A 120,475-nucleotide genomic window follows, 5' to 3' on the forward strand; every position below is an offset into this window, starting at 1 on the left:
TCTGAGAAAGAAAAGCAGCATTTTTTTTTTTTTGTGCCGAACAGCCATAGCCAAAGCCCGATAAAACAACCCAGGGCGGCGCTCACGCATTTAGGCCGGCGTGTACGCCCTTCTCGGGCTGTTTCCCCAACGGCAGTTGCTCGACCCACGGCAGACACTTCTCCCCGCCAACGGCCGGCGCTCCTCCCTCTCTCCGCGGGGGAGCAAAGCCTTCCACCGGCCTGCCCCCGTTCCCAGAGGGCAGATTCCGTGTATGTGAATCAGACCTAGTCATAGCACCCCTTCTTCTTCTTCTCCTCCTCCTCCTTCTTCTTCTTCTTCTTCTCCTCCTCCTTCTTCTTCTTCTTCTTCTCCTCCTCCTTCTTCTTCTTCTTCTCCTCCTCCTTCTTCTTCTTCTTCCTCCTCCTTCTTCTTCTTCTTCCTCCTCCTCGCCTCCGGGCCGCCACCTTCCCTTCGGCGCCGCCAGTCAGGCGGTGCGGGGCGGGGGCGGGAGCCGGCCGGTGCCGGGCCACCGCCCCCCGCTGTGTGAGGAAATGGCTCTCACGTGAGGGAGGCGGCAGCGCCAGGCTCACCCTGCCAGCTGCCCCGGGAGGAGGCGCCAGGCGTTCCGGGGCTGCCTGCGCCATGCCGACCAGCTTCACCGTGGTGCCGGTGGAGGCGCAGGGCGAGGAGCGGGGGCCGGCGGAGCCGGATGGGCAGCGGCTGGAGGACGAAGAAGACGACGAGAGGGATCGGGTCTCTGGTGAGAGAGGGGGGAGCGGGGAGGCGCCGGCGAGCAGCGCCTGAGGGCAGCGCCGGCGCTTTGTGTGCGGGGGAGCGGGTCCGCCGCGCGGGTCGGCTGGGCTGGGCTGGGCTGGGCTCGGCTCGCCGCCGGAGGGCCCCTGTAGCTCTGTGGAGAGGCCGCATCGCCTCCCCGCAGCGGGCGGCGCCGGGGCTACCTGCCCAGGTGGAGAAGTGCGCCTCGGGAGAGGGCGAAGGTCCGGCGCCTGGGGTGACCGAGGGCTTGTTTCCCTTTGTTTCCCTGACCCGTGGCCGCTGGCCGAAAGGAGGAAGTGCAGCCGGGCGGCTCCGGGCGGGAAGAGCAGCAGCCGGGGAGGGGGCCCGGCGAGGCGAGATGCCCGCCCGTCGCGGCCGGTCTGCTTCCCGCCTGTGAGGGGCAGCGGCAGTGACCGGTGCCGCTGGCGCTTCAACAGGCGGGCGTGAAAGCTCTGTTTAAAAGCCGAGTGCTGCTGGAGCTCGCTAGAGGGGGAGCTAGGAGGGAGGATTCAGGCTGTGGAGAAGAGCACGGTCTTAACCTGGCTTGCTCCTGGTGTTTGTCTAGCCATGTGCTTCTGCACCAGCGAGCGTGTCTTGGGTTAAGTGGGTGTTCGCTACCTGACGGCGTGGAGTTGGGAGCCTCGCCTCCTGCTAGGCCTCGCCCCCGAACCCGCCTGGGGGAGCAGAATCCGGCCTGAGGTGGAGCTGGAGTGAGGGGCTGGTCGGGGCGGCCTCGTCTGGGGCGGCGGTGGGGGAACGAGAGCTTTCTCACTGGGATGATAAGGCACTGCCAGGAAAGCAATAACTCTTTCTGCTTTGGCTCATAAGCCCTTAACGCTTCCTCTTTCTGAAGAGTGTTGCAGCGGCAATACCAAGTATGGTGCTTGAATCGCTAGTTGGATCTTGAACTTTATTTTGGACACCGTGTTCATATAACACGTGGATTGTGTCACAATCAGTGCTTGTTCTTAATACTTCTTTTTTTTAGATGATTACAGGTAAAAAGATGGGTTTTTGTAAAAGGCAGTTCTTAGTGGTTGCTTCTTTTTGTGGTGTAGATCACAGATAAATAAGGCTCATACCATGTGATGTGGATGTGACTGTAAAGTGATGAAAACGGATATTTGACAACACTAATATATTTAGATTGTTTTAATTTCTTTTTCTATAAAGATTCTTTAGGAAGATGTCAAATTCTTTGACTAAGCTGTCAAAGTTGGGTAGCTTTCTCCCCTCAAACTATTACTTACCTGTAAAAGATACATACATGTAGTTGCATTTCCTTTGGTATATTCTGTACATATTTGGTGTTCTAATAACTGCCACTTTTTTTCCCCCCAAGCTAAATGAAATAGAAAAACCAACATAGTATTAACTGTGGCAACAGTTTGTTTCCTGTACTGGACGGATGACAGTAGTATAGCATTAATCTGTTTGGGCAGCCTTCCTTATAGTAGGAGCTAGTCAGAGAGGCATAGAGTGTGGCATTTGGTCAGATGGCATCTCAAAATGATGAACGTGCTTACAGGCATAGTTAGAGAGGAGTTGTTAGACCATGTGTATATATGAAGCATCTGGAAGGCTTGGAACATTTGGAAATCTTGGGAGGGCAAGGGGAAGAGTAGAACTGGTGCTCTTGTAGTGCCTTATTTCTAACCTTTAGGGTTGTGATTAAAAAAAAAATATAATTCTCATGCAATTAAGTAGAATTTGTGTGGACTACATTTGCAAAATGTTTAAATAATCTACTGTTGTGGATCTGTGTCACTTGAGTGGATGAATTTATGTTTGACTTTTCTATTAATATGCCTGTAAAACAAGGAGCAGAGAGGAAAACACTGAAAGAGAAGGCATTGACTTGTAAACAAGGTATAGTCAGAGAGCTCTGAATTCATTAAGATATTAAATGCTGTGCTTGGATACAGAGGGTTGGGAAGCGAACAACGTACTTAATGTTGCCTCGGGTATTATATGGATGCTTGTGGTATGTAAACCTGTAATGCATAAAATTAAGTTAATGCTGTGTAATCAAATAATTCTCCTTGACTCATTCTTCTGAAAACTTTTTAAAGAATTCTAAAAACTTAGTACAGCTAAAAGCTGTTGCAGTTAAGCCCATCTAAGAGCCTGCTGCTCAGAGAAGGAGTGCTTGCCTTTCTCCCCACTCCAGCCTTGAGAAAAAGGCTAGGGAGTAAACCATTTCCTTCCCTGCCCTCCTCCACATCCCTGCGTTCCCTTCCTTTTCCTGCACTTGACCTTGATGCTCATCAGACACTTCACTGGGCTGGTTCAACATGCTAAACTGGCAGAAAACTGAAACTGCTGCAGAGGGAAAAACATGCTTCCCCTGTCTTGGAGTTGAGGTGAGTGCTGCAAAAAGTCAGAATGGCTAGAGTCATGTCAAGGTGGGACGGGTAAAGCTGAAAGTGGAGATGGAAGTAAAAAGAGAAAGAGAGTGGGAACTTCCTCTTTGGCTCACCCTTAGCCAGCTCAGCATTTAATTTTCTTCCAGTTGTTCAGGAATCTGGAATTTTATCAGTTTTGATTGAATTGTCTGGCTTTTTAAAACCAAGTGGTTGTTCTGGAATTTCCTCGACTGCACTAGTATCTTGTTTAAAAAAGTCAAAAAAACCCAAGCAAATAAATGAAACAAAAACCCTCCACCAAACGCAACCAGTCAAAAAAACCCAAGCAAATAAATGAAACAAAAGCCCTCCACCAAACGCAACCAGACAAAAAAACCCAAGCAAATAAACGAAACAAAAACCCTCCACCAAACGCAACTAGTCAAAAAAACCCAAGCAAATAAATGAAACAAAAACCCTCCACCAAACGCAACCAGTCAAAAAAACCCAAGCAAATAAATGAAACAAAAACCCTCCACCAAACGCAACCAGTCAAAAAACCCAACAAAAACCCTCCACCAAATGCACAACGCTGTTTTTTGGAGGGAAACCGGCTATATACTGTTGAGCCATTAAATCACTAGTAAAGTAGTTTTGGTATCTTATTAGCAAGGTGCCTATTGATTATTCTGTGTATTTATCCCCTTTCACAAATACTTATCTGATACTCTTTATGTGATAATGTGGTAAGATGGGATGTTCTTATTCTATGCTTGTCACTCCTTCATAATCATCTGAAATTCTGTAGCCTTGTATTTTCTGGTTATGTGACACCCTCACATGTGTGAAGGAGGGGAAGACTTGGGTGAGTGGCTATTTGGCTGGATTATAGCACTAGCCAAAGTAGTACATGGGAAGAGTAGGGAGGCAGAGTGGAAATTAATGCTTGGATTGAACAATATAAATGAGGGTCAGAGCCTGTTGGCTCAAATGTTCACAAAATAGCAGAAAGCATATGTGCCTCTGTCTTTTAATGTGTTTATAATATGCTATAGGGGAAGGATAGTCAGGAGACTAACTGGTTGAAGAAGAGAAACAAACAGGAGTCTGTTGTAGACAGTAATGGATGAAGTTTAATGAGAAATTCTGGCTTTGATTTGTGTTGGGGTTTTGTTTTCTTCACACATATTGGTGGTGACTGTCTGTTAGACAGACCTGTCAAAAGTTTGTAAAGTTGATCAACTCTACTTCGTTATCAGCTCTGCATGTCAGGTGTTTCAAAGTAAAACTAGTATTTTTAGTATATCATAGTATTATTTACCTAGCCATGGCAGTGTCTTATTTAGAAGCCCATATGAAAACTAACTCCTACAAATTCTTCTTAAACTGAAGACCCTCAAATACAAGGAATATCTATGACAAACCTGGTCATCTACCAAGAAGTCATCACATAACTAACGAAGCGTGGATGCTTTGAATTTTTGTAAAATGCTAATTCCTGGAAAATCTCCCCGAAATGTCTAGTGTATTTTCAGTCAGCTTCTGCTCACAGAACTACTCTGTAGTTCAGAGCTTGCTGTACAAAAAATTATTGTATTTTCCCCTTCATCCCATTGCAATTTGTCCATTTTTCTGTATGTCTTCACTTTTTTTTAATCTCCACCAGTTTTTCCTCTCTGTCCTGTTAATATGCTTAGCCAGTAGTCTGCACAGCATTTCTAGTACTGGCTAAATACTCAGGTCTAGGGATATGCATGGGAGTGTGGGTTGGCAAATATGATACTGTTTTCCACATGCTTGTCCAGGCTGCAGCAACTTGTCGGGCAGAAAAAGATGAGCCTTCTATGAAACTGAATAAGTTTTTTATTTTTTGGTGAGTTTAGATTTTTAGATTAACTTCTAAATTTGTTCGTATTCTAAATACAGTCAGTTAATATCTCTTCCATTCTCTTATGCTGTCAGGAATTAATGTATGCTTTTGGCACCTCAGAAACTGTGGCACTTAAGATCTGCTGCTCAAAGGCAAATTACCTCGTTTGTTTTCTGATCCAGTCATCAGATTAAAGGCATCAAATCATGCTAATACTTGTCAGGTCCCTCCCCAGATCACTTCAAGATTTTTTATAAACCTTGTCCCATCTTAATCCTATCACCTTTTTTTTCCAAACTGAAGACTCTTAGTCATTCTTTATATGGAAGCTGTTCCACACTTATTGTTCTATTTTCCGTCTTCCTCTGAACTTTTTCCATTTCTGTTCATTTTGAAATGGGGGAAGTTCCAGAATTGCATGTGATAATCAAGTTGTGAACAGTGTGTTGGGTTTTTTTTTTCTCTAAATACATTTGTGAACATGGTCTTTTTTCCCCCTTTTCATTCCCAATGTTCAGCTTGTAGTTTGAAAAGTGATTATTGAACTGGTGTGTTTGTGAAACAAGAATAACCAAAGTATCTCATTCATGAGAAATAACAATCTGTTGGAGCCCAGCTGGTTTAGGATTGTTTTCTTCATGTATGTATATATCCAGTCTTAAATTTCTACATCAAATTTTGCCTGTTTGGTTTAGTATTCATTTAGTCTTAGAGAGCTGCACAGTTGGCCTGTGCCTTGACTATCCTAAATAACTTGAAATAGTTTAAAACTGTCGCATCTCTGGTCACCTCATGTGTTTTTTTGTTGCTGTTTTTTTATTAATGTCTGGAACAGCATGTGTCCCAGCAGAACTTCAGTGACCATCTCATTCTCTGAGAGTAGACTATATTTGCCTTCTATTTCTCACTCAGTTATTTGCCTATGGCTTATCTAATATATTCTCTTTTATTCTGTGGCTGCTCTATTTCCTTAAGTATGTTCAGAGAAGGACTTCTGATGAAGTCTTTTGGAGATCTTGGCAGACTATGTAAACTAGGTTTCCATTACCCATGTGCTTATTGATTCTTTCAAAGAACTCTCTTTAGGCATCTGAGACAAAATCTCCCTTCATAGAAGCCAAGTTAGTTGTCCTCCCCTGCCACCCTGTCATATTGTATAATACAATGTTGGAATGGAAAATATTATTCCTGTTGCAGATAAATGCATATCTGACATTTGATCACAGGCATGGGAGTTACACGCAGGGATTTTCTTGGCTCTAAGGGGCATTGGCTGTCCAGGTCAACTGCTGATGTATGCCCAGCTCTGCCAAAGTGGTTGAATTAATCCTTTCGTGGTTTAATATAGCTACATGTATCTGTGAATATAGGTGTTTTTGTGAGCTATTGATAGGATCATAGAATGTTTTGGGTTGGAAGGGACCTTTAGAGGTCATCTAGTCCAACCCCACTGTCCCTGTAGTGATCAACTAGATCAGGTTGCTCAGAGCCCTGTCTAGCCTGACCTTGAATGTTTCCAGGGATGGGGCATCTACCACCTCTCTGGGCAACAAGTTACAGTATTTCACTACCCTCAGTGTAAAAAATTTCTTCCTTATATCCAGTCTAAATCTACCCCTCCTTAGTTTAAAACCATTACCCCATGTCCTGTCACAACAGGTCTTACTAAAGATGTTGTCCCCGTCCTTCCTATAGTCCTCCTTTAAGTACTGGAAGGCTGAAATAAGGTCTCCCCGCAGCCTTTTCTTCTCCAGGCTGAACAACCCCAACTCTCTCAGCCTGTCCTCATAGGAGACGTGCTCCAGCCCTCAGATTATTTTTGTGGCCTTCCTCTGGACCCACTCCAACAGGTCCATGTCTTTCCTGTGCTGGGGACACCAGAGCTGGATGCAATACTCCAGGTGGGGTCTCACCTGAGCAGAGTAGAGGGGCAGAATCACCTCCCTCAACCTGCTGGCTACGCTTCTTTTGATGCAGCCCAGGACACAGTTGGCCTTCTGGGCTGCAAGTGCACATTGTTGGCTCATGTCCAGCTTTTCATCCACCAGTACCCCCAAGTCCTTCTCCGCAGGGCCACTCTCAATCCCTTAATCTCCCAGCCTGTATTGATATCAGGGGTTGCCCTGACCTATGTGCAGGACCTTGCACTTGGCCTCATGAGGTTCTTATAGGCCCACCTCTCCAGCTTGTCCAGGTCTGTCTGGATGACATCCCGTCCTTCTGGTGTGTCAACTGCACCATTCAGCTTGGTGGCATCTGCAAACTTGCTGAGGGTGCACTCGATCCTTCTGTCTTTGTCACTGATGAAGATATTAAACAGTACTGGTCTACAGGTGACCCTTGAGGGACACATTGAGCACCACCCTCTGGATGTGACCACCCAAGCAATTCCTTATCCACCTAACAGTCCACCCATCAAATCCACATCTCCCCAGTTTAAAGAGAAGGATGCTATGACAGCCCCAAGTGAAATGGGGCCAAATACAGGAGGCAGAGTTAAGGATAATAAACCAAACTTCATTGTGGAGTAAGTGGACACTTAGCATTTTGTAACTGTTTAAACACTTCTTTTAGACTGTTGCAGTTTTGACCTTTTTTGTGAAGAGGATCTTAATGCTTGAAATGGACAGCAGGCTGTTATTTTTACTCCATTGTGTTAATTTCATGAGAATGAAATGCTAACATTCTGGTACTATACTTATTGCCTAAAAGCTAAATGTAAATAATTCTAGTCATAAAACAACTTTACTTTCTCCTGGAATAGTGTACTTTAATGTCAAATATAGTGATATCAACCCTCATAACTTCAACTTCTCTGATCCCGTAATGAAAATATATTACTGAGACTTTTGATCTCTTATTGCTGATCTTTCTTTTGATGATAATACTTTTGCAGCTGTCAGAATACGGTGCGTAAAGGTCTTCTGCTGTAACTCTCTTACTGTTTTTTTCATAAGAGAACTTTGCTTGTAATTTTTTTAATCTTATTTTAAGATGATTGTTGTTGTGTTAAAAGCTCACAGGTAAGCGTTGTAAAGGCTGCCTTTGGTAAGGGATATAGTTTGTTACTGCATAGCAGATCTTATTAGCTGATGCTGGGAAAAAAATTATTTCTGTTCTTTCCGGTACTACTGCTTGTGAACTGTTTTAGGGAGCCAAATCAGCAGGAAACTAGCTATGACAGAAAAATAGTTGTTTTAAAGAAGTTGTTTTAAGAGGCTTTATTTCCTTGAATGCGCTCATTGCAGAACAACAGTGTTTTCTACCCCTACCCCATCACAGAAAACCACCTCTTGTGGCAGCACTGGCCTGATTAGTTTTTCCTGCATCTTTGAACCATGTTGCTGCTTTACATAAAAACAGATAGCAAAGCACATGGAAAGAAACAATTGGTGCTATTTTTATTTGCTCTCTAGACTAAAAAACAATAGAAGTTATCACAGGGGACTTATCTGAGTAGAAATATTAGAGTTTGAGGGTTCCTCCCTTAAGAAAATATGTAAAGGAATTTTCCCAATTTAAATGGCTTCTCCTACCAATTTTATTTTTTTTCCACACAATCCTTTTGTGGCTTATGTGGCACTTTTTGCATAATCAGATAGTATTTCTTTTCCTACTTGGTTTGATATACTGGTTGAACAAGAAGTGTTTCTGGTATGCAGTATAATTTGTGTAACTGCAATTAATTGTATGCCATGGCTTTGTGAACTGTCCACACAATAGCTAGCAGAATTTTAATTTTGCTAATAGTGTAGCTTATCCTGTCAGGTTTCTATTTACCTTCCCCTGCCCCAAGCTGATAAGAGTACTTCAGGTTTGGAACGTTTTCCTTGGCTCTTTGCACCTTTGATGCAGTGGTGACAGGAACGTGGAGAAGGTGTCATAGCTCTCGGCAGTGGTAGTGAACACTTTTACTTCCTTGCTGAAAGAAAAATATGTGGTGAAGTACGTTGGGCTTACATGGCAAGGTTTTGGTAGTGAGGGGCCTGCAGTGATGGCTTCTGTGAGAAGATGCCAGAAGCTGCCCTCCTGTCAGACAGAGCCAGCTGTTCTAGCCAGTTCTAGCCAGCTCTGAGACAGACCGGCTACTGGCCAAAGCTGAGCCCATAGGTGCTGTTGGTAAGAAAGGATTAAAAAAAAAAAAAAAGCTGTGCAACAGCAGCTGGGAGAGAGAAGTAAGAATATGTAAGAGAAATGTCAGTGAAGATGGAAGGTGAGGAGGCACTCCAGGTGCCAGAGCAGAGATTCCATTGCATGTGGTGAAGACCATGGGTGTGAGCTGTGCCCCTTAGCCCGTGGAGCAGATGTTCACCCTGCAGCTCCTGGAGGGCCCCCCACACACTGGAGCAGGTGGATTTGCTCTGAAGGAAGCTGTGACCCATGGAGAGCCCGTGCTGGAGCAGGCTCCTGGCAGGACCTGTGACCCCATGAGGAAGCCCATGCTGGAGCAGTTCTTGAAGAACTGTAGCCCTTAAGAAGGACCCTGTATTGGAGAGGGTCATGAAGGACTGTCTCCCAAGGGTGGGACTCTGTGCTGGAGCAAGGGAAGAATGTGAGGAGGAAGGAGTGGTGGAGACAACACATTGTGAACTGACGGCAACCCCCATTCCTCGACCCTCGGCGCTGCTTGGGGGGAGGAAGTAGAGAAGTTGGGAATGAGGTTGAACCTGGGAAGAAGGGAGGGGTGGGGGGGAAGGTGTTTTTAGATTAGTCCTTATTTCTCTCTACCCTACTCTTTTTAGTTGGTAATAAATTAATTTCCCCAAGCTGAGTCTGTTTTGCCTGTGACAGTAATTGCTGAGTGATCTCCCTGTCCTTTTCTCGGCCACAAGCTTTTTAATCATATTTTCTCCCCCGTCCTATTGAGGAGGAGTGATAGTGTGGCTTGGTGGGCACCTGGTAGATAGCCAAGGTCAACCCACCACATGAAGTCTATGAAAATGGCAGTGTGTCTGATTTCATATGCAAATCTTCAAGTAGTTGCAAAATTGAATGACATTTTGATGCGCTAGGTTGTGCAACACCAAGTTCTTACTATGTTACCCTGACCCTGCTTTTATAAGAGGTATAGCTGTTTCTTTAGCAGCTTCTCAACCATCCAAATTGACATCCTTGAGTTTTAGGGCATCAAAAGTGTTACCTACTTACTTTTAAAGGTCTGATGGTAGTCCAGAAATTGATGCATGAGCAGTTAGCAGTATACAAACTCAAAGATGGTCCCTGAATAACTTTGTGCTTGAATCACTGCTATAGGAAAGCATGGCTTAATGATGTCTGTGTCGACTGGACAGTATTTGTTATCTGCTCTCTGATTTTTATAGCTAGCATTCTTAATTAGGTACCTTAATTAGCTGTATTGTTTAGCTAATTCATAGCAACCAAAAATAAGCAGCATTCAACCTGTTTAGGAAATAATTCTGTGAGCCTTTGGGAGATGAGATGTTGAGTGGTAACTGCTTTGCAAAAATTGATTTAACTTTTTTTTTTTAAACTTATGTATCTTCTGAAAAAACTCCCTCCCTCCCTCTCTTTCTCTCTCTCTGGAAGAAGAAATGAAAAATTTATTCTGTTTCTTGCCTTCTGACAAGGGCACACAAATTTGAAACTTTTTAAAATTAAAAGCATCTCTTTACAAGCTTACTTTTTGAAGAGAATAAAACCTTTTAGCAGATTAATTCCAATCTTGAATGGGAAGCTTGTGTATTTTCCTTTTAGCTTCAGAAAGGAAAGTTTAGAACATCTTTGAAAGTATGTTAGAACTTCGCTTTGTTAACTGTGGAACTGTCCTGATGGAAATTTACCAGGACATAAACAACCTAACAGCTTGCTGCCATTGATTAGTCTTATCTCTGTCCCTCTACTGGCCTTTCTTCCTTTGTGGAACATCTGCTGAGGACTTGCACAACAGCTCTGTTTTGCTAGTAAGGAACGAGAAGCAGTCTCGGGGGCGGGGTGCGTGGGAAGAAACAAACCCAAACGAAGTGGGGAGGTGCAGGAGGGAGGCTTTTTGCAGCATCTGTGAGCTAAAGCAGCTTTTTTAGGGGCTTAGTAAGCACCAGAGCTGGTTCTAGGAAGGAGGAACTTTGGGCAATGGGCTTGGAAGGAGCCTTCAACCCTTTTGACCTTCCCACAGCTGACCATTCTTGTGTAATAGGTGTTAGGATCACACAGACAAGTAGATTTTGGATGTGATTCAAAGATCTGACCACAGGAACTACTATCTTCTAAGCAATAACATCCATTTAATAGAATTGAAACAGTTTGTATGAAGTTATTTAAGGCTGGTATAGAAAGTGTGAAATAGATTAATGCATAACCTAGAAAACAGTGATATTTGAAAGACAACAAATTAGCAGCCAGTCTTAGAGGACAAAATACTTGTTTTTAAAAAGAATGCTTGCAAAGTTACTAGAATTACATTTTAAAGTGTTCTTTTTTTATCTGCTATATCTTAATTACAAGTAATGCAAGCTCTTGCTACAGAAAATCAACATGTAGCAACTATACTTATGGTTAGCTTGCTTAAGATCTGCTAATATGTACCTGATGAATAAAACTGGCTTTTTTAAATAGTAGACTGATCTTTGGAATAGGTTAATACTACTTGTTGCTAATGTATACTGGTCTGCCTAGTGGAGGTATTTTAAAGTAAATTTATTTGATGGAAAGAAAACTTTAAATGTATTTATTATTAGGTGAAGATGTGGGATGTTTTAGTAACTTGATCCTGCCCATTTTACTAAGCATGATGTTTGTTGCTGACGGAAATCCTCCAGCTTAATTGTCTTTAGAGTTCTGTGACTGTCATGTACTTTGGCTGTGTCATGTACATGCTTCATGCTGCATGAAGCCTTAATGACTTGTTTCAGGATTAATCCAATACTAGTAAGAAACAGGATTGAGGTCTTACACAAAGCTGGGAGGAAGCAACTGTCAGTTTCCTGTTTCAGTTCTTGATATGTGAAGAATCAGCAGAGGGGAATGACTTGATTTTCCTTAATCATGCGCGAACAAGATTATGAAGAAAGCGGACCAAATCCAAGTGAGTCTCTTTAAAAGACAATACTGTGGTTCTAATGACTCTTTTACTGAAATAGCAGGTTCTGTACTTCCAGATATATTATAAAGAATCTATAAAGAGCTTCTGCAGTGTGTTTTCATTAGCAGTGGGCTGTGCTTAGTAGCCTAAGTAAAGGAAAACTAAAATTTAGTGATGTTGATAAGTGGTCGATGTAGTATTAGAATCCTCCATATTATGTAAAGGGGTTCACAAGGAGCTTAAGTATACTTTGTTCCGCTTTTCAAGATAACTTACATAAATTGTGCTAGTCATTGATAAAAATAATGCAAGAAATTGGTGATACAGTAAATATATTTAGACATTTCTTTACTAACCCCCCCCCAATAACCTGCAACTTTGAAGTAGATTGCACTAAATTCTTAAATTTATTTGATGCAAAAATTCAGGGGCAAGATGTTCTCAAATGAGGTTATCAATGCCTTTTCATCATTTAAATTGAAGCAAGGTAGTAGCTTTTGAAAACTTGAGTTTATGTTAGAGCTCTAAAGAATACTTCTATGTATTTTTGGATTAAGAGTGATCAAAAAAAATTTTTAAGATTGGCAGGCAACTAAGGAGAACTCAGACAATAAAAAATTTGGACATGTAGGAAGTAAATATGCATGATAGAGAAGATAGAATTAGGTGTTTTGTCACAGGCAGCTTTCTTGGATGTGGCACTTCTGTACATCAGTTCTTTTCAGGGTAAGAAATACATAAAGTTTAAAACTCACTAGTTTATTTACATTAGCAGTAAATGCTTGTTTACCCTTGTGCAAACAGGATCTTCTGTTCATATTCTGTTTGTAGTGGTTTGTTCTTTATATGACCAAATACAAACTTAATGAAAACGTTACCATAATTTTTCTTAAAAACTGTTGGTTTTCACCTGTATCTGGCTAACCGGAACCTACTTCAGGGTACATAGACTGTGATTAACAGTTGTAATTTGGAAACTGAAAGGTTAAGACTTCTCTGTGCAGTATTATTCTTCAACTGGGTACTGCTTTAGGCAGCAGCATATAAAGTTAGAAGTTTCTAGAGGGAAGCAAAACTGTAGTTTTACGCATGTACTTGTTTAGAGAACAGCTATAACTTATCATAGCCAAGCTACCTTATTGGAGGCCATGTGGTTCAAAAGCTCTAGATAGTTCTCACTTCTTTAAACACTATCTGTATTCTTTTGCCATATAAAAAGAATCAGCTTTTATTTTTCACATATAAGTTAAATTCTTACATCATGACAGGAGGGGCAGATGCTTGTTTTTTTGACAAAATGTGTTTGAATGCAAAGGCAAATAGGAACACTTCTTGAACGTGATCATTAATGACAGAGTACGGGACAGCAAGGAAGCAGTGAATCTGGAAAGGATTTAGGGGTCAGACTGGAATAGAATGGCATGAGCTTGGTTTAATGCTGTGGTAAAGAGGGCTAGCCTGATCCTTGGAGTAGAGAGGTGATGATTATACTTCTCTAAATAGCCTGATTGAGACTGGTGTTAGAAGGCTGTATTTGATTGTTAATTTTTAAATTTTTTCTTTTTGCATAACTTACAGACTGGAGAGAATGTTGCTGCAGAAATGATTAAAGGTTAGGAACGTGTTTCATGAACTTAAATGTTTGTTTTTCAAAAGGAAGCTTGAGATGATTTTGTAAGTGTAGTTACTGTCACAGATAGAAAATACTAAGTGTGAGTGCTTAAATTTGGAAGCTGTACTAGGATGTTACAACTAGAAGTTTGAAAAGAACCAAATTTAAATAGCAATAAAGAACAATTTTTAGAGATTTTTTTCAGTAATTAAAAACCCTTAATCTTTATAAAAATAAACTGATAGGCTTTTTCCTTATTTCAGTTCTGAAAACACTGAGATACAATGGTCAAATCTTAATATGGTTTTCTTTCTTGTTTTATTTTCAAAGTTATAAAGCCTAATGCAGAAATTAAATTTGGCAACCTGTGGAAGGACAGGAAATCAGATTAGGTGGTCTAATATTTTTGTCCTTAATCTCTTGAACAGGCGTCCTAGTGGAAATTTAGGATCACTTAAATGATCTCTTTTTTTCATACTCTATCTCTTTTGATGGGGGAGCAGGAATCAACTGCTATAGTTCTATGACTTAGTAATACTGATGTCAGTGCTAAGGAAGTGGTTTTGCTTACGCTGATTGCTCATTCCTACACTGATTGCATGTCTAGTGACAGCACAAGCATTTGTGTAGTGAACACACAAGCTCATCTGGATTAAAAGTAGCAGCAAGAATAAAAACAGACGCAAAACAATTCTCCTAACTCAGTGTTAAGCACACACTACTATTGCATTTATAATAAATAGTTCTGTTTGTGTGAGGAACAGTGAGATACAGTGACACAAATGGGTGAGTAGTAAGTGTGAGAGGGGAATGAGAGGACTACCTCTTTGTTGGCAAAAGTGGCTTCTGCCTGCTTAAGCTACACTGTTGGGTTCTGTTTTACATTGTATAAAATGGACCAGTTTGGATCAGCTTAGAAAATTTTAACTGGTAACATACCTTAAAGTATTCAAACACCTGTCAGTGAGGATCACTGCTCTGAAACTTCAGAGGAATATGAATTTGAACAAAGTGCTATCTTTTGTCTCTGTGACCAACACTTTGAATAGTGATATGCAGACATATTTCTGATGTAAGTTTTGTTTGGTGTGTGGAAATGTTTATGAGAAATCATCTGATGACATTGGCAGTTCTAAACTTGAGGCTAGTGCAACTCTGGAGCGGTTTGTCATAACTTCTGTGTGTTACGCTGCATTGGCAACTGGGGGCTGGGGTGCACATCGTGATGATCTGCACGAACACTCTGAATATTACGTCCCAAACTTGAGACATGTCTCCTACCTTCCCTGCTTGCAGCTCTATATCTCATGTAGAAAAGAAAATGTAATTAGCAGCTAATTTCCATGTAAATATAGCTACACCCATCACAGTGCTTGAGTATCTGTAGAAATCAAAAGTAGGTATTTTTGCATGTTCCATCAATGCAGAAAATAGCAGACAGGCTTCTAGGAAAGTTATATTAGTTATAGCTTTAGTTTGTTTACTGGTCCATCAGTAAGCACAGAGTTGTGCTATGTTATGTGAACATTCCACAGCAGATCAAAAAAAATAATGATATCTTTAAAAGTATATATTTGAGGGTGTGGGAACAGATTTATTTCTAATCTTAGGCTTTGAACACCTTATGTTTGGTGGAACGGAGTGTCACATCAACAGGTGGGTTTGTGTGTGTCATAAAATAGAGTAAACTCTATACCATAATCAAGCTCATAAAAGATTTTTTTAAAAAAAATTGTTTTATTTTGAATTTCTTAGGGATCTTCTAATACCAGTGGTGGTCCAAGATGAAATAGTGGCTCAGGTGGACTACTAATCTAGTCCAGATTTAAGATTTTTCTGTAAACCCTTACAACTTGAATTACTTTCAGAAATCAAGGAACAGTAAATACAGATTTTCAGTGTTTTAACTGGGTTCCAAAAGATGTGCAGCTTAGAGGAATGTGTAAAGCTACATTGGAAGTTATAATTTTTATTGTATGTTTAACTCTCCTCCACACCTGAGAAGAGTTTGAGTTGACACAATTTCAAAGAAGCCTGAGGGAACAGTGATTTGCTTGTAAAGCATTGGAACAGGCTGGCCGAAAACATGGTTGAATGACATGGTTGAGTCACTGTCCCTGGAGGTATTTAAAATATATGTAGATGTGGTGCTTAGGGACATAGTTTAGTGGTGGACTTGGTAGTGTTGGGTTAACGGTTGGACTCAGTCGTAAGGGTTGGTTCTACGACTTGATTATCTTTAAGCTTCCTCGTTGAATTCAAGGCAATAGGATAAAAACATAAAGCTGTAAATGTCTTGAGACTGACTCGTGGAATGAAGTACCTATTTCTACATTCCGTGTTACCTCAGTGGAAGCAACTGAAATACTAAAAACTATTTGCTCCATTCCACTTCGTGTTCCAGAGGTGATATTTCAGCAATTATGAGAAGTGTAGATCCTGTCTCTTTTTTTAGTTCTGGGGTTTTGTTTTTTTTAAATGAATGCCTTCTTTTGAAGAAGGAATAAACTAAGAATTGGGGTAGTAACTTATTTGATTAACCTCACCATAGTTGTTGATGGTGTGTTGAGGTCCCAAACCTAGTTCTTTCTACTGGATGGTGTAATACATGTCAATTTGTTACATGTTTGTAAGGCTCACTGTATTTCTAAGCACATTAAATACTCCCAAAGGTGTTGCTTTTTACTTCACAGGAAATATGCTTTTGGTGACAACAATGCTGAAAACTCAAAGGAGCTTGTTCAAAGATGTTTGTAATTGTTGGACTAGTCAACAAACTGGATATGAGAGTACTTGTCAGTACACTTTTGTGGTCACTCTTTCAGTATTGTCCCTCTTTCAAATGGAGCTAAAATAGATAATGCTGATCATATCAAATACTATAAATATGCTGTACCAAACATTCACAAAATAAGAAGAGAGAAAGAAACAGGAGACTTCTACAGAGTCTGGTAGTGACAGGCTGTTTTGAAGACTAGCAGTAGAAAGCTTTAAAATAGGTAGAATATTGGTTGGAAACACCAAAAAAGGATATGAAGAATAGGAAACAAAAGTTCTGTGTTCTTCCAGTTGAAGTTAGGTGCATTTGACAAGATTTGTTTGTTAGAGACATGCTTTCTCTGAGCTTTTTGCTTTTGGAGTAAAGCCAAGTAACTGATGTTTAGAAATAAAGGCATATAGGGGAAGACTTCATTATTCTCCTACTTAAAATTTAAAATACTTACAGTGCTGAGATGCTGATTTTTACCTCCAGAACTGATAAGACAAAGCTATATTCTTTAACCTCAGAATTGTGAATATTGATTCACATTATTTGTTTGGTTACCCTTTTGATGCTTAGATACCCACTGAAGTAGTAACTCCAGTGACATTACACTCTGTGAATGGAAAACAATACTTGAAATTTCCCAGCTTGCTTTTTGAAGAGTAATCCTTCCTGGAGGGGTTGAAAGTACCCAGAATGGAGTGCTAATATTTAGCTAACAAGTACTGCTACCAGCTGTCGATAGGCAAGAAAGTCAATAGAGCGTGGTCTTAGCAAGACAAATATCAAGCAGCCTTATTTTTTATTTTAACTTGGGAATGTGCCATGTAATGAATGCTTTGTAAAAACTTCCGCTGAAGTAATGTGGCCATTTCAAGGAATGGAGCTAAAAGAACAATGTTCCAGAAATCTTGGGAAGAAAATGCAATGTCTGAATTAAGAAGTTCTAGTGCTTGTATGCTTTAGCAAGATGATGAGAGGAGTCGGCATGTGTTTGCTTGGGGACAGTTTCTTTTTATTGTCTGTGGAAAAGCTAACTGAACCTTTCTCAAAGTACGATGGAGCTGATTAAAGGATAAATGCCAATTTCTCAGACAATCTTATGCCAAACCAGCATGTCCATGCACTGTGAAACATCTCAAGGTGCTGGTCCATGAGGGAGATTATTTTGTGTTTACAGTGCTCCTTCTGCTGGCCTTGCATTGAGCGTTGTTGGAAGAGCGGGGACCTAGCCAGCATTGAAGCAATGGGGGACTAATTGTAAACTGTAGAGAAACAGAACAATGAAAGCTGGAGGATATGGATAGAAGAACAGTAACTGTGGATGAATTAATCAACAGTTCTTCTCTGGATCATGGAATTAATTCCAGAGCCCTAATGGAGTCTCTTATGATAGTACGCCACTTCTATGTCATGATACCAGTAAGTATAGTGATGCTGTGGGGAGTGATAGGAAATCCATCAGGGATGTAGTCCCTCATTTGCTTTAGGGCGGAGTGGAGGACACAGGGAAAAGAGTGCAACTTGTTCTCCAGCTGTTCCTTCATTCTCTAGAGAAGAGACTGTAGGTGCTATTGCTGTAACTATACAGGCAAAAGCACAGACAGGTAAAGTGGCACAGGCAAAGACTTCAGACTACTTGGAAGTGCCAATGTTGTGATAGTTTCAGCACGTAATAGCTTCTGTATTGCGTGGGCTGGACAGCAGTGAAAGTGATGCTATATTTTTTGACAGGTGTGCCAGAGGAGGTCAGGGGAGCTTATAGCTTAGTTAGGTGGATGTTTCAATAAGGAATAGAATAAATATAGCATCATGGATGAGTCCCCACCACCTTTAAAAAATAATTACTTTTATGTTGTCTTTTAATAAATTCCTGCCCCAAGTACTGGAATTTTTTTAGGCAGTCAGTAAAATAATGAGAAGGTGGGGAGGCGGTGGTGGTGGTGGTGTGTGGTGCTGCCCAGAAGGTTTATTATCAAGTGGTTTTAAGTAAACTAGAAAGATGGGTCAGGGTGGAAGGGAGAAATCAGTGTGTGTGTGTGTGGGTATAAAAAAAAGAATAATAAGTAATAGTAAAGAGGCAGAACACTATACAAAGATTAAGGAAGTAAAGTTTACATCCACTAAATGTGGATGGGACAAAGACACAGGGTTTGGCAGCCACCTCCAGTGTTATCTAGAACCAGTTCTTAAACCAGCATGTTCTGACCATTCCTTTTACGGTATAACTTGTCTTTTTCTTTTTTTTTTTCCTTTTGTTTCTAACTGTTGCACTTTTCCAACAGGGGATGGGACTGCCAGGGAAAGTAGTCCATTTATTAACAATGCAGAGATGGACAGAGCAAACATGTATGAAGGAAAGAATATGGCTCTCTTTGAGGTAAGTTAAAGACCCCAAAAATATATTTCACCTTTGATTGAAGCTCTAGTATAAAGATGAAAACAAACGAATCCCTGTTTTTCTTTATCTCTTGAAATTTGGAGGGGTGAGGGTGGAAAATTATAAAAAATTTTCAGTAGTTCGGTTTCTGCTAACCATTCTATTTCAGTGGATTTGAGTTATGTAACTAAAAAAAGCGCTGAGTTTTCTTTCTTCCATGTTTTAGTTTATCTGTATAGGCAAGAACAGTAAATTTTGATATGCATTGATGTGAAGATATGAAATAAGCCTTTTTGCGTTTAAAATTTTTGGGCTGGGAGCTAGAAATTATTGTTAGAGAAAGCTGCTGAAAGTTAAATTTATTGGTTTTAACAAAGCAATATCCAGTTTTAAAAGGATTAGCAAATATATTGTGTTGGACAGGGGAAATACAGACTTCTGTTAAAGCAGCAAAACTATTAAACAGTGATAGGCCATGACTTATATTGTCCATTTACAGTGTAGAGCATACTATTGTTATTTCTACTTTGTAATATAAGCATCTACTTTATAATGCAAGCTTAATATCTGTTTCATTCTCTGAATTATTGCAATCATTTACTAGAAAGAGAAATATATTGATATGGTATACTTAAGTGCCACTTTTGCAATGACACAGTGTTTTTAGTAAAGTTTAACTCAAGTTCTTATGCTCTAGCAGCATCAACTGCTCTTGCTTTGATGCTTGCTGGTAACAATAAACAGGTTCCTTCCGACATTGTTTGCTTAGCCATCTTGCTGTTGTATTCTACCCACTATTTTCTTGTCATTGTCTTATGCCCCTTTCTTCTTCCTTTCAAGTATCTTTGCACAGAGGACATGACCTTTCAGTTCCCTCTTTCTGCTTGACCCAAATAATATATTTTTACTATTTTTCACTAAGTCTTAGAGAAGATTGTGCTAAGGGTTGAAGTAATGTTGGTCATTAATTGTGTCTCTGTTGCGTATGGAATTTCTTACTATCTTTTGACAGGAACGGTGGTAGTGGAGTTTTGTCACTGAATTTCTCTCCAAGCTGTGTTCCACAAAGCAGTGTCCAAAACTTCTTGTTCAAATTAGCCATTGTATTCCTCAGTGTTGATAACTTGGCCATAGCTGCTTTTTGTCCCTGATCTCCTTTGATTGTATGCTTGCATCAGTTATTTTGAATACTTGCTGACATGAAATCCTCAGCTGATGCTATAATGATGACTATCTTTTACATATCTCAGATTATAGACCATGCTGTTTTAGCATCACATTGAAAGTCTTCTAGTGGCTTCATCACCATTGCTGTTGTAGTGGTGAATCTTTTTTGATAGTATATATGTTCGTAGTATATTTCCTACAATCTTACTCTTCTCATGTTTTCAGCTGACTTGTGTGGCTATTAAAACAATGATTATCGTGACCTAATGCCTCAGGCAGAGATGCCTTAGTTCTTGTCTTCCTATTTGCAATTCTGCTCTCTTGTCTTCCAATATTTAATCTTGTGTACTTGATTGAATTCTCTGGTTCTGCTTTTCTTGGAATCCTTTTATTGTATATGCTTCTCCTGGATTTTACTTGTTTCAGTATGTTTTTGTTTTGTAGCAGGTATTTGGCTAGATAAAGATGGGCTTACTTCTGTGTCAAGTAATATTACATATGATATGCATATGTGCCTGTATTGTAAACAAATGAATACTTCAGAAGTAGTATGCGTGGTTTAAGATAAAACATGTAAGCCTACAACAGTAGGCTGAGAGTCATCCTTAAGTATCTTGGTCCTTGAGAGAATCATCTGAGGTCACTCTCTAGGCACAAGCAAGATGCTGGAAAAACAGCCTAATGACTCAACCCTGCCAGTACAATCCCCTAAAAGCTGTATTGTTGTAGGAACAGATTTTTATAATTAACAGCCCTTCTCTACATTTCCCTTAATATGCAGCTGTGCAAGCTGCATATTATGAGGCAGTGTAAAAAAGTGAAAGAAATATTGCAAGATAGCAATAGATAGTGTTAAGCTTCTAGAAAGATTTAGAACTCTTGTTGGTTGAAAGCTGACTGGTATCTTGGCATGGTAATTTTTGGATTTGGGTGAATCAGGGCTGACCTTTTGAGTATGTGTTTGAAGTAGTATCATAACATCATGACTTTTAAAATAACATATAATAAATCCATTACTCTTAAAATCCCAACAGGAAGAAATGGATAGTAATCCCATGGTGTCATCTCTTCTTAATAAACTAGCAAACTACACTAATCTGACTCAAGGTGTGGTGGAACATGAAGCAGATGAAGACAGCAAGCGAAAGGAAGTCAAGGTATTTAAACTTCTAATAAGTTGTTTTTTGTGGCTAGCTTTGTCTCAATATTTTTCAACCTAAAAAGAAAATGTGGAGATGCGTAAAAACAGGAGTGAGATTTGTAATACTGTATTTAAAATTGAAGCATTTGCTGTAGGCCTTCTGTTAATTCAGTGTTCTTGTTAGCATGTTTTAGCAAGACCTTGCTGTAAAAGCCCTAGATAAAATGTCTACAAAGCTAGGACCTGAAGTGTGTGGTGCACCCAGTTTCCTCTTCCTTTCTTTTCTTCTTCCTGCTGTGCTTGTATGAGTATCAGTACCTTTTGCCAATCTCTAGTGAGGCTACAGGATGGTTGTGGGGGTTGGGGGCGACACTGGCTTATTAATACACTTGAGTTACCTGGGTTTTTACCTAAAGGTGAAATTTAAGGGAAACTTGAGATGACACAGGTCACTCTTTTAAATCCATAAGCATATTTTCTCCTGTTAACATGGTAGCAGTTTCTGAGTCGCTCTCTTGTTTCTGTGTGTTGGAATAAGTATTTTTAAAACTTAACAGATATATTCCAGGGAAACATTTTGTTGCATACCTCAAAAATATTATATTTATCAGGAGGCGGGGGGAAGGAAAGGCAAAGGCTTTGCTTGACACATCCCTAAACACACTTGCTAGAAGACAGCAAATGAATTCTTCAAGGGTCGTCTACTGGTTACCCAAGTGCCTATTTGGGCCTCTGTAGAAATGGAACATACACAACAGTTGGAGTCTGCAGTGAGGTGTTGGACTGATCGCTTTATGAGCAGGGAGCTGTTTCAGAAGGAGCAAGCTTGGATCAAAAACATGTGATCTCACAGAGTACAAAAACTCCCAGGCAAGGAGGGATGGTGACCTGGAAGTGGTTGAGCATGGTGACCGAAACTAATAAATTTAGGGCAGATACTGGGAAAAAGGAGAGTACTGGGAGTCATTTACCTTTATGTAGAAGGGCTGCTGCTACTGAGTTTGTGTGCTGAGCTATGGAGAAAGGTGGAGAAGCACATAAGAATTAGTAAGAGGAAATGAGCACATAGCAGAAGAGACAGATATGAAAAGGTGCTTGAAAATAAGGTTAGAACTGGAGCTCATTTGACTGGAAGAGATATCTAAGTTATGGTACCTGAATATTTGCAATAGGACTGTCTGCATTAGGACTTGACGTGTATAGGAAATTGGTACCAGGACAATGGGCAAGGGTGAGGAATGAAGTCCAGCTGTTTGTTTTAGCTTTTTGCTTAGCCTGCATTTGTTTGTGTGGGCTTTTTAGTTTGTCTTATTGTGCTTGTTCTGTATTTGCTTGTTCTCATCTGAAGATACAGCTTGAGATATGAGAAGACCAATGCTGATCAGGTCACGCTTTCCTTGGGTTGATCCCTGTCCTCCGTCCAGCTGCTGTGCAGAGGTTTTTGTTAATGCAGCACAGTGTTAGTCCCCCTGGAACTGACTAGCCAAATGAATGCGTCCTCACTTGCACTTATTCTCGTTTGAGCACCATCTGGTGGCCTGAAAACATGATTTCTGTGTGTGCATCTTTTTTCAGTTCAGTGTCTGAAATTAAGTGATGGTTAAGTAGTAGCCTGGCAGAGTAGAGTTTTTAATGGCATAATTGAGACAGTAGCATTGATGTTGCACATGGATATTGCCCAAGATGCCAAAAATAAAGATAGTAGTCTAAATGGCATTCCATGGTTCCCTATAAGTACTTGGAAACTTAGTGTTTTCTTAATAGTTTTTTTTAACTTATAAAGCACCAATACTGCTTATTTATTTAAATTAATTGCCTTTTTTTCACAGCCTGAGTTGTGATTTAAGAAGAGCTTCTGTATCTGGAAACCTACTGTGTATAACTAGTGCTTATAAGTTGAGTATTTCAAGGCCTGATTTCTTAATGAGTGTAGAAGGTTGGAACTTTAATGATGAAGCCTTCATGCTTTTGTGTGTGTCTTGACCCATGGTGATCACCAGCAAATAGAATCACAGAACCACAGGTTGGAAGGGACCTCAGGGATCATCTAGTCCAACCTTTCTGGGAAGAACACAGTCTAGACAAGAAGGCCCAGCACCCTGTCCAGACAACTCTTGGAGGTGTCCAATGTGGCCGAGTGAACCACTTCCCTGGGGAGATTATTCCAATGGTTGACTGTCCTCAATGTGAAAAATTTTCCTCTGGTGTCCAATCGGAATCTCCCCTAGAGCAACTTCTGTCCATTCCCCCTTGTCCTCTCCATGTGACTCCTTGTAGAAAGGGAGTCTCCATCTTCTTTGTAGCTACCCCTTAGGTACTGGTACATGGTGATGGGATCCCCTCTAAGCCTCCTTTTCTCAAGGCTGAACAAACGCAGCTCTCCCAGCCTATCCTTGTATGGCAGGCTTCCCAGTCCTTTGATCATCTTGGTGGTCCTTCTCTGGACCCCTTCCAGCCTGTCTACATCCTTTTTGAAGAGCGGGGACCAGAACTGTATGCAGTATTCCAGGTGTGGCCTGACAAGCGCTGAGTAGAGCGGGATGATGACTTCTTTATCTCTGCTGGCGATGCCCTTTTTGATGCAAAGAAAAAGTACAAACAAATACACTATGGTGTGGCAGGTTTTACAACTTTTGTAAAAACAAATTTTAGTCAGCTCTGCATTTCTTCTGGCCTTGTCATAATATCTTTTCTGTCTTTTTTTAAAGTTGAAAACACTTATTGTTGAATACCATTTTGTGGACCAGCTGCACGGCAATGGTGATCAACTTTTTGCAGAATATATTTGGTATTTTAATTATGGTGTTAACTTATCTTCAACAGTAGTCTAACTGGTGTTTCAGAAGACAGCTTTAAGTTTGTAAAGCTTTGTAATCAACAGATAAAGGGGCATCCTACCCCTGTGAAGGGTTCATCCTAATTCCTGCGGAACAGGAGGATCATAAAAGGCTATCACAAATAATTTTCTGTCCTTTCAGGAATCTTTCTGCATAAATAGCCTATGAATATTTGTGAAGCTGGACACTCTGAAGCTACCATTCAGTTTCACTTGGCATTTGTGATAAGTGTTTGCAGAAGAAAGTGCTTATGGACTCTAAATTGTTTAGTGCAAAGGAATTAACATTCTGACTTTGTTTCCAGGTTCCACGTATGGGCACTTTTATTGGGGTGTACCTGCCCTGCTTGCAAAACATCTTGGGAGTCATCCTTTTCCTACGTTTAACATGGATTGTGGGAACAGCTGGAGTTCTTGAATCTTTCATCATCGTGTTCATGTGTTGTGCTTGTGTAAGTTAACTTTTTTCTTTACTACTGACCAAATCTCTGTTACAAGAGTTCTACTGCCTTCTAGTATATGAGTAACAGAGAAAGATTTCTCCATAATGGTTAAGTATCAGTGCAATTGAGAGATATGGGAATTATACATATGTATGTGTAAATATATATACATATATGCGTACACTGAGTGTCACATGACATTCTAGCCTGTATGGAATTTCTTTTGAGTTGATCACAGTAAGGTTTTTTTTGAAGTATTATATGGATTTTATTAAATCAACTTTTAGCAAATACTTCATTACTTACATGGAGACCTGAACTGTTCTGCTTTTCACAACTTCAGAACAAACAAATATAAACTACAAATCAGTCCACAGCATTATATCCATAAATTAATATTTTGGAATGTGAGACCACTAGTAGATGATATTGTCATAACAATGACACTCGATCAGTTTGTGACTACTATTTAATTGGAATAATAAATATTTTACTTTAAGTATATTTAGTGGTCTGTATTCTTCCAGTGCTTTCTGTAAAGACTGTCTCAGACATCTAAATTAACCAAATCTTCTACTGAAAAATTTTAGTACTTGATTTACATGGATATTCCTAACAAAAAATATGATAATTTTTGGTTCCTGTAACATCTTATTTAAAAAACAAATCCTAGTTTCGTTTGATAACTTTATCTTGCCCCATCTTTCGAAAAACTTTAATTATTTTAAATTTCCTCTATTTCATCCTTCCACAGACTATGCTAACTGCAATTTCAATGAGTGCAATAGCAACAAATGGCGTGGTTCCAGGTAATGAAGAATTTTATCTTAAATGGTGAATGGTCAAATAACTGAAGTTTAAAGCTGGGATAAGAAATTACTGTAGTCTGAGATATCAGAAGCAGTGCTTTTTGTGTCAAGTGCATACTTTTCTTTTAACTGATTTTTAAATGTCTTCTTAAGGTGAGATGCAATCTTTTAACTGGACCTTCTGAGAATTATGAACTGTAGCACACTTTTTGTCATCAATCATTTGATTCTGTTTGAATGAAGACAAGATGTTATAATTTGAACTAATAGAGACTTGTCTTCATGCAAAGCAGATTTCTTTACAAATTTACAAATAAGGCTGCTTTTTCTTTTTCTTTGCCAATCTGCTGGCAGAAATCTTTTTCTGTAAAAGCACTCTAGGTTACGCTCATCTCCTTAAATTTTCAGGATAAATAGATGAACCTGTTCCTCTTCAGTTATGAAGCTGACTTTTAAAATACAGTATCAGTTAGCCTTTGAAGCTCTTAACCTTTTCAGTCTCTCAACACATTAATTGATAATACTGGTGTTCAGACATTGTTATGAACACTGAACGTTTTACCTGAATTTTTAACTTTATCCTCACTTGCAGAGCTTCTCCAGCTTAGTAAGGGGTTCCAGTAGTGATGCATAAGTTGTTGGACAAAAGTAAATACTACATCTTGTGCAGGGTGTAGAATAATTGCATTTCATGGACACAGTACCATATATGAAATATAAATATAGTAGAAAATTTTTAAAAATAATTATATTTTATAGTGAAATGTAGTTATTCTAATCAGTGACCAGATAACTAAAATGTTCTGCTCTTTTCCCCCTCATATTTTTAAAGTTCATTGTAAAGGTTTTGCTTAACATCTGAGTGTCACAGAAATCTTTGAAGTTGGCAGTTCTTACACCACACAGTTCTTAATTTTTACTTCTTTTTCTTGGTGCCAGTTTCTTAGAGAAGTGCTGCTTCTGCTGGAGTGTATGGAGGAGGCAGAAAGCACAGATAGGAACCTAGGATTGAAAGAGACCTGAACAGCAGGGTCTTGTCTCTTGGCATTATATACAACAGCACTGTATTTAGTAAAAGGATCGGCGATGCAGCATACATTTTTTTTGTTAGTTTCTCATTTTTTCATATTGAAAAACAGTTTTAGACTCAGCCCTTTTGATAAGAAATATATTTCTTATTTGCAGACTAATTTTATACAAGGCTGGTGTATGTTTATTTAAAATAAAGCACTTCCATTCTGTCTCCTCTTTCTTGCTCAGTTGCCATGAGTGGGACAGACATGAATGTAAGAGAAGATGGAGAGGGAACCAGAGAGGAGCATGCCTTGAGGGGGTTGGGGGGAAGTCTAGATAAAGAGAGCAAGAGCTTGAATCTTAGAGCCTATGGAAAGGGAAGTGATACAGTTGAAATGAGGGGGCAGAGGGTGTGTGTCTAGCTAATGACGTAAAGAAACATGATGCATGTATATGGGAAATTTGGGTGAGAGGAATTGAAAAATTCAGGGGCAAAGTGAATAGTAAATGAGTAGACAAAAAAGCAATCCCTACCTAACACTTCTAAATGCTACTGAAAAAAATGCCTGTAGTGAAAGTGGTAAAGGTTTCATTACAAAAAAGAAAAAGAATGCATATTAGTGAGGCAAATTCGATTTTGTCCCTATGTCATAAAGAAATTATTCTGGAAGATTATTGTTTGACTGTGAACAGCTTGAAGTTATAAATAGATGGGAAAAATTCTTTACTTTCTACCTGTATATCATTATCTTATTTTACTTTTAGATTGTTTACCTTGTTGATATTTTCCTCATTTTTCCTTGGTGTTTATTTTCTGTTCCCCAGGAAATGCACATGGGAATATTAATTTTGAAATGTATATTCTAACTGCATAGTTGGTATAGTCACTGAATACAGTTTTAGTACGAACATATCAATGGAGACACATGGAGCAGTTGTCTTGATTATGTTGATTGAACAATTCAAATTTTTGTTCTCTACTGTTGTCCTTAATATGAGTCGTCATCTCTTTTTGGTTTTTTTTCTTGTTAAATTCACAGCTGGAGGCTCTTACTATATGATTTCAAGATCTTTAGGGCCAGAGTTTGGTGGAGCAGTGGGACTTTGTTTCTACTTGGGTACAACCTTTGCAGGAGCAATGTACATTCTTGGTACCATTGAAATTTTATTGGTAAGTACTAGTTTCTTTTAAGAGTAAATGTATTTGGGCAGTTTTGTGAGATGACTGAGGAATGCACTTGGCCTAAAATACGTTCTAGTTCATTAGCTTTTAATGTTTTGATATGATATTTCTAGTATGTCAATATTTATTCTTACTCGTGACTATTTGAAAAAGTTAAAAAAATTCTGATCAGCAATGCAAAAATAAATTGAAGGAAAATACATTCTACTTAAAGTAGGAACCAAACAGAATTTCGTAACTGACATTTAATAATTTGCACCAGATCCACCTTTTCATAACATGTCCCGAATACCAAATATCCCATAAATTATGCCTGTGCTACTGTACGCCTATAGAGTTGCAAGGAAAACTATTACTTTTAGTAAGACATACCTAAAATTCCAAAACTAGATGTATAGGACCAAACTGGAGATGAAAAAGAAATAGTAAATATTTCAGTAGATTTTGCAGAAAAGAACATTAGATCAACAGGCAGACTTTGGAGACATTTTAAGATCTAATTCAGTGATTTTTGTACCAACTTAAACCTACAACTTTTGTACCAAAAATGACAAAAAATGCCCCAAGAAATAGCGCAGTCCTTAATGAAATGTCACGTTACGTTGCGGATTAAATCATAGTTGACAATGCCTATTTCCAGGGCCTCTGAAATGTCATTTGGATTTAGTGATGCTAAGTCAGTTATTCTACTTTTTTTAAAAAATTGTTTATTTACAAATGTGAAGGAATTAATTTCTTCTTTAAATGTTTGTCTGCATATGTTCATGGTACACCACAGCAAACTTAGCAAAATATGTGGATCAAACTTTTTGTGCTTCTGTGTTGTTTGGAAAAGGAGAGGACAACATACAAAAATGCACAGAGACATATAGCACTTCCTTTAGGTCATCTTAGACTTGGAATTGAAAAGCTAAAGATTTCATCTTGAGAGTCAGTTTACCTTTTTTGCTTTGGAGTCTCCTTTTTCTTCAACTCTGAGTGAAATTTTACTCTTTTCTCTTCTCTTTTGTTCTCTTCTCTTTTTGTTCTCTTCTCTTTTTGTTCTCTTCTCTTTTTGTTCTCTTCTCTTTTTGTTCTCTTCTCTTTTTGTTCTCTTCTCTTTTTGTTCTCTTCTCTTTTTGTTCTCTTCTCTTTTTGTTCTCTTCTCTTTTTGTTCTCTTCTCTTTTTGTTCTCTTCTCTTTTTGTTCTCTTCTCTTTTTGTTCTCTTCTCTTTTTGTTCTCTTCTCTTTTTGTTCTCTTCTCTTTTTGTTCTCTTCTCTTTTTGTTCTCTTCTCTTTTTGTTCTCTTCTCTTTTTGTTCTCTTCTCTTTTTGTTCTCTTCTCTTTTTGTTCTCTTCTCTTTTTGTTCTCTTCTCTTTTTGTTCTCTTCTCTCTTGTTCTCTTCTCTCTTGTTCTCTTCTCTCTTGTTCTCTTCTCTCTTGTTCTCTTCTCTCTTGTTCTCTTCTCTCTTGTTCTCTTCTCTCTTGTTCTCTTCTCTCTTGTTCTCTTCTCTCTTGTTCTCTTCTCTCTTGTTCTCTTCTCTCTTGTTCTCTTCTCTCTTGTTCTCTTCTCTCTTGTTCTCTTCTCTCTTGTTCTCTTCTCTCTTGTTCTCTTCTCTCTTGTTCTCTTCTCTCTTGTTCTCTTCTCTCTTGTTCTCTTCTCTCTTGTTCTCTTCTCTCTTGTTCTCTTCTCTCTTGTTCTCTTCTCTCTTGTTCTCTTCTCTCTTGTTCTCTTCTCTCTTGTTCTCTTCTCTCTTGTTCTCTTCTCTCTTGTTCTCTTCTCTCTTGTTCTCTTCTCTCTTGTTCTCTTCTCTCTTGTTCTCTTCTCTCTTGTTCTCTTCTCTCTTGTTCTCTTCTCTCTTGTTCTCTTCTCTCTTGTTCTCTTCTCTCTTGTTCTCTTCTCTCTTGTTCTCTTCTCTCTTGTTCTCTTCTCTCTTGTTCTCTTCTCTCTTGTTCTCTTCTCTCTTGTTCTCTTTCTCCAATCTAACACAAGAAGGTTTTGGTTCCTTTCCTTGTCATTCACACAAGTTTTAACAAGCATGTGGATTTCATTATATTACTCATCCTTTGTCTTTTCAGTGTCTTGAGGTTTTTGCATTTTGGGTGTTTTTTTTGTTGTTGTCTTGCTGTAAGTAAATTCTCAATATATATCTTGTTTACTTTTTCCCAGACTGTATGCCTTTGAGCCCTGAATCCTTTAGTGAGCTCTTCAGGGGAGCTTCTACTTACTTTGTATCTACCGGCATTAATTTTCCATTTTACTCTTGTAGTTTTGAGATCATGACTAAGATTTTTAACTCTGGCAACTACTTTATAGTAAGCAGTCAACACACCTAGGTGGCTCTACATTTCTGCTTACTCTGGGTAAGTATGGCATAAGTCCTCTTAAGCCATGCTTTCTTAAGGTCTAGGAGGACTCATCTTTCTTCCAAATGAAACTCATTGGACTTGGCATCAGACAAGCGTTCCCAGGATAACTCACAGAAACTTTTCAGCTTCTCAGTGCTTGGCACTGCCATGTGCACTGGTGAAAGCTGCTGCACAATGAAAGGTTAAGGAGGACATGAAGGGTACGTCTCCCATGAGGCAGGAATTAAGAATCTACCCCCTTCCTCCTTTTCAGACTACTGGCTTGGAAATTTCATATTGTTCTAAAGATTCTGTGGAAGACTGCCTGTATGGCAATAGCCCAGCTACTGTGGCTTTGCCTCATCCGAGGGGTCAGAGAGTTATTGGTCATCGTATCACAACTGTGCAGATATGCACAGGAGGTACTTCAGAATTCCTCCTTGTTACTTACTGTGACCCATGTCATAAATTCAGAAAAGCCTGAATTTGAAATTAGAGACAGTCCTCACGCACTCCTGTTAGCTTGTGAGATCTGATCTATATTAACAATGCTAGCACCATGTCACGTTGTGGTTTGGATTTGGTGCTCTGTTCTCCCTACTTGAGTTACACTGGTTTTACGTACTGCTAATAAACATGTATGGGTTTCAGGTATTGAATTAAAAGTAAAAAGCCTCCCAGAACATCATATCTGGCAGAAGACCAGAGCAAACAGCTGTCATAGTGTCATAGCCACAAACCCACAATACTTGTGCCTTTTTTGTTTGTTTGGATTTTTTTATTTGTTTGTTTTTCCCCTCTTCACTGGGACATGGTTTATTTAGAGGGGTAGAAATTGGTCATCTGCCTGTGGCTTTCCCCAGCAAAGGCTGTGAAGAGCAGGGCAACAAAGTGCACAGGAAAACCTTCTGGAGTACCTCCATGCAGAGCCTGATACTTCTGCAACATCACAATGTTGGATTTCTTTTTTTTTTTTAAAATATGTAAATACTCTATCTGTAATCAGTTTTTTGTTTTGCCTTTTTTGTTTTCTTTCATGGTGATGTGAAAATTTGCATCTCTTCTAGCACTCTAGTAAATAATTTACTAGATTTAAATTTAAATTAAAATTTAGTTTAAGCTAATTAAACGAATTTTAAAGAAAATACTAGTAAAGACTTGCTTATGTCTATTTTTGGATTTTGGTTCTGAACATACCAGGATGGCTTCCTGCTCAAAGTTTCTTCCTGCTTTTAGAAGATAGATTATTTAAGGATAGCCAGTATAGCAGTTGTTTTAAAGGAGCAGAGCTGCCTCAAGCCCCAGTACTCCCCTAAGGTGTTAGAAGAAGGAATAAAGATATCTTTATCATGTACACAAATGTCTCAGAACTATAGGTCAGAGTTGGTCTTCTAATTTACATTTATCGGCGTAAGTCGTATAAGCTGTGCTTCCACCTTCTTTTCAGGTAGAATCCAGAACAAAATTATATGAAATAGAGATCCTTAAGAGAATCCTGTTTGATTCTCTTTAAATTGTCTGTTTAAATTATGTGTTCTAGCACAGGACTAAGCTTCGCCACACTAATCTTAAATTGTGCTGTTGCAGTTTCAGATTAAAAATAAAGGTAACCACACACAGAGTCACAGCATAAAACATTTTTTCAAGGTATAATGTTTAAAGTATCTTTGAATTTTATGAAATATAGTGCAGGGACTATAGTACTGAAAACATTTTTAGTTTTTTTTAACTGTGCTTTTGTTTGATTCTTCATATTTTGTTTCAGTCAATGGAATTATCAATCAGCAAATGCTTCAAACTAATCTAGGGTATATCAGGTTTGAGCTCAGTGTGTGACCTAGTTTTTCATTTGGGTTTTTTCTTTTAAGTTTTGTAAATTGTCAAGGGTCCTTAATGTTTTTTCCTGTCTGGCAGAGACATGAATTTGAGGAGTGGAAACTCTTAAAGGGAAGAGAAGAAACTGGATCAAACGCAGTACCTCATTCTCAAAACTCATTTTTCTTCATCCCTTCCTTTTACCTCTACACTTCCTAAATTCCTGTGTCATCTGGTTGAACTGGTTTGTGAAGGAATAAAACTGACGTTGTAATAGAAGTTCAAGTAAATGATTTATTAATAAAATGTTTGTTAGTAGATGTATGATAGTTCACTGTATCTTTTGCAGACCTACATTTCTCCGAGTGCTGCTATATTTAAAGCAGAAAGTGCTGCTGATGAAGCAGAGGCTATGCTGAACAACATGAGAGTTTATGGAACATGTATTATCATTCTAATGGCCATAGTAGTTTTTGTGGGAGTAAAGTATGTCAACAAGCTTGCACTGGTCTTCCTTGCCTGTGTGATTCTTTCCATCATTGCCATATATGCTGGAGTGATTAAGACTGCTTTTGACCCACCTGACTTTCCGTAAGTGCAATATCTTTAAGTAGTGTGGGTTATTAAAAAAAAAAAAGTGTGGGGAGGGAATAGCTACCATAACCATAGCATGTTTTAAGGTAAACGTTAAGCACATTGGCTTCAGTAGAAGGTTTTATGTGTGTTAGGCAATTATGTGCTCATTCGTTGTTCTGAATTACCTATCCAAATCTTTCTCTCATTGATCGTAAGACATGATACTCTGGAAAAAATGTTCTTTGGTACTTACAGTTACTGGCCATTATTCCATCCACACCTAAAGAACAGGAAGGTGGTTTATGCTGACAGTAAATATAGGTGCTTTATCTAAAGAATTAAACTAAAATCCTATAGAATAAAGTTAAAACTTCAAGAAAACATTGTAGTTATGAAGCATAGTTACAAAAGAAAGACGCTTTCAAACTTTTTGTCATGAGGCAACTTGTGAAACTTCCATTTCTCTCTACTTAAAATGGAGACATTGCAGTGTTAAATTCATTTGTGTTTATGAAGGCTTTCTATCTTCTTGTTAATAAGATAAAATGTTATTGTTGTCACACATGGCATATATGCTTCTTAACCCTTCTAGATTGTACCTCTTAGCTCACTGAGAATTATTTCTTTGTCCAGTTATGAGAACATGAGTTGCACTTCTGTGCATCTTTTTCTGATTTGAGAGCTAACAAAATGATACAGATTACCATGTTAGTAGAACAGCTTGGTAACTTTTGTTGTGAAGTACCATCTGTTATGCAGGACTGAGGTCATCCTTTGCTTTATGATTGTTGGAGACTCCATAGTACTTTGAAGTGTTCGGTTGCATTACAAATTGAGCATTAAAGCAGTATTTGTGGACTGTACTGTGAAACCATATTAAGTCTTCTATTGAAAAAATAAAAATGTGTTCAAAATTGACGTTTTTCTGAAGAAGACTTGAATTTCTAAGAAACTGTAACCTTCAGTAGGGAGATATCTAAATCTTTTAGTCACCTATATAGGTAAAGGAGGGTTTACCTGGATATGTAGCATTGGTAAGACTTATTACCAAGTTCCTGGAAACCTTATCTGTGGTTTCTACTGTGATACATTATTGTTTGAGGGGAAAAAATAATAAAGGTTACCATCCAGTAAATATAATAGTTCACATTTTTGGCCAGTCTGCCTCAAATTGAGAAACTCGGGGGTGGTGTTATATTATGGTAAAGCTGATCTTGTGGTGAGCTGGTCACTAAAAAGACCATCTTCCACTTAGCTGGTTAGTTAGGCTGGTCTCATTAAGCTCCATTAGGTTTGCCTATTGTGTAGATGGTAAAATAGTTTACCTCATGATTGCCTAGTTGAATCAAATTGGAAGAAGTTTCCATGGGTTAAATCAACTTGCCCGCTGCTATAGGGTCATCAAATCAGTAGCAATTAAGAAGAAAAATGAGGAAGGCAAATGGCAAGATGATCTTCTTAGCAGGAGCTCTGTTAAATCTGCTCAACTTCCATGTGATGCCATACCCTGAAGCGGTACCTGTGTCCTGTACTCTTCTCAAGGCATCTACTCTTAATTTCTATCAGAAACAGGATATTGCGCTAGGTCAATATTCTGCTCATCTTAGTATATTTTGTTCTAAGTGGTATACCAAGTGGTATGTTTTTACTATTTGTTATCAGCTTCTTAACTGACCTCCTTCAGAAGTATTAGATGTGTACTATGTGTTCTTTGACTTGTCTTCCTAACACAAAGGTTTTATTTGATGTTCCTTCTTTCATCTTTGTAGATATATTGTATAACTTCATTATTAAGCAAGCCTGGAATAGATATCTCCTAAACATCTTTTGTGTAGCTTAGCAAAGAAATATTCCTAGATCCTTAATATTTTTTACTGTTAGGAATTTGCTTCTTGCAAACTGTCCTGTCTTTCTAATTTTATTTCATTTCTGAGTAATTGCGTCCTGCTACATGATTCTTTAATTTGTACTCCCATCAGTGGTTTAAAATTCTGCTGTTTAACCCTCCTGGCTTATTTTCTATCTTTTGGATTTTGAGTGCCATCTAAAATATTTATTTGCTAGAAAAGGGCATGACATACTTGCTTAATCTTACTGTTGCATTTTCTTGATCAGGCTTATCATTATATTAAGTATTACTTGATTTCACTTCTTTCTTGTAGGACTGAATGAGTCATTATCTCTGTTATTTAGTGGCCAAGCTGCTTGAGTTGATCATATTTTCCAAAGAATAAACCAGAAGGCAAAATAACTTTTAATACCTTAAAGTAGAAATGTTTGATCTGTGTTTTAAAGATTATTGATTATAGTTTCATGTGCAGAGATTCTATACTATTTTAGTAGATGTAGTATAGGCCATAAGATAGGTACTATAAATAATAGGTTTCCGAAGAAGTCTAACGAACAAAAAAATGGTTTAATGCATGATGCTTTATTGAAGGATCACTCTGTGTGGTTGTTTTTTTTTTTTAATAGTATTTGTCTCCTTGGAAACCGTACACTGTCAAAACGCAGCTTTGATGTCTGTGCCAAATTTACTGAAAGCAATAATGAAACAAAGACTACAACGTTGTGGAGCCTATTCTGCGATAGTTCTTTGCTTAATGCTACATGTGATGACTACTTTAGTCTCAATAATGTAACGGAAATTCAAGGGATACCAGGAATAATGAGTGGAGTTCTAAGCGGTAAGTTGGAAAGCACAGTGATTTACAAATTCTTGGACGTTAATTTGACGGGTAGCTGTTCAGTAACGTAGTGGTCTAGCCTGTCACTACTTATTCAGCTCTAATCTGTTTGCATCAAAGGTTGCTACCTGGAGCATGCTTCCTCCTGTAAAGTTCCAGTCTGGTTTTAGAAACTTAGTATCAAATGCTTTAATTTGGGGATCATTGGAGTTTTATAGGCACTCCTTCAAAAGCCATTGTTCTATTAAAAAAAGAAAAAAGTAGGAAAGACTATGACAGCTAATTTTTTTTAAAGTGTTTAGCTCTTTTGTATGGCAAATACACTTATTTCAATAAGCTGTTTGTTAATACATTCTCAAACTCTCCTGAGAGAGACCTTGTTTCCAATTTACAGGTGGTGCATTGAGGAGTGAAGTCCTGTGGCTTGTTCAGTGTGGTACAGCAAGTTAGTGGTGGGTCTGGAGAAAAGCAGTCTTTCTAGCTTCTGGTCTAGCATTTGGACAGATGTTCTACAAAGTATAGATTTTCATCTGTTTACATTCCTGTGCAGTTGTGGTAGCTTGGGATTCCAGTTGCACTTGGGTCATTTAATAGATTGTGTTGTATACCAAGAATGTTTCTGCGGATGAAATGAATATTCTGATGCCTCTCCCCTGCTTTCCTTTAAAATAAGGTTTGATTTATATAAATATGCCACTTTCCTTAGGTACACTAAACAATTGCTACTGCAATAGTAATTCAGTTTAAAATATCAAATACGAAGTGTACAAATACATAAAAAGATACTAAGTGAAGCATAGGCTTCTCTGATTCTAAATTTGTGTGTTTAAAAAAATCACCTACTTTCCTCAAATGAAATTCTTTTTGATTGAAATGTTTGTTACAAGGAATGTGACTTAGGGTTTGTTCTATGTATTTAATATTTTGCCACAAGCGTATCTACAAATTTTCCTGAATGTTTGTTTCGTGCCTGAGCTGAGAAGACAACTGTGTTCTAATTTTTTTTGCTACAATGTAAGCTTTAAACTGCTGTTCTGCTTTTGGAGGTTTCAGGCTGAGTACTAATTTTTCTTCTTTTGGAAAAGTGTGCTTTGGTTCTGTTCACTGGTTGACATTTCTTTGAACTAGCACTAATGTATAAAAGTGCATTTCGCTATTCTACTGTCACGTAATGCTAAGATCTCCAACAACTGTTGAGAGTTTGCTGAAAGATCCATGTGAGGGATACATCTCGGGTGTTCATTGCTTGATGCTTACCTGTAGTGAATTTCAGCAAGTGCATTCTGTTCAGTTACTGAGTCAGATACGGTTTTCCTGTAGTTCTTTGCAGTTGGTTTTGCTTCTACAATTTTGAATGAATATTACCAGTAAGCTTTCTCATCTTGCTATTAGCTTCTTTTTCCAGGCTGTTTGAGTGTACTGGAAAGCACTGGTTACATCCTGCTGTTGATCCTTGTGGAAGCTTACTGGTGACTTTCCTGCATTATAAAACTGCATTTGCATTTCCTTTTACCTGTTTTCTATCTCTGAACCATTTTTTTAATCCATGTGAGTTTTCCTCTTATCCCATGGCTACTATAGATTCCTTGGGTGAGGAATCTTTCAAAAACATGGGGAGTCTGGGTGGGCTAAATTAAGTGGATTGCCTTAATTTATGTTTTCCTCAAGGAACTTGGATACTTCTGACAACTTTCTTTTGCAAAAGCTATGCTGAGACTTCCCCAGTCCCTCAAAATTCAAGAAACAACTGTCAATGGATGCTGATTCTGTCAGAACTCAAAGATAATACCCATGTATTTACTTCTCTTATCCATTGCTGTTGTTGCTATCAGTTGTTCATGTGCAGATGCTACTTTTGAGCCTTTAATCTTCTCATCTCTCTGAAACTCTCTTAAAAAGTTGGCCGTATGTTTGTCATGTTTCAGTCCTTGGGTAGCAATATGATTTCAGGTAAACTTGTAGTTAGCACCTCAGGTCTTTCAGTATTCTTGGAGGTTTCGGGCCGAGTACTAATTTTTCTACTTTTGGAAAAAATGTGCTCTGGTTCTGTTCATTGATCAACGTTTCTTTGAGCTAGCACTACTGTAAAAAAGTACATTTCACTATCCTAGTGTCACATAATGCTAAGACTGAATTAAGTGGATCACCTGTCATGCTTGCTGTGTGTAAGCACATGTTCTGATACCTAATGTAAGCTTGAACTTGACTGGCAAAGGTTTCTCAGAGAGGATTTTCCTCCACTGATGGCATGTGTTCTGCTTTGTGTGAAGACTTCGCAGCTGCAGACTCTGTGCATTTAAGTTTCGTCAGCTGTGGCTGGGAATACTTTGATAGCACATGCTTCCTGAGACACCCAGGCATGACAAGTCCTCATGCCATTTACTGGGCACTTGTATACAGTAAGTATGCACCTCTTAAGACAATATTCATGGAAGATGTATGACAATAATAAGTCATTCTACAAATAGCTGACCAAACATGCCTGTGAATGTGGTCTTAACAGTTATGAGATAATTCTGGAAACAGCTTTCATCAACATCGTTCTGCTTCATCGTAGCATGTTGTTGGGTTAGATATATTGTACCAGATCTTGTTTATGTATCCCTAAATGTTGCTAGAGGAGCCTCAGCAACCCATGAATGGTCCTGGAAAGGAAACACCTCCCACAGATGTCTGGACTCTTCTGAAAAGTGACTGTTTTTCCTCACTCTAAGTCCACTTGGATTATCACTTTTGGGAAAAAGAGAATAGGATATTAGTGTAATAGTTCTGTGTAACATCTTATGAAAGGGGAAAGTGATTTATATTTTACAAAATCTCTAAGCTTAGTTTACCCACTCATGCTGGCGCACACACTTCCACAATTAGAGCTGTATGCATTGGAGTGCTCAGGCCATTGTCACGTCTGTGTCATACTGAATAAAAGACAGAGGCTATTGAGTCCTCATTAAGTATTTAGTGCTTTTGGCAATGGCAAGCTGACTTTTGGACTTTCTTTTTATGCTCTCTAGGGAGTGGATGATAATTTGGAGATCTTGTCTTGTTTTATGTCACTCTTCAAATCTTTGCTAATTACAATTCTCTTATTTCCTTAACTCTTCTCTTTATGGCTTTGGTCTTCTCTAGATCAGTTTGTTATTCCTCTTCATTTGAATGAACCAATGCACATATAATTCTGTAGCAATTAATACTTTCCTTTTAATCCTCATTCTGCTGTCTCTTACATTTATTATGCGTGCTTCTATATATGCTTACCAATTGTAAGGTTTCTGTTACAAATCTGGGTGAGTACCATATCTTTGGTCACTTACAGAGATTTGGAGTCAATCTCCTATTGTGCTCAAGGTAACCTTTTGCTGTTGTGAAGACTTAGAATACTGTACTTAATTCCCTTAAGTTGTACTGGATGGCTGAAAATTGGCTATCAGATCCATTATCTTGACAATCCATGGGAACTGTTTATTTCTGTGGTGTAAAATCCTTCGGCTCTTTACAGGGAGGGAAAGTATCTGCTTTGTGTTTTCTGATATGATAGGACAACTTACCTCATTTTAAAATAAGAATTAATGTTGCATGTTGTCACCATCTTGTCAAGGGTTACAACCAGTGTTTTCCACAAAAGTAAGCTCTCAAAAGCTACTGGTTCTTTGACCTGTCAGTCTTCATCGAAGAAGCATCCTTACTTTGTTGGGGAATTTGAGCCATTCTGCTGGTTTTTATTTGCTTTGTGGTTGGTTTTGGTGTTTTTGCTTATTTTTCTTCTGGAGTCTGGTTACTCTGCTTTTGTCACTGTGTGGAGTACTCTCACCATGAACAGCTGAGCCCTGAACTGTTGTCCAGGGTTATTGTGTACAGCAGGTCTGAAAGAACTCAAGTTACTGCTGAATAGCATTTCTTTTTTTGATCTGCTTCTCAAAATATAAGAACTATTAAGATATGCTAAGATTGCCTGAACCTGGAGATAAGTTTCCTTATTTTTTTTTTAAATGCATCTTGATAATACATCCACATGTCTCCGCAATATAAGTGGACATTCTACTATTACATTAGAATTTAATTCTAGAACTAAATCTTTCTTTAATGGAAGAGAAAAATCTTGTAAGACACATCCTATACACTACTGTATTTCTACTGGCATACAGTGCGAATGTCCACCAGTTACAATTGGTATTGATCATATTGCTGCTGCATTCTTGGCTTTAAGAGAATTGTTGGGAAACCTCATGATTTTTGTGTTCAAAAAAAACTCAAAGCAAAACCATCATCTGGTTCATACAATTATTGCATTCTTACTACTTAATATCCTGAAACAGAGAGATGACATTGGCTCTTGGGGGTTTTTTTGTTTCTTTTTTTTTCCTCATAGATAACCTGTGGAGTACCTATTCAGAAAAAGGATCAATAGTTGAGAAAAAAGCTCAGTCATCAGTTGCTGCATCAGAAGAGACAAAAATGGGTGAACTCCCTTATGTTTTTACAGACATCATGACCTACTTCACAATGCTTGTAGGGATTTATTTCCCATCTGTGACAGGTGCATGCAATAATTTTTCTTGAGTGAGGATGTGTACTTACAGCTGAAAAAAGATTATTTTGTGTGTGTGTGTGAATATTTATTGATGACATGATATTGCTGATCTGTGTGTCCAAGTTTAATGTACCTAAAACTTTCTGGTGCTAGAGGCACATAGCTGGTGGCTGGTTATTTTAGGGGATTATAGGACTTTAAAAAAGGAATCAGTTTAAGTGAGATTTTCTGTGTCTGGAAAGAAAAGAAAAGAAAAGCTCCATGTGTTATGAAATGCTAATTCAGAATAAGATGCTTGCCTTTACAATAATTTAATCTCAAAATGTGTGAGAGAACAGTTGAATATTAAGATGATTGTTTCAGGTATTCAAGCTGTGAACCACCTTGATTTGTTTAAATGTCCAGTGCTTTTTTGAAACTGTAGCTAGTAGAGACTTTTTTTGTCAGGCTTAAAGGTTAGACTAGTTGTGATCTGAGGAAAATTATATACATTTGACTGAACCAGAGCAACTTTTCTTCAAAAGTCCCAGCTCAAGTAATTTTAATATTGAGTAACAAAACAGAACTCTGACAGGAAGTTGCAGCAGTGTTGGCTAGTAGAATACCAGGTGGAGGTGTACATTCATGTTCTTGTCCCGCACTGTTCCCATTTCTCTACTTCAGGCTCTTTTATCAATGTCTCATCATATCTGAGCCTGTGATTAGGGTTTCATTACATGGAGTTAGACAATGCTTTTGCACTGGAATGTCTTGACATTAGCTTCCATGTGTTTGCCTCCAACAGTGGTCAGGGCAATTCTAGGAAAGATCACAAAATTAGTCAGTTACTCTGAATTCAACCCCACCGCCCCCATGTGCTAGAAGGTATTTTTGTTCTCTTGTTAGATTCAAAAGGGATGTGTACCTGTTGTTTCCTACACATTTTTCTTCCTGCCCACTCCTTTCTCTTTTGTTTCTATATTTTTATTATTTACTTTATTGATTTACTTGCATATCTTATTATGTATGGTCTGTTTAGTAGAAAGTTAGTGCATGTGGTCACACTGGCTAAAATTGCAAAATCCCCATTAGTTTATGACATCCATCTCCAGTGTTTTGCTATTCCTGTATATTTTGCCATTTTAAAAACAATTCTGAAGTTACATTTGGAAAATACTTCTTTCATTCTTTTTATCTGTCTCTTTTTGGTGCTGTTTGAAATTTGTTCAGTTAACAATGGGTGGTAACACAAATTTCTGAATAAAAAGAAGGTATAAATTGAGGACTTGTGCAGGATTATAATACATTTCTGTAGCCTGCTCCATTGGTAATGCTATGTTAAATCAGGCTTAAGTTAAAAGATCCTATTCTATTAGTTGTTTACATGGACTTAGCATTAATTGTTTTTATGACATAAATTTGGTCTCTTTTTTAAGGTATTATGGCAGGTTCAAACAGATCTGGAGATCTTAAGGATGCTCAGAAATCTATTCCTACTGGAACAATTCTGGCTATTTCAACTACGTCTTTTATTTGTATCCTTTATGCTTTAACTCTTTTTTTCCAGTGTACATTCTGTAGGTATAACAGTATAGGTTTTTTCATTGAAAAGTCATGAGAGTTGCCGGAGTATAGTATTTGTCTAAACCATAAATATAATTTATAAATATTATTTTAAATATATCAAACTTCATCTGTATATATAAGTATTTGTACATATTCCATATTCTATTTGTGCTTCAAACTGCAAGATAATTGATACTTTCAGTGAAATTTTTGGCATCATGCTTCAGTTGGCAGATTGCTTTGTTATACTCAGTATAACCAGTGAAAATCTTAAAAGCAAACTACCAGCAGTAGAAATTATTAATCCTTCAATACCTAGAAGACACAGATGCTTATTTGTATGATAAAATATGTGTTGCATGATATATCATGAACTGGCTACTTCCAATACTTCATAAATCAACTGTTGTAGAGAACATGAACTAAAAATTGTAGCAGGAAAGAATTAAAAACCAAAACAACCAACCAAAAACCAATATAAAAGAACCAGAATAAACAAACAACCCTCTCCCCCATTTCATTATCATGGACATTTCTATTTCATCTCCAGGTGAAAAATGGTGGTTTTTATTTCTATGTATATGATTATAGTGTAATCTTCCTTCAGTCTCAGTAATAGATCTCTCCTGTATAGTGTTGTTTGGTGCCTGTATAGAAGGTGTGATATTAAGAGATAAGTAAGTCATATTCAACTTCTAATTTTACAGGGAGTATGTGTGATCGGGGTTATATTAATAGGACTTGTTAATGGCTCTTCTGGGCAATATCCGTGTGATATCTTTTCTCATAGGCTAAAACTGGAGCGAAAGCCTATCTGTTAAACTGAGACAGCTGCAAAAACTGGTCAGGTTATCAGGCTGTGTCCCTTGAAGAAGTAGAAGTAGAAGCAGAATCGAAGATAAATGTTTGAAGTGGAATGGTCCCTAATAAAATGTTCTTGAGAAAGGAAATCATAGCTAGTATTTGAGGAGCTGATGGGTGGGGATAAGAAGAGTGGTATTACTTTGGGAGAAGTAATATGCTCTTGAGGAACAAAGAAAAATATTTTTGAGAGTTCATGAGAGCCTGTAATGCGATATCAGGCCTATAATGTCCACCTGATGTATGACTATTTTTTTGTTTTAAAATATCGGCTCTAGATCAGGAGTCATGTCAGTTTTCACCCATGTAATTGCCTGAGGATATTTGAGGCACAACATGAAACATGAAGGGAATAAGTGTAATGGAGATAAACATGAACAGAATCTCCAGATTTTGATACCTTTCTCCCCTGAGGAGAAGTTGAGTTGACTAAGATGAATCTGTTGGAAGGTTTCACACTTCTGTTTCCTTGCTGGTGTCTGGTTCTCTCTTCTACTAAGGCCCAAGTTTGCTGGTAGTGATGAAGCAGTGGTTTTGGAAGGTGAATAGAGATGATACTGAGACAACTTACTTCAAAACACAATCTTTTAGTCTAGAAGGGAAACCATAAGTTAGAAACCATAAAGCTGGTTTCTAACCAAAGCTAATACAAGAAGCAGCAGGGGATCACTTTTACTTTAAAATGGTATAGCTGTATCAGTGAAAATCATTGATTTCTTTTTCTTCAAAGTAAATATACAAACCAAATCAAGCTGATGCTTCAGAAATAGTAAATGAGTTCTGAATTATAGAGCCAATATCTATAAATTCCCATTTTTGAAAGTAAATATTTGAAATTTACTGGGGCTGGAGGGATTTTGCAAGCTGTGGGTGCAGGTGATCTGTCACTAGAGCAGGGTGCATAGCAGCAAGAGCATTGAATCCATGTTCTTTCATTTACACTGCTGCCAGTTCTTATTTGGCTGAAAGCCATCATCACAGTAAAAGTGTATAGACTTTGGTCTAGTTTAAAGACTGCTTCTTGGATTTTTTTCATTATGTGTTGTAGTTGCCATGGGAGAAGGTAGGTAGTACACCTTTCAGTGTTTGTCTTTCATCTTTTCAAGTTGTTCCTACCCCATGTTTAATTAAAACACAGGCATTAAAATTGGAATTAAGAAGGAATGTGCAGCTGTATAAATGTTTTAGAAGCATAATATGATTTTTCTCCACTGTTTTTAAAGGGTGTGGTTTCCCCTTTTTCCATCTGCTGAAAATAGTATGTAGCCCTAAATCCAAGCTTGGGCATATGCAAGAATTTGAACACTGGCTTATTATATTAACCTGATTACTATGTTTCCTGACCCTGTTTAAAAGCAGGTCTGAAAAGAGATTAAGCATATAATTTTTCTTTGTCTGTAGCCTTTTCTTTGGTGTTTATTCTAAAAAAGCTTAAAACATTAAAAAAAAGTTATCACAGCATAGGTAGTCTTAAAATTGATTTTTGGCTGCTTACTAACAAAACTAAAATGAACTACAAGTCTACTTGTTTTTAAAAGAAAAACATCAGGTTGGTGGGGGGACTGGAGAGAGAACGTTTTCATAGTTTACCCAAGATGTCCGTGAATGAATGTAAAGTTAATTCTTAAAAAAAAAAAAAAAAAAAAAAAGGCAGCAGTGAGACACTCAAGCACCTCTCCTGACTTCCACCTCCTTGTTTGCTGTAGTCATTTAAAAATTGCATCAGGTAGCATGATGGTCAGAAGGCATGTAGATACCTTGTGGTGGTTGTGTCTAGTAGTTTCTCTATTTACTTGTCCATATGTCAGTGTCATGCTATTAAAAGGGAAGGCTAATACTTTTGTTTTGTGAATCTTTGCTTATGCTCCAGAGTATATCTGTATTACTTGTAGAATGGACTTCTGCAATCTAGTTCCTAGCAGTCATGAGGATCTAAAGGATGCATATGTAAATAATTTTGCTGTTGCTGTTAATTCTGTAAAGTTTGCCATGATACCTAATAATTGGTGCATGTCTGCTTAGAGGCAGCACTTACAATGAATCAATTATAATATTTTTTTAAACATCAGAATAAAAAAGAATTGGTTGGTTAGGAAATCATACAGTGTGTCATGTGACATGGTGTTTATTATTGAAAAGTGCTGTTATTCAAAAAGATTGAAATGTGGGTGTTGAAGCTATAGTAAAAGTGATTTTAATGTTTAATTATTTTTCTGTTTTTTTGTTTGTTCCCCCCTGCCCTTCCCTAAGGTTTGGAGAAGCAGTTAATGGAAATCTAGTGGTTGGTACACTGGCCTGGCCTTCTCCATGGGTTATTGTGATTGGTTCATTCTTTTCAACATGTGGTGCTGGTCTCCAGAGTCTCACTGGTGCACCCCGTCTGTTGCAGGCCATTGCAAGAGATGGCATTGTACCATTTATTCAAGTGAGATTTTTTTTCTTTACAGTACTTCAAATATGGCTTATTTTAACACACACACACCCCCACACACAAAAAGGCATTATTTCTGTTATTCGTGTAGAATTGTAAGGAAAAGATTTAATGCTCAGTTGTAATTGTGTACAATAATAGATCAAGCTATTGTAGGATGCTGTTTGAACTGCAAGACCTATATCTGTAACTGGAAGAAAATAGACTGAGTATGGTGGGGTGGGAGTACAGAATCATGATGGAGTGTCATGTGAGTGGGAAGGGGTTGTAATGCAATAAATTGTAAATGCTGGGTTGTATTGAGAGGGGCAAACAAAACCTTTCACTTTTGTCTGAAGTAAAAATTTCGTACTTGGTGAGAGGGTGACAGTATGATTCAGTCTAATCAGGGTTAGATTTGAAAGGAGTGAAGAATTGGAAGGAAAAAACTTGCGTGGTTTGGAAAGTGAGGGAAAGGGAATCCTGGAGAAGCAGCGTGTTTGAAGAGGGATTTGAGACTTGAAAAGTGCTTGGAGTTTTGGAATGAGATAGATGCTGCAAGGACAATCAAGGAAATAAAAGCAAGGAGATTAATATAGGGGCAAGAATATGACATTTTAAAAAAAACTAAAAACTTTGAAAAGTGAGCATAAAAAATGGCATTTCAATGTAAGGGAAGGAAGATTGGTGGATGAATGGAAGCTAAGGGAAGACGACAGTATGGAGAATGAATGAGGTGAAGAACCTAGACATTGGAAATAAGGTCATTATGGAAAATGGGATTGAGGGCTTAGTCTTAGTGGAGGAATATGGAGGAGACTAAATATGGCTGGAATTTCAGGTGAGGTATTTTGCCATCTGTCAACAGTATGGCCGGATAGAATTCTCCCCAAAGGAAATTACCACATGCAAAATGATTCTTGGTAGGGCTCTGTGCGGGATCATAGGCTTACCTAAGTCCTCTTTAAAAAATCAATATTTATCTTCATAATTACTGAGTTGATGCCTATTTTGTATGTTACAAAAAAATACTGCCTCAGCTATATTAGCTTTTTATAGACTAAGCATAAATCTCTGATACACATGGTTTTTAAGTTACTTAAGATTATTTCAACAACAACTGCAATAGTACTTTAATGTTATGTAATCATTGCTTATTTTACTAAACATTTTTCGTATTTGAAATGTGTGGGTTCACAGCTCTGTTTGTGGCTTTTTGTAATATAGATTGCTTCATTTTCCTTTGTAACCAATAATTACTATTGGTTCCAGTTAGTTTGCAATCTGCATCATAATCCGTAATTGTATAATGAACAGCTTTCCCTAATCCTACTGTTTATGTGAATTCGTCTAGGTATTTGGTCATGGAAAAGCAAATGGAGAACCAACTTGGGCTCTGCTTCTCACTGCTGGTATTTGTGAAATAGGAATTTTGATAGCCTCATTGGACAGTGTAGCACCAATTCTTTCAATGTAAGTATGAATGTAGTGTTTTGTATTCTTAAGTTAAATAGTATTTTATTTCTAAGTTCACTAGGTAATGATTTTTGAAATAATGCATGCTAGACTTTGTCTTCTAACAAGCTATCTCCAGGATCGAATAGGAGTATAATATGAAACAACAATGTTTTGGCTGGAACTAATTTCTAGGTGCAGAAAACTTTTTCCATGATAGAGTTCTTGAATGCTAGTAAAATATGTTCAACTTTTAAAAGCCTGGATTTTAAAATTAAAATTCCAGCTATTTTAGCTCCAGTGCATCTAATAAAGACAGACAAAACAATGCAATATTTTAGGGTATGAACTGAACTTTATTTTACTGACTTTGTCTTGGAATTTTATCCCGTGTGTTATGGTTTGACCTCAGTAGGCAGCTCAGCCCCACACATCTGCTTGCCCATTCCCCCTCAGTGTGATAGGGGAGAGAATCAGAAGAGTAAAAGTGAGAAAACTCATGGGTTGAGATAAAGACAGTTTAATAGGTAAGGCAGAACCTCAGTGCACAAGCAAAGAAGAATAAGGAATTTATTCACTATTGATAGGCTGTTTAGCCGTTTCCAGGAAAGCAGGGCTTCACCATGTGTAACTGGTACTTGGGGAGAACAAACACCATTAGGTCCAAATGTCCTCCCTTCTTCTTTCTTCCTGAGATCTTACTGCTGAGCATGATGATGTACACTATTGAATATCCTTTTTATTAGCTGTGGTCAGCTGTGCCAGCTGTGTCCCCTCCCCAAGACTATTTGCTGGCAGGGCAGCAAGAAAACTAGAGAAGGCCTTGATGCTGTGTAAGCTCTACTTAGTAACAGCTAAAACATCCCTGTGTTATCAACACTGTTTTGATTACAAATCCAGAACATAGCATCATATGAGCTACTGTGAAGAAAATTTTCTCTATCCCAGCCAAAACCAGTACACCATGATTGACAGTTATTTGCTACATTTTCTCTGAAATCTTTGTTTGAGGCTCTATATTATGCTAATAACATTTTTGGAGGCCTAATATTCTGAAAGTATTAATTTAATCAACGTCTTGTCTTCTGTTCTGTTGGCCACTGAACACAGTATGCAAGTTCCTACCTTTTTTTGGATTGTGTTCAGCCTTTTAACACAAATCTGTCTAATTTCTTATTGGAAAATGCCTCCTTTTTTTTTTTTGTCTTAACAGGTTTTTCCTTATGTGCTATATGTTTGTAAATCTGGCTTGTGCAGTTCAGACGCTTTTACGGACTCCCAACTGGAGACCTCGTTTCAAGTATTACCATTGGTAGGGAATATTCCTTCATTTTGAAAAATTAAAGCTAGTTACACAGCCCTAAATTGTTGATTTTCTTGCAGTAATAAAAGAAAATCTCCTTGCTGATTTATGAGTTGTAAGATGATTCATGTGTTGAATATTCTAACAGCAACATTTGTTTTCATTTGTTTGAAATATGGTGACCACGAAAACATGTGGCTAATGTAGATGGTTTGGGAAGGGGCTGCTGGATGACATTTAATATTGCTCATAAGCCAAGATATTGTTTGAATGTGTGAGAATGAAGATGAAAAGAATGTATAATCTGTCTTTTATAAAGAGATAAGAACTGGTGGAAATGTTCAGGAAGGTTGATATAATTTTCATTTTAATTATGCAAAAAATACACAAAACCAGAACTTATACAGAAAAAAAACTCATTAAATATATATCAGTTGGATTTTTAACAATATGACGACTGTTTTTAAAATATGTCATGCTCTAGGCATTGCATTTCGTAACTGAAGTAGATAAGTGGATACTTGACAAAGTCAGCAAAGGTCAATTATACAAAAAGTGTGGGTGTGGGTTTTTCTGTGTGTTGGGGTTTTTTTTTAAGGCTTAAGAGTTCAAACACTTTGAAGTAAGAGTGGGGAGCCTTCTTTTCTTTTTTCTTTTTTTTAATTTGTACTGAGTGTTAAATATATGTACTTATTTAATTAACAGTAATTTTGCTGAGAAATTTTAGTGCTGAAATGCCTTGAAGACCTTGAAGGCTTTAGGAGATAAACTGGCCTGATTCTAGGCTGTAAGAATTGCTTGTTATTATTTCCTTTTAAAGAATTGAGTAGAAGCGAAATGTGACGGGTTTAGCCCAGAAAAATCTTTTTGACTATGCTCAGTAGGCACTTACTAGTTTGGCACCTAAACCTCCAAATATATCAGTGCCTGTCACTCAGTCTATCCCAGCAAACACCTACTAGTATTTGCAACATCAAGAAGGGAAATGGGGGATTGATGTCTTCTGATTTTATTTTTTTTTCCTCCTGTTCTACCTCTCCTGAAAAATCTGATTGTGGAGGTACAAAGTAGCTCAAAAGGGAAGGCAGGTGGAGGGTAGCAAGAGGTACAGGATGGACCATGGTGAGGAAGAAAAAGAAAAGGGTTATGATGTGACAGCTGCAGAGTTTGTAACTATTTGGCAGCAATTTTTTTTTTATGTTTTTCCAAGAGAGATCAGTAAGCCAACTGAGTTACTGTGTGACTATGTAATCACTTGTAGCCAAAGCAGGTATCCGAATGCTTGGCCAGAATTTCTGAGTGAAAGGAGAGTCTTAGGCTCACTAAGTCAAGCATGAAAGATCAGCTGTTGTTCTTTTAGGTAAACTGCATTTAGGTTGAAAGGTAGAAAGCTTTTATTTGGTTTAAACTGGTTGCATTTGGTCTCATACAGTCCTAAAGCAGAAAACTAAAGGTACCAAACCAAAGTTGGGTCTGCTGACGCTCTTTGTTAATACAGTGAAAGCTAGCTCTAGTTTGGAAGTCAGGTGAGAAGAAGCCTGGGGTGTTGTATGTGACCAAAAGTATTCACAGAACTGTCCTGGTCTGAGCTGACTTACATCTATCTTGAAAAATAGCGTGGGCAAACCAGGCATATCAACTTTAATCTGAAAATGCTTCTGTAACTTTTTCAGCTCGGTCATTCCTTCTTTATAGGTTTTGAAAAATTGTTTTCTGTGTTCTCTTCTACTCTCCTGTGTTTTTGTCTAAGAGGCAGGTGACAATGGAAGTGGAGAATATAATTGATGAGTCAAAACTTAATTTAAACTGATCAACTATTTTTGCTGGAAGTAACATAATGTTTAGTATTGGTTGAGAATTTTTTTCTTTTAGCTTAAGTTCAACTCAACAGTAAGTAAGCGATAGCAATGTGTCTTGAAACTGACCTCCTTGGAGGTACGGATAGAGTTTCAGAACTGTCTGATGTAGTAAATCTATTGTTATATCTAGTTCAATTGTATTATTGATGTGTCACAAAGGTTCAGAATGTAATTTTTTTTTTTAAATAAACGAGAATTGGGAGAATGTGTTTTGATTTGTATAGTAGCTATGGAATGGCCTTTGAAGACAAAAGGCCTTTCTGGAAGTTAACTTAAATAAGAAATTGACTTTATAGAATGTTTGCATGCCTATTTAAAAAAATGGAAAAAATGGTTTCTTTTAGGACTCTCTCATTCCTGGGGATGAGTTTATGTCTTGCCTTGATGTTCATTTGCTCTTGGTACTATGCTTTGATTGCCATGCTAATCGCAGGATGTATATACAAATACATAGAATATAGAGGGTAAGACCATATATCTTATTTATTCTCTATTTAATACCTTTAACATTCAGCAAAAAGCATTTTTGTATAAAATACATACACTTAATTCTATTACTTCAGTTGTATCCCTTGAAACAAGGTAAGATCCGTCTCTGTTAAGATTTGTTAAGTTCTCAGGTTCTAATGCCTCTGGAAGCTCTGTTCCAAACTTCTCCACAGACAGAACTAATCAAAATAGGAACCAATAAGGCTGGGAAACTTTCATTTGAGCAGAGATGGTGGTGTGAGGTACTTCAGGAACATCACGTTTTCATATCAAGCAGCAACTGTTACAAAACTGCTGCCTTATTATTAACTTGTGCTAAAGCGCCAAAGCTCAACACTTGTGTGGACTGTAGCACCTTTTGGAGTGACTCATGCTGAACATTTCAAAGCACTCACTGAAAACTATCTGTTTTTTGAAGGCTTAGATAATCCTTAAATTGCAACATACTTTGCATTGTATGCATTTGACAAGAGACACATACAGTGCCACACCTGTAAGAAATGCTGTGCAAGTAGGAGGCTTAGAGTATGCTGAGTTCATAAAACAAATAAAAAAAAACCCAAACCCCAAAAACCCAACTAAAAATCCCCAACTAAACAACATATCCAAACACTGGAGTTGATCATGATCAGTAATGTGTGTGTGCTTTCCCCTTCTAAGGAAAGATACCAATGCTGAAAGATTCTAGTCAAGAAAAATACTAAGGTTGTGAAAGATGAGTTTATTCATGCAAAAAAGTGTTCATTTTATATGCCAGTTATCCCTCACGTCAGAAAATGTGCTTAATTTTTATAAATAAACGGGACCCTGTTAATTGAGTCTTTTCTGCACCCTGAAGAGCGGAAAAAGAATGGGGTGATGGAATCCGAGGACTGTCTCTGAATGCAGCTCGCTATGCCCTGCTTCGCGTCGAAGACGGTCCTCCTCACACCAAGAACTGGAGGTAAGTCCTACGCCTTCCAAGGCCACGTAATACTTGAAATATGTAAACCTCTTGGGAATACTGCTGGTAAAGCTAATGGACAAAGTGAAATTCACCATTAAAATGATGTTTACACTTGTGCATGGCAACGACATCATTGCCGTGCACATTATTTTACTGCAGTAGAATGAGACTTAATGGTCAGGTTGTAATCAGCTTTGCTGGGAGTATGGGCAAACTAACTGGGACTGAAACCCATGTGGTGTTGACAGTTCTCCAAACTGCAGAAGAATTTTAATGGTTGATTGTTTATAGATTATTTTTTTTTCACATTCAAAGGAGCAAAATAATCACTGAGTCCCACTGCCTCTATAGAAGAAATGTTGCAATTCCATAAGGGTTTTTTCTTTTTTTTTTTTTTTTTCCTTCTATATATGTTCCCTCTGAGATACGTTGTATAAATATACAGAGGATCCATTATTCAAATTCATGTTTCATGTCAATCTTTTTTTATCGATATTCATTTAATACATTTAATAGTGACACTTCCTAAATTGCTTAGATATCATTAAAACAAAATTTCACATTTGCTGTCCGTTTGTATGTAATGGAGTTAGATGTCCACTACTATTTTTGCAATATATTCTTTATACTTGTTAAACTATCCATTTTTCTCAAAGCCAACACAAAATTACTTAGCCTTTAAAAACAAACGTTTGCACATTTTCAGTTCTGATGAATGTAGTGCAGTTCAGAAGGACTCTGATAACTGGAATACACAAAAAAACTGTCACTAAATGCGACACTTTAATAGTATATATAGTATTATAGTCAGTGCTCTGTGATAGTATCTCTGGTTGCATACACGTGCAATGTTCTGTTGCCCTTCAGTGTATGGCACTATGTTACCATTTATCATGGGATGGATGCACATAAGCCATTACTGTAGAATACATGAGCCACTGTCTTCAGCTGTGTCTGAACTTGGCATCTCAGATGTAATGCTGACTAAGAGCATTCCTGTTGAATATCTGACATCAGTTCCAGATGAATTATCCTTTTGTTGTGTCAATGTAATTGCTAGACCTGGACCTTCTTTTTACATCTTAAACTGTGCTGGCTTTGAGGCGGGAACTATGTTCTTACTCTTGGTTGTGCTTTTGAATTTGTAGTAATGACAAGAAAACTATAAAATATTGGTTTGGAAAAGTAAAGAGATTGGATATTGGTTAAAGGAAACAAAATGCACTCTGATCAAGTATGTAGCTGAAACTGAACTTGGGGTGTTATCAATATGGTTAAGGGTATGACTGTCCTTTTGGAAGGACCTATGCAGGTAGAGGAATAGGTCAACAAGAACATCGTGAAAATCCAGAAGGACAAGTGCGAAGTCCCGTACCTGGGACATGCTAGTTCAATGCAATGCTGTAAGGCTGGGAACCTTCTCTGGTGAAAAGGACCTGTGGCTCCCAGTAGATATTAAGCCAGCAGTATGCCTTGGCAGTGACTTTCTGGACTGAATCAACAGGAGCATAGCTAGTATATTGAGAAGTAAATATATTGGGAAATAATATTCCTCTTTGCTCAGCACTCATTAGAATACGTCTAGAATATTTCATCCAGTTTTAGGCATCCTAATATAGGGAAGATATCAATAAGCTGGACTGAGTTCAGCAGAGGACCACCAAGATGATGGCTGGGGCAAGCATGTCTTCTGTGGGGAGAGGCTGAGGGAGCGATGCTTATTAATCTTGGAGGAGGTAAGGGGAGCCTAATAGCTGATATAACTAATTAGTAAACATGCAGTACCTAAAAGAAGGTTACTGAGAAGATGAAGTCAGACTCCTCACAGCAGTATATGGTAGTAGAATGAGAGGACATGATAAATTGCAGGGGAAAAAAAATAAATGAGATGATGCTAATAAAGCATTGAAGAGGTGATAATATCTCTGCCTCTGGAGGTTTTCAGAATCTAACTGGATGGAGCTGTAAACAATCTGGTGTACATTCAGTGTTTAACTGCTTCAAGCCATGGGTTGTACTAGCAGGTTGACCTTGGAAGGGTGATAATTTTGATTCAATAACTTCCTTGGTAAAACTATTCTTTAAGGTAGCTTTTCAGAATGATGGTATAGTGGCTCATGTAGGTCTTCTGTACCTGAAGTGTTGTTGCTATTGCAAATTATTACTTTATTGCTTGATAGATGAATGCTTTCTATTGAATTAAGCACTTAATCTGAACTTTATTAATTTTTTATTTTAATTTTCTGTTTCTTTCTTGCTTTTCTATATGTATATGTGTTTAATTTTTTTTTTTGGCAGACCTCAACTTTTGGTCTTGTTAAACTTGGATAGTGAGCAGTTGGTGAAACATCCTAGACTGCTTTCTTTCACCTCACAGTTAAAGGCTGGTAAAGGACTGACTATCGTGGGCTCTGTGCTTCAGGGAGTCTACTTGGATAAATGTACAGAAGCTCAGAAAGCTGAAGAGGTGTGTAAAAGACAGCTTACAAATACTTATAACTTCCATTAGTATTTAAATGTTGAATCTGGATAACCCATCTTGAATTAAAACAGACTGTATAAAGTATTGAATAAGTATCAATTTTTACTGTCAGCATAATCAATGGTTATATGGAAAGAGTAGGTTGGTGTGTGTAGTAAAATGTTTTATAAGATTTCCCAAAAGGATGTAGGATGTAACAGTGCTTTTCTTAGATTTTTATTTTCTTTATTTTTGAGAGCCCTGGGCTCACAACCAAATTACGTTCTTGAAAAAGCTAACGGATAGATCTTTATAACAAATTACCTTATAAAGAAAACAGATTTATTTAACAAACAAACAAAAAAAGAAAACAAAGCCAAAAAACCCTCCAAAATATTTCTCTAGCAGATGCAGATGTGTGTGGCATAATTTAATCCTCTGGATGTATACATGATATTATTTTCTGCGTTGTCCTAGAAATACATAGCGGAGCTAGGGTTAGGAGCAGTCTTTGCCGGAATCCTACTCTGATGCTTAATGGTAAACATCATCCTTCTTGATCTTTTACTTTCTTTCTCATTTTTTTTCTTTCCTATTTATCCCATATCTGCAGAGAAGGTAGGATGAGGTAGGAAAAAATAGCAAGTTGTCTTGTAATTGGAGATGACGTCTATCTGTGCTTACAAACACAAGTTAATTTAGTTTGAATGTTTCTTTCTTTTCCTGACAACTTGTCAGTATTTGACTGCTACCCGATTGGAAATACACAGACATTTGTGTGAGAAGCCCTTGAAAATATCCAAACTTAATTTTGAATTGTCCCCTGAAGGAAAAAGGGAATTTAATAGACTGAGTTTCTGAAGATCCAGTGTTCATACAGCTTGGACTTTCAATGCAAAGCAAGTTTCCCTTTTTGTTCAATCTCACAACAACCTGTGTACTTCTTTGTTTAATACAGTATTGGGGTAACTAGGTGTAGATAATTATATTTGCTTACCTATGGAAATTTTCCTACTCCTGACTTTATAGCTTCTTATATAGGAGAAACATTTTTAGAAAATACCGTATTTCATGTATGTATTGAATGCTATTGACAAATCTATTGCCTTTAGAAAACTACTGTAAAGTCTACTCCAAAATAAGGCTTTGATTGCCACTATATTTTCCAAAAAAGGTTAATATCTTCAGTGTTGTTGAAATGTCTACTATTTTGATCCAAGTAGTCTTCAAAACCGTGTAAAAACGCCTGTGATTTATTCAGACCTGGCATCTCAGAAAAGCATTTGAGATGTTGAAATGGACTTACCAAAGCTAACTGCCCTTTTTCTCCCAGCTTTCTTTTTTCTCCCTCTTGGTATTCAGACTTGTCCCTAGTTGTTTCTAAAATAACAAAGTATGAAGCTGGATGGCCTAGCTTGTGTCACAGGAAAAGGCTCCAAGAGAGCAATTAGCTTGAAATCGTGGTGGAAAAAGTCTAGCAATGATCTATTGTGAAAGTAATTGTTGTTAAGCTGTTGTTATCAACATGTGTGAGTAGAAAACAAGACCAAGAATACAGTCAGGCCTCTGAAATAAAACAAAGAAAACCTTGAAAACAGAAACTGTTTACCCATGAGGATTTGAAATGTTGCTTATTGTTAGCTTAACTTGAAGTCAACTACGTTGTTGAGAGATGGAACAGGAATGAATTCAAGAGAGACCTAATCCCTGGGTTCTCTAGAAAGTCAGATCTGGTATTAGGATCGAGGAAACTATTGGTTTTAAAATGGAAACAAAGAGGAGTTGTAAAAGTTTGAGCGTCTGGAGGCTTTGTTGGTTTTTGGAAAATTTCAACTAGAAAATGCTTCTAGAAGATTTGTAGGAAATCAAGATTTCTCCTGTCTGTCTCCTTTAAAAGAAAAAATATCTATTTAAACTGATATGCCCTTGCAGATATTGTTCGCGCGGTCTTGTTAGCTTTGCTACCAAATTCTCTGAAGACTTTGTCTCTACTAAACAGCATTTCTGATGTAAAGTCACACTGAGTCAGTGCCAGGATTCTGTGATCAAAGCTGTTCCTGATGGTGTTTTGTAGGAATTTTGGTGCTTCCAAAATTCCAAATTTTAACGTGCTGGTTCTTCCTTCTGAAACCATGCTGATCTCCCACATAAGTCATTGATAATGATGGTATTTTTAAAATCGTGCCATCATAACATAGTAAATACCAAAGCTGATGTTCTCTAGCCAATCTTGATACCATTTTGAATGCCACTTATAAATTTCTTAGTTATGTGTCTGTATGTTTGTTACTGTTTAAATGAAGGGGAGCCATGTTGAAATTAAAGGGGTGTGGGAGATTTAACCTAGTCAGTTTATCTTGTCATTATTCAGCCAGTGATTCCAATTGTCTCCTGCACATCTATTTTTCCATGTTGGGAGCCAATAAATAATGAATCAGCCCTCTTAATGTCAAAGTTGTTTAAGGAGCTTTAGCGGCCTCTTCTGAAGTCCTTGGCATCACATTTTTCCAAACCTATCACATCTTTCCAAACCTTTCACATTCCAAAAGAAAGGACTTGCCATTCCAAACATATGGTGCTTTGTCACTCAGCACTTTTGACTTTACCTCAAGCAGCGTTACTTTATTTATCTCTGTCGTTGTTGTTTTACTCATACCTTGTTCATTCTTCTTTGGAAATAAAAGGCTAAATAATTCAAGTAATTAGAAAATGTGTGTGTGGTGTGTTTTGGGGAGGGGGATGTTTTGGGTTTTAGTTGTCATAGTCATGTTCGCTCTTGGCATTAGCAGCTTCTTGATGTTGGTTTTTGTATGTTTTAGATAATGGTTTTTTTGCTCTTATTTAGTGCTGTTTCTCATTATGGTGTTGAACACCAGTGTTGATGACTGTATTTCCCCTGTGTAATCTTCCTTTTGCAGAATGTTAAGGCCTTAATGGGAGTAGAAAAGACTAAAGGATTTTGCCAGATTGTGGTGTCTCCTAATTTTAGAGATGGAATATCCTATTTGATTCAGTCAGCTGGTCTAGGAGGGATGAAGCACAACACAGTCCTGATGGCATGGCCACAGTCATGGAAGGAGACAGAAAATCGTTTCTCATGGAAAAATTTTGTTGGTATGTTTATTGACTTTCTCCTATCCCTTTGTAGTACAACTATGTAACTAATATATTTGCTGTGTGGAGGAAATATGATGCTGAACATCCAGTGGATAATTTCATATTTCCCCACATGTGATTTCATGTGCAGTGGGTTTTCTTAGCCCTCGGTCTCTTCAACCATGGCTTCTCTTGTTTTTCTCCTTAGCAGGTTAGTCAATAAACCCACGATGTTCCTTTTCTGCCTCAGCAGAATCTGGGAGGATTTAAGCTTTTGAATTTAAAACAAAAACAAAAGCTGTGAATGAAAACTAGAAGTTCTTCATCAAATGTCTTGTTTTCCCCTGCAGACACTGTACGAGAAACAACAGCAGCTCAGCAAGCACTGTTGGTGGCTAAAAACATTGACTTATTTCCAACAAATCAAGAACGTTTTACTGAAGGAAACATAGATGTGTGGTGGATTGTTCATGATGGTGGTATGCTGATGTTACTGCCTTTTCTCCTTCGACAGCACAAGGCAAGGACAACAGAAAATGGCTGGGATTTCATTTTCTAGCAGTGAATAGTTCTAAAGGCTTCTAATGAAATACGCTTTCACCTCAATAGAATTATGCATTGTGATAGCAATCACTGTGTTCTGAATTGTTATAATTTATCTTTTTGATAGGTTTGGAGAAAATGTAAAATGCGTATCTTCACTGTCGCTCAAATGGATGATAATAGCATTCAAATGAAGAAGGATCTTCAGATGTTCTTATATCATCTTAGACTAAACGCTGAAGTAGAAGTTGTTGAAATGGTACGTTACAGCATTTCTTTTAGGTAAAACTGAGACTAATCTTGGGAAAATTGATTTAACATTTTTGAAACTAAGGGGTGTTAGTGCAATTATAAAAAGGGAAAGATTGTGGTCCCACCAAGAACAAGTGTTTTAAAGCAACGTTGTCTTACCATGTCACAATGCTAGTGTGTGTGGTAGTGCCTTCTTAATGATTTTGTCAAGTAGAGTTGAGCCATTTTGATATGTTAATGCTCACTTTATTTATGAGGACTAGACCACAGAGAGAGTTCATTCAGGAAGCAAAAAGCTTGAATTTGTAGCAGGCAGTGAAAGGGAAGGCTGAATGTGCTTAATCTAGTAATCCATGGCATCCAGCATGAGAGAGGGTGAACATGTCTGCCTCTCCAACAGCTGTACAAATCTCTCTCTGGAATAAAGAATCCCTAGGCGCCCATGAGAGTATGTCATTGGGTTTTGGCATTGCCAGCCTCTTTGGCACTGAACAGCAAGACAGTATAGCTACAGATTCACAAGTCAAATAGTGACAAAATGAATTTTGTAACTTTTTTCCCTTTTTAAATACTGGTTATAAACTGCTAAAGAGAAAGGACTAAAGCTGTAGTCTGTCTAGACCTGGTTTTTTTTTGGCAACTAAGTTAAAACATCATTTCCAGTACTCAAAGGTAACTAGCATAATGTTCAAAGTAAGACAACAACAAAAAAGAAACCAAAAACTTTTCAACTCATTCTGAAGTGGGGTGAAGAAGGTGGGTCAACTGGTTCAAAACTTCTACCGCCACCGGTTCTTGGAATGAACAAAACCTGTTGAAAAGATTTATCATGCTAATCAGCTGTAAAACAAATTTTAAGAATCTTTTAAATTACTTATGAAAAAATTACTTATGAAAAATTTGGTTAGTGTTTTGAACTAGGAAGTAAGAAAAATGATTTTATTTTATATTTAGTACTCTAAACAAAGTGAAGAGACTAAAATGCTGTGGCATATGCAGGTGAAAGATGGTGAGCAGAGTGCCATAAAAAAGGCTTAGCTTTGGTTGAATTTTGAGCAGAAGACAGTATAGGAAGCACAATTTGTTCTTTTCTTATGTGGGTCATATTTAACCCTGAGACCTTTCCAAAAGATGAGACACATGTTACGAGTCAGTGACAACACAGATTACTGCTATAGATTTTTATGTTGTATTTTAGCTTTGAGTTGATGTGAGAATATATGCTGGAGTTTCTTCATAAGTGCTTCTATCTGTGAACACTTTTTAATGGGGAAAGGACAATGTGCTCTTTTGTGGCTCCAGACAGTTTTTAAGGAAACAAGTGTGCGCACGTGCTCAGGAGGCAGCAATGCAGACCCGGTTTAAATAATCACTTTCAACCCTTTCTCACTTCTGCAGCCTAGTTGGAACAGAACATTGGAAAGTCTGTCCCAAGTACCTCAAATTTAGATAAAAACCACGTTTGATAGTGGTATAGTAGGATAGTTTGTTGTACATGACTGCTGATTGAAGATGAAGTTTTAAGAAAGAGGACAGAAATGATTGATCAATTACATGCTTGGTATTACTCTAATGCAATAAATACATCTGGGACTGACTGAATGCAGGAATGAATGTGGTACACTGTCTAAATACTGTTCTTTTGAGTAGTACTTTTCTTCTGATGTTTCTAATGCCAATCTCTTTTGCAGTTCGAAAATGATATTTCTGCATTCACATATGAGAAGACGCTTATGATGGAACAGCGATCTCAGATGCTAAAACAGATGCAGCTATCAAAGAATGAAAGGGAAAGAGAGGTAGGGACTTCGGTTTGGCAAGGTGTTCTGTGAAAAATCTAAAACAGGATTTCTTAGCCATGGCTTCTAATTGGTTTCAAAGTAGTAAAAAACATTAATGACTGCATTCTATGTTAATTTCTCTACAGCAGGTTTCACTTGCAAGGTTAAAATAATGCGGGGTGGGGCATGGAATCCTTTTTTTATTTGAACATCTGTTCAGAGTTTTCCTGTTCTTGTTAAGATAGCAAGTATTTACTAGCAAAACATTTGAGTGTCAGTGTGGAATGCATCCACAGCACTTCCAAATTTGACATGTATCAATAGCTAAGGTTTGTGATTATTCAGCTGGGTTGATTAGCTTTGTGACATGGTCTGGTTCAATTCACACAGACTTCTAGTTTCTGCATTATTTTGAATGCCTGATGTTTCAACTAATTGTTGTTTCTGGAGCCAAAATTAGGCTGACTAACCAATAATCCTATAATACCCAGATGGGAAGACTAAGTTTGCTGTTCCCTAGCCCTTAACCATTGTATTTTGCATGTTGTAGTGACAAGCTTCATGCAGCTGTACTTTTGTAAATACTTGTAACTTTTAAATATCTATCTATCTTTTTTCTTTTGGCTTGTGCTTGTACCCCCTCATTTATTCTGCGAACTGTCCCGTTATCATCAACACTTTTTTGTGTTGTAAAAAGTACTAAATGCTTTGGCTTTCATATCACTTGTAGTTATTTCCCTCCCAAGTCAAAGAAGAGATATCTGCTGTGTTTAACTGTTCATTTGTTTTTAAAAAAAAAAAAAAAAGAATAAAACCTAACACCTTCTTGTGGCTTTTTTTTTCTCTACTGATGACTTTAACTCATTTTATGCCTAAGCCTTTTTGGTGTTAATCCTACAAGTCCGTGCAGTTTATCTGGGGTTTTGTGGGTGTGGTTTTGTTTTGTAGTTGTGTTTTTGGTTTTCTTTTTAAATCTTTTCTTATTTATTCTTCTTTTTCTTCCTTTTGAAGGACTTTTTAAGGTTCCTAAAGATGCCTTGTATTGCTTCAATAATTCTCTTTTTTCTCATCTGCGTCACAGTAGTTTTCTTTTGATCTGAGCCTGCCTTAGATCTTTCCAGTAAAAAGCAAGTTCCACTATACTCCTTACTCAATGTTTTTAAACTTCTCTCATTTCCCTACTGAATGCTAGTATTTTTCCAGTGGAGTTTGAGTGATTAATCAATCTAAAGTAGGCTTTTAAGGATCTAACTTCCTCATGAATGCTTTACAAGTAGGCCAAGGATGTAAGGCTCTGTAGTCTATAGCATATAAATTGTAGCAGAGACAAAAGAATTTATTCTCAGCTCTCTGAATTGGTTGGAATCTGCAGTACTTCAGAGTGTTGTTTGCTTTGAAGTTTTAATTTCTTTCTTCTCCCCCACCATGTTTGTGTGGGTTTTTTTTTCTTTTATTACTCACTTTTATCTGAATGTAACCATCACTCTTATAGCTTGAGTTTGTTCCTTAATATCAGGCAGGGTAAAAACTGAGGTGTTCCAAATACCATTGAATTTATTTCATGGTCTGAAGTAAAATCCTGAAGTAAAATTCCAAGACCATGTAGTAATTATTTCCTGCCTTGTCCAAGAATAAAAGCTATGTCCATCTGTTGTTTCTGATTAGGATACCTTAATCTACCTTGTTATGTATTTAAATCAGAAAATGTTGTTAAGTTATGCCCTCACTTCTTCTGGAGCTACAAGTTGAGTATATGCACTCAGTATATGCAGTATATGCAGCCTGGCCCTTTCTTAATCCGATCATTTCTCTCAAATGAGCTGAGCCATCACCTCTGGTTTTATGATGACCTCCAAAACATTTGTCTCATTAGTATAATTAGTTCAAATTAGCATTGTTTTTGTTTTCATTATCTGTCTCCAGACATTCAAATATAACCCTGGATTCCAGCTTTGAATTGGTGCTTGTAGTTTGTCTCGTGTTAACACCAAGATTAGTATTTTAACATCACTTTTGTGCTTATACCTCTTCAAACAAGGTTCAAACCTTTGCAAAGATGAGAAGGTGTTCTTGTACGGTGGTGTTGTTTTGTTTCTCTCATAAGCATGCTCTTATCCCTGAGGAATCGCCCTCACCCTCCCGTCTTCTGTCACTTTTTAAAATGGAACCTTATTTGAGCTTAGCCCTCCTGGGTTTTCTTGTGGAACTGGGGTACAGGCACTTAATGGATTTTTGTTTCCTTTTTTGAGAAACTTTACACTTGAATAGAAACAAATCAAATATAACACATGCCTGCAAATTGTAAGGTCTGCAGACCCAGGTGCAACTGCCAAACATTTGATTTTGACAATAGCACTGCAAAGGTGAAAGAAAATGTAGAGCCTCGTTCACTTCCTTGCTGCCCTTCCTGGTGGTGGTTGGCTTCCCTCTCTGCCTCGTCCTGACTAATGACTGTTGGGCCAGGCAGTGATACAGTTGGAGCTGTGAGAAGACAGTCATCCATCCCACCAGTACTTTGGGCTGGGTTGTGCAGCGGAAGTGCTGTTCTGCAGATTGCTGCTGCTAGGTAAGATTGGCAGAAATTGTGGGTGCATGTAGGTGAGGAGCACAATTACAATCTGTGAATCACTGGGAAATAAATCAGCAGTTAGTGCTGGAAAGCAGCTTTCTCATCTGCTTACATTTTTTTGACACTTGTGATAGTTACTGAATAAAATCAATTAATCTGAATCATCATATATATGAAGGGATATGACCCTCACAAAGAAGTGAATATTTGGGGTTGCCATGTAGACTAAAGGATTCAATTCACTTGTTTTCACAAATCTATGTAAAGAGACTTCATAACTAACTGCTAAAAATTTCAAAAAGAGACCTGTAGTATATATAAAGAAATGGCATGTTTGTGAAAACAAACCAAGTTTATAACAAGCTATGATACCAAATCTTACCTATTTAAATGCAGACAATCTTTCTTGTGAATAATATGATCATCTGCTTTTTTTGTCATTGGTAACCTTTTTGTCCCAGATTCAGAGCATCACTGATGAGTCTCGAGGCTCAATCAGAAGAAAAAGCTACTCCAGTCCACAGTCTGTTGGCCAAGATGCACAGGCACTGCTGACTAATGATTATCGAGAGGAGGAGGTAGTTGGACATAGTACTGGCTAGATGTATTTTCCCATTGCGACACTTGAAGTGCCACTATTGCAAACTGAACTACAAATGAACACCTTGACCATTCATAGCTATGAAATAGCTCTTCATAAACTTTAATTTTACTGTTTTTCTAAATTCATTATCTTAGCTTGTATTTTTTCTCCAGATGATGCTTGACATGAATTTACATCCTATTTTTCTCACACTTATTTTCCATAAGAAACACTTTTTCTGAGAGCCTCTTTCTCTTAAGAGCCAGAAGCAAAGATATTTCTCTGCCTTTTATCTCTTTAAAAGTCTTAACAATTAATTAATAAACATATTTCATGCTTTCACAAAGCATTGTCTTCCTTTAGTAGTTCCCGTATGGAAGTACTGAAGCTTCTCAGAGACCGTATAGATATATTAGGGCTTTTTAAGGTCCTTTCTATGCTTATTGACAAGCCATTATTAACCCATAAATGTCATTACTACTTTCTGCATGGTGAGTTTGAAAGGAAATGGACTGATGTAATCTAATCAATGGTCTTAGTGTGCACTTGAAGTGTTGCTCATAGCTAAAGATGTGTAGCCTAGTTTGTAGGTATGCTGTATACCTTTGTTTCCCTTTCCTCATGAAGTATGAGAAGCGCGTGTTGTAGTCCACGTAACTAATTTGATATCAAAGTAGAACTAATAAAAACATGCTTTTGTTTTCTTTGCATTTTTATAAACGTGTGCTGTAAGCCTAGAATTTCTCTTTGCCTCACTGTCTTTCTAAGAAACGGCGAGCTTTCTTCCATTGACGCATAGTTGTACTGAACTCATCTTACAGTTGTTAGTTTGAAATTTCCATTCATCAGACACAGCTGTATGGCATATAGTTTCTGCATGCATTTGTTAGCTTTTCCCATTCTCATGATAGAACTGTATTTACAGTAACTTCTTGTTTGTACTCTTGACTAGCAATTTAATCTTCTGGGGAGATATGAAGACCATCATACAACTATACTTATGTGAACCTCAGAATTGAGCTTTAGGATTTGGGAATCCTCAAGGATAGGGACTAGGGAAATAATTTAGGAAAAGTACAGAAGCTCTTAAGCATTTAAAAACTGCTGCAATTACAGTTTGAACCACGAGGGGAATCACTGTTCAGACACAGAAGGTAGTTTTCTCATCTGCTTTGATTTTTTTCATGCTTTTGATTGTGACCTGAACGAAATTGATTCTTCTGAATCGCCACATATATGGAGGGGCATGACCATCATTTACAGTTTGAATAATTGAGGTTCCCAAATGGAACAAGATCTTCAACTCATGATTTAACAAGTCTCTGAAGAGGCTTCATAACTGCTAAAGATCTTTAATTAAAAAAACAAAACAAACAAAAAAAAAACAACAAAACAAACCCACAAATGAATGACCTCAAAACAACCAACCTTCCCCCAAAAACAACACCCCAAAAAAAACCCCCTCACCCGCAAAATCCCCCCAAAACAAAACACAAAAACACAAAAACAATTCTCCATACAAATTCTCTTAGGATTTTAAGATTCTAAGGTACTGTATTTATGTTGCTTTTGATGGAAAGACAGAAGTCTATGGCCCAAAATATTATGAGGGGAGGTAACTAAGTAAATAATGTGTTCAATATTTCTTCTTTCTTTTCTCAAGAGGAGCAAGGGGAATGGGAAATGAAGAACGTAGAAGTGCATATGCATGTGGGAACAACGATATTGTGTTCTTAAAATCATGATTTGAGTTTCTGCTATTATAAGGGAAGAGAAGGGCTCTTCACGATTAGTTTGATTGGCTTTTATGTAATATGCACTTGCATGCACAAATAATCTAATGGAATGTAGCTAGCCTTAAATTCAGCTAGTCCGATGTTGTGTTACTGGGATCATGAGAGTCATGTTGGTAGTTCAGCTGAAGGCATGTGAAATGGACAATGTTTATGATAGTATCTGCGAAAAAATAACAATGTAAATGATGAAGACTGAGAGCATTGGCTTTCAAGTTTTTCACTGGCAAAAATACCTGGTGTTAATAAAGTATGCTCAGGCTGGATTCAATCTCACTTTAGTTCATTATAAAAATAACATCCTAGCCCAGATGTAGTCCTGCAAATATAAACAAATAACTACATTTTTACAAGCAGTTTCATTTGATGCTGAAGTCCAAACAGTCTAGTATTTGTTCACAAAGATGTGTTTTTTCCTGTATCTTCTTTTGTTCTACTGCTTTGAAATTATTTTACACATTATTAAAATTTTGAAATCTACAAATGCTCTCTTTGGCTGAGTCTTGGGATGATTGTTTGTTTTGTGGCCAGGCTCAGCTGATCCATGACAGGAACACTGCCTCGCACTCAGCTCCAGCAGTCAAAGCAAGCGTGGCTGCTGCTGTGCCAGAAAAAGTGCAGATGACCTGGACTAAAGAAAAGTTTGTAGCTGAAAAGCACAAAAACAAAGATTCAAATGCATCTGGCTTTAAAGATATTTTCAACATGAAGCCGTAAGTATACACGTGGTGTTTGGAGTTTTGCATTTGATTGTGGGTTTGGTGGTGGTGGTTGTGGGTTTTGTTTTTTAAGAGATTCTGGTTTATTTAAAGTTGAGCATAAATTGAATCTTTCCATGCACTTCCCTTAAATGCCATCCTTATGAAACCAGCATGGACTTGGGTGGAACAACAATGACTGTAAAGAGGCATTTACAAGGATCTTGTGAATGAAGCTTAAATATGACAGACTTTGAACTATAAACTAAACTTCTGTACCAGAAAGCATATATGTTAAAACGCTTAATGATAACTTGTTTTTCTCTCTTCCTGTGGGTAGCACACTGCTGTATTTCATTTCCGCATCTCATTTATTGCATTTCATTGGGGTGGGAGGAGTACTAAAGAAGCAGATAGACTCATTCAAGACATTAGGCTTATATTTTGGGGATTGGGTGGAGTGTTTGGGGTTTGTTTTTTGTGGTTTTTTTTTTGTTTGTTTGTTTTTAATAGCCATTCGTCCCTCATTCTGTAAATTAAGCCAATACAAAATTTGTGTTCATATGTGTGTCTTGTTACAGTAAGTATTTCCTGTTGAAATATGCCTTAATGTCTTTTTCTTAGATAGAAGTCACTTAATAGATAAGACCTACTGTCCATGCCAAGCCTGATGTAGTAGAACAAAACCAATGACAAAGACATCAGCTTGTTTGCTTCCTCACATTGTGATTCAAGCACATGCACACATCTTTCTGAGATGTGGAAGAATGCAGTTATGAGCATGGCCTGGATTATTTTCTGCACATGCCCAAAGCAAAACTGTGGACATCAAGGGAAATTTTAATATATATCTTATATCTAGGACTTGTAGGCAGTAGAGTTAGAAGGTACACTTAGGATCAGCACCTTAAAAATCCTAAGTTGTTTTATGGATTTGTTCTGAGCTGTTTAAAAACAGCTTGCCTTCTGCAAATTCCAAACATTATCTTGTTCACGTTCTAAAGCACTGTTTTTGTTCTAGGCTGCATTATACTCCAATTCCAAGGTTTTTTTTTTGTTAATATCTTGGAAATATTTCCTATTACTCCTCTAGAGTTGTGCAAGATGCAGGCTTCAGATATTAATTTAAAACTACTCTGTGTGGCTGGGGGTGGAAATTACAGTTCAAACTTGGTATGCCTGTACTGTATCGTCGAATTAAAAAATGTACCTGATGGCATAAAACTTTTTTTCCTGTGCATTTGCTTCCTTTCCATGTAGGGAATGGGGAAATCTGTAAGTCCAAATTTCATTTAACTTAAGCAACGTAGGCTGTGTTTCCTGGTTCTTGTGGGCTTGTACATTGTATGTGTGTTTCCTAAATCATGATCTGCAGTGCGTGTATTCTTTTGTACCTTGCTTTATATACTGTGCTTTAGCATTTATCACTGAAAAAGTAGTCTTCATTGTGACTTGTTAATGTTTTCTTCTAAATATTATCAAACTTTCATTCAAGGTAAGTCACAGAATATATATTTTAGTTTCTGTAAGAATGTAAAACTTGACAGTATTCTTTTCTAATTAGCTATATTAAAAAGTGAATAGATTTTTGTTCTGGAAAAAATAGCCTTCATTGTGGTATAGCTAATTGGACAATAAGGATTAATTTTTTCACAAAGGGAACTTTCACATTTCATCAAATCATACAAAAATGTGACATTATATCTCTATTTGTTCTTGGATTGAACTGACTTGTGACAGCTCTGCTTGTTTGGTTTTTTTTTTCCTTTAGAGCCCAGTGTTGTCTTTATTTTGTCTGTTTAACAAATTGAGCTTCTTATGAAAACTTAAAAACCTTACTTTCTGTATGATTTCAGTTCTGTCACTGCTTGAAGGCTAAATGAAGTTAGTCAGCCTCAGTTCACATTGTACACAGTTTACCTTTAATTTGAGCCTTTATTTCAGTGCTGATTTCTGCTCACTCCATCACAAATTTACACCCTCCATATTTCCTCTGCATTTTATCTTTAATTTAACAATGTTTCTACTTCAATATTGATATACCTCTTCAGTTATATGCTCTGGCATCTCTCTTCTTCATAGTCATTCTTTGGTCTTCCCAAGCCGCTGTTCTGCTTCTGAAAAACTGAGCTTCAAGTATTCCTTTGTTCCATATACTGTTTTTGCAGTTGGTTCTTAGGATAGATGGTTGCTGTGACAGAAAATACCCCCAGGTGGGACTGATAAACTCAGTTTTGGAGATGTTATTGTCTTGTGGGAAAGTGGAGGGGGGAAACTTAACTGAAATTGATGGGGCTGGTCTCCACTGGCCACTAAACTTCATGCCAAATGCCTTGCCCCGCCCCCCCAATTGCCTCTGCAAAATCAAGGATGAAAATACAGTGTGAGACATAACACCCCAAAGTGGGAACACAAGTACATATGCTTCCACCATTCTCCATCTTCCTTGGTCCCGTGTGTTTGAATGAGGCTGTATCTGGCTGATGTTCTCAACTCCACACTTGTTTATATAATCTGAGGGTGGCCTCATGTTGCTAGAAGATACTAGGATTAAGTGTTGGTGTAGTCCCTTGAAATGACCTCTATTAGTGGAAAAAAGTTGTGTGTTTCCTTTTGTAAATTTTGTCCTCCTAAATGCTTTTCTTTTGGGAAAAGGGAACTCATTAACTCCTATTGTTTTCTTGAGCTGAAACAGTGCTGGGGTTTGTGCTGCAATTTTGATTGTTGTTAGTGGAATTGAAAAGATGCCAGACTTGATCAGGCTCTTCAGAGGATGTCTTATGTTGTGCTGCTACTAACCTACCGGTCCTCTCTCTGCCATAGGACAGTATGTGAGCCCAGCTGAGCAGGGTGCAGTTGTGTTTTTGCTGTGAGACCACTAGTTACAGGGCTAAGAAAATTGCACAGGAGAGAGTGAATACAAGTGTCTGATATCAGTATCTTGGTGAAGTTCTTGATGTGCTGTCAGCCCGTGTTTCTGAGGTTCCCTTTGAAGTGACTCACTTCACTTGTAAAGAATCTACTTCTGGGAAGTGGATCTTCTGGATAAATGGGCTTAGGTAGTGTCTGGATATTTCTGTTGCACTGTAGCATTTGACTCATCTCCAGTCTTGGACAGTTTTACAGAGATGGCAGTTTCTCAGGAACTATAAGGAAACTGTTCTTTTGTTTTGTTCTGAAGAGCAACTAAATCATCCATAGCAGATCCTAAAATAAGGAAATCTTTGAAGTCCTAGTAGTTTCTTCCTCTTATACACGAATTTACAAGGATTATATTTGTGGGCACAGCAAGCAAAGAATTAGTTAATATTGATAATGTAAGGGGAGAGGCTCAATTTCAGTTGATTGCTTACTGCCTTTCTCTTACGACATGAGAAACTAGTGATTTTTTAAAATTCTATGCTGTTTCTGAATTTTCTTCACCCAGCTTATAGTCATCTTGTAATGCTTCCAAAGGAGCATGAGCAAAATCTTGTACTATATAACATAATACTGTCATTTTTCCATTGCATTGCTGTAATTCCTTTGGAATTTCTTGTACAAATCCAGTTACTTTTTCATGTAATTCAATGAACTGTATTCTCTGTTTTTGACTAGTTTCTATTGAAAATAGAAATATTTGCTTCACCTTTGTAAAAGATAACTGACAATTGGAAGATTTGTGCATTTTTTTTGGCAATCTGCTTAAAATTGCTTGAATTTCAGAGGTAAATGTTCTTTTCAAAGGGGAAAAAAAATCTTTTAAATTTGGGTGTTGCATTTTCTCAAGTTTATTTTGAATGAGTACAAGTCCTGGTGTCCATGAAAATAGCTTATTCCATGTGCATATAGGTTAAATTTACATATTTTAATTGTGTTACGTATTTTAATTTATAAGCATTGTGGCGATACTTAAAAATGTTTGTTTGCATGCTAGGAATCAGTCAAATGTGAGAAGAATGCACACCGCTGTGAAGCTCAATGGAGTAGTGCTTAATAAATCACAGCATGCTCAGCTAGTTCTCCTGAATATGCCTGGACCTCCTAAAAACAGAAAAGGGGATGAAAACTGTATCCTCTACTATATTGCTTCCATATTTCTTGAAATTGGGAGTTTGATTTTTTTTTTGTGATTGTGCCATTGTCTACTTGTTGGGATAACCATTAGTTACAATGGTAAGCGTAAGTTTGCCTTTAAGAAAATTACTTTTGATTCCACAAAGTTTTAAGAAATGTTAATAGTGGTGGGTTTGGGGATGATGTTGTTGTTGTTGTTGTTTTTTTAATTGAATTGCTGTGAAGCATTGATCAATTTTGAACTTATCTTAAAATCTCTGTTTCTAGCTTTTCTGTAGGTGAGTAGGGCAGAACTAGAAATTTCCCCAAATTAGGCCTCACTTCCACTTGAGCAGGCAGGTGGATTGCATACAGGGACAGTGGAGGGTGACACAGGAACACTTCTTGATGAAATTGCTGAACTCGACTTCTGCATTATATGTCGCACTTTTTGAGAGATTAGTGGCTATTTTGTTACTTTTCTGAATAAATTCCTTGACTTGATACTTCAGACATGGAGTTTTTGGAAGTTCTGACAGAAGGTCTGGATAGAGTTCTGCTGGTCCGAGGCAGCGGACGTGAAGTGATCACCATTTATTCTTAACCTGTTTGTACATTTTGTTCAAATTCCCGCCTCCCCAAATGAAAAAACAAAGTTATTTGCCATAATTTGAGCAGCTTCATCGAGAGTTCTAGTGCATTGAAAATTACCTGCGAGCTGAATCTTCTGATGATGTGTTCTGGTTTTTCTATTAAAAAGTTATATTTAAATTATATTTTAATAAGATAGACCTATGTAGAAAATTTCTGTAGTGAATTAAGAAATGGTGGATGGGTTAGGATATTTATATGTAGCATATTCTGACACTTGTTCAACTGTGGTGAAACACCAGAAAAGACACGATAATGCAATGGTATTTTTACATAGGGGCATAAGCAACTTTTGATGATTTTAGTCTTTGTTCTGTATCTAAATAAAAGAAGAAGGTTTTAGGAAAAGGTGGTTTCCTCCCTTACCAAAATGCTGCTATGTTGCTTCTGTTGGCATTAGTCATGGTTCAGGAAACTTCATTCAGAAGGGTATACAACCACTCAAATTTGTATATTATGTGCATAAAATGTCTCCCTGAAGTTAATGATTTGCCACACTTGTTTTAAATAACATTTATTTAAAACCTAGTCAGGTAGGTGAAGCTTCCAGGTAGCAGTACTAGTAAACTGACAAATAGTGTGGGGTTTTTTCATGAGCTACTAGCAGTTATAGTATATTGCACAGTTATAACAGTGAAACCTAAAAGCATTCAACTCGCAGGCAGGCTATGATGCGGTAACTCCACCTGGATGCAAATGTAACTATAAAAATTGATAAACCACAGCAAGTTGGTTAACGAAGTGCAGTCTCTTGTTTTCAAATATGTATATTTTGAAAATGTTGTATGTATGTGCTGCTGTTTAAAATAAAATCTGCTTTTTCTGACCTGAACAAGCTCTTAAGTGTTTTTTCACTTGAAATTGTTGAACAATTTAGTTTAGGTGCTCGGTAGAAGCTTTTAGCTTCTGTCAGAATTCTACCCCTTTTTAGAGACTGTTTAGTTTTGCAAATGTTGTTTAAGACCTGAAGCGTTTGCTGGGTATCAGAAGACTTTTCTACTCTAAAAATAATTTTATTTAAACATATATAAAACATTCCTTTACAATACAGTGAACATCTCTGCTCAGGCTGGGACAGCAATGATGCAGAGCCCAAATACCTGGCTAGGCTTGCGGTAGTTCTTTTATCATAGCGCTTTCGGGGAAAGCAAAATGAAGTTACAGACAGTAAAAGCAGAAAGCAGCCATTACCAATCCCTGTAGTTTGATCCACAGCAACAGAGGGAACACAGAAAGATAATTAGATGCCCCAGTGAACTTCAGATGACTCTCAAACACTGCTGGGGCACACCAGAAGGCACCCATAGACCACTGGGTGTGGGTGTAGGTTTAGACTTTGGGTTAGGATTAAGTTTATGTATAGGCACTCAGAGGTACCCTGGGGGCACACCAAAGGCACTCCAGGGGCCCTCAAATACAGTGGAAGACACATGGAGGCCCTGTGCACAGAAGGCATCTGAAGGTGCTAGATTTGCATAGCATAACAGGTAGTGCATGACAGAGTGTCCTCAGACCACTAGGGAGGAGAGAAATATAATCAGATGGCCCTGGTGCACTCCAAATGGCTCTTGGCTTCTGGGACACATTGAAGGGCACTCAGAGGGCTGTGGTGCAGGGCCATCTGCAGGAATTCAGAGACAACTGTGGGTGGCTTAGGGTAAGAATGATGGTAAAGATTCAGTTTAGGGATAGGCACCTGGGACCCACCAAAAGCTCTCTTAGGGCTTTTAAGTGCAAGGCAAGACTGACAGAGGCTCCTGTGGGCATACCAGAAGGCACTCGGCAGAGCCTGGTGTGCACAAAAAGTCACTCAAAAGCCCTGGTTCACCTCAGAAGCACTTGGAGCAGTGAGGAGCACGGAAAGTCCCTGATACGTTTCTGGTACACAAGACGGCTCCCAGATACACCTGAAGCACATCAAAAGGCATTCTGAAGGTCATGATGCATAGCAGAACGTACAGGTACACCACTATGGGTGTCTTGCGGTTAGAGTTAGCATTAGGTTTGGGCAACGCTGCCTCTGTCTCACCTGCTTTGTCCGGGGTACTTCCAGTGCTTTATATCTAGCCAGGGGACCACCAACTGCCCTTCACTGAAACCTGGCTGCCTCCACATGCTTTGTGATACATTTCAGGGACCTCCAGAGTGCACATCAGGTCTCTGCGTGCTTTTAGTTGCTTTCCAGTTGCCTTTACTCTCTCCAGCAGGATTGAGAGCACCAGCTGGGCCCCCACATGCCCTTGACTACTGCTGCCCCCACCACCCCTGATCCGAGCTCTGTGGTTGCTTTTGATACTGTCCAGTTTTCCCTTGGTAGTATCATTTGTGCCTCTGCAGAATAACAGCTTAAGAGTTCAAACACTTCAAAGTGAGATTGGGAAACTTTTTTTTTTTCCTCTGAGCATTAAAAGCACATATACTTCTTTAATTAAGAGTAATTCTGTTGAGAAATTTTTGTGCTGAAATGCCTTGAAGACCTTGAAGCCTTTAGGAGATAAACTGGCCTGATTCTTGGCTGTAAGAATTGCTTATTAATTTTCCTTTTAAAGAACTGAGTGAAAATGAAAAATCTTTTTGACTATGCTCAGTAGGTGCTTACTAGAGCAGGAAATTGAAGCGAGGCCAGTTGTTTTGATGAGTGATTAAGCACAGGTCTTAAGTGGATCAGCTAGTATGAACTGCTCCACCTTGTGCTCGTCGCTATGTGCCAACAGTTGTAGAGTCTGTATGTGAATTTGGATGTACATATAATTTTTATGTATGTGCATACCTACATACACACACGCAAGCAGAACTGTTACCAGATCTGACTTCCTGGCTAAAACAGGCATTCATTTCCTTATAATTAACACAGTAATGGAGGTGTTACAATGCAGGAAAGCATCAATCTGGAAATGGAAATGTTAAAAGATGGAGAACCCACATCTACCCTGTAGAAAGAGTTCTTTTTTGGAGAAACTTAACTTCTCTCTGCCTTTACAAAAGCTGGGGCTGATTTGGTGGCGTGGAGAAACGCACCCTGAAATGTTCTAAAAACTGCTGTTGGGGGGAAACCTCTGTTTTTATTTTAACTTTTAGTTAACTAAGTTTAAAAGAACTTACATGATTGTGCTCACAAAGGTCAGTGAGAATTCATAAATGGAAATAAGAGGGAGGGAGGGCAAGAGAGAGGGACACCTTGCTGTAGTAGAATCCCCACAAAGGAAAATAATGTGCTAGCCTAACAGTTAGTTCTTATTTGGTTGGCCACCTGCCATATAGCATAGCTTTGTATTGGAGAAATAGAAGTGGAAAATTTAGGGAGATTGAAAGTGGCCAGGAGATCAGTTAAAGCCTTAGGCTTACCTGGGAGAGAAGCTGGGATGGAAAGGAAGTGGAGAAAGCTGTAGTGCTGGTGTCAGGGGAAAGATACAATGCGCTAATCCATGTAAAGTCAAATTCCACTTACTCATTCTGCTGTGTTAAAGCAATTCCTTTTAACTAGCCCTCACTTATTCATTCTAGTTCTTAAAAGCAACTTAAGTAGCTCTTATGATTATAAAAAAAGCTTTTGAAGTATCAATAAAATAAACAATAATAAATATGAATAAATAATAAATTGTTCTCTTGACAGGACCTGATACTACTTCATCTTGGTTAGTCTTCATTCTTGATTTTAATATAGAAGATGAGATTTTTTCATTCATTCATGCAAAAAAAGTGTTCATTTTATATGCCAGTTATCCCTCACGTCAGAAAATGTGCTTAATTTTTATAAATAAACGGGACCCTGTTAATTGAGTCTTTTCTGCACCCTGAAGAGCGGAAAAAGAATGGGGTGATGGAATCCGAGGACTGTCTCTGAATGCAGCTCGCTATGCCCTGCTTCGCGTCGAAGACGGTCCTCCTCACACCAAGAACTGGAGGTAAGTCCTACGCCTTCCAAGGCCACGTAATACTTGAAATATGTAAACCTCTTGGGAATACTGCTGGTAAAGCTAATGGACAAAGTGAAATTCACCATTAAAATGATGTTTACACTTGTGCATGGCAACGACATCATTGCCGTGCACATTATTTTACTGCAGTAGAATGAGACTTAATGGTCAGGTTGTAATCAGCTTTGCTGGGAGTATGGGCAAACTAACTGGGACTGAAACCCATGTGGTGTTGACAGTTCTCCAAACTGCAGAAGAATTTTAATGGTTGATTGTTTATAGATTATTTTTTTTTCACATTCAAAGGAGCAAAATAATCACTGAGTCCCACTGCCTCTATAGAAGAAATGTTGCAATTCCATAAGGGTTTTTTCTTTTTTTTTTTTTTTTTCCTTCTATATATGTTCCCTCTGAGATACGTTGTATAAATATACAGAGGATCCATTATTCAAATTCATGTTTCATGTCAATCTTTTTTTATCGATATTCATTTAATACATTTAATAGTGACACTTCCTAAATTGCTTAGATATCATTAAAACAAAATTTCACATTTGCTGTCCGTTTGTATGTAATGGAGTTAGATGTCCACTACTATTTTTGCAATATATTCTTTATACTTGTTAAACTATCCATTTTTCTCAAAGCCAACACAAAATTACTTAGCCTTTAAAAACAAACGTTTGCACATTTTCAGTTCTGATGAATGTAGTGCAGTTCAGAAGGACTCTGATAACTGGAATACACAAAAAAACTGTCACTAAATGCGACACTTTAATAGTATATATAGTATTATAGTCAGTGCTCTGTGATAGTATCTCTGGTTGCATACACGTGCAATGTTCTGTTGCCCTTCAGTGTATGGCACTATGTTACCATTTATCATGGGATGGATGCACATAAGCCATTACTGTAGAATACATGAGCCACTGTCTTCAGCTGTGTCTGAACTTGGCATCTCAGATGTAATGCTGACTAAGAGCATTCCTGTTGAATATCTGACATCAGTTCCAGATGAATTATCCTTTTGTTGTGTCAATGTAATTGCTAGACCTGGACCTTCTTTTTACATCTTAAACTGTGCTGGCTTTGAGGCGGGAACTATGTTCTTACTCTTGGTTGTGCTTTTGAATTTGTAGTAATGACAAGAAAACTATAAAATATTGGTTTGGAAAAGTAAAGAGATTGGATATTGGTTAAAGGAAACAAAATGCACTCTGATCAAGTATGTAGCTGAAACTGAACTTGGGGTGTTATCAATATGGTTAAGGGTATGACTGTCCTTTTGGAAGGACCTATGCAGGTAGAGGAATAGGTCAACAAGAACATCGTGAAAATCCAGAAGGACAAGTGCGAAGTCCCGTACCTGGGACATGCTAGTTCAATGCAATGCTGTAAGGCTGGGAACCTTCTCTGGTGAAAAGGACCTGTGGCTCCCAGTAGATATTAAGCCAGCAGTATGCCTTGGCAGTGACTTTCTGGACTGAATCAACAGGAGCATAGCTAGTATATTGAGAAGTAAATATATTGGGAAATAATATTCCTCTTTGCTCAGCACTCATTAGAATACGTCTAGAATATTTCATCCAGTTTTAGGCATCCTAATATAGGGAAGATATCAATAAGCTGGACTGAGTTCAGCAGAGGACCACCAAGATGATGGCTGGGGCAAGCATGTCTTCTGTGGGGAGAGGCTGAGGGAGCGATGCTTATTAATCTTGGAGGAGGTAAGGGGAGCCTAATAGCTGATATAACTAATTAGTAAACATGCAGTACCTAAAAGAAGGTTACTGAGAAGATGAAGTCAGACTCCTCACAGCAGTATATGGTAGTAGAATGAGAGGACATGATAAATTGCAGGGGAAAAAAAATAAATGAGATGATGCTAATAAAGCATTGAAGAGGTGATAATATCTCTGCCTCTGGAGGTTTTCAGAATCTAACTGGATGGAGCTGTAAACAATCTGGTGTACATTCAGTGTTTAACTGCTTCAAGCCATGGGTTGTACTAGCAGGTTGACCTTGGAAGGGTGATAATTTTGATTCAATAACTTCCTTGGTAAAACTATTCTTTAAGGTAGCTTTTCAGAATGATGGTATAGTGGCTCATGTAGGTCTTCTGTACCTGAAGTGTTGTTGCTATTGCAAATTATTACTTTATTGCTTGATAGATGAATGCTTTCTATTGAATTAAGCACTTAATCTGAACTTTATTAATTTTTTATTTTAATTTTCTGTTTCTTTCTTGCTTTTCTATATGTATATGTGTTTAATTTTTTTTTTTGGCAGACCTCAACTTTTGGTCTTGTTAAACTTGGATAGTGAGCAGTTGGTGAAACATCCTAGACTGCTTTCTTTCACCTCACAGTTAAAGGCTGGTAAAGGACTGACTATCGTGGGCTCTGTGCTTCAGGGAGTCTACTTGGATAAATGTACAGAAGCTCAGAAAGCTGAAGAGGTGTGTAAAAGACAGCTTACAAATACTTATAACTTCCATTAGTATTTAAATGTTGAATCTGGATAACCCATCTTGAATTAAAACAGACTGTATAAAGTATTGAATAAGTATCAATTTTTACTGTCAGCATAATCAATGGTTATATGGAAAGAGTAGGTTGGTGTGTGTAGTAAAATGTTTTATAAGATTTCCCAAAAGGATGTAGGATGTAACAGTGCTTTTCTTAGATTTTTATTTTCTTTATTTTTGAGAGCCCTGGGCTCACAACCAAATTACGTTCTTGAAAAAGCTAACGGATAGATCTTTATAACAAATTACCTTATAAAGAAAACAGATTTATTTAACAAACAAACAAAAAAAGAAAACAAAGCCAAAAAACCCTCCAAAATATTTCTCTAGCAGATGCAGATGTGTGTGGCATAATTTAATCCTCTGGATGTATACATGATATTATTTTCTGCGTTGTCCTAGAAATACATAGCGGAGCTAGGGTTAGGAGCAGTCTTTGCCGGAATCCTACTCTGATGCTTAATGGTAAACATCATCCTTCTTGATCTTTTACTTTCTTTCTCATTTTTTTTCTTTCCTATTTATCCCATATCTGCAGAGAAGGTAGGATGAGGTAGGAAAAAATAGCAAGTTGTCTTGTAATTGGAGATGACGTCTATCTGTGCTTACAAACACAAGTTAATTTAGTTTGAATGTTTCTTTCTTTTCCTGACAACTTGTCAGTATTTGACTGCTACCCGATTGGAAATACACAGACATTTGTGTGAGAAGCCCTTGAAAATATCCAAACTTAATTTTGAATTGTCCCCTGAAGGAAAAAGGGAATTTAATAGACTGAGTTTCTGAAGATCCAGTGTTCATACAGCTTGGACTTTCAATGCAAAGCAAGTTTCCCTTTTTGTTCAATCTCACAACAACCTGTGTACTTCTTTGTTTAATACAGTATTGGGGTAACTAGGTGTAGATAATTATATTTGCTTACCTATGGAAATTTTCCTACTCCTGACTTTATAGCTTCTTATATAGGAGAAACATTTTTAGAAAATACCGTATTTCATGTATGTATTGAATGCTATTGACAAATCTATTGCCTTTAGAAAACTACTGTAAAGTCTACTCCAAAATAAGGCTTTGATTGCCACTATATTTTCCAAAAAAGGTTAATATCTTCAGTGTTGTTGAAATGTCTACTATTTTGATCCAAGTAGACTTCAAAACCGTGTAAAAACGCCTGTGATTTATTCAGACCTGGCATCTCAGAAAAGCATTTGAGATGTTGAAATGGACTTACCAAAGCTAACTGCCCTTTTTCTCCCAGCTTTCTTTTTTCTCCCTCTTGGTATTCAGACTTGTCCCTAGTTGTTTCTAAAATAACAAAGTATGAAGCTGGATGGCCTAGCTTGTGTCACAGGAAAAGGCTCCAAGAGAGCAATTAGCTTGAAATCGTGGTGGAAAAAGTCTAGCAATGATCTATTGTGAAAGTAATTGTTGTTAAGCTGTTGTTATCAACATGTGTGAGTAGAAAACAAGACCAAGAATACAGTCAGGCCTCTGAAATAAAACAAAGAAAACCTTGAAAACAGAAACTGTTTACCCATGAGGATTTGAAATGTTGCTTATTGTTAGCTTAACTTGAAGTCAACTACGTTGTTGAGAGATGGAACAGGAATGAATTCAAGAGAGACCTAATCCCTGGGTTCTCTAGAAAGTCAGATCTGGTATTAGGATCGAGGAAACTATTGGTTTTAAAATGGAAACAAAGAGGAGTTGTAAAAGTTTGAGCGTCTGGAGGCTTTGTTGGTTTTTGGAAAATTTCAACTAGAAAATGCTTCTAGAAGATTTGTAGGAAATCAAGATTTCTCCTGTCTGTCTCCTTTAAAAGAAAAAATATCTATTTAAACTGATATGCCCTTGCAGATATTGTTCGCGCGGTCTTGTTAGCTTTGCTACCAAATTCTCTGAAGACTTTGTCTCTACTAAACAGCATTTCTGATGTAAAGTCACACTGAGTCAGTGCCAGGATTCTGTGATCAAAGCTGTTCCTGATGGTGTTTTGTAGGAATTTTGGTGCTTCCAAAATTCCAAATTTTAACGTGCTGGTTCTTCCTTCTGAAACCATGCTGATCTCCCACATAAGTCATTGATAATGATGGTATTTTTAAAATCGTGCCATCATAACATAGTAAATACCAAAGCTGATGTTCTCTAGCCAATCTTGATACCATTTTGAATGCCACTTATAAATTTCTTAGTTATGTGTCTGTATGTTTGTTACTGTTTAAATGAAGGGGAGCCATGTTGAAATTAAAGGGGTGTGGGAGATTTAACCTAGTCAGTTTATCTTGTCATTATTCAGCCAGTGATTCCAATTGTCTCCTGCACATCTATTTTTCCATGTTGGGAGCCAATAAATAATGAATCAGCCCTCTTAATGTCAAAGTTGTTTAAGGAGCTTTAGCGGCCTCTTCTGAAGTCCTTGGCATCACATTTTTCCAAACCTATCACATCTTTCCAAACCTTTCACATTCCAAAAGAAAGGACTTGCCATTCCAAACATATGGTGCTTTGTCACTCAGCACTTTTGACTTTACCTCAAGCAGCGTTACTTTATTTATCTCTGTCGTTGTTGTTTTACTCATACCTTGTTCATTCTTCTTTGGAAATAAAAGGCTAAATAATTCAAGTAATTAGAAAATGTGTGTGTGGTGTGTTTTGGGGAGGGGGATGTTTTGGGTTTTAGTTGTCATAGTCATGTTCGCTCTTGGCATTAGCAGCTTCTTGATGTTGGTTTTTGTATGTTTTAGATAATGGTTTTTTTGCTCTTATTTAGTGCTGTTTCTCATTATGGTGTTGAACACCAGTGTTGATGACTGTATTTCCCCTGTGTAATCTTCCTTTTGCAGAATGTTAAGGCCTTAATGGGAGTAGAAAAGACTAAAGGATTTTGCCAGATTGTGGTGTCTCCTAATTTTAGAGATGGAATATCCTATTTGATTCAGTCAGCTGGTCTAGGAGGGATGAAGCACAACACAGTCCTGATGGCATGGCCACAGTCATGGAAGGAGACAGAAAATCGTTTCTCATGGAAAAATTTTGTTGGTATGTTTATTGACTTTCTCCTATCCCTTTGTAGTACAACTATGTAACTAATATATTTGCTGTGTGGAGGAAATATGATGCTGAACATCCAGTGGATAATTTCATATTTCCCCACATGTGATTTCATGTGCAGTGGGTTTTCTTAGCCCTCGGTCTCTTCAACCATGGCTTCTCTTGTTTTTCTCCTTAGCAGGTTAGTCAATAAACCCACGATGTTCCTTTTCTGCCTCAGCAGAATCTGGGAGGATTTAAGCTTTTGAATTTAAAACAAAAACAAAAGCTGTGAATGAAAACTAGAAGTTCTTCATCAAATGTCTTGTTTTTCCCTGCAGACACTGTACGAGAAACAACAGCAGCTCAGCAAGCACTGTTGGTGGCTAAAAACATTGACTTATTTCCAACAAATCAAGAACGTTTTACTGAAGGAAACATAGATGTGTGGTGGATTGTTCATGATGGTGGTATGCTGATGTTACTGCCTTTTCTCCTTCGACAGCACAAGGCAAGGACAACAGAAAATGGCTGGGATTTCATTTTCTAGCAGTGAATAGTTCTAAAGGCTTCTAATGAAATACGCTTTCACCTCAATAGAATTATGCATTGTGATAGCAATCACTGTGTTCTGAATTGTTATAATTTATCTTTTTGATAGGTTTGGAGAAAATGTAAAATGCGTATCTTCACTGTCGCTCAAATGGATGATAATAGCATTCAAATGAAGAAGGATCTTCAGATGTTCTTATATCATCTTAGACTAAACGCTGAAGTAGAAGTTGTTGAAATGGTACGTTACAGCATTTCTTTTAGGTAAAACTGAGACTAATCTTGGGAAAATTGATTTAACATTTTTGAAACTAAGGGGTGTTAGTGCAATTATAAAAAGGGAAAGATTGTGGTCCCACCAAGAACAAGTGTTTTAAAGCAACGTTGTCTTACCATGTCACAATGCTAGTGTGTGTGGTAGTGCCTTCTTAATGATTTTGTCAAGTAGAGTTGAGCCATTTTGATATGTTAATGCTCACTTTATTTATGAGGACTAGACCACAGAGAGAGTTCATTCAGGAAGCAAAAAGCTTGAATTTGTAGCAGGCAGTGAAAGGGAAGGCTGAATGTGCTTAATCTAGTAATCCATGGCATCCAGCATGAGAGAGGGTGAACATGTCTGCCTCTCCAACAGCTGTACAAATCTCTCTCTGGAATAAAGAATCCCTAGGCGCCCATGAGAGTATGTCATTGGGTTTTGGCATTGCCAGCCTCTTTGGCACTGAACAGCAAGACAGTATAGCTACAGATTCACAAGTCAAATAGTGACAAAATGAATTTTGTAACTTTTTTCCCTTTTTAAATACTGGTTATAAACTGCTAAAGAGAAAGGACTAAAGCTGTAGTCTGTCTAGACCTGGTTTTTTTTTGGCAACTAAGTTAAAACATCATTTCCAGTACTCAAAGGTAACTAGCATAATGTTCAAAGTAAGACAACAACAAAAAAGAAACCAAAAACTTTTCAACTCATTCTGAAGTGGGGTGAAGAAGGTGGGTCAACTGGTTCAAAACTTCTACCGCCACCGGTTCTTGGAATGAACAAAACCTGTTGAAAAGATTTATCATGCTAATCAGCTGTAAAACAAATTTTAAGAATCTTTTAAATTACTTATGAAAAAATTACTTATGAAAAATTTGGTTAGTGTTTTGAACTAGGAAGTAAGAAAAATGATTTTATTTTATATTTAGTACTCTAAACAAAGTGAAGAGACTAAAATGCTGTGGCATATGCAGGTGAAAGATGGTGAGCAGAGTGCCATAAAAAAGGCTTAGCTTTGGTTGAATTTTGAGCAGAAGACAGTATAGGAAGCACAATTTGTTCTTTTCTTATGTGGGTCATATTTAACCCTGAGACCTTTCCAAAAGATGAGACACATGTTACGAGTCAGTGACAACACAGATTACTGCTATAGATTTTTATGTTGTATTTTAGCTTTGAGTTGATGTGAGAATATATGCTGGAGTTTCTTCATAAGTGCTTCTATCTGTGAACACTTTTTAATGGGGAAAGGACAATGTGCTCTTTTGTGGCTCCAGACAGTTTTTAAGGAAACAAGTGTGCGCACGTGCTCAGGAGGCAGCAATGCAGACCCGGTTTAAATAATCACTTTCAACCCTTTCTCACTTCTGCAGCCTAGTTGGAACAGAACATTGGAAAGTCTGTCCCAAGTACCTCAAATTTAGATAAAAACCACGTTTGATAGTGGTATAGTAGGATAGTTTGTTGTACATGACTGCTGATTGAAGATGAAGTTTTAAGAAAGAGGACAGAAATGATTGATCAATTACATGCTTGGTATTACTCTAATGCAATAAATACATCTGGGACTGACTGAATGCAGGAATGAATGTGGTACACTGTCTAAATACTGTTCTTTTGAGTAGTACTTTTCTTCTGATGTTTCTAATGCCAATCTCTTTTGCAGTTCGAAAATGATATTTCTGCATTCACATATGAGAAGACGCTTATGATGGAACAGCGATCTCAGATGCTAAAACAGATGCAGCTATCAAAGAATGAAAGGGAAAGAGAGGTAGGGACTTCGGTTTGGCAAGGTGTTCTGTGAAAAATCTAAAACAGGATTTCTTAGCCATGGCTTCTAATTGGTTTCAAAGTAGTAAAAAACATTAATGACTGCATTCTATGTTAATTTCTCTACAGCAGGTTTCACTTGCAAGGTTAAAATAATGCGGGGTGGGGCATGGAATCCTTTTTTTATTTGAACATCTGTTCAGAGTTTTCCTGTTCTTGTTAAGATAGCAAGTATTTACTAGCAAAACATTTGAGTGTCAGTGTGGAAAGCTTTTTTTTTTTTAACTGAAAAATTGTTAGGCAGGCTCAGATCAAAAGATATCTACTGTGACACAGATGAGAAGAAAGATGATTTACAGCAGCACATTGTAGCAATGCAGGGCATCTTTAGGAACCTTAAAAAAATTCTGCAAAATGGCCAAAAAAATAAATAAGCGATTAAAAAAAAAAAAAAAGAACCCCATGGACTTGTATGATATACAGCAAAAAGGCTTAGGCATAATCTGAGTTACACTTATCAGTAGCAAAAAAATCTAATTATTTTATAAATGATCAGTTAAACACTGTCTCTTATGTGGTATGTGAGGGTAATTGCTATAACCTGTGACATGGTAACATAGCGTTGCTTTAAAAATCTTCTTGTTCTTGGTTGGAGTGCAGTCTTTCTCTTTTTATATTTAGGCTACCATCCCGTAGTTTCAAAAACGCTAAATACATTTTTCCAAAATTTAGATCCAGTTGTTGCCAGACAGAACTGGCCAGGACTGAAAAAAACTCTCTACAGCCCTCACGTTCCCTCTGCTGCTGGATTCACAGTCCAAGCACCACTGCTGCTCTGCACTCCCTGAACTTCCTTGCCGTAACCATCCCTTGTGCACTCACCGTGTCCAGAGCCCTGATCCAAAATGAAGGGCTGTCAGCTAGTGATTGAACACGGAACTGGCCAGGGCTGAGAGATGTTGGTGGCACCACCCTCCCCTTGGCAGCTTCACAGGCCAACACCACGGGAGCTTTGTGCTTGCTCTGCCATGTAACGTTGTGCTTGCTGAGCCGCCTAACGTTGCTCTTCGTCATTCCGCTCACCCCTGCTAGAGCCCAGCCCAGGTCCAAACTGTACTGTTGCTAGCTAATGCTCCTCAGAAGATGTGGCCAGACTGAAAAACTCTCTGTGGCCGTCAGATGTCCATTTGCGGTTCCACCAGTACTGCCGCTCTGCACAGGCTGCACTTTCAAGGAACACCCTTCCCCTCTGTGCTCCCCATGGCCAAAGCCCAGTTTAGAATGAACTGCTGCCAGCTAATGGTTCCAAAAAGATGTAGCTGAGATTGGAAGCAGTCAGTGGCCCTCATGTTTCCTGTGCTGCTTTTTCACATCCTCACCAACACTGCCACTCTGCACTCACTGCACTTTCAAGCCTCTGTGCTCACCGCAGCCTGAGCCCAATTCCAAAACAAACTGCTGTCAGCTAGTGATTAAACAAAGAAGTGGCCAGGATTGAAACCTGTGGGTGGCAGTCACGTTTCCTGTGCTGCTCATTCACAGGCTGACCAAGAGCGCTGCTCTGCACTCCCTGCACTTTCTAGCCATAACCTTCCCCTCTGAGGTCACCGCTGCCAGAGCCCAGTTCCAAAAATTAAGTGCTGCTACCCAGTGGTTACACAGAAAAGTAACCAGGCCTGAAAGCTGTTGGTGGCCGCTGCCTTTCCTTGGTGCCTCATTCACGATCCTGGATTGAATCCCTGTTTCTTGTAGTGGGGTTTTGTCTGTTTATTTGTTAAGCCTTTTGAGTTCTAAGTTATGAAACCTTACGTTTCGAATGTGGAATGTGTGAATTCACATGCTAGATTGGTCTGGGCAAAAGGGGACTGAGCCCCTCTTTGTTGTGCTGCTTTGTTGTATCCCTTAACGAGCTCCTGAGAAGGTGCTAAAGGTAAATTATGCAGCTACACTCACCTGCAAATTGCTGTCTTTAACAGGTGTGACATTTGTGAGGAAGTGAGGTCAGAATCCGCTTTGCTATTGCAAACCTCGGAGGTGGAAGGTGTAAGAGGGCAGCTTACCCAGATAGCTTTTGAAGTGGATCCAACCGCAGCTGGACTCCTGAGGCTTCCATGCTGCCAAAGGAAGGTGAGGATCAACAATAGCTTCCAGTCCTGGCACCATTCATGTGGGAGCGGTCACTACATGTTTTCAGTCTCAGAGCCGGGCTCTGGCGAGAGTGAGAGGTGCTGTTGGGACTGCTGGGAGGCTAGGCAGGCGCAGAGCCCCAGTGTTGGTGTGTCTGTGAAAGGGCTGCCGAGCTCCACTGAGGACCAGCAATAGTTTTTAGTGGTGGCACCTTTGGCGTGGAGCAGTCCTCGGGCGCTTTCAGTTTTGGAGCTGGGCTCTGGCAAGAGGGAGGGGAAGTGTTGGGACAATGTTTGGAGTTTGAGGACTGTCAATAATTCAATATAGGCTACAATTTCCTAGCAACTTCCTACAAAGATGGTCACATGGGGCTCTGTTCTGTACAAATAGGATTCTGGTACATGCAATCAGACAGGGTTTTTGTTTCATCCTGAAGAAAACTATATTTTGGTGGATATTTAAAAAATGCAGTTCATTTACTTGGTTGAAAACATTTGGTGCACAATAGCTTTCCTTAGCTTATTGAGATGGATATTAGAAATCTTTTCACAAAGCAAGTTTCTTGATGTCTAATGGCCTGTCTGTAGCTTACAGCATTTTAGGTATGAATTGGTTAGGATTTTTTAGAGAAGTGGGTGTTCTGTCCATGAATTTTCCATTAAATATAAGGTTTTGGTGCTGTTTAGGTTTTGTTTGATACTGGCCCTAGACTCTGGGAAAATACTGCTTTAGGAAGAGAAACTGAAGCACTTTGACAGACAGGTGGTGTTTATTGAATTAATGGCGAACATCCAGAAGGGAACAGATGTGTTGAATTTTGTATCTTATCTCTTCTTCCAACTCACAAAAACATGGTTTCTAATAACATTCCGTACTATGGGCAGAGATATGCCGAGCTTTCATAATATAATTTCAAAGTTCCTTAAAGAGGAAATTAAATATGTTTAGTGGGGTTTTTTTTAATCCTACAAGCCCATGGTATTCCTATGGTACACAAATTACTTCTTTATTTGTTGACTTCATCCTGAAATCCAATAAGCTAAAACAAGTCTCCCCATCCAAAAGTCAGGTGCTTGAGGAATACTGAGGGAATCCTATACTCTTCCTGTAGCACGGGTGCATGGGTTAGTTTCTAATACTTTTATGAACCAGTCCAGTACTTTCCATGTTTATAAGAACATTAACTTACCAGAAAACTTTCAAACTCTCTTTTAGATCATTCATTATCATGTCAAATTGAAGTTTCATATCACTTATCTTTGGTGGAATCCTATTTTAATAAAGTTAAATGTCATTATGACCTGCAGCTTTACAGTTAAAAAAAAAAAAGTAGGACTACCTCACAATAAAATGTACACTATATAGTATAATCTAAAGAAGATTTTTTAAGTATTATCTCATGCAGCTTAAAAGGATTTTTGCTATTTCTCTCCTGTCTCTATTAGAAGACACAGAGTGGAGAAGGCCAAAACTATTGGCAATTTATTTGGCTAGGGCAATACCTTTCAAATAGGTGATTGTGACAGAACTGAAGTAGGTTGATTAACTTTTATACAAATTGACAGTGAACTGCCAAAAATGAAGTCCTGTATCCCTCAGAATAAAACCAAAATGCTTCAGAGTCCAATTTAGCCCTAAGAACAAAGCAGTTCTCTAAACATTGGTCTTGTGATCTTCCTTAAACAGTCCATTTGTCAATGGTCATGTGCTGCTTTAGCATCATGTGGCACAGATATTTTTAGCACCTTATTGTCTGAAAATTGTTCTTACAGAATTACTACTTTTTCAACCACTTTGAGTCCCCAGTGTGGCTGGCAATAAAATGTTCAAGACAGGGAAAAATCTTGCTATTTTGGCAAAAGTTTCTGTTCATTTTTTATGAAATCTTTCTAATGTTTACTAACCCTGGTATTTGAATGGAGCAGTAACAGCAGCAGGGGCACTAACAGATACAGCACTCTGGGTGTTTTTTTCCAGCATTTTTATCCACAGGTTAAGCCTTCTCTGTGCACTTGACATGATACCTGTACTTGGGAGTCATAGCTACATTACAACCATTGATGGTACAATTTATATCAGAAAATTCTGCTAGGACAGAAAACTTAGGGAAGATCAGCAAACTTTTGGATTGTACTTTTCCATTCTAAACTCGCACTGCTTAAGGCTAACCAAAATTGAATGTTTATATTCAGAATAGGTTATAACTTTATGGAAATGTTTCCTTTTCCCATGTGAGTAGTGGTTGACAACACCAGCATTTTAAGCTACTACTTAACTCCTGTGATGATATGCAAAATGAGCATTCTCTACTTCAGAAGCATCTTCCCAGGTAAACACAAAAATACATTACCTAAATAGTCACACAGGGCAGCTACACTTTTCTTCTTTTTTTTTGTTTTGGGGAGGGGGAAGGAATTTTGCAACACTAATGTTTTCAGGTCCACATCTAAATCTACGGTTCTAGAGACACCTAACTAGCCTATTTAGCTCCTCTTCATTTTCAACATGCAGTGCAGTTGGTATCTGATGTAATGCTGCTCCTTTACATGGTCATGAAAATCAAAGGAACAGCGGCACACTGCTATTCACTTGTGTATCTGTTGATTTGGACTTCCTTCACCAACCACTTAACATGCTTTTCCATTCACCATTAAATGTCTCACAGAGGAAGTGGCCAAGTGATATGATCAGCTATAAAAGAGACCTCAATAGAAAGGGAAAATTACTTAAGAGAAGAAATTGCCTGGGAACTAGGTCTGTGAACCAGAGGCATCCTTGAAAAGTGCATCTGGAATCTTTGAAGCACAGCTGTGTACCTAGAAACTGGAGACAGCCTGAGATTGATAAATGTAACAAACAGTGAACCATATTGGCAACTTATTATCTGAAAAGGTGAAAAATAGTCTGGAAAAAGGGGAAAACATCCTGTGACAGTAAGAATCAGACTAACTGATGTTCTAACTGCAAGAACAGGAGAACAGTCTGGAAAAATAAAAATTGTTCTGAAAGAACAGAAAACATTGTCATCTATTGGCTATTCCAGGTGAAAAGTAGAAATCACTAGTACTTATTGGCTGCTTGAGCTGGTGGAGTCCTATTCCCTCTTATTTCTCTATGATATAAAAATGACTTAATTTTTAACCAAAATGGAGCATCTCTCTCTGGGAACTTTCTGTGCTGCACGTAATTTATTGTAAGTATATCTGCTGTTATATTGTTAATAAGTTTGCTTCATTAATGATAAGTTTGTAGTAACCTGTAAGAGTATATACCTACTTGGTTGTTGCTATAATATTGATTTTTGCTGTGCTACTTATTGATGCCATATTATCGATTGTTGATACTGATTTGTAATAGCTTGACGTAATATATATTCACTTTATTAACCATAGGCATACTTGCAAGCGGTAATTGTGATGGTAATATATTTGCTAGTGGTGATTTCTGTGGTGTTTGTGGTAATCCGCAATAAAGTAAAGAAATTTAGAGGATGAAGCCTCCATGACCTTGTGTATTAAGGAATCCTATGACCTTATGGTCACAGTTTTTATACACCTGCAGGCCAGGTAACCTTTGTGACACCAAGTTTGACAAATTATGAAGCAGTTTTTCCTACCTCATGCTATATCGCAAATGCTTGTCATATATGCATGCCATACATACAATTTGAACACTTATTCATAGGCAGATAGTTCAATATGGCTGTAGTTGGTAACATAAATGTTACAAATTGTGCTTGCAAACATATAAAAAGTAGGTTGATTAGCCTTGCCTATTTAAGTCTCCAACTTGCAGGGAAAGGACCTCTTCCAGGGAAGCCACGGTAGTGAAATTAGTCTTATTTCTAGGGAGGCATAATGAAGGAATCAACACAAAACCTGATCAAATACCACAACTTCAGTATTCTCAATTCCTATGCAAACATAGGAGACAAAAGCATTATACAAATACAAAAATGTTATTTCTCAGATTCTCTGTTTCCTGCCTGGCTCAGAAACCCATCTAATGACATGTTAGAAACCAGGGGCTAGGCTGGGCCCCTATGGCTGACCTTCCTGTGTTCATTATTCACCAGTGCAAGCCTCCGTTCTGAGGGGTGTCTGCAGAAGGCCTTGCAAGACTCCAGCCACTCCTTGAATCCGGTACATTCAGTCTCAGCATCTTTCCTCTGCCTGGTTGGACCATTTACAGCATCATTGCTCCGTAATAGCACCATTTCAGGGCTGAGTAGATAAGCACTTGCGCACACTGAACAGGGCACAGCAGCACTCTCTCTAACCGGGACTGCAAACGCTCCCCACCCCTTCAGAGAGAATGAGCCAGATGCTTCGGAGACAGAGAATCTGAAGGGAGGAAGCAGAAAGGAGAGTAAGGCAGGTGCAGCTAAGCTCTGGGATGCAGATCTCTTTACTGAACAAGAAGGAATGGGGGGGAATAGGGGAGTGTGATGTCCTGATTCCCCAACCCCCCGAATATTTGCAGTGGCAGAAGCAGCAGCCTGGCTGACACGCAGGAGGTTGCATTCCGCAGAGTCTTTTCTAAGTGACTTCCTGCCTGGGGAAGGCAGGGGGACAAGGCAAAGTAGTCAGCACAGGGACTTCAGAAAAAAAAAACCAACCAACCAGCAGTGACTTGAAGAGAAAAGCAAAAGGCCTACCGTTGCACTGAGGGGTGTGAGACATGTCTGGGAAGAACTCCAGATACAGAGAATCTGGGAGAAAGAATATGAATGCCTCACTGGCTGAAGGAAGGAGAACTGACTGTGGTGTTTAGAGCTGAAAGCAGAAACTGTGCATAGGAAATGTTGTCTGCTTTTGGCAGTCCTGGTGGATATAATTATTTGCTCGTTGGATGCAACTTTAACTGCGTAAGATTTTCAAATGGGTTAGTCCCCAGTGTGAAGGATGAAAGGATGATGGTAGAGGGGTGTAGAGCTCAAACATTGTTTAAAGGGACAAATCTTTGACTGCTAAAACCCTTTTTGTCATCTCAAATTTTGTATCTGGTTTGCAGAAATGCTAAGACCAGGGGAGCAGTAAGAGTACCTATGCCAAGGTCCGAGACGAAGCTTCAGGACACAGAGGCTTCTAGGACAGGGAGTCAGTAAAATAAATGGTCTGAACAGACAATACATGGCAGAAGCAAGCCTTAGAGGACATCAAGCTGGAAAATGTCCTCAACCTGACTACAGTACACAGTCTTGCAGACCACGTGAGACTGAAGAAAACTGTTTCTCTGAAAGGCAGCAGCCTGACACTTTTCCAACAGTCTCAGCCCAGCTGGGTCCTCTATCTGATAGAAGACCATGCTCACCTTAGAAGGCATTCAAAGTTTCCATCACACTATGGAAGCTGGTCAGAAGGCAGGCTTGACTATTTTTTCTCTCCCTTCTTAGTGTTTATTGGTGTTTTTTTACAAGCATTTGAAACTGATGGAGAGCTGCCACTTCAGACATCTTAGAAAAGGGATCACTGAGCATAAATACTACTGGAATGCTAGTGAGGCAGTATTGTCAACAGATCCAGTTTTTGTTCTGCATTATTGCCTAAGATTGCTCAGCTTTTGAAAATGTGTGAATTTTAGCTTTTGCAAAAGCAGCAAAAGGAATTAATCCTCTTTCTTTACTGAAATAAGAAATCCTAATTTTTGAGAATTATTATTACAACATAAAACTGTAAATAGCAGAGTGGAAATAAAAGATAAAATGACGTTAAATTTACTTTAAAATCTTACAGCATTTTGAATTCTGGTCCCTGATTTTAAGTAGCCATCAACTGCATAGCTCCAGCTTGATACAAATCAGAAAGACAGGGAACACAAGGCAGGATTAAATCAATATCTGGCTGAACTTGCAAAGGTAACTATATGCTTAGATAGTTGTAGCATTAGTCCTTCTCTAATAGCAGAATGCCAAGTCCTCCCCACATGGAAGAAGGAAGAAAGAACAGGCCCAAACCATAATTAGCACTGCTGGGGCAGAAGAGATGCAGGAATCCTTCAGAGAGATGGCACATATGCTTGTTGCAGTAAGCTAGGGCAACACCAAAATGTTACAGCTTGGCCTGTATTTAAAGGCCAGCAGTCCAAGAGCTAAGGACAGGATTTACACAAAGGAGCACCTGTCAGCACAGCAAAGGTAATTGCATGCAGTTAGTCTGAAGTTCTTCAGAACCTGGAACAAGTTGGCTGGCTCTGAAGTTGGAAACTGTGACTTAAAAGAGAAAAAAATACCCAGTTCCATTCCAAAAGGGTACAAATCCCTCCTCACCCAAAATATGACATTTTCTCCTAACAAGTTCTGAGGTAAATGTTTTGTGTCAGTAAAATACTGTTGTCACATACTAGCAGTGTTTTATTGCAGTTAAGCCTTTTCAATTCGCTACTATTCAAAGTACTGCTATACCTATGTATTTTAGCTAATACTGTATTTCATGCAAGAAAATTTTAACATGCAACTGTAAATAATAAAACCTTTGATTAAATCCTATCAAAATGCATTTTAGAAAATCAGAAAACTTTGAAAATGTCTCTGTGCTTCTGCAGAGCAGTTGGCTTCCCAGGAACAGGATCCAAACCCTCTCTGCACATGGATCGATGTGCACCAACTGATCCTTACAGGACACGAAAACTAAAGCTATGGCATGTACATACTCCTCCTGACCCAGAGAGTCATTAATATACACCATATATATGTAAGACTGAAAATGGAAGACAGGCAGGAGTTTGTGGGAAGGAGGAAATAAGATACAGGGGTAGACCAGGACTGGCTTTTTAGGCAAGGAGAAAGCAGAGAGATAGCTGCATAGGCAGCAGTCTTCGTAAGGCATCTAAATATTCTGAAATAAGAGCCAATCCATGAATGAGCTGTCTATTTTGTGTGTACTGAAACTGGCAGGGGCTGGCTACTGTAGCACAACGTGCTTCCAAAATGGCCAACCTTCACCTCCAGGTAAAACCCATTAGCTGGCTCTGCTGCCAGGGTGGAGGAATCACTGTGCGTAGGTTTCCAGCTACTGTACGCAGAATGTTCTCTCCCAGTAACAGGAAGTGCCACTACTCATCCCAAAGGAGTAGGTCCTTGGCCTAGCAAAATTCAAACCACTTACATCTGGCTGAGAAGTCATGGGTCAAATCTAGGATGGAAGGAATGGCAAGTTCAGAAGGAGGGAAAGGTAAAGAGCAGAGGTGAGGACAAGGGGCAACTCTGTCCAAATATAAGCATGGAACCCAATTCTGGCATTTTCTAAATCACAGCTGTTTGGCTTGGCAACTTAGATAAATTCTATTTTTTTTTAGGGCTCTGTAAACATAAGCAAGTCACATCCATTCACATTCAATTTTACCATCATGTGTTTAATTAATAAAATATATTAGAAGAAAGAACATAAGCTGACGACATAAAAAAATCATTTAAATGCATGCTGTGGAACCTGTAAGTTCTGCATAGTACTCAGTCCATTAATTTTTTGTTGTTGTTTGGTTTTTTTTGGGTGTGTGAGTTTTTTAGTTTGGTGTGTGTTTGTTTGTTTGTTTTCTGTAAACTAGGTTAGTAGCTGCTTGCATATTCTTATTGTGGATAAACAGAAAGCTTCACAGACCAGCACTGCCTAAATGAAAAAATTTTCTTCCTTACCCTCAGATGAAAAGATCCAGTATTATTTCAAATAAGCTGTCTTTGTTATCTCAATAACAATTTTTAATACAACAATAATCCCTCAACTCTTGCTACAACATTCACTTTCAATGCTGTTTGATCAAGTTTTCATGAATTGTTGAAGTATATTTAATGGCAGAGTGCTGGACATTAACCTAAGCATTCTTTTTTTTTTTCTCCTTTTTTTTCTCCTTTCAGATCACCTAGAAGTTCTACGTTAGTGCATTTTGGGCTCTGGTAGAGTTGACAGAGGCTGTCAGTAGAGGCCTCAAATTGACTGACAATAGGTAAGATTTACATAACTTTCTCTTTGGTCTCGCTGCAGTATTACAAGTGAGAAGCTGAGTAGACTGTGACTTGCCTACCACCCAGGGATCCCTCCCCCATTACAGTGCTTTTCCCAGATTTGTTTCGTGGCCCTACCGCTGCATCCTGACACACTGTTGGCCCCTTTACCCGTGTTCCAATACAGTGTGTGTGTGGGGAGGTCTGAGATTCTGTTTGCTCTGTCACTCAAATACATTTCTGGCACTGGAGCTTGCCAAATAAATGTGATTCTTCCAGGGACTGATTGTGATTCTCTGGCGAAACAACACACAGTCCTGGCAGAAGAGGTCAGTATTTTACGCAGATGAACTTCTAGTTATTCAGCAACCTGCCTTGTCCCTTTTCCACATTTTTGAAACTGGCATGGGATTCATTTTTCTACCTATGTTTTTTGACACTAGTCTTTTTTACACTATTACCACTGTCCTAGACTTTCTTTAAAACAGCTGGAAGCAGCAGGGTACATTCTACCGGACAAGAAGCTGATTCAACAAAGGGCCCAGCCTGAGGCACTTACCTGCGGACATCGCAAGCATGGCTGTGCAGCACTGTCCTGGTACGCCTTTGTAAAATACATTTTGCAAGAGCTTCCGCAGAATCCTCATAGGCTGCTTTATGTTGTTGGGGAAGTGGGGGAAATGTCCTGCTGTCAGCCAACTACTTGGTTTGCTGCCTCCTCAGTATGGAACTTTACTCCAGCGCCAGCACAATATATTAGACAAACTTTTTAATTCCCCATGCAAAAGGAGGTTTATCATGCTTGCCTCTGCAGAAGAAAGAGAGGCACAGGGACATGGAAGCTCTTATTAATCCCCCACTATTGGGAAAGTACTGGATAAAACAGAGACTGGTGAATTTGGAAGGCCAAGGGCAAAAACAAAAATTGGTTTAGGGAGCCATAGGTGAGGATAGGCTCACAATACTTGGGACATCCTGCTGGACTTAGGAAAGGGCATTCCTGTCTTTTCTGTAGGGCTACAAACCTCTCTGTAAGGAAACTCTGTAAGAAATCAGCAAAGCTTAGACACCTGTTTTTTTACTGAGAAACAAAGTGCTTTTGTGTAAAATAAGCTATTAAGGGTCCTCCCCTCTTTAGCGAGCAGGTAGTGCTTATGTAAGGTGTATGCATTAGATATACCATAGTTAAAATACCTCAGATGATCAGCGGCTATTCAAATAGAATTAAATTAAGCTGAGAAAATAAAGAAAACTCAAGACTGATCAATGAAGGTGCAGTTCTAGAAAAGACTAAATTAATGTCTTTTTGATGGGGCATCTCATCACCACTATGCTACACCTTTAAGTCATTTTAAGAGAAGTAGTGAACTTTTCTAAAGTCTCTTTGAAGGACTTGATCAAGTAAGCTCCCAGTTCATTGTTCGTCTCTTGAACAGCTGCATCATAACTGCCAAAGAGTGGAGTTGAAGCCTTCACATCCTCCCTATTTGCTTGGAGTAAAATGAGGTTAAGATCTGCTGTTACACGTTCATATTTTTGCTGATCAAATCTGCAGAGATTGGCATCATCAATTGGGTAGGTGATGCCAACAGGGTAGCAGTCCCTTGGAACTGGGAACTCCACATTTTTCAGCATTGGCAACTCACAAAGAAATGTGAAAAGGTGTTTAAGTGCTTGGGATGACAGTGGGTTTCCAAGAAACTTAAACTCCTGTAGTTTCTGACAAGGGCTTAAACCTAAAATCAACATGTTGACATGAGTATCTTGGATGTTACAGTCCTCCAAGGTAAGACTCCTGAGCACTGAAGAGGAATGGCTGAGAAGCTTAAAGAATACTGCTGGGTAAAGATCAGGTATATTGTGACCACTCAGGTCCAGGGCTTCTAAGTGATTAGCATGGAAGCTATTGGCTAAATAGGCCATATCAGCATGGTTCAATGAGCAGTTAGAAACATCCAGCATCTTCAGTGGAGTTTTTAGTGGGCTGCAGAATTAAAGAGAAAAAAAGTTTTATGGCATAAAACTCTGAAAAGCTACATTTACAAGATTTCATACAACTATCCACATTATGAGTGCAGCCATCTGCCACATTCATTATTTTTTTCTTCTTTTCAGAAACAGAAGCATGTGCCAATGAACTAACTCTTACTTTACATGACTACAACTGTGTTGTTTTAATGGGATTAATTTGGTAACATTTTATGTGTCTATTTTTTAACCAGTTATATGTTGTCAGGTGTATATTAGTTGCTAAATTAATAGCAGATCATTACTACAATAAAAGCACTGGTGGCTGCTTCTTGTAGAAAGCTGTTATAATTCCAGAGATTTAGATCATTTCTATTAAGGAAGGATTCATTCCAAGATGAAAGCCAATCAGTATTCTAACAAGACATCTGCTTTCGTTTCTAGTTTTGTTTCTACTATGTTTTTAAATGCCCAAGAGGTTTACACGTTGTATTGTTCTGGAGTTGCTGAGAGACTTTCTGATGAAGAAGAAGGTTGGAAGAAGTGTACCTGGGATTATGTGCAAACATTCTAGTTGAATATAAAATAGTTCTGACAGATGAAAATCAAGAGATCCCTTTCATACATTTTAAATCTTAGTGAGACTTCTATACAGACCTCTGACCTGCTGGATCAAGGTTAGAAACTTGTAATATATATCTATCAATATAAGCAGTGTGCCATTCACAACTTTTGAATTAAATGTCTTCTTTGTACAAGAGGAATTTTAGACCAAGGTGATTTGTCTCAATTAAGCTTTTGTGTGCCTTTGGGGTTTTTTCGGTGCCCTGAAAACTATAGTTAACTTACTCTCTGCTCAAATATGAACACTGTTCACTGGCAGCTTGTTATCTTTTTGAGAATTGCCATTTTTTCCCATGAATTCATCATGAACATTCATATATTAGCTTAATTTGCAGTACAGAAAAGCATCGGATCTCTCTTGCCTTGAGAGTGACAGACACAACAAACAACTGAAATCAAAGTCTCAAATCAAAGTCTACTATCCTCCTGCCCACCTAAAAATAGCTGTGGAATCTTAGTATATTTACTGCCTTTTTTTTAGAGGGCAAAAATTCACTAGAGACCTTGAAAAATACTTGGAATATGACTCAGGTCTTGCACCAAAGGCCAGTCCAAGCTGACTGAGATGTAAGCTCAAGAATGTGGCAAATAAAAAATGTCTGTGTTGACCCCTCTCTTATGTGGTAGCCAAAAGTATATTCTCATCATACTTGTCAGATGAGCTCTGGAAGACTAATAAGAACAGTCAGTTCTTCTAAGTGTATTAGATATACATTGGCTTCCAACTTCCCCAAATTCTCTTCCTAGCTTCCTGCTGCCCCTTCTCATGAACCCCCTGAGATACACTCACTTCTCTTATTTTCAGAGATTCTCAGCCTGCTGGTGGCACAAAGGTCTGTTCTTTACACTCTGACTGAAAGCAGGATGACCAAATTACCTGAGCAGTTTCCGTATTCTTCCTGTGAGTACAGAAAATGGCATATTCAGCTCGGTCAGCTGCATCATTTCACCCATCTTTTCTCCAATGTTAATAAGCATTTGTTCATCTGTAGCAGTGAACCTCCGTACATTAAATGTTCGTGCTGGCAAGGTTAAGGACATCAATAGAGGGAAGTGGACACTGTTGAAGAGTATTTCCAAATGTTCCATTTCCAAGCGAACATTGTGAACTATTTCCAGTTTGCGCAACAGAGAGGGATCAGTGAGCTTTATGATGTAGAAGAATTTCTGCAAAGCCAGGTTGTCAGATCGGAATGCCACACAGCAGATCTTCAGTGGACAATAGCATTTCTTCAACAGGGCCTGCACCACCAGCTCATAGTTCCGTTCTGTAACAAACAAGTCAATTAACACATCAATACTGATTTCAAAGGTACCTGGATTGCACTGTGTTTGTTGCAGGTAAACCAGCAGTTCTAAACAAAGCTTAGAGAGCCGCTGTGTCCTGGCCCACCTGCCCATTGTCTTCTTACACTCACAAAACTGAACTTCAACATCTTTTATACCCGTCAGGTCGACCACTTTCAACCTTTTTGCATAAGGAGAAGGATGGTTCAGCACATAGTCTCTCAGCCCCGTCAGACAGCTTTCCAAGCACACTGAGCATGTTCTATGGCTCAGGTCTTCCTGGTAGTCCACAGTAGCTCCCAAAAGTTTTCCCATGTTAAAGTCAACAAGTGGCCAGTTCTCTACCAAGTCATGAATCACTTCCCCTTGCTCCAGTAAATAGCTGGCTTTAAAAAGAAGAGGAAAAAGATTATGGGCAACACTGCCGAGACTCTTCCTGGCAAACTCTGCATTTGACACAAATGCTTCAGCACTAATGAATCGGAGAGACTTCATTGTTCCTCTGGACTCCTTGCCGTCATGGAGACTGACTTCTGCGTTTAACTAAAGATCCTAGTTGCTTATCACCTTCTATTTTTATCTGCAGCTGCTGTTTGCTGCTAACAGAAGCCTTGCTGGGAAGGCAGAATGAACAGTCACATGCTGATCCTCTGCGTTCTATTTTGGAGCTGTACTGTGATTCTGCAGTAATTAACTGTGAGCTCTTTAGTCAGAGAGCATTTATTAATTTAAAACCTCATATTTGTAATAAAGCTAACTCCACTAAGTACAGACCACTGCCCAGCAGGAACAGTAAGATCAGGGCAGCACAGATACATAAGAATAATTCTGTATCTTTCCTATGCCATACAAAAAGGCACTCAGGGATCCAACTTAAACACATACATGAGCTGTATTCCACTTTCTTCCACAAAAGATGATATGCTGGGGGTTCATATGCTGATTTCAATGGGGAAGATTTCTCAGAACTAGCATAGGAAAAAACTATAACCACTGAAGCTGTAGACTCTTTTGAGTCTACAGATGACTGAGGTGCTACAGGCATTGAGCTACACTCAATGTCCCTCCATTTTGCTGTTCTTATCAGCAGGGAATAGTTAAATACAGTGGCTCTGGTAGAAAAGGCAAAAGAATCTAGAAGAGCTTAGAGCCTTGGTGACCAGGACACTTACCTGGTGATAGGAGACTGAGGGTTAAGTACAAGACAAGCTGAACAAGACAGAGCACAGAGTTAAAATTTTCTCACAGCTTCCCAGGCAAGCATCCTATTTCTCTTGCTTTGAGCAGCAGATGGTCTCTTCTTTCCTGTGATTTGAAGACTCATGGTTTCATTGTGATACAGAATGGGAAAATATTAAAAATCTTTTATCTTTTCAGGCCAGGAGAAAAACATCTCCCATCCAGCTGTCACAAAAGCAGAGACGATGTTTCTTTGAACCTGGCACTTGACTGCCAGGGGAAGCAACGTTGGGTACCTCCCTTACAGTGTCCTCTCATGTCTTTTGCTGGGCAACCAGTGGAACAGAGAATGAGCATAGCTTGAAGTTAATAAATTACTTGGAACATTTATATTTGTTGGGGGCTTTTTTTGGGGGGGCGGTGGTGGTTCTTTACATTTGAGTTGTGGGGCTTTTTGTTGTACCATTGGGATTTCTGGGTAGTAGAGTATATCTACTCTACTACCTATTGACTGAACTTTGGGTGCAAGACAATTCTGTAAACATCTATCTTTTTTCCTCTGTCATTTAGAAAAACCTTCAAATCAATAATGTTAAATAGCTTCTAAGTGCCTACACCCCCAGCTCACATCCTGCACTCCTCTTCCCCAGGCCATTCACCTTTCACCCTCTGCAGACGACCTCTACCTTCTCTGTTCTGCAGCCCCCATTTCTCCAGTGTAATTTGTACAAAGGATTCTGACATAATCTGCCTGCCTGGCAAAAATGACTGTGTCCTGTGATGCCCTTGTTCAAATCCAGAAGAGGTCCTGTCAGATTTATTGACTTAAGTTCCATGCCATGTTCCACTTATTGTTGGAAATGGTCAATATGGAAGATTAAACTTCTGAGAAATGCATCAGGATCTCAAAGTACTATGCTGAGCTGAAAAAGTTGCAGGTGATAATACTAAATATAACATGGAAAAAAGTATTAAATTTACTGGTCCTTTTAAAACAATTATGAAGAAGAGTTGAAGGAAGCAGTCAAACTGCCTTCCCCAGCAAATAAGCAATAACTTTTTCTGTATATAGAAGTGGTTACAAATATTTATCTCAGGTTTTTTACCTCAAAAAATGTTGCTCAATTCTAATAAAAACCTAGGACATTATTAGAGCAGTTTCCCTTGGAACTTTTGGACCACTGGTCCGAATGTACTACATAAGCACATAAAGAGGTCCAAATATACTAGGTAAGCAGATAAAAATTTGTGTATATATAGCTTAATAACTAGCTGTTTAAATTTTGAAAGGCAATAAAACTAGACTTACAAAAGTTTCAAGCAATTCGTACGTTTCCCTTGTCATACAGGGATCCGTTACGTGTTGCTGTTTTCAACATTTAAAGAATTGCAGAAAATATAGTAATACCATCATCATCATATGCTATACATGTACCAGAGTTGAAAAACAGAAGAAAATACTTAATACCTTGACAAGTTCTATCTATTTCATCTTACATGTTTTTGAATTATAGTAGTGATGCCACACATCTGTTTGAAGGAAAAATTAAGCAGATACAACCAAAAAACCTCTGCAAAAACAAGAAGCTTCCTCAGAATGACAGAGTCTGATAAAGAGGTTCCTTCCCTGTAATTTAAATAATATTTAGGATTTTTCTTTTGCTTTTGATAAAATACTCCTTAATGTGTTTACTTAGAAAAAAAATTGAATCCATGAAGTGTGGCATGAATTTTTCACAGCAAAGCAGATGTGGAATTATCTGGAAAGGCAGGGTCAGCACAGCTTGAAAAAAGTCTTAATTTTCATGTGATCCAGAGCTATCAAAACAATTATTATATTAAACATGTAGTGTTTTATTTAATGGCAGAAGAAATCATGACAAATCACTTAAATTTTAACCAAAAGTATAGTTCACTATATTCTAGCATTCAAGCTGGGTTAGTATTGGTTTTGTGCTTGTATAGCAGTATATATTAAATTAACAGAATAAAGCAAACTCTTTTTTTCAGTTACTGTAAAAAGACTAGTCAGAGCAGTGCAACAATGGTCATCAAATGGATTTTAATAGGGTTTTAACCTTTAAAAAGTGTATTTTAAAAAATAAAAGTATTTAATAACAAAACAGTTTGTTGTCAAATTAACTTGAAGTAGGCTACCACTGAGATCCTCAGAACTGTCATCCTAAATGTATGAAGAAGCTAATTCTTACTGAAGTGGATCCAACTTGGAAGAAAGTTCCATTAAGAATTTCACTTTTATAATCCATTACAGGATATATACATCTATCAGCAGCTTTGGAAGCACTCCTGGGTCTGATCAAAATGAAATGGGGCAGGGGACAACACAGGTAATCCATTACTTTTGCACAGATCTTGCAGTTTATACCATTTACATTCAACATCTATTGGTATAGTCATGTAAAAACAGAATTCAGAGGTTCAGGCTTACAGAGATGCAGCTCTGGCATCTTTGGGAAAAGAACAGAGTTGACTGATTTTTTAAGGAATGAAAATTAAGCAAAGAAAGGCATATAAAACTATGTAACAACACAATGAACAAAGTTCATTCTAAATTCAGAAGATGCTGAGAAGATTTCTCTGCAGAGAATGTAGGTGAAGGAAGGCATGACAGATCTAATTATTTTTGTGGAATTTCTCTTTCCAAAAATAAGACCAAAATAAGCTGTCAGAAAATAAACTTTTTCTGCAATTTTTTTTTTACAATTACAATCTGTATTCTGTTTGAGTTGTTAGAGAGATGGCAATCAAAATTCATCTGAAAAATTATAGAGATTTCTCACCTGTTAAAAAGTCATCTTTCATACAAGATTTTGTGGTTCTCAGGAAGGTAGAATTCAGATAGTTATGTTGAACAAAATGGTGTGACAATGTTTTAGAATTCCTACAGAAACTGGCAATCCAGGGGACTCCAGGACTGCGTTGAGAATAACTTCTTAAGTCAGGTAATAGACAGCCCTACCAGAGGGAATGCATTACTGAACCTGTTGGTCACCAACACAAGTAATCTAATCATAGAAATCAAGATTGGAGGCAGCCTGGCCTGCAGTGATCATGTCTGGTGGAGTCTGCAGTCCTGAGGGAGATGGGTCAGGTAAAGAGTAAAGTTCCTGATGAGGACATTTCCCAATTTCCACAAAAGTGCCGCTTTGACAAAGTGGGAGAAGCAGAGATATAGCAACATGTCAGCCATAAAGCAGAAGCACTTTAAGGAAACATGTTAACCTCGGTATGTATAGAAGTCAAAGCCAAGCTCAGTAATAACACCACTCCAGACTTGCAAGGCTGTTGTGAACTATCATAGATAATGTATGCCAATCTTAGGTTGGAGTATCTCGGAGGCAGTGCTCTTGGTTTCCCAGCTGGCTGGCTAGTGAAGATAATAAGGGTCATTGCTGATGACTGGGATGCAGAAGGATAAAGTAAAGCGGTCTCTGGGTATGGGCTGTGTAGAGGAATAGTTCAATAGAGTATGTCGGCCTTGGCTCCATATTGGCTATCATGTTAGCCTTAGTCTAATCCAAAATGAAGAGCACTAGTCCCTTTTCTGCCATACATATGAAACTGATCTACATATGTTCCTAATAAAAAACAAATACCACCTGGGAATAGTAGTGCTATTCTACCTGCATATTTGACTAATAAAAAGAATCTGGTTTAAAGTGTGCCTTCCTATCTATCTTATTCTATCACTTTATAAAATACTATTACTTTTAGTAGCAGTAATATTTCCTTCTACTTTGCCTACTTCCTTGAATGAATTTGCAAACTTCAGCCAGTCACATTTGTATACATGCAAGTATATGCATGTATGCAGTGAATGCAGTGCACCCAGCTATTCTGAAGTTCCAAAATTGATTTTACCAGGATTATATTTCTCTCAATCTGGCTGGACATGTACACAGAAGTGCTGGCAATGCACAGCTGTATCCAACTGTAGTTAGATGTCAGATGACAATTTTGATTGTAATTCATGTGCTTGCAGGACGCAGAAGTCATGTAATATCCTTACATGATACACTTTATTTATCCTCACAGAATCTTGCAAACATCAAGGGATCGAACGCTGTGGGGATCTTGATGCCGCTGCTCCGTTGAGATAACAGGGTTTTTAATTATAGTTTAAATAGACCTGCACCTTACTTTAGAATTCAGGTATAAGGGAATTAAGTTTAAAGAGCTATTTGCTCTGACTAGCACTCATTTAGCAGCATGCAACCCTTGACCTTCAGTTTGCATCAGCATTGCAATATATTATTAAAATTACTGGTACTTCTATCTAATGTTGAGCTTGCAGCGTTTGTTGTGCCTGAGTAACTAAGAATCTCTTTATAACAAAATGATATTCAGTCTCTGCCTCTTTTGGGTGCATATCCCATTGGACAGCGTTCCATTTTGCTCTCATTTGCATACAAATGTTATCTGAATGTCACAAGTAGCTCTACAGACAGAAATGCCCTGTCTCAAGTTCCAGTTTCTAGGAGGAGCCAGTGTAACAGAGAACTAACACTGTAGTGATGTCTTTCTGATGACAGCCTGTAACAGATGTTCAGAAGAGACTGTCCATTTGATATTCAGGGCTTTTATCAGAACTCATGTTCTGGGTGTTCATACTCTCCTACGTGTTCATGTCTTTTGCATCTGGATACTCTTTCATAAAGTCTTCACATCTGAAAAGTCTGTCTAAAAGAACAGAGCACGCTGCTAGCAAACAATTCCATTTCAGCCAGAAGATGTTATCTATCTCAAAAGCTCTGCTGAATTACAATCACTATTGATATGATTTATTCCCGTAATGCTAGCTCAATCACTTAAACTAAACCTATAAGGCCAGACTCTGCCATCCTCAAATTGGGCTTGGACTTCTGTCATGAGAAGTCTTACTGAAAGATGTGTATCACCATTCCCAGAAAAAAGCAGCACAGCATGGTAGAAGAGGGCCAACAAAATAATTTGAAGATAAATGTAGTATGCTGTGACAACTCAGAATGGGCAGAAATACTAAAACTACTCACTCTTTCACCCGAAGTGCACTGAGATGACTCCAGACTCTCTGAGAGTATGAACAGGAATAAAAACCCACAAAAGTGAAATGCATGGTAAACCAGCATGAATTCCAACAACACAACAGAAGACAGTAAACACCTGGTTTCCAAAAGCCCAAACTAGAACATAGACCTCCAAAGATGATGTAGCTGAATGTTAATAACATGAAAGACAATGTTAATAACATGAAAGACAATTCTATGTACTGCTAAAGCCAAAAATAGGAAGAATGTGGTTCTTGAAGGAAGGAGAAACACAGTGCCTCCGTAGTGACACAAGCATCTGCCCATATGTGAGCAACACTGATGCATTAAGAGTGCATTGGGAGTTGCTACTAATACATGATATAGTTCATTTGAATAATGATACAACTTTAAGTCAGAAATCACAGCTCATGATATTCAAAAGTGCCCCTTAACAATCTGAACCACTGGCCATGTGAAGAATATTCTCTTTGGCCAGTGCTGAAATCTACTTACTCAGTAAAGGCTGACCTCCTGTTTCTTGCTCAGGTTCATTTCCTCAGTGCAGGTGCTAATATTATACGACCAGTGGAAGAAGGGTAGTCCTAAGAACCCTGAACGTGGTGGTCTGGAGCAGACATCAATAAACTCAAGGTTCAATGAACTTAGAATGGATGATGATGTCTGGTTGCTTGAGGAAGATGTGCTACTCCTAATGATAGTAAAATGCGGTCTCCTTAGTGGTGTGGAATGGTCAAAGACAGACATTGCTATTGATGCTTGAGATATTTACTCTGTACGAAAAAGACTTTGGGGTCATAATGGAAATAAAAGGGGAAACATTATCTTGAAAACAAGATCAGGAACAACACTGAGAATTTACATTTGACTAAGTATCATCTACTACACAATCCACTTTTAGAAAATTGTGATAAAATATATTCAGTGCTAGGACTATCTGAAGCTCATTTGACAAAGAAATAAATGCAGTGATACAATCTATTCTCAACTTTCTTGAAAAAGGAAGAAAGGGTATGAAGCAATTATTGAAAGCTGTCTTCCAACTGGACCCAGATGCAGGGAAGAAGAGAGGCTGTACAGCAGGGGTAATATATCATACCTCTTCCCTTCATGATGTAGTCAACAGCTTGATTGCCTATAGCTGCTTCACTGGGTTTGATATCCATTAAAGGCTTATTGTCTATTCCCATTTATATCACCTCTTGCATTCAAAGTTCTAAAATGGACATTGTACACAAATACAGTTTAGGGAGCTCTTTGAAGGTTTACTGCAGAAATAAAACATCTTAAACTAGCAGATATTTCCTATAGGTAATTACTGACTGAATTCCTACCAGAAATGATTAAGTGCAAAATAACAAAAGCGAGTTCTTTCTGAACCTTGGTGCTTTCACTGTTATTTTCTTTAGAAATATAAAAGAGATTTCAAGATGTGTCTCTCCCCTCTTTGCACTCCTTTGGCCTGTACTGTCACCATCACAACTGAGACTCTCCCAATTACTTCAGTTATTCTACAGACTTGCTCTGTCACCTCGTAGCAAGGTAAAGATTTCTTTCAAAGGCAAACAATGTGATGATTTTTCCCATTATAGCGTTGTCAGTGTTCAATACATTACTTTCCTCTGGTCAGCTAATTTGAATTCCAACGCAGAAATCATCACCTTCATCTGATCAAAAGTAATACCCAGGAGTTAGACTTATACTGTAGGGACTTACACTTTGTATTTGTACTAAAACTGCTACTGAGAAGTAGTGATGTGGTCTTCTGTTGAAAACTGAGGGACATGCACATTAACAAACCTCTCAACCATACGTCAAAGATATTTTGATGCTGCCAATAAAGCAGAAAAGACAGGCTGGTGTTTATTTGTCCAGCTTCCTGCCTGGAAAGATAAGTGCAAACTTTCCTGAAATCCCTTCTGCAAATAAAGAACAAAGGAACTTTCTTGTGATGGTAGAGCCAGTTAAGATGTGGCACAATCAAATGCGCAGGACCAGTGAAAAGCTGTAGGACTGGCAAGTCCAACAGCAACAGCATTTTTTTTTAAATGACAGAAAAAATGCCAAGCACATTCATTCAGCATGTATATCCACTGTTAGGTGGTGGAGACCTAGAGAAGAACAGTACTAGATTCAACAAGGCTCTAAGGAAGTACCCCCATATTATCAGAACTTAGAAGGATCTACCTGATTTGTCCTGTAGCTAAAAATTTTCACAGGACAGAGGGAAGAAAAGAAAAGCACCAGCATTAGCAACATATCTCTACAATAGCTCTTTGAATATATTTACTTCTTTCATTTTGGTTTCAAGTTTGTTTTTGTTTTGTCACTGACATTTTTTCTCCTGTGAACAAAGACTTTTAAAGTTAGCTGCCAGCAGAACAGCAAAGAGAAATGGAAAAATAAAACAGAGACTGCTATGATTTCGTTATTTTTAGATGTTGTTGTACTGACTAGTGAATCTTCTTGCACCTGTCTTCTCTCTTCCTTCTGCTCCTTCAATTTATGTTTTGTGTTATACCCTTCAGAAGGAAACAAGGTACAGAAAATTCTTATCTAAGTAAATGGTATATTTGTGAGATTCCATTCTTGAACTTGCAGCATTTGGCAAACATTTTTTAGTGGGGCCCAGTTAAAAAAAAAGGTTAAATTTAAAAATAAATCTTATATTCAAAATAACCTTAAGGAATCTCAAAAATATTTTTCAGCATTAATTTTATGGTCACCTTCGCTGTACATGGGTACTGTAACACAGGTCACCAAAAGGTATATAGTTATTGCTTTGGTTTCAATCAGCATGCACAAAAATTTCTTTGCTCTGCTTTATTGACAGATTAGAAAACAAGTTGCAAACCACTCAGCTACAGCCGTGACGACCTCTAGTGGTGAAAACAGACGTGATTATTTTAAAAATGTGGCATAGGCAAGTTATAATTCATAGTGACTTTCAGTTTTAAACGACAGGACACAGGCTAACAAAAATTAATCGGCTAAAGTATGATGCAAAATTTTTATGATCACTTAGAAAACTTTGTAGGATTCTACACTTTCCCTTTCTACACCCCCTTTTCCAGGGAACTTAAAGGAGTCGTCTGTTAAGGATTCTACAAAGAATCCTACAAAGACTCTACAAAGAATCCTAGGATTCTACAGATGTTTCTAAGTGATCATCCTTAAAATAATCATAAATTAAAAAACCCTACAGAACAATCTGCCTAGAGAGCAAGGATCATGAAACTCTGCTTGATGTGTAATATTTATTAAGAGATACTGTGATAATAAGGTGAGACAACTAATACCAGCTAAATATTGCCCTTGACTATTTTCAAGAATTATTTGTCCAACAGGTTTCATCACCTTCAGATCACTTCTTAAATATTCTTCTTTTCCTAAGCGAAACACTGAACTGCTAATTAATGGTTTATTTCTGGAAAGGAATGAAGTTGTACACTGTGTTATTGCTTACAGAGAAGGCTCAAAACTCAAGAAACATTTTGTTTCCCATTTCCATGTTTAAGGCTTTTGTATTTGAGGGAAGAGAAGAGGAAAGACTGAATATTTAAAGTTTGATTTTGCCTTTTTTCGAAGAGACGGTATGCCTGACTGCAGAACAGACAGGATTACCGAGGCTATACAGTGAAAATGAATAAAATAAGAGGCTGTTTATTTCTAAAATCATGGTGACATCTCACAACACACCTAAGCCAGCAGAAAAATTTGTGTGTTGAAGTACTGGTTTACTGAGGGTCAGGTAAGCAGCAATACTAAAGCATGGAGGGTGACAGGAGAGTGAATGAGAAGCTATATAGCAGGCAACTGAGTCTCCCTTTTCCATTCTAGAGAAGGAAGTGCTAAACCAGCATGGTTATCTTGTCTAATCTCACTCTCAGAACTGATATTTAATATCTCTGTCTTTCAGGTAACAGGATGAAGCCTCTCCATTTTGTATCTGAGATCATCGATACCAGGAAAGAACAAGCCCTCACATGTGACTGAATTTCAGGTACTTCCCTGACTTTTGCCAGCCCATGTATTTTCTCTCCAAAATAAATCTTCATCAGACAACATAGACCAAATAAAAGATAGCATATCAATTTACAGTCCTGCAGCTTGCATATGAGGCACATGCAACTAAATTCTTTAATAGGCATCACTCCTAGGTGTGGAAATACTAAGCTTCTACTTCACACACTTGCTATTTTCAAGTGTGTCATGCTTAACCTGGAGATTTCTGTTGGCTCCAGATGCATAAAAATATATTTCCCTCTGAGGGGTCAGTCTGCCTGCCCAGAACAAGAAATGATCAACTGAAACACCTTTACGGCCTGCATATCTTGATTACTCAGAGCCTGTGTCCAAAGAATCTTTCCTATGATATTAGTCCACGTAATTTTAATTTCTGCTGAGTTTACTTGAAGAATGTATGTGTCCTGGGGTGATTTTCTCCTTCAAAACCAATTTTCATACCACAGACCCGTATCTCCAACATTATTTGTCATGCCACTTTCGGCTGTCTGAAAGATACAAAACAATTTGTTGTTTACTACAAACAGAGCAAACTAATTTCTTAATGTCATACATCTTGACTGAGAGAGGCCTGCATCTTGATTTCTTGGTTATGAACCTGCACGTGCTTCCAGCTGGAGACTTGTTTTCGCAAGTCAGTAGTTTGGGTCTTACTTGTATGATTTCCTTCTAAAAAGTGCAGGGACACAGCAGTGTTGCTGCTAGAAGATAGCATACATCCTCTAATGATCAGAGGATTGAAGTTAATTCAGTTAAACTGAGTCTATAACCCAAGATGTAGTAGTTGATTCACTCTTCATCTTCTACCTGTTGAAGACACACCAGCTAGCGGTGCAAGGAGAACTCCGTCTATGACTCAAATGATACGTCTACAGCTATTTAAACATGCATAATATAATTTTACTAACAGGCCAATAGGTTTTAATTTACCCTGAATGGCTGTTTGTACATATAGATGTCATATCCCCCATTAATCTTTCTTTTTTTTTGCTAAATGATAAAATCTTCAAAGAGGAAGACATGCCTCAAATACTTCTTCCTTCCACAGCAAACAATAAACTCATCCTGACGTTGCAGTTGCCCTTGCTCTTTCAAATTAACCTGCTGAGAGAAAATTACAAAGTTCTGACAGATAAGAGAAGGCTGCAATGATTTCACCATGTGTAAGGAAGGAAGAGGGGAGAATATGTCTACTCCAGAGCTGAAAGTAAACTAAGCTACAGGGAAGCGTGGCGTGGCATGGCATTCTGAGAAAATGTTGCTCTGAATGCACAGCTGCTTTTGCACTGCTGATTAAAACAGCACTATGTGAATCTGCTAGAACAGCTTTCAGTTCTGTCAGATAACTGAAAGCTTCAGGTATCTGTTCATCACGCTCACATGCAATTCCAGAGCAGGACAAATCATAGGTGTTAAAGCACTCCTTTTCATCTCTTTTGGTGACATGCTATCTTGAAGAAAAACCATGGCAGGAAAGTTGAGTGACTAGCAAAGTAACAGTGCAAAAATGCTTACATCACGTCCTTGAATAACATCCATAGCGAGCAGGACATTTCCATGGTGTAGTTGGAATTTCACCATTTCCTTGGCAGCCCTCAGATCACTGAGTTCCTGCTTCTGGGCTTTCGTGCTCTCCTTGATCGTATCCTCCAGTAGAAGTGCATACTTGCTCATTCTTTGAATGGGCTTCAACCAATAGGGGGCCAAATCCAACTTATCACCCAGATTCCATTGCTTATTCTGCAGAAGTAGCAGAAATGGGTAAGTGCTGCTAAGCTATGTTCCCTAAACAACTATAAAATCAACAAGTAATGTTCGCACAATTTACATGAAGTGAGGAACTAGACAGTAATTACTTTAAAGACAGCATTTCCATGGCTGGTTAGCAAAGAACCATGTGGCTTGTTCTTGCTGTACAATGCATATATGCCCATCTGTTCTTCCTAAAAAAAATGGAGAAGATGCTGTTAGTTCTTGCTGCATTGCTACTAATTAGTTCCTTTCTACTATTAGATTTTTTTTCCATTTAAAAGAAGAAAAAAAATTGTCTACATATAGATTTAGGGAAGTTTTTTCTAAACTGTAGCTGTACTGATGTTTTATCCAGCCAGACATTAACAGGTCAACCAAGGACTACATATGCAGGGAACTTTGCTCTCCATAGGCATCAACCCTTCCAGATCCAACATTCTGTAAAACCAGGCAGTTGTAGTCATAGGTATTTAATTTTTCCAGAGCAAAAGCTAATATAATATCAAATTCTTAACCAGCATTGTTAGTCTTAAAACAGTACTAACATCCTATCTACCTGATCTAATTTATTTAATGTATGCATACAGAAAATTCCTATGAGAATGGGCTAATGTCTCATAGCATTAACAACCTGCAGGAGTTGTAAGGAGTTCAGCTACTGAATGCAGCATGAACAGAAGCATAGACATTTCCTTGCACAGTACTCCCCTGGAGAGAAGAAGGGATCATGCCCAAATTAAGGGATACTAAGCCTTAACAGAAGGCTCCCTTAAGCTCCCTAGAATGGGGAAAGAGTGAGAGGGGGAGAGAAAAAGAAAGAGCTTGCCCAACGTCCAGCAGGATCATGGGAAACTCTCTTGTCATCTGCTTAGAACACTGAATGAAAAAATGCTTGAAACCTTTGTCCCCCCATCTTGGTAAACACATGAGTATCTTCTTACCTTTAAACTAATAATATTCAAATACATCATCCAAAAGTAAAGAAAGAGATCTTCCTTTCATAAAACAACCAGAGCAATGAAATACAGCAAGTAGGGTTTGCTTTCAAAAGACAAACTCAAACAGTTTATTATCTGAAAAGGTAAAGCAAAAAACTTGCCTTCCCACTCAGAAATAATTTTTTTGTTTTGAATCCAGAATTTCTAAGAATAATTAAAGGGAAGTTTATTTTAAAAGTGCATCTGACCTAAATGATGATTAGCTCCTGCATCAGCATTTTTACTCACTCACGTCATCAAAGAAAACCTCTCTATTGCTCCCAGTTACAATAAAGGCTGTCCTATTTTGTTATCCTAGCAGAAGAACATATCAACTATTAATGCTAATGAAATTCTCTAATGAGAGAATACCACGGCCTGTTTGAGTTAAGAACAGATTGGTTCAAGGCCAAAATTCAAGTGCTTTTGAGAGAATACCACGGCCTATTTGAGTTAAGAACAGATTGGTTCAAGGCCAAAATTCAAGTGCTTTTTCCATAACAGTCCAAATACAAGAAGCATTCTTTACACTGACAGTCCTGTAGGCAGCTTCAGGAAATTGCTCCTATGACAGGACATATTTTACCCACTTTTAGGGCAGAAGTGTTATGCCACTCATGATCCCAGGATAAACTGTTCACTCTCGGCTTAGAGACTTACTGAGTAGTGAAACATGACTGTCTGCAATAGTTGAAAAAAAGTCGATCTACGGTAGGTAGATGGGAGATACAATTTAGAAGTCATGCAGCAGGAAAAGCCTCTTCTGGTTCCCTGTTCTGGCACTCACCGAACAACAAATTCTCTGGCAAAGCCACCTGGAGGTCAGCTCTGAAAGCCATCAGTGTTCTTAAGTAGTCACTGCTTATACTCACCACAACACATCCCCTGAGATGAACCTTTCCTCCTGTCACAAGCAGAAAAACTGAGAAGAGGCATAAAACCTCGCAGGTGCTTACCAAGCATGAGCCAAAGGATATGGGGAAAACAATGTGTTACAAAAAGCTGAAAAATAAGAAGGCAGGACAAGAGCAACATTGCCCACGTCATCAGATTGGGAAGACCTTAACAATTTCCTATGCCTGATGAAGTCTCACCATCTGCTGTTGTTTCCCCCGTGCCCTCAGAATGCTTGAGTGACTCTTAAGAACTGCCAAACATTTTTGTTGGAAATGCTTGAATATCTTTTGCATAAGACAAAATGAAGAAAATTAGTTTATCTCACTGCCCTGGAGACAAGAGGGGAGTCAAGGACTTGAAATCATTTTTACCTTATTTTGGAGGTATCCAGGAGTTATCGGGTTTAGCTCTGAATTGACCACCATTATCTTGTACATGTCTTATCCTTAAGGAGATTACTCCAGAAGACACAAAATTTCAAAGAAAAATTTGAACTGTTTGCAGAATGAAAATTTTACTTTGCAGCACGTTTGAAGGATCTGCAGCTAGTTTTTCAGAATAAAAACATTATTTAACATTTTCTAAAACAGAATGGAGTTAAAAAGATCAGGCTTTCAGTCTGAATCTCCCTCACTTCTGTGCAAAGCAGTAACAGACTTCATCTCAGCTGTGAGAAGCCTCCTAGTCATGAACCTCACCAAAACGGATACCTTTTGGTCAGCAGAAAGCTATTAACTTTTTCAGATATCAAAGTAGTAGTCCAGATGTACTGAGAAGCCAATGGAGTTCATATTCAAGAGGAAAAATCAAAACAAGCCAAAATTTAAACCCTTGTAAAGCTTGTAGAGTGCAATATTAAACAAATAGTTTTGTGTTTAATAGAAGCTACAGATTCTATCAATTCTTATTTCAGTGTCAACAGGAATAGGATAGGATAGGATAGGATAGGATAGGATAGGATAGGATAGGATAGGATAGGATAGGATAGGATAGGATAGGATAGTTGGGTTGCAAGGGATCTACAACAATCATCTAGTCCAACTGCCTGACCAAGAGCTGACCAAAAGTTAAAGCACGTTATTAAGGGCGGTGTCCAAATGCCTCTTGAACACTGACAGGGAGACTACAGATGCAGAAGTAGTAATTGGGATTATGAAACAAAAGAAACTTGTTCCAAGGAATTTCTTCCAGAAATATATTTTGAACAATTTATGAAGAGTAATTCATAATCCAAGATATCATTATAAAAATCTTATGTTTTTGCAAGACTATCTCAAAATAGCAGCAAGCAAAAGCTAAAGACATTAATATAAAAATGAGTTCTAAGATAACCTTTCTTGTAGTATACAGATTCTTGATTATTAAGTGGCAGTGTAAGCAGTGTTGCCATAAACTGGGGCATTGGGGATTGGCACATATCTGGGGATCAACAGGCCTAGGCATCTGTTGTCATATGCAATATATTTATAATGCACTTGATTTCAGTTCAGATTACTTTAGAGGTATAGAAAAGTTTGGTACATTCAACCCACAGCTTTATCACTTGTAATGATATCCCTTGTTATTTTTATCAATTTCCTCCAGTCATGATTTAACAAGATTTAAACACCCATTCCCTACCTCTTTCTTCATGCCCATTTGTCAAGTCAAAGGTGTGCTTATGCTTTCAAGAGAAGAATTCCTCAATCCAGGTAATACATGCTTTACCAAAGAGCAGAAATTAATTATGTGCCAGGAAGCCAAAATAATTTAAACTTTTGATTTAGACATTTGAATGTAAGATATCTTAGATTTACAGGCACTCTATTAATGTGTGAGAATACACATGTTTCTCTGTGGGTCAAGCAGTTATATAGCTTCTCTTCGGCCCATGTCTTTGTCATTTGTCTCACCTGTGAGCACTCAATGAACAGCCAAACTAAATTCTAGTCTGGTTCAGCATCTTTATTATTGTTGTTGTTGTTGTTGTTAAACAAACAGTTATGATTTTTTTTTGTTTAGGTCTGTACTGTTAAACAGAATTAACTAAGTGCAATCTGAATTCAGAATGTGCAGGGGAAAAAATGTCAGCTAAATAACTTCATACTGGCTTGCACAATCATTCTAGTGCAAGTTAGGTAAAACTGTAAAATTAGAATGGTGTTCCCAGGCATACAACATACTTGTAATGCTCCTGACATGAAAGCAGAAAATGCTGACTGGGTAATCTTACATCTTGCAGGAAAAAAATTGCAGCTGAAGAGTTTCCTGCACCTGGAGGGCAAATCCTTGTTTTGGGAGTCATATCATGTGCACAAACAGACTAATATGTAGCACTGGGAAGAGAACATCTTAGGCAGACATGTACAAGACACTCAGAATTGCTTAACCTCTCCCATCTTGGGGGCTGTCAGACCTGCAGTAGGTTGATTATGCAGCTTATTTGTTTACTGCCTTGCCTTGTCATGTATTGACACGTTCAAGGGAAACTGAGCAAGCTAGCAGAACTTTGCTAGAAATTGTGAAATGTTGCAGCAGCTAGACAAAAGGAATTTTTGATTGTTTCTTTTAAGAAAGAGAAACCTTATAAAACAAAAAATATGTTCTGCAAGCATATGAAAGATCAGCCCAAAATTTTAGGATCTACTCTCAATCAGTTAAGATATGGGCATTGTGGACAATTACTCCAGAATAACATAGAGTGAGAAATTGCAAACTGCCAGATACCTGTGTAAAAACCCTGACCGGAATACAGGATCCTCCATCAAAGGTGGTTATGCTGGTTTGTTAAGAGTTTGTTGTTTTTAGTTAGTTGTTGGCTTAGAAGCTTTTTGATGAATGTTTGGGCAATAAAAAGAAGGGTAGGTCAGCTTTACTTTGATTACTTGGCAGATGTCAGTGAAGCATACTTTGGAAATCTTCTCTCCCATATATCTGATATAGTAAGTTGCATGGTCAAGCAAACATATCAGTGAGACCAAGGATCAAAGCCTGGAGGGCAGATAGGAACAGTGACAAAAACTAAGAGCACAGGCAAGGAGTTTGTTCTGCTAATGGGCTCCTGTGGTCAGAACAGACAGAGGATGGCTACAGTGTTTCCCTATTTTGAGAGGAAGAATACTGTTCTTTTAAGGTATCTAATGTAGTAACCATTAGGTATATTCTCAATTTTTTGCTTACTCTTGTATAATAAAAGCTATTTTACTTCAGCTGTTTATTCAGCACACCACATCTCTTATTAGACCATTCACTTGCTAATGCAGCCAAAAAATCCATTTTACAATGCTCCAGAAAAATCTACACTATTTAGGTCTTTGTTACAATTATAAGATCTCTACGGTCAGTAACACCTCATCCCTTGACTGGATTAGAATAAGAAGGGCCACAAAGCTTCACCTCAGCTGAAGCATGTGCTACTTACCCTATGGTCTTGTAAACAGCTCCTGTTGCTTCATCTGGCAGACAGTTCTCACCCTGTCACCTGGCACAGTGTGGCAAAACAGCCTGGGCACATGGACCAGATTTATGTGTTTCCAAATCGTATGGCTTGACAGTTGGTGCCACGTTGGAAAAAGGCCTGAAAGAAGCTCCCTCGTAGCCATACTGGATCATGTTAAACACTATTCATCCTGGTATCTCATCAAACAAAAGAAGTCCTTGAAGAGCACAAGACTAAATATATAGTGATACTCCCCTAGAACAGTTCCTAGCAATTTTCACTAGGGGAGTCTCTGAAATGGATGTAATATTTTTGTGGTTCAAATGTCCCTGCCTTCCTTGAATTTTTCCACTTACCCCTGAATTTTTTCTGACAGGAAGTATTCACCACATCCTAGGAAAAAGAGGTTAACAGCTCAATTTCACACTGTATGGAAAACATTTTTTTTAATTGAGTCTGCCACCTGCCAGCTTTATTTGACACTTCTAAGAGCTTGTGCTACAAGAAACAATGAATTTTTTACCTATACATCCATACCACTGCACTTACAATTCCATACAGTTTTGTCATTATCTCCTGGAAGCCATCCTGTTTCCATTCAGGGAAGTCTTACACTGCTTCCTCACCGTTCTCCAGACTTTTCCCAGTTCTACATTCTTTGATGGTGTATTTTTAAATTATTTAACCTACTGTTCTTTAGCAGCTTAGGGCTCACTATCATGGTGTCTGTAAAGAAAAGCTTGTCTTGTACTGCAGTGCCAAGCAGAGTAACAGATACACATCTACAGACTGCTCTTGCGCTGGCAGGTTTTTAGGGATTTCCTAGACTTCAGCATGGTATCTTCTCACCCTATCTGAAAGACTCAAAATGTTCTTTGAGTCACGTCTAGTTTTTCTAAACATGTCATAACCCAGAGAGGGTTAAACTAATTGGAGTATTGCCAGCTGCACAGTCATTGCTATTTGATTGTCTGTACCTTAGAATTAAAGAATTCACTAGAAAGTAGGATATATACTCAAATACAACACACTGTGGTCCCTCTTCTGGCTCCAGAGCATCTTGTTGAGATTCTAACTACACTTCTTCCCTCATGTTTTCATTCATCTACATCTTCCCTATCTGAAGTCCCCCTAAATAACAGAACTTAAGCTGTCAGCCACCAGAAGGAAGATCAACAATAGGAATCCCTATTACTGTGTGGATCCTGTGTCCACTAGCTCCTTTTAAAATTATACTTTACTTGATAATTTTAATTTCACTGGTTACAACCTTCTAGGTTCAAACTGATGCTGAGAGTAAGCTGCATCAATAAAATAATACCAGATTAGGCTATCATTACTCATAGTAATTACCGAATTATACTGTTACTACTATATCTGTCATTATTCCATGAGCAATACCACATATGAAATCAGAATGAGTAATTTTGAAGATCAGCATCTCAAAATTGTAGGGATTGTATTCTGCTTTTTTGGATCTAAAGACCAAAGGAGTTACTACTAGGTTAGCATCAAAATTGGCTTGTGCTCCTGGCCACTGCATGTGTCATTATGTTGCTCTGGACCTTATCAGCAGTGAAAAGGAATAAAAATGGGGACCTGTTCAGCAAAAAATTTTTACCTTTTATCCTCACTTAGCCTACCTCACAGATTGTTCATCATTGCATTTTTTGATAAGTCATTGTTAGGGGCCTATACCAGCCCTGTGCAGAAATGTGAACAGGGTTGAAACCCAGCATGTTCTCAGCAGCTTGAGCTGCAATGGACCTTGTTAGTGCTACATCTTATGTTTCTAATGATCCTGCTGTGCTCATTTGTTGCTCATGTTCATGCCAGGCAGACTCTTGAGTCTTCCTCTGACCGGTCTGCCAGCCTCTTCCTTTGGGAGCAGGAGTTCTGCCAGTCTGCATCATAACAGGTAAGTGGAACTCCTGCAGAACACTAGGTTGTGCAAGAGACAGATGTCAGAGAACTAAATGTTTAACAATGGCCTGAGAGGCTTTTTTGACGGCCACCTTTGCTAGTCTTTTGATAGCAGGAAAGAGATTTGAACTTTTAGAGCTCCATCCACTCACAATGATTAATTTACTCCTGAGTGATTAAAAGTCTACTCCATTGGCCTTTGGAAATCAGTTTGGTATAGCAAACACCATGTGTGTGGTATGTAAGAAGATGTGAAGGCACAAAGTCTTCTGGACTACTGTTGAGAACTGTGCAAAGAAACAGCACAACAACTCTGTCATCCATATTGCCTATGGCAGTTGTCCCTGAAGCAAATAACCTCCTAAACTGAACTCAGGTGTTGTCTCAGACAAAGCTAACTGGATTTCTCTTCACAGAATCTATAATAAAATAAGAATTATGCAGTGGTAATAATCAGGTGTTCAGTGCTCTGGTTTATTCCCTAGCATGACTTTATGTAGCAGAAAGGCATACTTTCAGTTATACATAACTGAAAATGAAATTTCTGGGTCATTTTCCCCAGTGATCCAATACAGTTTAACTTTAGCTCCCCGGAGTTTAGTGTTAAATCCTCTATAGTCAGTCATTCTTTTATGATAATGTTTAAGATAGCTTGGGAAAGCCAGTGAGAGTAAATGTTCACATTTTCTGAAGTAGGTTGTTCAGTTCCCTGTCTGCATTTGTCTGGTACTTAGAGGCTGTCATTTCAGGTGCACTACATTTTAATGGATGACCGAATTTTTTTCATTTGTTCTTTTTTTCATTAATTCAATCTATTTAATGGACTAAATAAATATTTTAAAACTTCTTCCTCAGTTTGAGGGTCAAGTGATTCAGTGATTAAAATAATATGAACAATGAGCCTTAAGACTTACTTCTCACTCCCAATTTCATTTAGAATGAAATCAGTCCCTTGCCCTTTTCAAACAGGTAAATGAGACATATATATTCTGCCACTATTAAGGGACTATGCCTTTTTTCCCCCAGTACCAATGCACAACTTCTGTGCTGCCTGAAATTTATTTAGATCTTGTCTCTGGCAAGGGCTGGTTGTTCAGCAGGCATATAAATATACCACGTGAGAATCATATCTGGATCTGTTCTCTTGGATTTCTGATGTTTCAGCCAATCAGTAGTTCTGGGAAGAGAATATAACAACATCATCCTAAAATCTATCTGTGTTTAATTCTTCATTGTTAAGCGGCAAGTATCAGATTCAACCAAGCCCAGATATACCCTTTATAATCACAAAGGCCTATATTAATCTCAGATAATTGCATATCATTCTTGCACAACAAGTCTGTTGAGCTATACTTTTGGTAGGTCTCGTACCAAAGTTGAGGTACACTATGCTGCTTTCAGAAACTTTATATTAATTTTTTGTCTCTGACTTATTATGAACAGATATTCTGAGGTGACATTTTTGAGATTGTTCCTATCAGGGTTCCCAGGGCTGTTCTTGTATGCATCTTCATGCAGCTGGCCATCAGAAGAATTATCTTTGGAAGATTTTGGAAGAATTTGGAAGACTTTTCCTGAAATATGGTGTCCACTAGAGTAGATGAAAGGGACTGTAGGGAAAAGCATAGTGACCAGGAGATAGGGAAAAGGGCATGTGTTCAGATTTAGTGCCACACACCCCAGCATGATAAACACCCCTCTGTTACACATTCTGAGTATTAGTATACGCAGAAGGCTTTATTTGGCTGGTGAAGTGATCCTAGCCTGCTCTTTCCTGAGCATACCAAACCATGCCTCTCTGCAGTCTGGCCTCTTGGTTCCTGCATAAACCTCTAGACATGAGGCATGGCAGGCACTTGGAATGTTTTTTTGGGATACCCTGATGGCCCTCTGCCAGAAAAGTAGATTTTCTTTTGGTGAGCTAAGAGCTGAAAGTGTGTGTATGAGAAGAGGTGAATCCCTGCCATTCCCCTATCATTCCAGATTCTAACCTGGTTTGACTTTGGTCAGTTAGCTCTAAGTTGGTTAGCCCTCAGCTAGCTCCTCAGAGATTGGATTAGATGACCTCCAGAAGTCCCTTCCAACTTAACTTCTTCTATGATTGGCCGATTCTCTGTCTTATGCAGTATCAGCAAATGTTCACTCATCCATAGCCCCACAGGTCACAGCCCAGTTACAAAGATAGACTCACATTTGATTTCTTTGATTTACATGTTGGGTGTAATACTGACACTTTCAGGATTCAAGATGAATGTATCAACATTGCAGAACATCAAATAATTAAATGGTAAATGCACACAAATGAGAAGAATGAGGTTTTGCAAATAACAGAATGCAGTAGCTCCAACACAGCAACATTGGATTGTTACATGTTCCAGCCTGCTCTTGACAGAGGCATTGCAGGCCTACCAACTCGCCTGTAATGGATGGAAGCACAGGTTCTGTGTGACACTTCACCTAACGACCCAGTGAGAAGGACAAGTTTTGTGAGGCAGAAGTGAAATCACTCAGGTCCATAACAGTATCAAATGAGATTCACTACTCTTCCAGTCTTCACTTTACATAACTATTGAGAATAGTAGGGTGTAACACTGGTGAGGAAACTTGAACCTCAGGTGTGCTTAGGATTTCAGAGTGAGTTAGAATATTGAAAACTCCCTGGACATAAATAGTTTTGACTCTAGATAGGGAAGAGGCCATTCTTGACTGAGCTTCTCTTTAAATCTTTCTTTGAACATGAAACCCAATTTGTAAAAGCTCTGAAATAAAACCTCTATCCTCCTGTAAAGCACAATGTCTGGGGTGAAGGTGGGGTTTCCAGTCTTATCTGCTAAAACCATGACACACAGAGATAGTGGTAGAAGACTATCTTCTGACATTGGCTATGATAGGTATGATGACATATGATGACTGCAATAGCCATTACCTTGTAACGTAGCAGGAGCTGGTATGAACTGATACCAGTAAAGGTGCATCTTTTAAATATGGAACTCCAATGCTCCAAAAATATAAACTGAAACAAATGTTAATTACCATGAAAAATAATACACTCCAATTTATAAATCAAACAAAATGTCAAACAAAAAAAAATACCATCAAACAAAATGATGCAACGCAGCAAATATGCAAGACTATGTGTGACCCAACACCAATCTTTTTTTACTTTCTCACAGTGTGAATATAGCTTCCAAAGCCACTCTCTTCTGTTCGAGTTGAGGAGTCAGATCCAATGCCAAAAGCCAGTCCTTATATACCACTCAATGTTTCTGCTTGTTTTTGCTGAAATTTCTAATAACTAGCATTGAGCCTTTCTCTACCCCCAGATCTGTGAGTTACAAAGCTCAGAGATACAAAGCTTTGGGATGCCCCTCAGAATCGTGAGGAGAACCTGAAGCAAATGTGGAGGGGAAAGAATATAAAAGCTTTTTGTTTTGTGTTCAGTCCACCAACACTTTTTTAAAAAAATGAAAACACAACTGGGATTTGAAATTTAGTTATAATCGCACTGTTTTTATCAGAGATTAGAGCTCATGTGGAATATTATAGAAAACCTCTTGGACTGTTCAGTCTTTTCCTTCCTTGCGTCTACTTTGCTGACCACAACTTTGTATTTGTTTGTGTTTCTAAGCAATGGACAGCACTGGATTCTTTCATCTTCTGTGTGCCAGTTGCATTGTGCACATCCTTTTGCAAAAGCCTGTGATCTGTTTCAGTGTGATGTAGCTCTTCGCTCATTAAACTAAGAAGCCATTAAATCTGACCTGTAAGAATCCTTACCCATAGCTTTCAGTGCTGATTTATGAGTTTAATTTTTCCAACAGAAGACACTCCCTCCCCTCCCCCCGCTTGATTTAATGAACTATTCACTAATTAGCTCTTGCATGGGCATGTCACAAAAACAATTCTATCTAATTTTGCCATTGCAGCTTCTTGTTTGCTAGCATATGGTTTACTCACCTGCACTATCTTTTTAAATCTCTTCAAATCCATACTTAGAAAATAATGTTTATTTAACTCCATTAAATATTTAATTCCATTACACTATAAATAAATTTAGAAGAAGATATTTTTTCACCCCATGCCTCCTATCTATTGTAGAAAGCAATGTCAAGTATGGAAACGTCCTAACAGCAGGATAACAGTAGAAATGGTAATTTTCACTGGTATCGCAGAGGTTTTAGGGAAAATTGATTCATCCAATACAAGACAGCTTAGATTTAGTTTCCTTGGTTTCTGCATAGGAAATCAAGCTGGCTGGCATTAGTGACTACCAAATCTTCAAAAAGATTGCACAGTAAAACAAAACCCCAGAAGATTGCTTGAATCTTTGCATCAGAAAAATTATATTTATCATCATATATGTAAAGCTTAAATTATAGTGTTGTTATCTCCAGATATATCTTGACAAAGTTTTGACCCTTCTGTTCTGAGGATAGAAATACTGGCTTATAAAGCCAATGGGAATTCTGTTATTGACTGCAGTGGGGCTAGAAGTATACAAAAAGTGTCATAGCTGTCAGAGAGACTCTACAACTTCTGTTGCTGCTTTTAATGATTTGCATTTTATAAATTACATGAATTATCAGCAGCACACTATTGTCTTTTTTAACTTTGACTTGGGAGCAGAAATACAAACTTCTCAGAAGTCTTATACAGAAAGTCTTCTCTAAAGGTACTAAATAAATGATTCTCTAAATCACTTGCCAAAGCAGTGTGATTCCACCAAAGTGATTCAATTTATTGCCAAACTTCTCATTATGATATACTATTAAAATGTTTCTATAAAGACACATTAGCAGAACAACTTGACTTGTTTAAAAATATATGCAGTACGTTGACACGTTTTGGAAAGTACACACAAAAATCTCCAAACAACAGCATTCCCAAGAGTGACAATTTAAGGCACATGATTATTTTGCGACCTTTGTTACATAAATCTCCAGCTAGACCATATATTTGCAAAACATAATTTCATATATTTCAATAACTAGCTTCACAGATAAGAGAGACACAATACATCTGAATGCAGGCAACACTTTTTTTTTTTTTAACATTGCTAGGTCATAGTGCAGCATGATAAACATTGTTAAAAAGAACTTCATCCATGGAGCAAAATGTATAGAAGCCACATAAAATATTTCTGCATTTCATCTTTTTACAACATGGTAGGCCATAGTTACTTGTTCAATAAGTAGAGACTGTGGAACTCTCAACTTGCCTTTCTTTGACAGAGCATCTCACAAAAAAAAATTTTAGAGATGAGAGTTTTCAGCCAGGGAAGAAAGAATTGAACTGGCCTCACCAGAGGTGAACTGGTTTACCAACTGATCATTCCAATCTAATTCACAGGGTAAAAAAGAAGCTGATACATACAGCCAGATCCTCAGGAGCTCTAAATCTATGTTACTATGATGGACATTAGTGGTGCTTAACTGATTAAAATGAGCTGAAGAAGCAACCAAACACACCCACAGGACAGGTACTGAAATGTGAAAGGACAAAGAAAAAGTAGGGGAAAAAAAAAGTGAGACAGATTATGACCTCTAATAACCTGCTTTTTGTATATATCCTGGTAGACATTGGGAGCCTTGGAAAAAATAAGGGATTATAATCCACTATATTCTAGCTAAGAGTATGTTCTCAGTATAGAAACAGAGGGCATGAATCTTTTTTTTAATCACATTTTAAACTGAGAAACTATGCCAAGCGAAACCTTGCTGTAGAGGCAATTATACTAGAAAACATCTTCCAGAGACGTAAAATCTTCAGAAATGATGTGAGCTATTCCAGGGAAAGGTCTCTTTGTTATCAGAACTGTCCATTTTATTCTTCATCTGTTCAACTATGGTGACACAACATATAGACAACGCCTAAGGCCTTTGAAATTAAATGGAGAGTTAAGCCCTTTGTATATAGTGCCTTTCCATTTCTTCTGTTGTTAGAAGTGGCATAATGTTCCTCTCTGTTTTGCAAAAACTTGTACAGCCCACAGACTTTCAAAAGCGTACAGGATCCTGCTGGCTTTTCAAAGACTGCTGTATTTGTAAACACCGTGGTGGTGTCTATTGATCCTCTCATTTAGCATAAAAACATACAAGAACATTAAAATCTTATATCCTGTGAGTTTCAAAATTGCATACTCTTGTGTGTGCAACACATCTGGTGAAAACTCCCATCTGCTGATGACAATTTACAAATGTTTTCTTGAGGTAGCCAGTACACAAATACATTAGGAATGCTCTTAACAAGAACGCAGAAAACACAGTCCACAGTGTGGTTCTTCTTCCAGCTGCAACATAGCAATGACCTTTGTACAACAGCAATAAGAAATGAAAGTTTTATTTCAAAGCCAACACCTGACAAGCATCTTGCCAACTTTGGTGTTGGTTCTTCAGCATACGCTACGAGACTGGAGGTTAAATATTGGCACATTGCACTTTACCTGTGCTAATATTTGGGGTCAGTCATGGTCCTGTTATATATCTATGCCAATGACTAAAATACTTGTTCCAATTATAATATCTGGAATAGTATTAATATGCTCTACTTCACCAAAATAGTATGTTCATATGCACTCAGTTCACAAAAAATTGTATTTACATTATTGAATTATAAAATTAGCGTCCCTAC

General features: G+C 38.2%; 3 protein-coding genes across 6 annotated transcripts; 2 read left to right on the forward strand and 1 right to left on the reverse strand.

Annotated features, from left to right (window-relative positions):
* The first annotated feature begins 249 nt into the window (after positions 1-249).
* LOC142052925 (solute carrier family 12 member 7-like) lies at positions 250-69,452 on the forward strand. Of its 4 annotated transcripts, none has more exons than XM_075083794.1 (25): positions 250-742; positions 18,672-18,766; positions 20,968-21,090; positions 24,216-24,362; positions 25,108-25,162; positions 27,217-27,347; positions 31,851-32,092; positions 34,553-34,764; positions 39,131-39,298; positions 40,708-40,806; positions 41,457-41,514; positions 43,949-44,123; positions 45,463-45,581; positions 46,777-46,875; positions 49,070-49,189; positions 50,053-50,157; positions 52,459-52,627; positions 55,540-55,735; positions 56,068-56,237; positions 56,388-56,519; positions 58,204-58,311; positions 61,324-61,440; positions 63,770-63,951; positions 67,853-67,986; positions 68,484-69,452. In XM_075083794.1, exons 1-25 carry the CDS (start codon positions 625-627, stop codon positions 68,573-68,575), a joined length of 3,366 nt encoding a protein of 1,121 aa, XP_074939895.1. In that variant the 5' UTR covers positions 250-624; the 3' UTR covers positions 68,576-69,452. The 4 variants fall into 4 exon arrangements, with proteins under 4 accessions (XP_074939895.1, XP_074939897.1, XP_074939896.1 ...); XM_075083795.1 differs by lacking the exon at positions 250-742 and adding an exon at positions 11,955-12,013; XM_075083796.1 differs by lacking the exon at positions 61,324-61,440.
* Positions 69,294-80,919, forward strand: LOC142053989 (solute carrier family 12 member 7-like). Its single transcript, XM_075086192.1, has 7 exons — positions 69,294-69,298; positions 72,423-72,527; positions 74,829-74,997; positions 77,910-78,105; positions 78,438-78,607; positions 78,758-78,889; positions 80,574-80,919. The coding sequence occupies exons 1-7, from the start codon at positions 69,294-69,296 to the stop codon at positions 80,712-80,714; spliced, it is 918 nt and encodes a 305-aa protein (XP_074942293.1). The 3' UTR covers positions 80,715-80,919.
* Positions 80,920-90,655: 9,736 nt separating this feature from the next.
* LRRC14B (leucine rich repeat containing 14B) lies at positions 90,656-95,122 on the reverse strand. The gene is made up of 2 exons (XM_075083798.1): positions 94,216-95,122; positions 90,656-92,730 (listed from the first exon to the last, which is right to left on the reverse strand). The coding sequence occupies exons 1-2, from the start codon at positions 95,118-95,120 to the stop codon at positions 92,088-92,090; spliced, it is 1,548 nt and encodes a 515-aa protein (XP_074939899.1). The 5' UTR covers positions 95,121-95,122; the 3' UTR covers positions 90,656-92,087.
* Between the last annotated feature and the right edge of the window lie 25,353 nt (positions 95,123-120,475).

This window comes from Phalacrocorax aristotelis, chromosome 2 (assembly GCF_949628215.1).
Source record: "Phalacrocorax aristotelis chromosome 2, bGulAri2.1, whole genome shotgun sequence".
Classification (NCBI taxonomy): domain Eukaryota; kingdom Metazoa; phylum Chordata; class Aves; order Suliformes; family Phalacrocoracidae; genus Phalacrocorax; species Phalacrocorax aristotelis.

Coding starts and splice junctions, on each gene's coding strand:
- LOC142052925 (XM_075083794.1), top strand. CDS start 625: ATGCCGACCAGCTTCACCGTGGTGCCGGTGGAGGCGCAGGGCGAGGAG. Junction 39,299..40,707: donor TTATTTCCCATCTGTGACAG/GTGCATGCAATA, acceptor CTCTTTTTTAAG/GTATTATGGCAGGTTCAAAC. Junction 61,441..63,769: donor ATGATTATCGAGAGGAGGAG/GTAGTTGGACAT, acceptor TTTTGTGGCCAG/GCTCAGCTGATCCATGACAG.
- LOC142053989 (XM_075086192.1), top strand. Junction 72,528..74,828: donor CCTCACACCAAGAACTGGAG/GTAAGTCCTACG, acceptor TTTTTTTGGCAG/ACCTCAACTTTTGGTCTTGT. Junction 74,998..77,909: donor AAGCTCAGAAAGCTGAAGAG/GTGTGTAAAAGA, acceptor TTCCTTTTGCAG/AATGTTAAGGCCTTAATGGG.
- LRRC14B (XM_075083798.1), bottom strand. CDS start 95,120: ATGAAGTCTCTCCGATTCATTAGTGCTGAAGCATTTGTGTCAAATGCA. Junction 92,731..94,215: donor AGAATACGGAAACTGCTCAG/GTAATTTGGTCA, acceptor TTAATTCTGCAG/CCCACTAAAAACTCCACTGA.